Source organism: Miniopterus schreibersii (assembly GCF_964146895.1).
Source record: "Miniopterus schreibersii genome assembly, chromosome: 3".
NCBI classification, from domain to species: domain Eukaryota; kingdom Metazoa; phylum Chordata; class Mammalia; order Chiroptera; family Miniopteridae; genus Miniopterus; species Miniopterus schreibersii.
In genome coordinates, this window is record NC_138103.1 from 91,003,566 (window position 1) to 91,147,744 (window position 144,179).

Here is a 144,179-nt window from a genome sequence, read left to right on the forward strand (position 1 = left end):
GTGGAAGCATGGGAGAGGCAGAATGAAAAGTGTCCGAGGCAACGGAGACAACAACTGAAAGTGTCTTTGAACAGAAGCCCGTTCCATTTGCAAAGCTGTGTAAAGGGCAGACGGGCTGGTATCCAGAGGGAATGGGAGTGCACCTGAGGCAAAGCTGGAGAGGCTTCTCTGTCCTGTTAAACAGTTTCAGAGCAATGAGAATGCATTCATTTTTGCTCTTAATTTCATTTTTAAGGATATGGAGTAACAAGATTTTAACTTTGTAAGAGTAATCCTTAATGCAGGATAAACAAAATGGTTTAAAAAAGGCTGAGGTCCTCGGAGGCAAATTTAAAGGCTGTTGCTATTGCTGAACTCCAGGAATAATATGGCAGGTAGTTTTGCATGTGGGAAAAAGTAGACACATTTCAGCGGTGTTGGAGAAGCAATTAACAGGAATATGATGAGTTAGGAATCAGGGGTGGGACCGTCTGGCCCGCGGGCTGTATATGGCCCTCGAAATCATTTGGCCTGGCCCTGCCAAGGCCGCACCAAAAAGAAGCAGTCCCAGCCATCACATTAGGGGTGAGGTAATTAAATGTTTGACCAAATATAACAGGCTAATTTTTAAGTTGATATTTTTGTATGGCCCATGAATTATGTTATAAGTATCCAAATCATCCTCGGCAGAAAAAAGGTTCCCCACCCCTGCAAGAGAGTGTGATATTGTGGTTTCTAACTTATACAACTGGTTGAATCATGAATAGTTCATTTACTAAGAGAATACTGGAAGACAATGATTTTGGGGAGTAGAAAGATAATAACTTCACTTTGGTCTCATTGAGTTTAAATTGCCTTTGAGTCAACCAAGGGTGATTCAAGTAGACATATAGGTTGTACATCTAGAGCAAAGAGTATTTTATGGTAAATATTTTTATATGTGGAAGCAGTCATGACTAAATGTTAAAAAAAATGAAATAAAATAAGTAATTGTGGCTGACAATATAGAACTGTTATTAAAATTGTGTTAATTCCAAGCCAATTAATGTAATTATATCTTAAATTCCACTCTCAAATATAACTATTATGAAAATGAATAACTTTTTTATTCTGAAAGTATTGCTAATATTTAAATTACTATTTAGGAGCATATTGAAATTTGAAGTAAAAATCACAATCTAACTGAAACAGACCAAATAGTGGGTATCTGAATGGCATACTGCTATATACTTATAGGTTCAAATATATGGGAAAATAAAGTTCATCAGCCAGGACAAAGACATTTGATTAATTTTTATTAGTGGAGATTTAGGCTTCAGAAGTGTTAAGACATTTTAATTACTCCAACTGTTGTTGAAAACATTGGTGCTTAAACTCTATATCTCAGGAACTGTAAATAGTGACCTTTGGAATATTTCTTTGTTATCATGCTGAGGGAATTGTCTTATATGTAAAGCTTATGATGAGAACTTTAAATTGTATCTTTTATCTAAAACCTCATCGGCGCATAAAGTATCATTTCTTCCTTCAATAAAACATAGTAAGAGAAGCTTATTTGAAAACCGTTAGGCATACCCTGAACTATAGGACAAGAGCTCTTACCCTTTTCAGGCACTTACAGTCTATCCGAGTAAGATCACTATAAAGCTAAAGTGCCAGACAGTGTTACAGGAGGAAATTCAGGGTCAAGTCATCACCCACATGAGAGTGGTCAACTGTGCTTGGAGGGGGCGTTAGAGTCTTATCAGGGTGGGGGAGAGTAAGTGCTCTCACTTCAGATGGAATTAAGTTGAACTACGTTTGATGGTACAGGGGCACTCTGGTAGAAGATGTCACATCTTCTCCTCTCTCCTGAATCAATTAAGACTTCCTTGCCCCACCTTGTTCACAGACAACTTCAGCTCTTTTTTCACTGAGAAAACAGAAGCAGTGAGACGGAATGTCTGTATACATCTGCCATCAAATTTATTAAATCCATCTCAATCTACGTTTTTGTTTTTCTTTATATCACAGTGTAGACACTGGTTTGGATTCCTTCCCAAAGGCAAAAGACCCACTTGTGATTTGTTTCTCTTTCCCTCTTTGCTTTCACTTCAGAATTGTCCCTCCTCTTTCTACTTCTTCTACTGGCATGTTTTTTTCCTACCGAGTCATTTTCGACACCTACCCTGGCTCTAATACGGCCCAACTGAAAAAAACTGTGCTTCGATTCTGAACTCCTTCCAACTACCATAAACTTGACCGCTTCCCACTTAAAGGACATTATTTCAGTGTTTCTGTCTTCTGGTATGCTTCTTTCTCCTTTGAAAACACCTCAGTCCTGACTCAGTTCCAATGAGTCCATTGATACAGCTGTTATCATCACTAATAGACCCTGGCTGCCAAACCCAATGGGCAGTCTGAAAATATACGATGAATCTACTGGAATAGGACCATAATGAAGTTGTCTGTTTTGCTCTCTCAGCTGTATTAATTGTGTATTAATCTCTGTATAACATACATTCACCCCATAATATTTGCTAAACAATTAAGTGACTGAAAGACTGAATAAATAAATGAATAAATAAATTAAAAACAATGTAAGGGTTCAGAGGTTATGGAAAACCCAATGTGCCTAGAAATATGCAAGGTTTAAAATATGACTTCAGAATATAGTTATAATTTGTTTTGAATAAGAAAAAAAATACTATGGCTATTTATTGTTTTACTAGAGACAACTAATTACTATTTTTCTATCTTTATAAAATCTTAGGAGTCACTTTCATTCAGTGTTTCCTGATATAAATGAATAATCGAGTGTTTATCATGTGCTTGGCATCATGTTAAGCCATTGATATACAAAAGAAATAAGAAGACTAAACATCATTGATCCGGAAGAACAATCACTATGCAATTTCTATACAGAAAAATAAGTGCCATGATTGGAGAGCATAGTTTTAAAATACACTTAGCAGAGCAATTCAGATGGTCTTTATTCTAGGCTTTGTATATTTAACCATTAAATAAACTAACCAGTTGCTTAAAGCACCAGCAGAGCAAGGACATCAGTTAAAATTAATTTATTAAATTTTAAATTTATTTTATGCTAAAATGGTCCCCAAAAAGAATTTTTGCTTTTTTTTTTGTTGTTGTTGATTGCTTTTTGTTAATTCTCACCCAAGGATATTTTTCCCACTGATTTTTAGAGAGAGTGGAAGAGAGAGAGGGAAGGAAGGAGAAAGAGAAAGAGAGAGAGAAACATTGATGTGAGAGAGCCACACCGATTGGTTGCCTCCTGCACGAGCCCCATCCGGGCTGGGGATTGAACTTGCAACCAAGGTCCGTGCTCTTGACCAGGAGTCAAACCTGCAACCCTTTGGTGGTTGGGCTGAGACTCTAACCACTGAGAACACCAGCCAGGGCCAAAAAGATTTTTAGGTGATCCCTATTGTCTTGATTCACCAAGTGGAAAAGATCATAAAAGTCTTTAACCACATTTTTCTAAGGGTAAGCCTACATCTTTAATTTTATCACCATAAATTCAATATGAAAGCCTTTTGTTTAATGCTTATGACTACATTTATCTAAAAACTGGGGAATGCATTATTAAATAATGATGGGTAGAGATGTCTGCCAATGCAGATCAAAGATTCTGCTGTACCATTTAAATGTACACGTGTTGGGCCATTAAAAGTTAGAAGTGAAAGTGTTTTTACTCCATTTTCTACTTTCCCTGACTCTAACGGTTTCTTTGATCATGCTCAGTAGCTATAATTGGGACATTTTTGAGTTAGAGAACCAGGAGTTTTATTGACAGGGGAATAATTTTGTTTCCTGAGGGTATGATTATCATTTTGTTAATTTGCCAAGGATAACTTTTCAATTCAAATATGATCAGTGGATTTCTAAGAAAAATATATAATATTCCTAATCTGCAAAAAGGAGTAAAATAACTGTCCTCCTAAAGTAAAGTTACAAAGAGATCACACACTACACAGTAGAATATCTATTTTGCGTCCATGTTAGTATTACAATAAGAGGCACATTAAGTGGCAAAAGCAGAACCTTCAAAGAGCAAAATAAAAGCATGGAGGAAAAAGAGCAAAGGATATAGAGAGTTTATAAACTGTCTCAGTGAGTACAATGAAGGGTTAGTAGAATCAATCCTTTTACACATTGGATTACTTCAGAGAAAGGTATTGCTTACAAAGCATACAGAAATAGGCAAGTCACTGGAGGAGCAGAAGCTAATTTGAATGATGATGGATCACAAAGGAGTTTCTAAAAGTCCATCCCTAAATACAGTCTTACAAACTACCTAATGAATATCTTGACACACAATTAAGTGACTACACTTTTAGAATATTGCTGTGATAAGTGTGTTTTATTTATGCAAACTGTGTAGTATTTAATGTAATAGCTTGGTAAGTCTAAATACACAAGTATTCATAAACTAAGTTGCTTGTCCCACACTCTATGTTGGCTAAATTATACAATATGTCTGGTTGGCTTAAATAGAGACCTATGTCCATGGAATTGAAGTAAGCTAAGCGAATCATTTTAAGTGTTATTATTTTCTTCATTGCCCATAACTGCCATGAAATGAACCCTTTATGGTGAATAAAAATTTCAGTTTAGTAGAATTTTTAGTCCTAGAACCTTTGATTAGTTATGTTGATATTTGTGGTTTCATTTTTTTCTCTGTAATATGTAAGTTATGCTTTTTAAATAAGTATTCTATATGCACAAATTGTCCAGACAAGCCCTCTTGAAAGACAAATGTAGAATTTTATTGTAAACATTATCTCAGTGTTTTATTGTAACCTTGATTCAAGTGTACCCAATAAATTGCACGGTATTAGTTGATATGTCACATAGTTTTAAGAATTTGAGAAGAATAAAATAAGAATTTCAGATGATGATATCAATAGAAATATTACAGATTCCCACAACTGCTTTTGGGGGGTAATTGCCTTAAGTTATATTATGCAAAATATCCCTGGTTATATATAAAAAGGCTGAATTTAGATGAGATTAAAAATGATTCTTTTGAGCTGATTTATGCACTAACTTCTTCATGCTTTGGAGAAAAATTTCCTTTCAGCTGGACTTGAAATATGTCTTTGTCTTCTTGAGTGAATACATTAAGGACTTTTACCTCAATAAATAGCCCTAAACTCCTGTGGACCTCAAGGGGTTCTACCTTTGGTTCCCATTCTTTTCCTCTGAAGTGTAATGGGCCAGTCATTTCACCATGGCCTCTGATAAACTTGCAGCATGGGAAAAGAGTGAATTTATTTTAATCAGATGTAGGAAAAATATGACTATGGCTTTTAGTGTTCAGAAGTAAGCATATATCTCCTAGATATTGGAAAATAAGTTCGCCCTTACTATAACCTCTATGTATTTTCCCTTCCTGCCAGTATAGTCTCACAGCAGAATTGAAAGTGAGTCCATTAACTATCATCCACATATACATTCACCTTGATCTTTTCAAGGCTTGAGATAATTGTTGTGTTTGATCTTTATATGTCTAGAGAGAGAACAAATTGAATATCTTTATGTCAAAATATACAATATAATTTTATTTTTTTATAGGCTAAGGAACCCACAAGGAAAGACATTCTTATGCTCATCGAAGCCATAATCCAGCCCTGGACTACATCTTACAGGAAGGCGTGGAGTAAGTGTGCTCTATCTCCTGTGTCCCCTGAAACATTCATAAGCAGAGACACTTCGGTACCAATAATGCTCACCTTTCAGATCCTTAAGTCTCACTGGATGTAATGCTGAAAACTTACAAATTGTTCACGAAGTACTTATGGTTAAAAATACCTCAGGTCCTGAAAAATGCACCACCAAGATTAACTCTAGGAAGTGTCTACAGCAACTGACCTCAACCCTATCTCAGATTGGCAAATTTAGTGAACAATCTTAGTCTGAATCAAAATCAGAATGATATGTCATTTAATAGTTATAAATGAGGCATATATTGCAAGAGAAAAAGTGTTCTAAGGAAAACTCACTAAAAGCACTGGTCCTTATTCTGATATTCAAATAAATAATACAGTAGTAGGATACTAACGCCTTGGCCAGATGTCCAGATAAAATTTGCTAAGTGTGGGGCATTCTATCTAAGTGGCATGAGGATTCTGGTTCTTCTAACAACAGTAGTTGGTAAATGTTCACAAATCTAAAATTGCTACTATTCTGTATTTGGAGGGCATCTAATACATAAATTAAATTCTGTTCTTCAAAATACATGATTTTGTTGGTACTGTTAATTATACCCATTTTTAAAGAGTGTACTTGAATTAAATTATTTAATAACCTTTTTTTGTTTTTTGTTATAGTAAAGTTAGTCTGTAACAGAGAGATACAACAAAAATTTGGTTACTTAAAAAAGAGGGAGATTTCTTACTCTTTTAGTGCTAAGTTGAGGTCAGTGTTACAGTTCACTGACAGCTATGCTCCTTAGAGGACTGACTGCTCTTTCTCATCTCCAGCTCCACAACTTCTGGCTGATACTTAAAGCTGGTTTATCTTCTCATTATAAACTGTTGTATTTCACTTATTTAAATTTTTTTTTCCATCTTTAGGCTCTATTATTTAATTCATCCTTAAAGAAGCAGATTTTGGGGTTGACTAAAACAAGCAGTTTAGAAGCTCATGAGAGCCCTCTGATAAAATATTCCTGGCTTATTATATAGTGGTCTCAGAGACAGAATTTAGAGGCCGCCTGTCTGGGGAATTTTTCCAGCTTTATTGTTTATTAACTGTTAGAACTTAAGCAAATTAATCCTCTCTCTGTTTGTTTATGCTTATCAGAAATGGAGGTAATAATAGGTCTACCACAACAATAGATTAAATCAATGAATAGCTTTAAAGAGCTTAGAATAGTAGCAAAGCTATAGTAAATGCTCAATAAGTAATATTAAATGCTGTATACTAAAATAATAAGTACCTTGAGGTAAGGTAAGGAAAGAGTTCAGTGTTGTTGTTTCTTTTGTTTACTGTTGTTTCTCTAATGCCCAAAGTGACTGGTAGATAGTAAGCACTGAACTTTTTTTATGAGTTAAAATTCAAGGCATTCCACCAAAATATTCTTATCTTACATCATTTATCAATTTGCAAATGCAAACAACTCAATACTCAAAGTGTGGTTTAATGCAATTGACATAGCATAGAGCCTGTGAACTAACATATTAGGATGGATCTGTTTAATTTGAATGCTGGATCTTCCACTCCCTAAGGTTTATTTAACCCCTGAATCTCATTTATCTTACCAATAAAATAGGATTTATGAAAGCTTACCTCTCAAAAGTGCTTAAGATACTTAGAAAAATGTTAAATATATCACTAGTATTATTATTACTACTATAATTGCTTCCCATTCGGATAATTATTAAAAGTATAGGTGTTCTCTTCATGCTATAATTGCATGACATTCACTAGGCCTACTTTATACTTCGTTGTTTTTTTCTTTCATTAACTTTTAAAATGCTTGTTTTCTCAGTAGTCATGTTTTATACCATTTTATATTCCATCTGCTCTCACTGGTATATGACTGCAATGAGTGCCAACTGGTGATTCATCCCAGTGATTTAAGAAATAGTTTTCTTTAGATATAAAATCAAGTACGCCATTTTCTCTGTGATCAATTACTCATGTCTTTCCTCCTCAAAAGAGAGTTTTAACAGGGCTGCTACTCAATAACCTCTCAGAAACATGGTCTCTTCCAAACATCTTCTTCATTGAAATGAATTATTTTTTGCCGTCATGTCCCAGAACAGTAATGCTTCTTTCAGACATTGGTTACTAACCCTGCAAGCACAGATGTTGAGAAAGGGCTTCACAGAGTCTTTATACTTACTGTCTTTTTGTTAATTCTCTTACTGACAAAGGATAAGTGAGTAATGTTTGACTTTCTTCTTCTTCAATAAGTTGCTTAAGTGGAGACAATCCCTTTGGGAAGATTGCTATCTCTTATTTAATTTTCTCTTTACAGAATCATTTTGAATACCCTCTGACTTCTATAAGGTAAGGTTCACCTAGTCTGCTCTACTCTTTGAAGACAAGAAATATTCATCCCAAATATCTTCATTCAGGTAACCAACAAATATATGTTAACTAATTTCTGAGCGTTGGCATGTGCTTTGTGCTAAGGATAAGTGAATAAATAGGATTTGGTTTGTGTTCTCCTGGAGCTACCAATCTAGTATGAGGGATGGCTGAAGATGAATGAAAGTGAGAACTATAGCTGGTGCTCTTAAAGCTTGTATTAAAGGGACCTAATTTATTAAATTTTGAAAAACAAAGAGAAGTGTATGCATCTTACCCAGGATATTAATCCAGTTGACTTTTGAACTTCACAAATGTCCCTTATTTTACTGTCAGTCACTGTATTTTAAAAGTTTATTACAAAGAAATATTCAGAATCATTTATTTTATATATATAGAATTCTTCTCTCTGCTATTTTCCTAGCTCTTAGATGAAGTACAAGAAAACAATGAATCATAAAAAAACTGCATTTCCTGAGAATTTATTAACCCCAGCTTTTAAGAATTCAGTACCTTTACATGTTTACAGACTTACTAACAATAAGACATTATTGCATAATATTAAGATCTAGTGATCTTTTTGTTTTTGGTGTAGAGTGTATGTTTTCTTGGAGTATTGAATAATTGTATAACCATAATTTGACATTTGGAATATTTTATAATAATAGACTTTTACCCATGTAGGTTGATGCTGTTCTTATATATTTTTGATTAGTCAGAATGTTACAAGAACTAATCTAGAAAATTTTAATTCCATCGCAGACATATAGAATTGAGAATTTTGAAATTTTTATTATATTTTGAAATTTCTTAGGAATATTGAAATCATATAATTTACACAGGTTGACTATGTTGGTAATATTATCTTTCAAAAGTTATTTTAAAAATTATTTGCTATTCAAATTATTCTTTGGTTTATAACTGATATAATTTTTAAAGCCTCTGAAGCAAAACGCAGCCCTGTAACATATTTAGGTTGATAGAAATACTATCCGCCTGTTACAAGCATGATTACTGGGGTTGGGTGTTTTGGAAAGAGTTGACAAAGACGGTCATGTAGCTTCTTCAGAGACCCCTTAGGAGGTCTTAGGAGACATCTTTAACTCAATCCCGTGATCTGCTGACTGAAGAGGCTACAAGGTATGTATTAAAAAAGGTTTTTTGATTTGTTTTTGTACAAAGCAATCTGTTAGAGTTTGTTTCCAGATTTTAGGGGAGAATTCCTATGCACTCCCCAGGGGTAGAATGAATGTGACTGTCTCTTCTAATCTGAGCATGAGCATAAGGTTGGCTCCTAGGCAAGTGTTCAGTGTTTATGAAAAACAAGAGGAAGATCATCTATGCACCTCTAGATATTCAGGTTCCCTTTGAAGTATCTACTTTTATTTCTGCCTATTAATTTCAGTGATGCCTCTTAGCCCTGGGTTTTAAGGGCTGCCAGCATTACTTATTTCTCCCGTATCATTACTATAGAATCTTTGGAAAGTAATTCAGAGATGTGAACAAACTCCAATACTCTGGATCCAGAGTGTGTTTTTGAATCCTGAGGCTTCTTCCTTTTAGCTGTGTGACCTTGGGAAAAAATAGTTTTACGTACTCTGGTTTCCTCAACTGTGGAATAGGGACAGTAATGATGCTAACGTCATAGTGTTTTCAAGAGGAATACATGCATTTGTAGACATGGAGCACGATGCCTGTCATGTAAGTGCACTCAGGAAACGTTAGCTTTATATGTTCAGAGGGTTATGGATGTGGAATGGAACTCATTCTAAGGTCTTATAATAGAAAACCCTGATGGTGGTTTTTTGTTGTCTCACCAGATCAATTTTCCAAGCTTCTTTGATCTGCTCAGTGTTGCTCTGCTCTGTGCTACAGAAGACTAAAACCTAGACACTGTATCACAGGTCTTTCTCATTTTTAGTTTCCCATAGGGTTTAGCCCATGGATATCACTGGAAGTAAATAAAGGGGCAAGAGAAGAGAGAGGTCAAAATATTGATGCTTTCCTCTCCTTGCCATGGTGTGTTATTAAATAATTTTCTCTACCCACAGATACTGACTAGGGACCCTGTTTCTAACTTTATTTCTGTCACACTGCTGTTCTCATTCTTTTAAGACTGTGGGTGAAAAGTCTTCTCATTGTCATTCGTCACTGGGTGTTACACTCACCCTTGCTGGTTCTCTTAACACTGTCCTCACTTTTGTATATAATCCCCTTTCTTCAGTTAAATATGATGAACACAATGAGCATGACATCTTTCTTTATTGATGCATTAAATATAAGACATGGTCAAAAATGTGTCATTAAATACTTCTTTGAGGCTCACTAAGGGACCCTTGTAGTGTCTCTGCTCTCCAATCACCAAGCACCTACTCTTCATCTCCTCTTGATGGGAGGAGCTGCAGATAATCTATGTCCAATTTTTTTTTAATCTATTATAGTTCTACCTTCCAAAGTCAGGTGAAGTTGTTCCAAGAGACTGAAACATAATTCACACAAACAGATCAGGTGTATCTAAAAAATACAATCCACTTCCTTTTTCACCTTAACTAGATGGTTACTAAACTCCTAAATAGATGCCTCACTCTATTTTGTCAAGGTAGGGAAACAGAACAGAATACCCTTTTGGGAAAATCTAACATGCGTCTCCTAATTTTCTATATTGGGGAAAATTCTGGAGGCTCTTTCTGTAGCCAGAGGAGAACCAGGATGAGGCGGGTCTGCTCCAGCATGTTCTAGAAACAGGTTCTTGTGGCGTCCTGGGAAGGGAATTTCAGGAACACTCAAGAAGGAGAAGTTTAGTGATACTGGCAAGATTTATTAGAGTGAAAAGGGATAGTAGGTCCTCAGGGAGGCAGAGAACAGACAGGTTATATAGTAGCAGCTCTCTGGAAGTCCTTGCTAAGCCTCCATATATTCCTTTGGTTTGGGGAAAAAGCTGGCTTTCTTTCAAACTATCCGATCTCTTTCCTGGCTTTTCCTGGGCCTGCACTGGTGCCCTCCCCCTAACCAATCTCTTCCCTGGATTTTCCGGGGGCTTGTGCCCTTCTCCATTTGGAACCTTTTCCCAGATTTTCTCAGGCTGGTGCCCTCCCCCTTAATGGTCACCATTTTGGCTGCTACTGTACATGCCTCATAGTTCTGCTTAAGCTTCTACTGTGCATTTATTTAGTAAAAGGAATTTCCCTTCATCTGGCTGAATGGTGATAGCTGTCCCCTGAGGTGACTGAAAAGCATCTTTTTTGCCTACTTAGATGCCTGGAGTAACTATGAAACTGTCCTTTCCTAGTTTATCTGGTTTAATCAGATGCTTGGCTCTGCTTTCTCCCTTCTATTTTGTAAACATCTAACTAACTGCCTACTGTGACATTTCCACTACTGTTTATATATTTAAAGCAGTGATACTGAAATAGCCATGACAGTGTGGTAAGAACAAAGTACAGACTAACAGTGTGCCTGAGGAAAAGATGCAGGTTATCTCCCAACTCAATTCTACACCCATCCTTGCATTCTCCATGGCCTTAGAGGACAAAGAAGAGCATCTTAGAACTTCCAAAATTCCATGTGAAGGAACACCAAAAACACAGATAACTTTCCTGGAGCAAAGGGACTAATGATTTCTAGAAAATGAGAAAACTGATTTATGAGTATGAGGACAGTTGGTCAAGACAATAAACGGTACCGATACTATTGTAATTAGCTGGTTATTAATAATAGGAAGAAGCAAAGGGAAGGCCAGACATTGTAAGCATTGTCATCTGGGCAGCTACACCAGGGAGCTGCAACTTCACACTCCCCAGGGAACCACAGGTCATTCCCTGCAAATCACTGGGGGAAGGGGTCCAACAAAGAGGAGGTGGGCACATGTGCAATGAGTCACCCCCAGTGAGTTGGGTGATGTAGGGAAGGTGCCTGTCAGTCAAACTAGGGAACAGATATCACTGGCTAGAAGGGTAAGGGCCACTACAAGCCCACAGCAACATGGGACAGAACCTCTGGGCAACAGCTTTAATCCTAGCCCTGCTAAAGACACAGCTGGATCTTCTCCTTGGCGGGATGAAGGGGCATGGAACTTGGGAAACTCAGGGGTGTAATTCCACAGAAATGAAGCTTTCTATAATATCTCATCCTCTCATGCAAGTCTCAGAAAAGTATTTTTCTTGTGATATTGCAAGAAGCCCACTTCCACTGGCAACAGGTGGGAACAGGGAGATGGCCACACAGATAACAGTACTACACAGAAAGTGACTCAGTTTCTAAAGGCAAAGAGATGATATTTTCATAGATACTGTTAGGATTTGATAGCATTTTTCTGTTGTCTTTGAACGTATTGTCTTGAGTTTTTTAGTTTCTTTAGATATACTATCAAAATTTTAATATTTGGAATTATATTACTAACATAAAAATGACCACCATTGGCTTAGTGACTATATGAAAATTATAACATAGACATTGAACTGGGAAGGAACCTTATTGTCATCTTTGCTCAGCTAATTTCTAACACAGTGCTGGATCTTTCTAGATGCTTAAACATGTGTAGGAGACAAAGCCATTAAACATTGTGTCCATATGATTGTCTACATTTTAGTATGGAACAAATTTTAGCATAATGGCCTTAACAGTCATTTTTCTATTGCTTATGTTTGTAAATACTTTTTTTAAAACTTTCCTCTGAAATGACCTAGTAGATGCTAATCAGAATATGATAAAATGCAAATATATATCTATTTGTTTGCATAGACTTCATTCTTTTCCTACTGGAAATCTTATACCGGCTCCAAAGAAATAAGTGTCTAAGAAGTTTCACTAGGATTTTGATTCCAGAATCCCTTTTGTACTCATGTACTTGACAGAGTCACATTATATGCATGTATATATATGTTCCTTTTCATTACAAACAGTTTCAAAGTTAAAGATTTCTCCTTTGGCTATGTACAGGGTGGCGCAAAAGTAGGTTTACAATTATGAATATGCAAAATGAGTTTATTCTTTTATTATTTATTATTATATTATTTTCCATATGAAAAAGTTGCATCTTCTTTTGTGCCACCGTGTGTTACGGAATAAACTAATGAAGATGGGCACATGACAACTCTAAAAGTGGAAATGGTATAAATAAAATATTTAAGTAAGATAAGCACCATGAACCATGGAAGGATGTGTGTCCTTCCTTTTTTCCTTCTTCTATCAATATGCACTGCAAGGCTTTCTATTCATAAAGGAAATTTGTCTCAAAAGATGATGAATTCTATAAGCACACATGAGACCTTTCATATGAGCATATTATTCCTTAAATCATTGTCATTTTGTTCTCAGTGGATTAGAACTTAACTCATTTGTATAGTTGATTGTATTCTCTTTAGGGTTTAATTTTAAATTAAATTTTAACGAGGTAATATTCTTTTCCTCATAAATGGAAGAAGAATAAAGATGAACTTTCTCCTTTTTTCCCTCATAACAGGATTCTGCTTAAAAAATGTTGAAATTGCAACCATCCTTTGAGATTTGTAACATATATTTTAAGCTTGGGGCTTTTCTTTTTGATCAATTTACATTTACTGCTTTTCCTCTTGGACCCTTCATAGAAATTTGTAGAAGGATTTTTTTCTCTCTCAAAGATGAGCAGAATTTCCTCTTAATCTTAAGTTCACATCCTTGATCCCAATTCTCAAAGGTACTTTTGCCACGTATGCAGAAATTTATCAAAAACAGATGCCCAAAATTAAATGCGCATTTGTTTTTCTTTTGAAACACTGTATTATTTTATGTATAGACTTCTGTTGCATGGTGGCACAGATGTTTATTTGTAAAAAGAAGATGAACATAACATTTAGAGAGTAAATAGAACATATTTTTGGTAAGCTGCTGAAAATAACATATCATGCTAATTAATTAATTTGTCATATATGAACTAAAAGCAAGCAGTTTAGGTCTATTAGTTTCAACTGCATTAGAGTAGATTTTTAAATAAAATATTTTAGGAATTCAGATCGCTGTTTTATTTAACATAGATTTGCATTTAAATATCTTTTAACGTTGCTTCTAAATAATTTGTTATTCAGTGAGCAAAACTGATGGTTATTGCATTAAAGTTTTAATGAGTAAAGGTTGAGAATATTTAATATAATTTCATGATAATAAGTATGAGAGTAGAGTAATAATGAAAAATGCATATGATCTTTCATTATAGCTGGAAGGTTAAGGAATTAATTTTACAGACCATGAAATGGAAATAACTTCCCCACCATTTTATTAACCAATGCTTAGATCAGTATAATCAACTCTCCTATTCATAGCATGTCTAGTGTCTTATTTAGTGGCACTAGATCAAAATTCCTATCTGTTCATTAGGTTATTGTAATTCACTAGATAATACCCAAGTAAGAACTAGATCATAGTACATGATTATTTCTTGATAAGTTGTTTTATATCATTTAGCAAATACGTCAACATTTCTGAAACTAAAACAAGTGTGAACTTTTAGGTACATTTTTTTATGTTAGGCAGTTTATTAGTCTGAGGCCATCAGTATAGGAATCTACCATTAAGAAGGAAAACAAAGGGAATATTTAGAATACTGTGAGCTTCACAAATAGTTCATTCCCGTTCATTGGGTAACTTATAATTCAAAGTATGATTTTTTCCATGAAAATTAAAAGCTGAGTGTACAAACACACTCAGATAACATATATGAACAACCCTCTACATTTTAAAACTATGTATTATTAAATAGATGCAGTCCGTAACTGGGAATTAATATATGAACTTCTGTTTAGCACAGTGTTTTCCTAATTTTTCCCTGGCCAGTTGATTAAGTTTTCAATCACTGGAAAGTCTCAGTACTTGAAAAATTTTGGCAAATTTAAAATCACACTGGAGAAAGTACTTATAAGGGGGCAGAAGACCGTCAAAAACATCTCTCTGGCTCCCCCGTAGAATTTGGTTTAATTGGATGCACATGACTAAAAAAAGCCATACATCGTATACATTGGCCCAAGGAAAAAAAAAGTAATTGCCTGTTTCTCTATTCTTTCCTATTACTAAGAAGTTCCCATGTTCCAGATTGTTCTCTTTAGAATAAATGTGGCTAATGACAAGTGTTTGGAATTAGACTTAATTGTTGCTAGGCCCCATCCTCATTTGCTTATCCCACAGATTAATTTACAAGTGGCCTTTTAAGGTTTCAAAGCATCATATGAAAATGCAGGACGTAAGGTCCTACTCCCCCACTTCCGTCCTCAAATCCCTTGTTCTCTAGTGCTTCCTCTGCCCTAGTCGTGTGCAAGACAACAAGGCAAGCTTCTCCGTTACCTTCCTTCACAGTGTAATTACAAATTTACCTGTTATTGCTAGTTTTAACAGAAGATTCAAAATAAACGCAACTACATCTGATCTGACACACACTCCATATGACTTATTTTTTAAAGGAAAGTAATAACATACAAAAGTCTGTGGGAATTTCCCCAATCACAATTCATTTGTCATCTAAGGAAACCTAAGCATCAGAAATCTCATCCGTATTGGTGCATTTTAGTTTTTACCGTTAGTGACTATTTTTTGCACATTTTTCTACCATTTTGCCATGTTAATATCTATTGCCATGTAAAATATCTTTTGCCTCATTGTATTCTTTTCTATAAAGAAAATTATTATATGTGTTGATATTTGATAGCAAGCATTTGAATACTGAAAATCCCTGTTCCTCCCTCCAGTCTCTCCTTGACGTTCATGCCATTAAAGAATGGTAGGGAAGCACTCTCTTCATATTTGGCTCACTATAAGTGCACAGTAAATCTTTCTTGTGTCACCCTAATGAGCCACCTATTTTATACTATAACAGAGTATACATTTTTAATATTTTATTTTAATATATTGCAGCTTTAAGTTAGTTTTTGCTGTCTGTTATTCGATATTACGGCTTCAGATTCAGGTATGGTCCCTTTCTAGAACTTGTGTCCTTTCAGACCCTTTCATCTACAAGAAAAATATTTTGTATCTTTGGGTTTTGTCAAAACCTAAACTCTTACTGGACATTTTATTATATTTTTAAGCAAATTGTATATGACTGTTTTTTCTGAGGCAAATATGATTGAACAGTTCCTGGCTCAATGCTACTGCCATGTTTTCAGTCTCCTAAAATAATCCTAATACAGGAGAGGATCCTGGTTGACAGCAGAGCCTACTGAGTCGCGTTGCCCAGATTCAAAACTTTGCTTCATCTCTTAGTAACTTGTGACCTTAAATAGAGGACAAAGATAATAACGAAATAAACGACTTTGGAGACTTAAGTGAATAAGCCTTATAAAATGATGAGTAACATTTGGGACATATATACACATGCAGTGTGTGAATGTAAAGCTGTCCTCCTGCAGTTACCAACACCCTTACTCTCAGTAGCTAAATGCACATCATGCTATAATTAAAACCCCAAGAATGTTCCAACTAAAAAATTTAATATATGAATGAAATTAAACTTTGAGCAAGTTCATGATTAAGAGACTCATTAGGAAATATATCTGAAGTACTGTGAAGATGGGAATAAAAAAGCAATAAAACTATTTATTTTAAAATGTTTATAAAGCCTCCATGTATGTTATCAAGATTATTCTTAACCTTACCAAGTTATCAGTTTTAGTCATTAAAAAGTTAACTACATTTTTGTTTTATGGTTACTTGTTCAAGTAGATCGACCCCCTCAGACTTTCCAAGAGTTTCATTTGGCTATGAAGTCTGGTGATGCCATGTAAACACACCAACCAATGGGATAGGAAAAGCTGTATTATTTACATAAGTAAGATTTCTGGAGAGGGCGGGCTGGATGTCTCAAGCTAGAGAGAGGAAGGAAAGGAGACTTGACCTGGGTTTTTATTGTGGTTTGGGCATTGGGCCTAGTAAAAGTTTGCTCCTGTGGGCAGGACTTATGAGGTTTGGATTTCCTGTCTGTATCCAAGAAAGGAACGCACAGGCTTTCTTATCAGCTTGTCTAGATGTGGGGCTCAAAGAGAAGAGGGAGGAGAGAGGCTTTAAAACTATCAGTAGTCAAATAGTTGATTTTTACTAGATACAGCAATTCTCATTCATTTATTTTTTTATTTTATTTTTTTATTTTAATTTTTTTTTAAACATATCTTTATTGATTCCAGAGAGGAAAGGAGATGGAGAGAGGGAGACAGAAACATCAATGATGAGAGAGTCATTGATCAAGCCCACAACCCGGGCATGTGCCCTGACCAGGGATTGAACCCTGATCGCCCGGATCCTAGGTGGACGCTCAACCGCTGAGCCATGCCCGGCCAGGCTCATTCATTTATTTTAAATTTTTATTTATTGATTGATTTTAGAGACAGAGAAAAACACTGATTTGTTCCACTTACCTGCGCACTCATTGGTTGCTTCTTGTAGGGGGCCCTGACCAGGGACTGAGCCCGGCACCTCTGTCCCATGGTGAAGAAAAAAATTGGAACTCTTTTTTCTCATTCTGAAAACTTCTGTTGGTGGGGAAAGAATGCTTTAGATATTTTTCTTCACCTACATAACATTTCTGACAGATTAACTCTCAAAATTCACTGGTTGATCCGATAGTAAAGAATTGTGCGAAAAAAAAGTTAATCATTAACAGTTATATTTATATTTTCTATTCCAAATATGTCTCATATCCTATTGATGGGTAGATACCAGTGACTCAATAAGCACTTGTCCATTTTTAAGTGGTTGAAGCAGAAAACCACAATTTATACTAAAGCTCTTCTACAGTTCCAGTATGTTGTAGTTCCAAAGCGCATGCAGTAACATAGCTGCTTTTCCCGTCAGTCAGGTTTTAGCTCTAAATCTGTAACACATTTCCGTTGCAAGTAATATCAGAACTGCTTCCAAGAATTAAATAAAATGACATTTATTTTTATAAATACTGGTTTATTTCATAAAAATACAAAAATATAAATATACATTTATAAAAATATGAATAAATTAACACCAAGACATTCTTCAACTAAATAAGTATGGCAGTAATAGTCATTCCTATTTCCTTAGGGATATATTTCCTCCGCTTTAACTTACAAAGCAGTCGCACAAGGTTTCGTTGAATAGTAAAGGTGACTGTGTCAGTCAGCTAAGAAAACATTTATAAAGTTGTATCTAAGGAAAGGCACAGAAAGCCTTTACGCGTGTTCTACGGGTTACTGGTGGGATACACTTTCCTTCAGAGACTCAGGCAGAGAGGGTGGACAGGTCATTAAGACTTGATAAGGAAATCTGTGTCCTTCGTGTGCACTCACAGAAACTGCGCGATTAAGCAAACCCCTCACGAAGACAACGCCGACGCACTGCTTGTCGTTTTGATTTTTGTTTTTAAAAAAGCTTCCTCCAAGGGAGAGAATACAGGCCACCCAGGGTAGTAAGAAAGCGCGCTCGCAAGGACACCCGCGGTCACCGCTGTGTAGTCAAGGTCACCGGCTGTGTAGTCAAGGTCACCGGCTGTGTAGTCAAGGTCACCGGTGTAGTCAAGGTCACCGCTGTCTAGTCAAGGTCACCGGCTGTGTAGTCAAGGTCACCGGCTGTGTAGTCAAGGTCACCGGTGTAGTCAAGGTCACCGCTGTCTAGTCAAGGTCACCGGCTGTGTAGTCAAGGTCACCGCTGTCTAGTCAAGGTCACCGGCTGTGTAGTCAAGGTCACCGCTGCCTAGTCAAGGTCACCGGCTGTGTAGTCAAGGTCACAGCTGTCTAGTCAAGGTCACCGGCTGTGTAGTCAAGGTCACCGGCTGTGTAGTCAAGGTCACCGCTGTCTAGTCAAGGTCACCGGCTGTGTAGTCAAGGTCACTGCTGCCTAGTCAAGGTCACCGCTGTCTAGTCAAGGTCACCGGCTGTGTAAGTCAAGGTCACCGCTGCCTAGTCAAGGTCACCGGCTGTCTAGTCAAGGTCACCGCTGTCTAGTCAAGGTCGCCGCTGTCTCGTCCGGTCGCCGCTGTCTAGTCAAGGTCGCCGCTGTCTAGTCAAGGTCGCCGCTGTCTCGTCCGGTCGCCGCTGTCTAGTCGCGGTCGCTGTCCTGGCCCCCGAACAGGTCGGCCAGCGTCTGGAAGCGCGGCCCCCAGTCGCCCAGGTAGCCGTAGTCCTGGCCGCCGTCGGGCGCCAGCGACTCGAGGGAGCTGAGCGAGCCGGCGGCCGAGGCGCCGCCCTCGTAGGCGTAGGTGGCCAGCGAGTCGTAGGGCGGCGCGCTCGGGTCCGCGTCGCTCTCGCGCAGCCGCCGGCGCAGGAAGTCGTGCAGGTCGGCGCTGTCCCAGGGCCCCGCGCGGCGCGGCCGCGAGGCGGGGTCGGGCTGCACGTCCCTGCGCGGCGCGCCGTCCTCGCGGGCGTCCGGGTGCCGCAGCGCGCCCATGTCGAAGGCCTGCGTGTCCTCTTCCCCGCCGCCCTCGTCGTTGTAGGTCACGATGTTGTCGCGGACGTCGTCCTTGCAGATGATCAGGGCTTCCTTTTTTCTGTGTCGCTTCACGGCGGCGAACAGCACGACTAAAACTAGTTGGAGAGAGGGGGTGGTGAGCCCCGGGCGCAGGTGCCCCGCGCGCCTCCGCCTCCCAGGCCCGCGCAGCGGGAGGGGCAGGCCCGCGGGAGCAGCCGCCCGGAGCTCGGGGACGCCCCCTGCGCTCGCCCTGCTGGGCGCCCAGGCCCTGGAAACGCTTTATTCAGGCCCAGCTCGTGCATTTAGCCAGCTGCGGCGTGTGGTATCACTGCTCCCAAATGAGCATGGCTTCAAAAATACTGAAATTTTATTTTATTATAAAGCTCCTTATTGATTTCAGAGAGAGGAAGGGAGAGAGAGAGAAACATCCATGACGAGAGTCATCCATGGGCCGCCCCCTGCACGCCCCCGACTGGGGATCCAGCCCGCAGCCCGGGCCTGTGCCCTGACCGGGATCGAACCCGGGCGCCCTGGTGCTCAGCCGCTGAGCCGCGCCCGCCGGGCTGAAAATACTGAAATTTTAAAGCTACAGTAATCATTATGCCAAGAGAAATTTAGCATCAGTTGGTTATTTTTCTCAATGACTCAAGGGAATATACGTAAAGTATTACTCATATATGTGCGTTTATATGTATTTGTGCATTCTATACATCTGTTGTGTCTATATAATGCATATGTATATGTATGCGTATATATACACATATGTATATATGTATATATATGTAAGTATATATACAACATATAATATATAACTAATAACAAATAGGTATAACAGGTACATAAATATGTATGTGCTACTGATCTCTGCCCTTTCCATAGCTCATATCTGCTTGCTTACGTTTCTTTATTGCTCTGGTTTTGAAAGCCTGCTGAAGATCTGAAATGTTCATTATTGTATTTTGCATTCAAGCTTTTTGGCTAAAATGTTAATTGTACTCCCTGTATTTTCTGTGTTGTTTTTATTATTTACCTCTATCCTTACTTATATATTTACCTATATATATCTATAGTATTAAGTTAACTGTAAACTTCCCCACATATGATATACTTACTTTCTTATTTTTCATTATATTACTGGAATTTCAGGAACGCATATATTTGACAGTGAACATGCATAAAACAAATACATTATGCAATTAAAAATGCATTGAAACAAAAAGAAAACATGATGTTTCCAAATATAAATTTCCATTGAAAATGGACCCCATCCCTGATTTTATACATAAGAAAAGTGAAGCCCGGTCGGGCGTGGCTCAGGGTTGAGCGTCGGCCTAGGATCCAGGCGATGGGGGTTCGATTCCCGGTCAGGGCACAGGCCCGGGTTGCGGGCTCGATCCCCAGTTGGGTGCGTGCAGGAGGCAGCCCATCGATGACTCTCTCATCATGGATGTTTCTCTCTTTCTCTCTCCCTCTCCTTTCCTCTCTCTGAAATCAATAAAGATAAATTTAAAAAAAAAAAAAAAAAAGTGAATAATTAAAGGAAATTTTCCCAAAACACACTTACACATTGCCTGAAAGAAATAACAAATAGGTTTCCCTTACTTCAGGGCAGTTAAACGTTTTGTTAATACCACTCATATTTCACTGAAAAACAAGAAAATGTTGGCTCAAAAATCTGTTTCTTTTCTCAATCTTTGTTTCAAGGTTATACAAAATGAATTCATTTACATCGAGACTGTTCTTCACGCTGGCCCTTGAGGCCTTTATAATCCACTAAAAGCCTGTCCAATGCTGCTGTCATATCGGCCACCACACGTTCCTCAGCTCTTACTGATTGGTAGAAAGAATTTTTAAAAAATCCTTAGAAGCATCTTTAGTTAAGCTCCACAGAATGGGCTTTGAGTGCTGAGCTATATCCAGAATCATCTTGGAGACAATTTTAAAAAACTGTTCAGTAAAAATGAGACATAACTGTACTCTAGTAAAACAAGATAAAAGTAAATTAAATCCAACACTATTTGAAATCCAACAATCTAGTGAACCATGCAATAGAAAAAGGGGCTCTTTCTAAATTTAATAATGAGTGTATTCATTTATAAATTTACTGCTCTTTTATAAATAAAACAGCTATATAGTCCAATTATTTTAAATATTTATTAGCTAATATTTTGTTTACTAATTCTCACAAATGATCCTTAGGACTTATTCTTAGTGTTTTCTTCTCTGCCAGGTCAAAATTATCTGCTCCTTTTCCCTAAACTGAGATTATTAATCTGGGTATGTGATAAGGAAGGGAAAAAATGTATCATTATTTTCTCTAAACTACAACTGGAATTTAGTATTTCTTTCTATTTTGAATTTTAGCATAAACTATAGTTACAGTATGTGTGACTATTAAATCAATAGAAATCCCTTATTTTATATTATAGTTATGACATATCTCAAATGATCATTAGACTTGTACCAGAACAAGGCAATATGACAATAGTCAAGCACATTTTGCATTTTTGGTGTTTTTTGTTCAATTGACAAATACATTTTGTTTTGTTTTATATATTTCATTTCTGTAAATTTAAATTATTATTCAAACTAGGCCTATAAGCTTTACTTGACTGCTAGAGGTGTCCAAGGTACCAAAAAGATTAAAAAGTCCTACTCTAGCTGTTTATCCCCTAGTTAGCCTTGCAACATGGATACAAACTAAGAAATACCATTCTTCCAACTGTAATAGGGTATGTCTAAAATATTAATGCCGATGCTATATCACTATCTTGCAAAGAACAGACTCTCTTAACTATAGAAGTACAGTAACTCTGTCCAGCCATCAGGATATAGCCTCAAAATAGCAACAGGACTGCCTTGGAACTTTGATAATGAAACCTCCTGAGGTTTATTATCTGGTTCTAACCAATTTTAATTAAAATAATAGAAAATCACTTCACATTTAGGCATAAGTTGGGAAGGGTGAACAATAAATGTGTGCCTTCCATATTGCTAAGGAATGAAAGGTGGCAGAATTTTCAGAATGAAAGAAGCCTTCTAGGATTTGAAAATATTATACAGTTTAGTGTGATAATGCTGTAATATCTAAACTTACTTGGGGGGGTGCTTTTGTTCCCCCATGGATGCATGCATGTCTTTATGTATGTTTATGTATGATATTAACATAAGAATAAAAAAATCAAGTTTGAAATACACATAATTTCATGTTCTTATTTAGGAAATTAGAACTATCTGAGCAAATAAAACAATTTGAAAAGCATAAAAGTAGCATTTTGCTAAAAGGGCAAGCCAAAATTTAATCTTAATGGGGGATACAAAAATATTTTACTGAAGAGCTGAACTTTCTAGCAGCAGGTAGAGATGCTGACTGCTGATGGTGATGGTAGTAGTGTGTATGTTCTAACACCCTGAAAAAATGTTTTTCTAAATAGCTGGATCATTTTTAACTGAGAAATAATGGTTTCCCTTCACTTTCATCAATCCCCCACTGAAGTCCTGCAAGGATATCTGGCCAAAGGGATTTCATCCAGATAGCTTGAAAGGATTTGCAGTGAAAAGGAGCCAGCACATATGGGCATTGGAACATAAATTTGGCTAGCTATCCTGCCCTAAGCATGAGCATGTTGGATGCATATTTGTTGGAAACAATTTTGTGGTAATGTTTTACAGTGGAACAACTGCTTAATTGAATTAAATCGTTGTCCTGTTAGGGCATGCTCAAATAAAACATTTGCTATTGGAAACATGACCTTATTTAGAAAATATTGCAGGTATAGATATTCTATAGAGATATTTTAAAAAAATGAACATAAGATTTTAAAATGGTGTATTACACCTACATATAACAAATTTTATGAAAAAAATATTTATCTTCTTGTGACAACTTAAATATGTTTGCTGTCTGATAGGCATAACTTAGTATTTGTTAGTAATATTATTTATAAAGGTAGTCTTTAGTTTTGAGAATAGCTAGAAAGAAGAATTCTGAATCCAAATAATCTGGGTCTTAATGGTAATTAAACACTTTCTAAAGGGGTGACTTGTGTAATTTATTTAGCCTTTCTGTAGATAAAAATAAAAGCATTTACCTTACAGAGTTGATGTAAAAATTAAATCAATTATTAAATTAAAGCTCATTAGAATAGTGACTATGTTTAGCACTAAAGAGTACAAATATAAGATAAAAAAATCAGTTCATGTAAAATATCACTAGCTATTTTACCCTTGTTTTTGATCCCTAGAATGCTAGACCTATCCCCACAAACAAAACGATTCTTTTTCTAGTTGAAAGGAGATTTTAAAAAAAATTTATATATATATATATGTATATATATATATATATACATATATATATATATCCCATCTTTAGCTATAGAGAAGACTGCTCTGCAGCGCAGGGCCACAGGGCAGTGCGGGGGACAGTGCTGAGGGCTGAATGGCATTGGGGCGTCGCTTTACCCAGGAGTATGACCACGCAGAGAAGGCTGGCCACCAGGGCCCCGGTGCTCAGGCCGGCCGAGAGGAGCAAGGCCTGGGCGTTGCAGGACTGCATGTTCCCTTGGCCGTCGCAGGCGCACACGCGGATCGTGAGCGTGCCAGTGCTGCTTTGAACTGGATAATCGTTGTCAAAGATCAAAATTGGTAGTAGATAGGTGCTCATTTTGTAGCGGCTATACCCATCTTTTCGAGTCATGATTCCTGCTGTGTTATCTGGGGGGGGGGGGGGGCGGGGGAGGCGAGGGGGAAACAACTCACATTAGTATTTAATAGTGCATCTGAAGGTCTTATCATTTTTTTGTTTTAAAAAGTGCTCTATACCTTTATTATCTACAATGGTGAAGTTTGGGTTGAGGGGAAACTCTGGTACTGGTTCAAAGAAGAACTTGTGTCCTCGGGGAGGATCGTCTTTGTCCATGACACTGACAGTCTGAATCAACTGAAACAAAATACATTAAGTAAAGCACAGCACTATGCAATTCTTGTTGTTACAAGGCATTTTTGTGCTTTAACCTTTAAAAGACAGCATCATACAAACTCCATATATTTTCCAGGATCAACTGTACAAATAATGGTTTCTTTCCTTTTGCCTGTAAAAAAGAATGGTATATGCTTAGGTTTCTGAGTATTTAAATATACCACTGAAATTAAAGAAACAAAAAAATACACCATCTTCAGAAAATTATGCCAAGGTTTTTTATGGTTATATCTAACGTAACTGAATTAATCCAGAATGAAAAATGTCCATCAAGTATTAGTTAAGGGTACCTCTATGAGTCATTGCCTGATTCCTGGCCAGTGGAAAGGAAACTTTAAAGGAAAATTTTACCACTCTAGCACCAATCCTCTTTGAACTTTTTTAGAAGGCGCCAGTCTTTTTTTTTGTTAATTGGTTACCAATCTGTTGTCTCCACTAGATAATGGTTGTCTCAAAGGCAGAGAACAGATGAATTTTTTAAAATGTAAGTGCTTAGCATAACCACCTCCTATAGATTAAAATCACTATTAATATAGTTTTGGAAAATGAGAAATAGGTCCTATAGTATCAGCAATCAAAAGATTGTACAACTACGGGGCCCCATAACTACAGTCATATTGTATATTTTATTCAAATTATTTGTCTTTTTCAGTGGTATTTGCAAAGTTTAGAAAAATACACAAATAATGCTTCTAAAGTTTTGTAAAATCAGTGTCAAAGCGGAGAAATTACAAAACCTCTTAGCTAGGCTCACTGTAAGTCAGAGGTGTGCTCTAGTGCGATGATTGGAGCAGCAAATGACAAATTGGGTGCAAAAATTCCACTGAGCACTTTATTATGGAAAAAACACTAAGTTACACATCACAGTGCCTGTTTTTCTAGTCTGGGGCATGCCATCTGTGAGATTTGAAATCACAGCCACTTAATTGCTCTTACTTTTAAATGTCTCTTCTACAAAAACAGTTGCACCACTTCCAGGTAACAGAGTCCAACATTCTTTTATGAACAGTTATTAGAATTTCACAGTAGTTTTTTGGTTGTGCACCTTCTATAGGCTCACTAATCTGCAGGCTCACTAGTCAAGAGGTTTCCTCTGTACGTTGATATTAACCATAATTTCATTCATTTTGACAGAGTGACATGTAACCTTAGGTGTTTTTAATAACTGTGCTTCTGAAAGTGCACAATTATTAATACAAACTGAATCCCCTGTTTCTCCTTAGAAGCATGACATAGAAAATAATGTACATAATATTCTTACTCAATATTCTGTTCCAGAGTAGCAAAAACATATATATATATAGTATTTTAAATCATAAACAACATTGGTCCTTTGATTACATGACTATGAGTTCTTGAAATGATTAGATGGATCATTGTTTAAGCATATTTTAAGAGAGAATACATATTAGTAGCTTAAAATATATTATGTTTTCTTTTTATTCATGTTAATTTTTTCAAGAAAATTATTTTACATCAACTATATGGAAATGATATAGATATTTTAATAGTAGTATATATATTAAAATAATCAGTTAATATATTTTATCATTATAAAACATCAATTTGTAATATATCAATAACTCACATGAATAAAAAAAAGAAAGGCATACTAATAGACAAGTAAAGAATATCTATAGGCTATTATCAGTTGACTTGTATCCCTCCAAAATATATATTCAAGCCCTAATCCCCAGTACCTGTGAAGAGGAAATGTTATTTCTAGTTTATAATAATTTTATTTACCTGCCCAGGTTTTGCATTTTCACAAACAAATGTTTCATAGTACATGGCAAATTCCGGAGCATGGTCATTTATATCTAGAATTCTGATGAAGACAGGAATTTCACTACTTTGTTTTGAGTTATCTGCAACAAGAACATGTAGGAGATTTCAGTCGCACTTACAGAGAAGCAGTGATACCACTCTCCCCATTTGTAACTTAGCAACAGATCATTTCTGTGGAATTCACTACTTGATTGGATTGCTGATGGATATCTCAGCTTTCTTACATGGTCCAGATGGGAAGCATGACCAAAAGAGGAGAATATGATAGATAATAAAATATTATTTTGTAAGAGATAATTCTTTAGACTGCTTATTTTATGAGGTTAAATTACATTTCTATCTTATGGCACGGTATAAAGAAAATCAAGTTTAAAATAGATGAATATTTGGTAATCATTAAAATAATGAAAAAACCCAGGCACTCTAAATCATTTTTCTTAGATCTTTCTAATGATAAAATCATCCCACTCAAGAAAAAGAGTCTACTTAATGCCATTATTTTATCACTTTGGTGAAAAATAATGTGTTCAGATGGATGTATTTTCAACTTACTTATTTCTGTGGCTATAATGGTGATGTTGTGCCATGGAGATGATTCCCGGTCAAGGGGCTTTAAAGTGAAAATAGAGCCATTTTCTGCATGGATACTGAAAATCCGATCCATATCAGTGTGCCGATCAACAGAGTATCTAAAAGAAAGAGACTCATAAATCCAAGCGTTGTTTTAAGATTAGTTCACTTACTATTTCTTAAACTTAGAGGCATACAAAACAAGGTTCTGATCAAGACATGGCCAGTAAAATGCTGAAAACTTTTTTGATTTTTTATTGAGTGTAATTATCATGTAGACAATCTGATATTTTTGGCTATTTCCATTATTACAGTTCCATGATTACACATACTTCAGTCATAATTTATACTCATGAGCCCTTGTGGCAGCCTTTGGTAAGTTTTGAATTGTCACTTGGTTTAATTATCCTATCATAGACCCATGCAATGCTTGAGACATACTAAGCAGTTACATTAAACTTGAGAGAGTCAATTGCATTGGGTAAATAGAAATTGTTTAAAAAACATGTAAGGACACGTGTCCACAGAGTCCTTATGAGCGTAAGTGAACATGGAGTGGCTGTTCATTGCTTTTGAAAGGCTATTCAAAGAACACAGCTGAATCCAACCTATTCCAAATAAAAATGAAGAGGCATTTTCACAGAGTTCCATGAATATTTCTCATTAGGTCTTGATATGGAAGATGTCACCATAAACTTTGTATCATTCTATGGTTGGCAAAATAATGCCACTCCCTAAAGTATGTCCATCTCCATATCCCTGGAACCTGTGATTATGTTACTTTACATGGTAAAAGTTACTTTGCAGATGTGACTAAGGTAAAAAAAAAATGGAGATGGAGATTAACCTTGATTATCTAGATGGGCCTAAAGTAATCATATGTACCCTTAAAAATAAAAGAAAGCAGAAAAGTAAAATACTAGCTTCTACATGAATCACATTGGGAAAAATTGTTAAAAACAAATTTTGATTCAGTAGGTCTAGTGTGGGAGCTGGGATTCTGCATTTCTAACAAACTCTTGGATGAATCCCATGTGGCAAATTCATGGACAAGGTTTGAATAGCAAGGTGATAGACCATGGGGTAAACTGGTAAAAATAAGAAACAGTTATAGGCAACTAATAGACTAATCAGCATCTGGTGTCGTCTTCATTTTCCTAGGAATCTATTAAAAACACTTAACAAATGAATTCCTTTTTAATCTGGTGATTTAGGAGATAACGGTTCCCATATAAATCTGCAATATATTTACTATCAGGCACTGACTTTGACAAACATAAGTAATATATATTTAGGTTTCTAAATATTGTGAAATACTGGCAATTTTTAAACATTGGATGAAAATACATTTATCTAAATGATATAATTTTTTGGAGAGTTGAGTTGTTTTAATAAAGAGCATGTGACTTAGTCAATTAGTATATGAATTATGTGGAATTTAAGGCATATGTCAGTAAACTCAGAATTCAAAAATAATTTAAACAATTTAACATAGTACATGATGGTGTTTTCCTAATTTATTTTCCACTAAACTTGGTAAATGATTTGTTCAGGCTCACAAATACTGCTTCAAAGTGAGTTTGTGGCATATATATGTGTGTATATATGTATATATATACACACATATATATATACACACATATATATACACACATATATATATATATATACACACACACATATATATATATACTTCTTTTCATCTTAAAAGTGGAATAACTAAAAAGTGAAATAGCTAAAAACTTTAAATAGTTGTTCCCAGGTTTCTTTCTGTACCTTACTCCCAAAATATGGAACTGGCTCAGTCACCCCCTTGCCGTCCTTTGGAAGGGTAGTGCAATGAATGATATAGCTGAATGGAAATAGCAGTGTTCCCTCACTTTTTCAATAATCGTGATTGTAATTTTCCTACATAATTATTATAAAAAATATTTGGATTTTTTGAAAAACTCGTATGACATATGGTAACAGCACAAGAAAGGGTAGCTATACTTCTGGAGTGGGAAATCCTAGGTAGGACATAATTAGAAACCTAAATATAATAATAAATATATAAAATACATAATGATATATAAATAATTCCTAAAAGCAAAAGCTCTATTGGTTTTAACCAAGAATTCTTTGTCAGACAAGAATCTGAGATAATTCTTATTCTTAAGATCACTATTAATGTACTAAAATTGAGAATGACAGTCATATTAATTGTTTTAATCTCTGTTGTTTAATAGTGCTAAAATTAAATCAACTATACTGTCTACAATTTAGTTCCTAATGTGGGCTGAAAAAGTCACTGAAACATTAAAATAATGGCTTATTTTTCTTAATTCTTCTTAAGAATAAAAACAATCTAAAATGAAAAAAAAGACAGCAAAGTAAAACAACATAGCCACATCTATGCAATGAATGGGACTCAATTCATAATATTCACCTTCATGTATTTCCCTCCATTATTGGAAAGGTCAATAGTTAATTATTATCTGCTTATGGTAGAATAGATCTTGGATTTCTTCCTACTGTTCACATTGAATATCAAAGAGGAAAATAAAAATCCCTTTGTGCCCACTGCTACTTGCCCTACAGATTTGTACGATAGTTTCTCTGGTTGAAGAATAGCTAACCATCCTAACATTACACAAACCTAGTTTTGACTTACTTGGAGCTTATGTGGAATCAAAATAGATCTGAATTTTGGCTGCTCTACTTTTAGGTTCAAACTTGAAAGACACTGTTTTTAAGTTAAGAATTCATGAAGGACTATCACTTTGATGATTTAGAAATGGCTTACTTTAACATTAACACTGCAAACTTTCAGTTCTATATTCTGAAATTTGCCCCCTTGCAAATAATGTCCTGCAGTTTTTCAAATTCCAGGGATAATTTTATTTACTTAGCAAGCAATATTTTATTTTCAATGCAGAATAGGCCATTCCGGTTTACCTATTAATAATAAATGTACTGGATTACAACAAATGAGCAGAAAGAGCCCTATAAACATTTAATACAGGACAAAGCTATCTCTGTGTGCCAGCAGATTGCCTATTAAAACAACATTTTATTGATCTCCTTACATGGAATTTGAGCAATAATTTTTAAAAATGACCACTGGCATAATTTTTTGAATGAATACCTTCTGCAGAGACAGGATCCAATCATATAGGCTACAAATAGCAAGTAAAAAAGATCACCAGAGAACTGAGCCTGTGGAAGCTGAAATCTGGGTTAGTTGGATGCTCTTTGTTTTTTGTTCGTTTGTCTCTTTGTTTTGTGTTCTATCTTTCACAAACACACATCAGATGTCTGTAATTATATCTACTACAAAAAAACACACGTAAGTTAAATTTTAGGCACCAGAACAAATTGATATATGAAAAAATATATCAAAGATAGCATTTCTTTTTTCTTTACTGAATTCCAGGCACACCATTGAATAAATAAGTCAGTATAATTAGGCTATGGCTATGCTCTTTCCTTTCCAGCCACCACTTTTTAGAAATGTGTTTTCTGGCTATGGACTATAAAACCTTCATCCCCCTTCAAAAACATGTATCTATGTCATGTTTGAACAAATAGTTCAAATCTTTTTTTTCTTTGCAGATATTAGTGACATAATTTCAAATTATTATTTTAATCTCTGTAATAAAATCAGCAACTACTAGAGAGACATATAATATATGAAAGCACTTATTCACTTAGTCTAGCTTATGGTGGAATCATGTACATTTTATTGAGGCTTAACTAATTTCTCACCAGCACTTTTGTTTTGGACTTACTCTCAATTTGACCTCAGTAAAAAAAAAAAAAAAAGAGCACTTAAAAAATTCATTGAACTTTAAATTTGTTCAGCATTAAATAGGTGTAAAATGAGACAACATGTTTTTTCAGAACCTGTAAAGCTGTAATCAACCCTATAACTTGGGAAATCCATGATTACTAATGAGGTGAAGCAGAGCTGACAGCAGCTGCTAATTGTAACCAGAATCTCATGTTGCAAGTGGCAGATGTATTTCAGAAAATATCTTTGATGAACAGATTTACTGGTGGGTGAAAATTAGTTCCCAAGCTTTCCTTGGAAATATTTCTCCTTGATGCTTATCATAGCCTGTTTCTGCTCTGGGGATCAGCCATCTTTCTAAATGCTATCAGAACAAACAAATGAGTCACATTACAATGTTGCCTCCTTGTTGAATTATTGCTGGGTTTTCACACTATAATTGGATATCTAAAGCATTTATTTCATACATTTCTATGCTAACAGGAAGCAACTTATATGCTATATTTTCAGGATGCCTTTTTACTTTGGCAGGCTTGGCCGTATAATTTTAGGACATAATTTGAGATTAATTTGTTCTCAATATTTTTATTCTGTCATAATTCTTGAGATTTTACAGGTAAAACTGCTGTTCGTTGTTTTTTTAAGACTTGATACCACATAAAAAGCAACTATTTCTCGGATAGCTGTGAACTTAAAAATTTATCAACCACTTTCATATACTGTGAAGCAAGGTTGCAAATTTTACTATCAGTTTTTGGCCCAGAAAATTGACTTCTAAAATTGTATCCTCATGATATCAGATATAGGGCAGGATGTGTGCGTGTGTGTGTCTGTGTGTGTGTGTATGTTTGTGTGTATATGTCTCCAAACAATCTGAACTTTTATCAGTGATGTATCACCTATATGATTGTATGTTATTTTATACAATACAAGTTTGAGAAATTAATGTCATTAGCAAATATCCACAATGAATAAAAATACACACCTAGATATATATTATAAAAGCTCTACTTAATAAAAATAGAGATACAAATTGAATAAATATACTATGATATCCAAGTATTTGGAATATGTACTATGATATCCAAATATTTGGAGCTGCGCCATGGACGCAGCCCTATAGCGGGGAGCTCATAGCAGGGCTCAGCCAAAAGAGTGGAGGAATCAGGTTGTGGCTGGCACTGCCTTCAGCTGGGAGGAGCAGAGATTCAGTGGTCATTCCTGCAGGAGTGCGCAGTACACGCTGTGGCTGAGCCCAGAGATCTAGACAAGAACACGGCATGAAAGTGTGGTTGCAGCTGTCGGTGGTCGGCATTCCAGACAAAGACGTTGCACCCGGGTACACCGTAACTTCCAAGAGCTTTCTCCCTCTGCCCTTGGTGTCAGATTGCCCAGTACAATATTTGCAAGCCGATAACTGGTACTACAGAGCCACTTTTTCCCCTGAGTAAAGGGTTCATTCTGTGACTGGTCCCAGGGCTGAGGTGCAGGTGGACCCCAGGAAGGTCTGAGGTCATCATTACTAGGAAAGCAAAACAACACAGAAGGCTGCCAGGTTGGCTCTGCCTACCCCACCCCAACACATTGTGGCGACACTGAGAGCAGCATCTCGCTGCAAGGGACAGCACTGGGATGTCACAAAGTTAAAATACTTGGGATTCAACTCCACCCACTGGAAAGTAACAGAAAGACCTCTTCATAGTAATCTGCTAGAGAAGTTCCACTCATATATAGATGCCTTCTCTTCAGGGTATCTACCCAAAAAACTTGAAAGCATTTATTCACAAAGATATATGTAGCCCTGTGTTCATTGTAGCACTATTCAATGTGGCCAAGACATGGAAACAACCGAAGTGTCCTTTGATAGGTGGTTGCATAAAGAAGATGTAATATATATATATACACACACATACATTCACACACACATTGGAATACTGCTAAGCCATAAGAAAAGATGAAATAATACTGTTATTTGTGACAACATGGATGGACCTTAGAATAGTATGCTAAGCAAAATAAGTCAGTTGGAAAAAGCTAAGAACCATATGTGAGATATAAAACTGAAACTCATAGACATGGACAAACAACATGGTTATTTCCAAAGGGAAGGGGGTGGGGGACAGTAAAGTGTAAAGGGGGCCAAATATATGGTAACAGAAGATGATTTGATTTTGGTTGTTGGGTGCATAATGCAATAGGCAGATCATGTATCAGAGAAATATACACTTGAAACCTATATGATCTTATTAACCAATGTCACCCCAATAAATTTAATAAAAATAATGTTTTTTCTTTTGTACAATTTTGTCCTTGAGGACTCTGCTTTATACCACTAAATTTGGTCTAATTAGTCAATGGATGAGGAACATTATATCAATTACATTTAATTAATAATCAGAACAGTAAGAAAGCATAGTAAAGAATTGGCTATGCATTCAGATCAACAATAGGTGAATCCTCTGTCTGCTAATTATTTTTACTATATCCTTTGGAAAGTTCCTTAAACTCTTTGCAACTCAGTTTATTCTTCTATAAAATGTGGGTGATAATGGTACTTACCTTATAAATTTGTGGTAAAGCTTAAATGAACTGTAAATATAAAGCACTTTAGACAGTTCTAGTTCACAGTAAACGCTCAACAAAATAACAATTATTTTATGGAGGAAAAGACAGGCAAAATGTTTGACAGTTTTATGCAATTAATTTGTTGCCAAATTTGAGTAATAGAACATATATTTTGTTGCTTATTACTTTACTTTATAATAAATGAAAATATTGTGTAAATGATTGTTAAACTGGTACAGCTTGATGAAACTCTTGATGCTCTCTGAATAAATAAGTACCCTTGGCAACATGGAAAAGTCAGGGTGCCCCTCTCAAGTTAACCAACATTCATTGAACTCCTAATATACAAGATATCATACTAAATGAATAAGAAAAGCATACACAGATTATTAAGATTTGGTCTCATTCATACTGAGGATTGCTCAGTAGTTTGTCAACAAATGGTTCTTCATCTGAAAGAATTAATATGCTGCCACTGTGTAGAACTCTCTAACAGTGGGTGATATTAATAAACAAAAGTTACAATCAATTACTTCTTAAAAACATTAATGTGAAAGTTTAACAGAAGCCTTTGGTGCCACAAACTTGGAAGAAATAGTCACAGTCAACATTGACTACTGTTTTTTTTGAGGGGGGGGATCTGGCAAAAACTATCAAAGACAGATACTTATTGAGCATTCATAGTTAGTTACTGGTATGAACAGTCCCTTATTCTTTTTTAGTGTAAGTGGTGATTCATATCCATTGCAATATCGCAAAAACATGAAACTACTTTAAGCTATTGTTAATTTTAAAATATGACATGTAGGAGATGCCAAACCAATCAGCCACATATAATTTTAATAAAATAAAAATAAACATTATTTTGGATATAAACATGCTAGTGCACATACACAGGACCACTGGAGAAGCTAGATTACTCATTCATTTCATTTTAGGAGTTTTGTTTTATGCAATATAGGGATTTTAAATACATTTTATGCATTCAGATAAAAATTGTCAGAGTAATCTCCTGTGCATTAATATTATAGTTCATGTTTATAAATAATATTGAACAATATACATAATACATAACTTAAACACAAATGTTTATTATAATAAAAATCTAAGTAAATTTTATTCAAATTAGCCTAAAATTAGCCAAATATTTCAAGGTAATATAAACTCTGAGTATTAACTATAAAATCTGAGCATTAACTACAGATTAAAATTATGGACTTATAATATATTAATCAACAAATTAAAAATTCATTAAGATATATTTAGTGCAATAAGTGCTGCTTTATAAATTAACACTATCAAATAGTCATTACCGCTTTTAAAAAATTAATAATTATATGTTTAGTATTGTGCTTATTAATTTTCTATGTGATAGTATGACATAAATTCTAGGGAATTTGGGATTTTCCAATAATAATTTACCCATTTATTTTCTTTAATTAAAAATTTAAATTTGCCCTGGTCAAAGGCACATAGTTGGGTTGCATTTGATCCCCAGCCCTGGTTGGGGCACAAGCAGGAAGCAACCGATCGATCTCTCTCCCCCACTTCCCTCCCTTCCATTCTCTCTAAAAACCAATGGAAAAAATATTCTCAGATGAGGGTTAATAAAAAAAAAAATAAATTTTAACATAGCACAATTTTATTCATTTTACTAGCCACACATCAGCACATAATGCATTATTTATCTGTCTTTTCCACACTCTGTCTTCAACATATCTACGCATCTTCATTCACCCATCCTATATATCCATTTATTATTTGCATTCTCATTAAGCACTATGTATAAATTTAAGTTTCTGGCATATTGAAAGCTTTGAAATGGTTAATACAATATTCAAACTTTGTGAAAGTATCACACTATATTATACAACATTATACACATTTTAACACTTTTACTATTCTCAAATATTATTACTATCATTACTAATTCTGTTATTAGCATATAATTGACATTGTTTTTCCAAAATTTTAATATATGCTATTCCTGGTGACTGTTTCAAAAGGAGATATTTCAACATTTTCAAGGCCTCTTTTACTATTTCTAGAGGAACACATTTTTTTTCTAATTTATTTGCTTAGGTTATTTATTATTTGAACTACCATTTACCAAAGTGGGACAATAAGATATAATCACAACACCTAAGGAATTAAAAATCACAGACTGAAGACTGACAGCCCGATTTTCAAACCCAGCTTGGCCACTAATTATTTGGCAAGCGATTTAAATGCTCAGTGCCTTAGTCTAACTGTCTTCAGAAAGGTATGATAATAGGATCTACCTTATAAAGTGATGAGTCAAATTAAATAATATATGCAGAGCACTTAGAAGACAGCCCACTTAAGAGTTTGTGCTATGGAAGTGTCTGTACCTGATCATACATTGTACAATGTTATTTTTTCACATAGCTTGTAAATGATGAGAATATTATTTTTCTGCAAACTTGAATTTTCTCACAATACTTACTGTATGAAGTTGTTTGTGGCATCTGGGTCATAGGCTGTGACTTGCCCGATGATGCTGCCTTCCTTCACATCTTCATCTACCTCCATCAAGTAGGAAACCTGACTGAACACAGGAGGCTCATCTATGTCTCCCACAGATATTTTGACCACAGCTGTGTCTTTGAAAGGTCCCAGGTGTAGGAATCGTGGATCTGGGTGCGTGTTACTTGCATCCACTCTTAAAGTGTACAGCATTTTGTTTTCAAAATCTAAATTCTGAGGTTAAATAAAATAAGAAAAGTTAAGATGATATAGCAGGCGCAACAATGAAAGACAACTTCAATATTATATTTAATAACCAGCTCTCTTAATGGTACCAGTAATTCTGGCTAAATAATTTTCCCAATTATTACTTCATAGGTATATCAAATGAATTAGTAAATACTGTTATGCCTTACACTTATTTACAGGAGGTAATCATATTATAGCATACACATTAGTAGTGTTTCCCAGTTAATAATACATTTCACATTTTGGTGGTCTCAGGTTTATTATCTAATGGATACATAGGTTATTTATTTTTATTACTATTATTATTGCAAAAGTTATACAAAGTTAAAATTAGAGGAAAAAATAAAATAGAGATTTATCAAACTATTCACAAAAGTTGCATCCTTAGGTCCTACATTTCTAAAACTGGTATTATAAAAAGAAAAGAAAAATCATTCATCTGAGCACTGAGGAAAGCAAGAGGTGAATGAAAGCAAGCAATCAAGGCAATAGAAAGTAATCAATATTTAGCTGGATTCTTCTTTGTAAGCTTCATAATGTTATCCCACACTGCATTAAACCTCAAGAAATCCAACAAAAACAACCACATAGCATCTTCAGGCCTCATCACCTTGAATAAAACATCACATTTCACAATTTATGCTAAAAAGTGCATGAAATAAAACGATGGCTGCATGCCTATTTTTTCTGCCACGGAGAAACATGATGTAGTCCTTTGGAGGTTGTCTAATCCTGGTTTGATTGTTGCCTTCTATAAGCCCGAGCAGTAAAGGTTTTACATCGCTTTGTAAGTGTCAGTGATGAAGGTGCTTAAAACTTACTTGAAGTGAAATCACAGCTGTCCCCACTCACCCGGGAGATAGACAGCCTGTAAAGGGTGGGCAAAATAAACCCTAGGCTTTCCTTCCCTTAGCTGAAAAGCAAAACTCAACCAGAAAGTGCTCAATAAGAAAATGAAGACGGCGAGAAGAAACCTGTTTGACAGTTATAATCCCCTCCTGCGTGTCCTGGTCAGTGATGACTTCGAACATGCCAGCCCCGTCCCCGTCAGCGATGCTGTACTCCATCTCGGCGTTTTCCCCCACGTCAGGGTCACTGGCTTTTATTCTTCCAAGGTGGGTTCCCAGGGGTACGGACTCAGGGGGATTAAATTGATACGTACCTGGAAATTAAATCAGAGCTCTTGACATTTCATCTTTAGATAGCAAAAAGCCTTCATTTCCTTTGCCTTTTTCACTTAAATAAATTAATTTTAAATCGGAAGAGTTTTTCATCATATTGAATTGTAAGCTGTCAAAAATTATAGATTTATTAAGTTGAAAAAATAATTTATAAAGGCAGAACACTTTCATTTTGTAATTGAGAAATATAAGTTCCAGAAAGATTAAGTGAATGTCTCAAGGTTATTCAGATAATTGATGGCAGGCATAATATTAGAATCCAGAACTTTTGACTTAGGGCAAGAACCAAATAAATCTTTTAAATAATTTAATATACATAAAAATGTGTAATGACGATGTTGAAAGCTCTAGATAAGCAGTACATACTTGGTTTCTTGCCCTCTTAAGCATTTATTTTTATATTCTAAATCAGGGATAGAAAAATAAACAGCAGTTTTTTTAAAGTATTAATGCCTTTAAGTGGGATATGAATGTTTCTGTTTCCTGCAGTTTGAGCCAAACATTATTATTGCATTATGCTATCTCTGAAAGCATTTTGGTTTCTTACTATTTATTCAAAATACAAATAGCGGAAAAAATTGCAAAAATATGTCAATGAAAGTTAGAAATGTTTTTAAACACTCAGTATGTGCTGAACTCTATATAAGGCTAAAGGTCCTCTATGCTAACTTAATTATATCATCAGTTTTCATAGGACCAAGATAGGTATGCTATCCTTAGGGATAGGACTCAAGGAAATCATCCTGTAATGTTGGGGAAAGCAGATGCAGAACAAAGGCTCTCTGACTTCAAAGTCTGCTCTCTTTCCAGTTTGCTTGGTGGTTAAGAAGAGGGATCTCTAAATATAGCTGCCTGGATTTATATTGCCATCACTGGGCAAGTTAGTTAAATTCTCTAACCCTTGATTTCCACATATATAAAATGATAACAATAATGATAGTGATGGACTCATTGGTTTGTTATAAGAACTGCATGAAATTATGTCTTTAATATGCTTAGCTTGGGGCCTAGTTCTTGAATATTTTTACTATTACTACTGTAGTTCCAAATATTTTGCTAAGTTTTTAATAGAACTAGAAAATGGCCAGCCATTTGAGAATTCATTAAATCATACTCTTTTGATTTATATTTAAAGAAACTCAAAACAAGGTTTAGATTTATCTTAATTAGGCTTATTAGTTATTCTCTTAGCAAACTTTATTTTTTAACATTTATCACATATTTAAGTCCACTATCCAAAGCTGAATCATCAAATATTTTAAATTTAATTAGCTTGGAAAAATGCTTTACTGTATTGAAATCAATGTCATAAATTTAAGTTTGAGGTCTTTAATTAAGCATTTTAAGATGGGCACCTTTATACGTTTATATACTGCAGAAGGGAAACATTTTCAGCAGAGTATGGGAATCTGTTTTTGTAGGACCTCATGGCATACAAAATGGTGACAACTGAAAGAGCACTGACTGATTCAACCTTCACAAGCAGGTAGCAGATACCAGCAAACTACAACGTATCTCAGATGCCATCACAGCTGAGCTATACCATAACTCTATGCGCCACTAAGAGAAGGAAAGTGCTGCCAATTGAACCAATATGCATTGATTTTAATATAATATCTGATGTCAGAGATTGTTTAAGCAAGCATCAAGTCTGTGTTTTAGAAGCAATTAAAGAAGAAGTTATAATTCTTATGTACAGACAAGAAAACTGAGGCAAGACAAATCATGGACAAGGAATTTGAAGCCAGGCAGTCAGATTTGAGAGTCCATACTCTAACCGGGAAAGGGGTAAGAGAAAGAATGAGTTGATCACAGCGAAGTTTGGGAAAGATAGTGTAGAAAACTTTATAGCCCTTCTAAAGGTAGAAGGGGATAATTAAAGTTGCCAAAAGAACATCATTTTCATGTTTTCTCTTACTACCTACTCACTGATGAAAATGACCATAATAACTTTCAGTTTGTGGGAAATCGTGATATATCGCAGGGACAAGTGGTGTGGATTTGCCTTTATGCATGTAGTGATAGTGAAACCACTCGTACAAATATTAGCCTCTGTTTGTGGTGTGTTGGAGAAGCCTTCTGACGTGAGATCCCTGAGACCTTTCTTACTCTGGGGAAATCGAGGAGGGTTGTTGTTGACGTCTGTCAGAGTGATGTTCACTGTGGTGGTTCCAGAAAGGCCTCCCATCTGGCCGCCCATGTCTTTGGCTTGTATAACCACTTGGTACTTCTCTTTATTTTCTCTGCTCATGTCTGGTAATGCCGTTTTTATTATACCTTTTGGAAAAGTAGAGAAATATTTTATAATGTAATCACTGATTTTTAAAATTAAACTATGCAAGGTCCATTTTAGAGAAGTTAATCATAACAAACAGGTACAATGTTGTGCCTAAATACTTATTTCAATCTCTAACCAATTTCACATAATTGACAGAACTGAAAGAATTATTCCACTGGCTACTGTTCAGGAAATGACTTTTTCTAAATCATTTTGATTAATAAAAAATTGACTTCAAAAATCATCAGAATCATAAGCTTAATTTTGATGATTGTTGTGTGGTTAGATTTTAGTATTTCCTATGACATATAAAGTGGTAAATCTCTGTGAAATTTCGTAGTTAGTGTCATAAACATAAACTCAATAAATAGTTCAAAGAGCTAACGATTCAAATGATCTATTTAAATTACAGGAAATTTGCCTTTATTTCCATGTAATAACTGTAAGGAAAAAGTAGAAACAGATACTGAATAGATAGCTTTTAAAATACAGAAAAACATACAAATTAATTGTGCATCCAGATGCATTTTATAATGAGAAACAGACTGTATTTTAAGCACTGTTACCTGATTCTGGGTCTACTGAGAAATATGGCTGTCCTTGCAATATGCTGTAGACCACTTTGGCACTATTTCCGTAGTTGGCATCATCGGCATCCGTCGCAGTCACTTGTATAACAGATGTACCTACATGAATCCCCACCCAAACACAGACGCTTAAATACTTCTGCATGAGAAGCTATGTTCCTGAAAAATTACTGCAGGGAGGGTGATGTGTTAGACTATGGTTAGTTGGGAGAAATTGGTTTAAATTATGCTGCCTCAGAAAAACCCTCACTTTAACTAAAGAACACATATGCATACCCCATGGTCATGGACAATAATTTGATGAAGGCAGGGAAAGGGTAGGTGGGGGGAGGTGGAGGTGGAAAGGGTTGGGGCGGAGGGGAATCCTGCAATAATGTCAACATTAAAAAAATTTTAATAAAAAGTAACCTAGAGTGGGGGGAAAAATAAAACCCTCAAATTTCTCTTTTATTCTTTTTTAAATTTAAATATTCCTTGCTTTTATGATTTGAGCTAACTAAATAAAAAACATATCACAAATATGAGTACAATGAGACAAATTCTGCTTTTTACTCTGGTAAATTAACTATATGTTGTAAGTGGAATAAAAAATGGAGAGGTCTTGTTTTTTATAAAAAACAAACAAGAATATTATAAAATCGACCTGCAATATTTTTCTTTTATGGGCAAGACATATATGATTGTTAAGTGCCTTTACTTCCCTGTAAAATGTAGTGAGCACAGTCACACTTGATTATACCTATAGATATGCTACACATTTTATTTGCTGATATATGTAAATTAGTAGATTTTTCCCTTATAGTTAAGAAAGTGTATAATTCTGTCACATGCAATACTATAATTTAACATTACTCTGTTTAATTTTATTTTATAAAATTTAAATTATTTTCTTTAAACTTTGTCAAAAATAATCTTCTTTAAAAGATTTTTAAAAGTTTTAAAGGAGCTAGCTTCAGGAGCCAGACCAAATGCCATATATTGATAGACTTTCCTTACATTTCACTAGGTCTCTATAAGGAGCCAAAGCATGGTTGTAAAACTACTATTAACTGATGCCTACCTTGGGAAAAATGAATTTGTATGACATTTTTTCCAGTATACTACATATAAATTTTCAAATGTTTGATTCAAATTCTTACATAGATTTTAAAATTCTTTAGGACTGGGCAAGTTCCAAATTGGCCCTGTCACCTATTTTAACACCCTGCCTACATTATACACTCATGACTTGTCATATTGAGTTGTGAATGTTTTCAAATTTTCATATCTATGTGAATGCAAATGCAAAAACTTAATATGCTGTACATTAAGATACAACTAACAGCTCATTTCCCACTAACATATTTGAATACTAACTTAGCAAGTCTTTTTATGTGCTCTCAAAATTCATTGTCCAAAGATGAGACCTTGAGTCCTTTCCCTGGAGGCCGCTGTTTCCTCAGCTGCAGTGGACTGATACACCCTGTGAGAAGGTACACTGCATCTCGCAGTCAACCCCTGACGTCCTCTTTTATTATGTGAAAACACCTGCTTATGTACTAATGTCCTGGATAGACCAAAGCAAATACCATAAAGTGATTTTCTCCCCACCACAATGTGCAGAGTTCTCAGTACTTGATTTATATTATTACTTATCCTAATAATAAATAGAACATGTAGGCCTTGAGGCATAGCGAGGTTGCTCATGATCACAGGCCTAGGAGGTAACAGGGATGGGATTCAGTGTAGCCAGTCTGAGGAATGAAACTTCATTTCATTCTAAACACTTTACTAAATGGCCTGTCTGGTGCTATGGGTAAGATTGTACACGTTACATACTGAATTTACAGATGGTGACCTCTAAATATGTTCCTGGATTAGGACATGAAGGATTCACTGATGCATTATTTGTGGGATCTGTAAAAAAACTACAGAGGAAATTCCTTTTGGGTGGATGGTGTGGAAGGAGAACTGGACATGTTTTTGAGAGACAAGTTTTATTATGAGTATTGAAAAGACAAGGACTTTTAAAAAAACAGTGTATAGATGTGCTTAGTACAGTTCTGATCTTATTACATATGTGATAAATACTGATAGGATGTAGATTGTATTTGTATTTCAGATGAGAAAAAATATAATTGAATTAGGTATACAGAGGTTGACAAAAAGTAGGTTTACAGTTGTGAGTACATGAAAGTTTATTCTTGTATTATTATTTATTAATTATTATTTATTTGTATTATAACTGTTAACCTACCTTTGCCCACCCCTGTATAAATGATAATATTCCATTAAATAAACAAAATAATATGAGAGAACACACAGGCTATTTAATTTAAGTATTAGATTAGCCAAAGAACATATATGCATGGCCCATGAGCACAGACCAGGGAAGGGGTGGGCAGGGGCTGGGTGGAGGTGGGCAAAGGGGAGTAATAGTGTCAACAATACAAAAGTCTCTAATAAATATTGTCTTTTTAAAAATGAACTAATGTTTTGAAAATTTAAAGTTATACAAATTTAAATCAATTATTATCAAAATGTATCACATTCAACTATCTCTGTCATCTCAATTATACTTTTTACTTCTATAGGGATATCATACGTTTTTGGAGAAGGAAAGGTGAAAGTTTGTGTGCTATTAAGTGGCAAAATATCTTGCAAATAACATATGTACAAGAAAAACAATAATGTTTTATAACAGTTAAAGGGTGTTAACTAGAAAACTAAACTGCTTAAGAGTGCTCATCAATAGGAATTTGAGATGAGAGATAATTTTCAGATTTATCTTCATCTCAAATGTAAGCCCACAAAGAGATCATGATGTAGATTTACATTGGCACATTGGTTGACCTCTATGGACCAGACCAGTACTTTTCATGGAACTGTACCAGGAAAATGCACATTTAAAATTATTAAAGAGAACATAACTGCTCATATTTCATCCTAGGCTTTATGATTGCATAGGACTGCTGTCTAACTCGATAAGTCCCTTTCATATTATTGAAATGAATGCCAGAAAAGGCAGTAGAAACTGTGGTTTTCTCAGACAGCTGAGATTCCCTTTGATGTTAGAGGAAATTATAACTTTTTTACAAACTCTTGTTTCTTCTGACTACATGGCAGGGAGTTAAGAAACATTTTATGTTAATCACTCACTAAAGGTGGATATGTTTATTTTTCCTCATAAGGAAATTATTTTAGACTGAAATATACATGTATTAATTATAATAATGTCAAACATATACTTAAAGCCAATTTTAAAATGATATTCAACTCAATAGCATCAATTTGTGAAAATCAGTTGCATAGTTTGGATATTATAAAAGCTTATTTTACTGAGGATATTTTAGAAATATGTTATAATTTAAGAGTCATTAACAAATCTAAACTTTTTGTATAAGTAGAGCTAAAAGTAGTCAGGTATACAGATTAAAATAATCGCATAACAAATGGTATTTAAAACTATGGGCAGCCTTAAAAATGAAACAATTATTTTCAGTTTGCAGAGCAGTAACTGAAATAACATAAAAAGATTTGAAATATTGTAGTTATGCTACCAGGTGATTTGATCTAATTCAGTTGCTTAATCTTTCTGAATCCTGGGCTCCTAATTAACAGAAGGAGGATTTGAAGTTCTATCTCCCATGCCTACAACATTAAGTTGTTTCAGTGATCAAATGAAATGATCAAACGAAATTTGTCAAATGCAAGAGCATTAGTTGTTATTATGCAAAATAATGTGAGCAAAACTGCCCCAAATTGTTGATACTGTTTGTATTCCTTTCATTTCAGACAGAAATACACTCAACTTGCCTGCTATTTGAATGGCAGTTGAGTAGAGGTGACAATGTTTGTTGAAGTACAATGAACTAAGTGTTCTCTGTGCTAATCATTTTAGATGTGTTACAGCATAGCAGGAAACAGTAAGATATATACTGTTGGAAATATTTAGAAGTGAGATAGCTAACATAAAATAGTTTTCAGTTATAGTTCTTGAAATAGGCCACATATCGTAACCGGATGTCCATAATAATTACCTTAGCAAACAAACAAAAAAGTTAGTTTACATGGATTGGCATATACCTACCTACTCCAGACATTTCAGGAACACTCGCAATGTATAAGTCTTTTGTGAATCTTGGTTCATTGTCATTGATATCATGGATTTTAATGATAAATTCAGACTCCGGTTCCACCTGCCGCCCGGTCTTTCTGTCTATAGCCTTGGCACGAAGAATGTACAGGGATTTTTCTTCTCTGTCTAATTTCTTCACAGCATGAATATCTCCTGTATTTTCATCTATAACGAATATACTGCCAGCCCCATCGCCTGTTAATATGTACTTTAAATTTCCATCTCCTTTATCTTGGTCAGTGTGAAGCTTTAGAGAAGTAGAAAAAAAGAGTTCTATAAATATATGCATTGTTATTATAGGAAAAATAATTTTGGCACAAATCAATTTATCTCCACATACCATCACTGGAACAGTGACTACATTGGTTATCTTAATTTTCACTGTGAGAAAGTTAAGCATTTCACTTTTATCTTTCTCAAAATAAATTTGTAAACAATTATATTTATATACCTTAATGGACCAAATTTAAAATATAACAAAAATGAATATATCTTTTTCAAAACAGTGTTTCCAAACTATTTTAAAATAGAATGCTACTGCAATTTAAACCTCTAATACATTAGCAAAAAAAAATTATTAACCTAGATCTTGAGTATAAAATATTAATATACTCTTGATTACATTTAAAATCACTAAACTCAAAAGAAGTGATATGAGGAGTTTCTGAAATTATGCAGATATATTTAGAGAAAAATACGGTAAACTTTGAAGTGATTTTTCCTCCTTTCAGTATAATATTGTTTGTAGATGCACAGTTTCTGTCATTAGAGAGACCAATCAGAGAGAGTTTTATATCATGCATTTTTCTCTATGAGACTTTGGGAGGGTACTTTTTCAAACACAGTGTTCCAATTTTTTTTTTGGGGGGGGGAATTGACATTTATGGACATTTGAAATATCAAGTGATATAAAATATGCAAGACTTTCCCCCTGATCATATAAATAATTTAACAAAAATATGAGGAACTTATCATAAATTATCTTCCTTCTTCTGTTACATACCCATCTTAAAAATAAACTTTTTAATGTATAAGGGTATTTAAGACAGGTAAATATATCAAGTATTCACAGAAATTTTGCATTGGAAAATAGTCTTAAGGTGCTTGCAAATGTAACATTATTCTGAAACTTGAGCCTTAACTAGTCTATGCCTGCTGTGTTGTCTTCCATCACATACATCACAATTTCCATTATATCCTGCCTCTACCCGTTTCTTTGGTGCCCCATTCCATCTGTGAAGTCATTAACTATTTGAATCTGTTTTTCATGTTAACCAAAATTAAAAACTTGGTATTTACATTTTATTCCTCTTTTCCTTTTAATCCCAATGTTACAATAACCATCTGCAGCCTTTTCTTCTCTGAAATATCTTCCTGACCCATCTATCTGTCTCCATCTGTATATTACCACCCTTGTTTTATGTTCCATCGTATCTTAGATCGCTACAGCAATCTCCTAATTGCTGCTTGCCTCCCCTCCTGTTCTACTCCAAACGCTTCCTCACACTAAAGATTCAATAAAGCCTATATAAAATGCCTTAAGAAAGATGAGTATCAAAATATTATTATTTGTTCAGATCTCAGTGGACCAAGTAGTCTTCTTTCCCTGGAAATAACTTATTTCCTCTTCTAAACTTGAATACATTAAACATAAAATTAATTATAGATACATTTCTAAATTAACTATTATTTTCCAAAAGTATCATTTTTAGTTTTCCCCCACTACAGTATTTTTTTTAGAAATTTGAAAAAAATTAAATAGGTACATGCCAAAGTGACCAATTTTATATATCGACCTAATTGGGCAAAAGGGTGCCCAGATATTTGGCTAAACACTATTCTGGGTGTGTCTATGAAGATGATTCTAGATGAAATGGACAGTTGAAGCAGTAGACTGAGCAAAGTGGATTGCCCTTCTCCCCTATATGTGGGTCTCATCTAATCCTTTAAACACCTGAATACAAAAAAGTCTGGGTGAGAGAAAATTCACTCTTTCTACCTGCTATAGATTGACACTTGAAGTTACACCATTGTTTCTCAGGTTTCTCAAGCATTGGACTCAGACTTCAACTATTGCATCAGCATTCCTGGGTCTCTGGCTTGCTAACTGCAGATCTTGAAATTTTACAGGCCCCATAATAGCATGAGCCAATTCTTTGTTTTATGTGTTTATATATAATAATATAAAATATGTAAATATAATAATATAAATTGCATATAATAATATAATATGTATTTTAACATATACAATTCCTGAAAAAGAGAATCAATTTTGTTTATATATGATATGTATAATATTCATATATAATATATAAGTACATGAATTATATTTTATATAAATAAAATTTGTATTAGTCTGGTTTTTCAGAGAAAGGGAATAAATAGTCCTTAGGGATATTTGCATGTTAGAGCAGATTTGTCATTTAGACCTACTCATACATACTAAGGGTGTCTAGAAGATGTACTTTCTTTCTCCCAGCCTTTCCCAAATAAACAAATACCTTTAATCAGATTAGCTGTGCACTGAAGAAAAAAAAAAAAGGAAATTAATCAGACCTTTGGGGATTGTGGGAAACCTAAAACAGGCTTCTAGAGAAATTTGCTCTAGCCCTGGGGATTCCAGGTGACCAAACATTAGTGTGATCTTTACACCAGAGTAGAGGAATGTAGAAGTCAGGTGACTAATGCAATTTTACCTGAAGATTGTTTCACGGTGAGTTCAGTGGGTCCCCAAAGCCCACTGAAGGATAAATAGCAGTAAGTACTCCATCATCAAATGGAAGTGGTATATACATGACACATCTGAACATGCCCTGGAAGCACGGGTAAGTTACAGGAAGAAGTAGCTCAAATGCCCATGGTGCCCACTTCACACTGCCTTCTCTCTCCCAGCCTGCACCTGTGGCTTCACAAGGAATTCCTTCAGTGAGCTGATAGAAGAAGAAAAGTCTCAGGACTGGTTTAGAAATAGCTCTGCATGATATGCAGGCATCACTAAAAAGTGGACAGATGAACCACTGCAATCTCTTTCTGGGACATCCTAAAGGACACTGGTAAAGAGAAAGCCTCTCAGTAGACAGAACTTCAGGCAGCACACCCGGTTGTTTATTTTACTTGGAAATGAAAATGACCAGACATGCAATTATATATCAATTCATGAGCTGTCCCTAATGGTTTGGCTGGATGTTTAAGAAGTTGGAAAGAACATGATTGGAAATTGGTGAGAGGGAAATCTGGAGCAGAAGCTTCTGGGTAAAACTCTTTGAAAGTGCAAAAAATATGAAGGTATTTGTATCTTATGTGAATGCTCACCAAAGGATGACTTCAGTAGACTAGAATCTTAATAATCAAGAAAATAGGATGACCTATTCTATGTATACCAGTCTGCCTCTTTCCCCAGCCACCCCTGCCATCTCTTGGGCTCATGAACAAACTGTCCATGGTGGTAGGGATAGAAGATATGCTTGGGCTCAGCAACATACACATCAACTCACTCAGGGCCATATGGCTACAGCCACTGCTGAGGACCCAACCTCCCAGCAGCTGACCAACATTGAGTTCTGGAGATGACACCATTCCTGAGGTAGCAAATTGATTACACTGGACTGCTTCCATCATGGAAGAGGCAATGTTTTCTTATTACTGGAATAGACACTCTGAATATGGATCTGCCTTCTGTGTGCACAATACTTCTGCCAAAATTACCAGTCAAGGACTTAGCAGAATGCCTTATCCATCATCATGGTATTCCATACAGCATTGCTTCTAATCAAAGCAAAAGAATCTTGGCAATGAGTGAGTGCTCATGGAATTCATTGGTCCTACAATGGTTCCCATTACGCTGGAGCAGGTGATTTGATAGGTGGAATAACATTCTGAAGTCTCAATTACTGTGACAGCTAGGAGCCAATATCTCCAGGGATGGAGCAAGTTTCTCTAGAAGGTGTATATGCTTTAAATCAGCATCCAATATGTGGAACTGTTTTTCCCACAGGCAGGATAAACTGGTTTAAGAACCAAGAGGTAGAAATAGGATTGGCACCACTATGATTCTTGTTACTTACTAGCAAAAAATTTGCTCCCAGTTCCTGTGACCTTAAAATATGTTGGCCTAGAGTTTTTAATTCCAGAGGGTTGAATGCCCACAAGGATACACAACAATGATTCCATTGAACTGGAGAACTATTTCCTGGCCACTTGGGATTCCTCATGCCTCTGACTCAAAACGTAAAGAAAGGAGTCACTGTACTGACTGGAGTGATTGATCCTGACTATAAAGGGGAAATTGGACTGCTACTCCTTAAGGGAGGCAAGGACGAGTATATCTGGAATATATGAAATCCCTTTGAGTGTCTCTTAGTACCACCATGCCTTGTGATTAAAATCAGTGAAAACTCACAACAACCTAATCCATATAAGACCATTAATGGTCCAGATTCTTTAGGAATGAAGGTTTGAGTCCCTCCACTAGATAAAGAATCACAACCAGATGAAATACTTGCCAAAGGCAAATAATTGGTAGTGGAAGATAATTCTTACAAATACTAGCTATGATCACATGACTAGTTACAGAAATGAGGACTGTAACTGTCATAAGCATTTCCTCCTTACTTTGTTATGAATATGTTTTTGTGTCTGCATAAGTTAAGCAAATATCATTTGTTACTCTCCTACTCCTTTATCATACAACATAAGATGAATTGAATTTATATTACAGTATTTAAGTATTGTTCATATTACATCATTGTATTTAAGCTATAGGATATCAAGGGGAAGAGTACATATCACTTCACTTTACCCCTTCTTTTGGGGAAGAGATTGGTGTGATTTCAGTTGTATGCAGGATAGTTGTACCATGTTAGGCGAAATTACAAATGCTGTTATTGTCTTTATTTTGAAGATTAAGGAAGTTAACAATGGACAGCCTTGTGATGGTAAATTTTATGTGTCAATTTGACTGGGTCATGGTGTGCCCATATATTTAGTTGAACATTGCTCTGGATGTGTCTATGATGGTGTTTCTGGATGAGATTAATATTTGAATTGGCGAACCATGTAAAGCAAATTGCTCTCCCCAATGTGGGTATGAATTGTTCAGTCCATTGAAGGCCTGGCTACAACAAAAAGCTGAGTTAAGTTGTTTGGTTGTGCTTGTGCTGGGACATTGATCTTCTCCTGTCCTTACACTCAACCTCAGACTGGTACTTACACCTTCCTCCACTCTCCTGGTTCTCAAGTCTTTAGACTCAGCATAAAACTATATTTTTGGCTCTTCTAAGCCTCCAACTGCAGATCTTGGGACTTTCTGGTTTCCATAATCACATCAACCAGTTTCTTACAAGAAATATATATAAGAGATACACTGATTCTCTGATTCTCTGGAGAACCCAGACTAATACAACTTTTGAAAGTAAAATTTGTAAAATGGAAGCAAATTCATTTCTAATCAATTTTCCTTTAAAAGTTAGGAGTGCTTTTTTGATTATTTGCTTGTTTTAATTTTTTAATTGCAAAAGTATGCCATCATGTCCAACTCATACTATCAGCAATATTCATATATCTTAAAAATATATTTGAAATCTTCTAACATCTTATTCAGTTTTTGATGAGGAAATACATAAGATCTATTGCTAATACTTGCTAAAAATAAATAATAATTATTATAATAGTTATATTTGATATATGAATAATGTTTAAATACATCAATATATTTTCAAGAATAGTATGTGATGTATCCATCTTAAAGGTAGATTTTTCTTCTTGAGTAAATTACACATTTTTTCACTGTTATTATTATAAATAATCAAGGAAACATCTTTTATGAATGTATCACAGAACATATTATACACAGTGAAGTGCTCTATTAAATAGGCAGTGGAAACACTTACTGAAAATGGGTAGCTCTATGGATGGGCTTAATCATTTAAATGAACATGTTTCAAGTTTGAATATCAGAGGAGATAACGTGAGACTTCACTGGAATTGTTTGTGGAATCTAGAGGTAGGAATAGAGGAATGGGGTGGGAGGTGCAATTACAAAACACTCCACCTTTCTAAAACCTATTTAAAATTTTTGCATAAGTAATGAATGCCTAAGTCCTAATTTTGATGAAAGTGAATTTATCACCACATATTTCTAAAGGTATTTTGTGATGAATCATAACATCCACCCTTATGGCCTACCAGAGCTACTTATAAATGCTGTTCCATTACCAAGCAACAGACTTGTCATAGATATTTTACCTGCCAAATTCTTAATCTGCCTAGAGATGGGGGTGGAATATGGCTGAGAAGTATGAGTAAGGTTTCTTTTATTACCATCTTAGTAGGTAGATAACATGCCTGCTAAGCTAACAGTCAATCTTAGGTGGAAAAAGTAATAAATAGAAATAGGAGATATAACAAAAGAAAAAGGTACTCACAAAAGGATTCGTATACCAGGGAGGGATGTGACTGTTCAATTTCCAAGTGAGCATCTCAGGGCAAGAGAACAATACTCTTAGTATCCCTCTCAGATCTAATGATGACCAATGTCAAGTGGCAGGAGAAGCCTCAGGACTTGTTACTTTCACAGAAGAAACTCAACACCTGCTCATTTTACAATTGCAAAAACATATGTAGTGACTTGATAAATACAGGCCCCACTGTTTCAAATGTTCTGTGGGTATGTTAAGAGGTCATCTGTAGACTGAATAGGACTAAAATAACATTCCTAGAATGTTGTCAGCATGATGAGGAAGTCTTGCTAACCCACATAGGGACATTCATAAAACTTCTTCAGGAGACTGGCAATGGCTGGAAATTGATCTTGAGAGAAAGCAAACCTCAAATTAAATCAATTAATTAAATAACAACTTTAGCAGAACTGTCGACAGTGGTTGAAGAGGGATTATTTATAAGTAATGGCTATCAGATGTCATAATCTCTCATGACTTTAAAGGCCAGTAACTGTGTGGCTTAGTGAGCCAAACAAAGGAAATTCAATTGTGTAAATACTATATTAAACTTCAGTAATAGTAGGGCATCACAAAAAATTGTGGCTTTTATCATTGCTTTTAAAGTCCAAAATATTACAAAAAACAAACAAACAAAAAAAGTCTTCACTGTTGTGTAGCTCATTGAGTTTGAATAGATAGAGTGGCAAAACTTTGTCATCACATCTGGAAGCCAGGGTCCTAAATCCTTTCCTATCTTAACTGAGATATTATTATATCCACAAACCAAATATAACCCCACATTCACAGAATAATGTGCTTTGGTCACCACCTCAGTCAGTTGGAATGTGTGGTACACAGGGAAATTAATATATTAATCTCTCTGACAGAGCTATAGGATGAACAAATGGTTTACAAATTAATTTATAGAATTGAATTGAAACCAAACTTGTGTAAATGATCTCTTCAGAAAGAGAAAATACTTTATGATCTGAATTGAAGTCAACACTTGATAAAAGACTTCTGAAAACTGTCCAAAAAGGAAGTAAATTTGGCCTTATAAAAATTACACATTCAATAAATGCTTACATCAACACATATAAAAATGTTCAACTGACTGTAGCCACTGGAGGAATAAGAGTAATTGCACTGACAAAATAATATTAAAATAACTCTGAGGGATATCATCCTGTTAAAAAGCTTTGCAAAGAAAAATCCTATTAAAAATGGTATGAGTCATGTCCAATTCATTGTCATGCTGTTTGTAAGATTAATCTTCAGAGAAAATATAACACCAACTATAAGCTAAAAATTGAAACTATATCTTAGAAATCATTAGTTTGGAAATACAGACTGAGGACAGAGGATTGAGTAGGAAGTTCAACAGTTCACCTACAACATGTTTCCTTCACATTACTAGAGAGAGGTTGAAATTAGGGATATGAACATGACGTATCTTGTTGTAAACATGCTAAAAAATGCCCTAAAAACAACCTAATGTTAGAGGAGAATACTTACCTTTAAAATGCTTTAGTGGAGCCAATGGTTTAGGGTTGCCTTTGGTCATTAAATCAAGAATCTATGATTAATGAGGCATGCTGTCTGGAAAGTGTCTTGTAAGGTATGTGAGTACATAATGGAGATACTTCATAACCTAACTAAAACCCTTTTTAAAGCAGGTGACTGTCCATCTTACTTAGGGACCTGTCCTTTAGACATGGGCTAGAGATGCACTCTGCAGGGATCTGGGAAGCTGTACTGAACGGCCTGAACCTCCTCTCCGTTTTTCCCCCCTATAGATTGTACATGTCCTTGAAAATTATCAGTAAAGCTTGATATTGAGCAGTATCTCTGACCTATGTGGATCTAATTGGACAATTCCCTATCATTTGTCTTCACTGAGAAGGGCAGGACAGCCATTTATCATCCTGTAACAGTGACATCCCAATGCTGTTCCCACAGATCTCTTTCCCTGGTTCACTAGTGCCCACAAAACTTGCATCCTCCACACACAGGTCCAATTAAAAAAAATGAAATAAAGCAATTCTCCCTAGGAATTTAAATTTGCTGTTTTAAGACTCATTCTCATTGAAATAACCCAAAATGTCTCCATTCCTTAAAGAACACAAAGTTCGAGGAGAGAAAAGTCAAAGTTGAATAGTGAGGTTGTTTTAAAAAAAGTAAGGAAAGTAAAATAAATATGTAAATTAGGAAGCATTATATAATTGATAGTCTATGCAGTATCAGCATAAAAACACTGATGACTGTGACATTTCACATTAACTTCAGTGTAACCTCAGTGTTTGTAGAAGCATTTCTACTTCTGCAACATATTTCCTTATTTTTATTGCAAGACATTAAAGTTTATACTAAGTAATACATCAAACATTTTCTTAAGCAAACCTAATAAGGCAATAATTTGACATATACAGACATTATATTAGTTTGATTCAATTAGTACAGTATGAATTTGAAACTATAATATCAGTCTATTAAATTTTTATTTATTATAATTCAAAATTTAAAAAAAAAAATAAATGTATGCATTAGTACACTACAAGTGAACTACCAAAACATTTTCTCCTAGACAGTGCCATGGATACTGCCTTAATGAATTTATCATTATACAATAATGAGTCCTTATTTCTGTCTTCTATTTGTACTTTCTAAGTAGTTACCTAGTCAAATGACTTTACAGGCAAACTATATGTAAACACTCTCACAATGATATTTTCTTTCCTAATTTTTTACTGTCTTTTCAAACCAAATATTTGAATACCTGCCTTTCATAACCATCAGTGTGTCAAAGAAGCCATTTAAAACTTTATATGGTTCAAATAAAATTATCCATTTCTCTCTGAGTCGTCTACTATTCACCCATTCTCTCACCTTGCCTTTCCAATACACTCCACTGTGGTCAAAGGTGCTACCCTTTTGTATGACTGATTACGTCAAAACTTTCCTCTCTTTCTCTCGCATCCCCTTCATCCAATCTATCTGTAAATTCTATAATCTCCATCTTTTCTGTTAACATCTCAGTTCAAGCCACCACTGTTGGCCACTTGAATTACTTTAGTGGCGTCTTACTCAGTGTCCCTGAATCTCTCTCTCCTTTAGAATCTGTGTTCCACACAGCAACTAGAGTGATTTTTTTTTTTCCAAAATAGAATTAGTTTATATGAATCACTTACTTAAAACAGATCTATGGCTTTTCATTCCAATAAATCTCTGACTCTCTCTCTTTCTCTGTCTCTATCTCTGCCTCTCTTTTTCTTTTTCTTCCTCTTTCTCAGTCTCTGTCTCTGTCTCTGCCCCTTTCTCTGTCTCTCTCTCTCTGTCTCTCTCTGCCTTTCTCTCTCTGTCCCTCTCTGTCTCTATCTCTCTCTGTCTGTCTCTGTCTCTCTCTCGCTCTCTCACACACACACACCAAAAAAATAAAATAAAACCGAAAGATTACTATGACTTCCAAGAACCTACATCAGCTTTCCTCTGTCTAACTCTTAAAACTATCTAGTCATTGTTTCCCTCCTCACACACTAAACTACACTCCTTTTGGCTTTCTTTCTTCACCATGGATCACAATATAATTGAGCAAACTCTTTAATTTAGAGTGACAAATTAATTACCTTGCCCAAGGTCATGTTAGAATTTTATTGCAGAAAGGCATTTAAGCAAAATTTCCTGACTCCCCACTATTATTTTCCGTTCCTCTCTGTAACACATAAATTCCAAATGGCAATTACACTTTCCAGCACTTCCTTCACTTGTGATTAATTAACTATCAATTTTGAGTATTAATTCTCTCTAACTAGAATTGTGGACAATTTAGAGCTTTTTGTTTTGTTTTGTTTTGTTTTTTGGGGGGGGGGCAACTGCCCAGTTGTTCCTATTCTGGGAAAAAAATAAATCACTACTCTTTAGATGTTAGAAACTCCCTTCCTGTGGAGAAGATAACAAATCATATCCATCACTTACAGAGGAGGCTACAGAAGAGGAAGGAGCTGGGCGCTGTTCATATGCTTGTGAGTCAGGAAAAACTGAACTAATGTCCCATGTTGAATTGGTTATTTTGAAATATGATAAAATTATCGTGGAGGTAAAACAGTTCTATTAACTGGATGATTACAGCAGAGATCCATCATATTTTTCAGGACAGATAGTTTTTATGGTGGAGTGAAGGGGTAAAACTTATACTGGATGGCAACTGCATTTGGGTTCTAAAGGAAAGAATCTGCAAAGAAATATAAGCCATATATAATTTGTCCAGATTAGTTTTTTATTTTGAGAAAGAAGTTCTGAAATATCCCCAAATTAGCTTACTCATCAATTGAAAGTCCTCTGGAAACAGAACTATTGGGAAACCAGTATGTGGGGTAGAAAAGAAAAGCTCCCTTATTTTATTTTACTTTTTTGGAGGAAATAACTTTAAAAATACTAAATGACTAACTTTTCTTTTTGCAGTTAAGAATTAATCTTGTTGATTTTAACATTACTGATATATCTGAAATAAACTTATGTAATGCTCTGGTAAAAAAATTCTAAGGAAAAAATGATAATTTTTATATTATAATAATTCCCACAAAACTTTATGAAATCAAATGCTGTGTCATGTGTCATCATAAAATTCAATTTAAATGACAATTTACAATGAGCTGTTAGAGTACTTTCCTAAGCTGTTAAGCACTTACTGTTAACTAAAACCAGACATCACTAGTCTATCATTCCTCAACTGTTCTCTTTTAGCTGTTTGCTTTCTCTCTCTTTTCAGCCATTAGCTCCCCTGTCTAGAATGTCTTCTCTCCACTTCTTTGAAGTATTATTTACTGATTGCACTTCAAGGCTCAGGTTAAATGTTACAATATGTAGAAGCCCTTATTTGTTAGTTTCCTGTTGCTGCTGTAACAGTTTACCACAATCTTAATAGCCTAAAGTAACACAAATTTATTATCTTACAGTTCTTACAGTTCTCTAAGTCAGAAATCTGACAGGTCTAACTAGGCTAAAATTAAGATATCAGCAGGCTGTAGTCCTTCTCTGGAAGCTCTAAGGGAAAATCCATCTCCTTGCCTTTTTAAATTTCTAGGGCCTGCTTGATTTCTTGACTCTTAAGTCCCTTCTTCCATCTTCAAACCCAACAGTAGCAGGTCAAATGATTTTCACATGGTATCTCTCTGAACCTTCCTTTTTGGTTGCATTTCTTTATCAATCTCGCTCTCTCTTCCTCTCTCTCTCCCCCTCTCTCTCCTCTCTCTCTCTCTCTTTCTATCTCTATCTGTATTTCAAGAACAGCTGATTAGCAACCTCAATTCTCTTTTGCCATATAATGTACCAAAGTCACGGATTCTAGGTATTAGGACACAGGAATATCATTCTTCCTATGACATTTCTTTCTTCAGGTAGAGTTTCTTACACTAACCTTTCTACAGTTAGCAGATGTACTATTGAAAAATCATACACTAAGCTACACTAAGCATCAGTATAGTGTAATGGTTAAAAGGATGAATTTTTAGAGGCAGATGGACACATTTAAAATCCTAGGTCTGCAATTATTATGTGACTTGTGCAAGTGATCTAACCTTTCTGCATCTCCACAAAATCATTATAATAATAATGATCACCCTTAGAATTGAGAGTTAAATTCTTAAAAATATATGAAACAATAAAATACTTGTGCCATGGTCAGTGCTCAATAAATATTACACATAATCATTAGCAATTTCATAAAGTTGTCTTTTCCTCTCCTTTTTTTTTTCTTTCATTTTTTTTAACCCCAACCCGAGGATATGCCCATGTGCTTCCTCAAAAATATCCATTTAGTTGAATTTTAATATCACATTTTGATTTCCGTTGAAAATACTAAAAGGAACTTATTTTTGAAATTTGTATTCACATTTGCTACAGAAGTGGTATTGAATACATTTTATATGATATTAATCAGAAGCATTTATATAGAATAGTAAGAAGAAATGATCTTAAAAGCATGTTAGGAATAATAAAATGTAGTTATTAAAAATTATTTTGTTGTCAAATTGATATTTCCATGAATATCTGGAATTACTTACCTAAGAGGCAAGTTGGATGCACAAGTATAGATAAGCATTATGCAGACTCCATGCTATACAATGATATGCTTTCTCTGCATCAAATTAATTAATATGTTCTGGAACTGCCTATATTTTAAATAAATCAGCATTGCTTTACATATTATTCTATTTAAAGTCTACCTCAAAGTCATTGTGAGGCTTCTGATTTAAAATGACAGACGAAATAAATTTAGCTTCACATTCTTTCTCACGAACAAATTGAAATATGACAAAAGAAATACTAAAATAAGTGAATTTACAATAATGTTGAGAACGAGAACTGATGTATTAGTTACTTTTAGCCAATTCCTGGAGAAAAGCAAATGGGTGGGATTTACTAGCCCATGATTCTGAGAAATGAGTCACAAATCTCAGTGAACAAGAAATAATACTCTAGTGAGGGACACAGGAGTCTGTTTGTTTGTTTGTTTGTCTGTTTTTTGCACATATGAACCCCTAAGGTTAACAAAAATGGAAAGTGAAAATGAGAAAGATGACCATTGAGGCAGCTAAGAATGGCTTATAAAATGGCATCATTGGTTGGTTGGTTTTCATTACCCTTCTTTAACCAGCATAGAGGAAAGAGATGGTTTACTTCCAGACTGAAACAAGAGATCTGCTTTCTAAGCAATCAGAAGTCCTACTTAATTTTCCCTGTTTATTTTTCAAAAATATGCCCTCCATGTTTGCCTGCCCGATTCCCACACATGTTGGCTGAGATGATATCTTCATTGTGTAGGGATTTTTCCTAAGCACAAAGCTGAAGTTCACCTATAAATTAGGGGACAGTGGCCATAAAAGCAGTCATAGGTAGGAACAAACAAAAAGTGTTCATGATACACTTGAAGAAAACTGGTTACTAGGAAGTAACTAAGTTAAGATTGGAAAACTGAACTCATCAGTACAGTGAAGACAAAATTACTTGAAATAAATTCTAAATTGTATGCTTATTATATTCATGAAGAACTTAGTTTCACCAAGGAAAAATATTTCACTAAAAAAGAAGTATAATTAGAAACCCAGAAATAATGTATGTAATAAAAATATGCAAAAATATTAGTAAGAATAACTGGACAAAAGTTGGTATAAAATTATATGGTGCCAAAAATCAACTCAAAATAGATCAGTGACTTAAGTTTAAGAGCTAAAAATATAAAATTCTTAGAAGAAAGCATAGAAATAAATCTCCATAGCCTTGCCATAACCTTGAATTTGGCAATGTATCTTTAAACATAACACCAACAGCACAAGCGAAAAATAAAACATAGGTAAATTAAATGTCTTGGGGAAAAACAAAAACAAAAACTGTGTGCATAAAAAGACACCATCAGGAAGGTAAAAAATAATTAGCTACATAATGAGGGGAAATATTTGCAAAATATATATCTGATGAGGGTCTAGTATCCAGAATACATGAAGAACTATTACAATTTCAAAGCAAAAGACAACCCAATTAAAAAATGGTCCAATGGTTTGAATAGATGTTTTCCCAAAGGATATAAACAAAAGGCCATCAAAAACATGAAAAGATGGGCAACATTATTAGTCATTAGAGAAATGTTAATCAAAACCACAATGAGATGCCAGTTTATACCAACCATAACAGGTGTTGAAAATAAAATGGATAATAGCAAGTCTAGGAATTGGAACACTCCTGTGTTGCTGCTGGTCATGTAAAATGGTTCATCTACTATGGAAAACAGGTTGATGGTACATCAGTAAGTTAAAAATAGAATTATCATATGACCCAGCAATTCCACTCCTACATATATGCCCAAAAGAACTGAAAACACGTATTGAAACAAATACTTATATATGAATGAATGTGGCAGCACTATTCATAGTAGCTAAAAGGTGGACCCAAACATCCATCAATGGAGAGTGGATAAAGGAAATTTGGTAAAGTCATAAAATGGAATATTACTCAACTATAAAAGCAAGTACATACTGCAATGCGGGTGAACCTCAAAAATATTATACTAAGTGAAGAAGCAGGAAATAAAAGATAACATAGCCTATGATTTTATTTAGATAAAATATGCAGAAGAGGTAAATCCTTAGAGACTGAAAACAGGTTAGTTGTTGACAGGGCCTGGGGGCTAGGAGGTAACTGCTCAGTAGTTATAAGGTTTCTTTTGGGGTGATGAAAATGCTTTGAAAATACAGATAATGGCTGCACATTAAAAATGTACCAAACTCCATTGAATCATACATTTCAAAATGGTTTTTATGTTAGTAATACTTCAAAAACATAAAAGAAAAAAGATAAAGTGATGAGACACAGAAATTTGAATCTCTTTGATTTTGTTTCTTTTTTGTTATCATGAAATTTTACTACATAAAGAAAAATCATCCTCAGTGCTTATAGTGAGGGGCTCTAAGTGGGTCACCTGCAGGGGAATGTGCATTTTATAAACAGTAGCCTTCTCATCAACAATCTTGGACACTAAACAAGAAAGGAGTGATCGAAGCGGTTAATGTTTATGATCAAATTATTTTGAAACTTGAATTTCATGCTCAGTAAAGTTATTAATTAAACTTGAGGATAAAATGAAGACAGTTCTTGCATGGACACAAAAACCTTGCCTCCCATATGCCATTTCTAAAACCACTGAAAAGTTTAGAGATCATATTTAGACGTTCCAATTGGTAATGTAATTATCATACTGGAGGCTTTTGGTTGAGACCGGCATTTATAAATTTTGTTAACATAAAAAAGACAATCGGTTACTTAAAAAATAAAGTTCTCTGGAAAGTATACACAGTTCAATTAGAAACCAAGCTCAAGGGTTTCATAGTGAGCTTTACGGGCCCCTGTTCACCGAAGCAGTTAGCCTTCTGTCTCCGGCAGTTCCCTCAGCTACCCACCAACAGGGTGAAAACAGAACAGACCAAAAACAACAACAGAAACTTTCTCCTTTTAACTTCTTGTGGTTACTGTTGTTGGTTTTGATTCTGCCATAAACATTTCAATCTCTAGTCAGCTGATCAACTTTTTTTCTACACACAAAAATATTTTTTAATAAAAAGAACCCTCCTGATAGCTAAGTCAATATATTTTACAACAAAAATTACACACCTGTTATCTTTGAACAAGTTAATACAGGCAGTGATTTCATGAGAATATAAAAAGTAAAAAAGTTGCTCATTACTATTATTTGCAAATACAATTACTCTGATACACATAAATACCGAGCAGTAATTGATCAGACTCATTAAATCACATTAGAATTAATCACTTAGAAATACTGGTAATAATATGAACTTCAATCTATACAGCATTTGGACTTTTGTCCTGTTAGAGATACAGGGTTTGTTTTTGTCTAGAAGAAAATGTAGAGCATTAAACAATCCCAAAATAATTTACATTCATTGCAGGACGGCAGTGGGTCTAGTTCCTGGCTCTGGCCCCCTTTAAGGTGCTTTTGTCAAAGCACTTTTAAGTTGACTTTTGATAGGCCACTCATGTCTTAGACTCTCCCAAAGTAGACAGAAAATACGGCCGACCACAAAGGCATCGGATGCCAGCTCTGCCTTTCCTGGTTTATGGTGCCACAGCTATTCCTTGCTGACAATTGAGCCCAACCGGAACATCGCAGGCTAATACTTTATAGCTGGCTACAAAGATGCACGTCAGCGCTAAAGAAATACATACATACATACAAGTACATGAAGACCTCATTTGTCCTCACATCACTGACCTAAAAACGCAGTCTACTCTATCAGAAGATATATAGAGATGTCTTTTGTCCTACTAAAATCAAAATCTGTACTTTTCACTAATTTATCTCAGATAGCTTCTTATATCATTTTTAAAAGGTTCATATACTTGTTTTTCAGTGTGAAGTAACTGTTCATTCTTATTTAAGCAACCTTCAGTGAGGAGATATTTAGGTTGGTTTTTTCATTGCTGTCATTAGTTAGTATATTAAGTGCTATAATGAATGCACTTGTACATAGATCTTCATATATTTCTAAGAGTACATCTACTGGATATATTTCTAGTGGGTGAATTGCTGCTTCAACTTTTTTTTTTTGGTTATTTTTGGATACTTATCACTTAAAATGCACTTCCAAATCCCTTGACAAAGTATCAAACTTTTTTCATTTTTACCAGGCTCATTGGAGAAGAACTACAAATTGCTTTGATATTATTTTTGTTATTTTGAGTGAAATAGAGAATCTGTCCTCATGTTAGCAGCTAGAAAAGGATTTTCAGAATGATGATCTTTCACATTTTTGAAAGATCAGTGTGATAAATTAGAGAATGAAATAAGGCAAAGGCAGGGATTTTATTTAAGTGGGTTGTGAACAGTTAGCTCTTGGCTTTGTATGTATGTTCCTGCTCATTGTAGTTCTTGTAAAAAACATTCACTGTAAACCTGAGATATCCTAGCGTAGTGCCTGGAACTAGCAGATATCAATGCATAGTTGTAGAGTTTAATTACACTGCATTGATCCTTTTAAAATTCAGAATTTCCTTTGCCTAATACTTGTGCTCATTTCTTTTAATTATTTTTCCTTATTTTACTGCTGACATCAAAAATAGAATTTTTTAATTATTTTTTACTTTCTGATTTCACTGGTGGGTAGAAAAAGAAATTTTACATGTATATGCAGATATAATATGCATGTCCTATAAATTATATCCACATATACATATACCTTTTCAAGGTAAGTCATATGAGTCTCAAAATATCTTCACACCAAAACCAATTTTAAGTTCTTAAAAATTTCAAATGACACTTTTTGCATTTTTAAATTAAAATAAAGTTAAAAATGTAGTAGTAAATCAAGAATTCTAATAACTTGAGAGACATTGGGTTTTTATTTTTATGAAAATGTCACAAATCTAGTCACTGTCTTTTTTTACATACAATTTAACTTATAGTTACTATCCTAACTACAGTTCTTTATAATTAAACTTTTTCAAAAAGCTTAGTGAAGAAATGACTATGAGACACATTGTTTAGCCGTAAAGAATAATCCTCATTGACTTATTTATAGTTTTTCTAACAACTTACCTAACCTTAGAAATGTGTGAGGAGCCAGGCCAGCGTGGCTCAGGAGGTGGAGGTTCGATCCCCAGGAGGCAGCAGGTCAATGACTCTCTCATCCTTGATGTTTCTCTCTCTCTCCCTCACCCTTCCTCTCTCTGAAATCAATAAAAATATATTTAAAAAAGAAAAAGGGAAAGAAATGTATGAGGAAAAACAACCTCACTGCATCACTACACACACACACACACACACACACACACACACACACACTATGTATATGTCTCCACATGTCCTATAAATGGTTTTCCCAATATTGTATTGCTTGGATAGCCATGATCATGTTACATCATATTTATCAGGCTTAGTAGCCTAAAATAAACGTAGAAAATAACAAAATCATCACAACAACTCCAGAGGATGATGGAATAATTGAGTACACCCTGAAGTTTTTGCATTAGTAATCAGAACCTTCATTTCTCCGCCTTCACTGAATTCTCTTTCCATATATTTACATAGACTAGACCTTATTTATTTGCCAAAAACTCATTTTGCAAATTTGACCTTGCCCTGTATACCTGTAGGCACATATAGATGATTTTTTTCTTATAAATGTTACAAGTCCTACAGTGATTCAGATGTCAACTGTAAATACAATAGGAATGGTCCTGAGACTTCCACATATAATTAAAATTGAATAGCAACATAAACTTCCATTTTTCTCTAAGTTTTCTGATATATAGCAGAGAAAAGAATGTGAGCAGTAAAAACGTTAGAAATGCTACTGACAATAGAGGCCATTCTTATCACAATTTACACATTTGTTACCTTTATTCTATGACGTTCCTTTTGACATACATGAAAACTCTGTTTCTTTTCAGCTTTATGCAAAGCTAAAATGGGGGCCTCTATTTCTAGCCTTTACCAGAAAGTCTGATCGCAGCATTACTATCTGATTCCAGCATTACTCACCACAAAAATGGTCAAGATAAAGCACATATTAACAGCGGTGAAGTGACATGAGAGAAAATTAGAATTCACTCATCGGTCATAGAGTACAAACAAAGTTCATAGCCTTGAATACATAATTTCCAAGAGGCGATTTTTATACTCTAAGGAGTGCTAACTACAGCAATGTATTATCACTTTTTCAATTTCATTCCAACTTTAAGGAAATACCTCCCTAGTAGGAACACCAGTAAATAGTATTATCCATTGTGTTTTCAATGCACTCAATTCATTAGATATAAAACCTGCAAGTCAAGAAGAGGGGAATTTAGATGAATCATTATTATGTGACATATTTGTGTATGTTGCTAAAATCAACTACATGGCTGAAATACTTTGAAAACAGGATTTGCCTTAGAATATTTGCTTGTGAAGTTTAATCTCTTTACAAAAAAGCTATTCTTATTGCTCTAATGCATGTGTGTGGTGTGTGTGTGTGTGTACACATGCCTGCATTCATCTCAGATTGTTGACTGCAGCAAGTTAGTAGTAAGCTTATATTTTGATCCAACTTTAAAGTTATAGCTGCTCATGAGATGTGGCTTCAAATAAGATTATTGAATGTGCTCTCTATATTAGCTCTATACTACGTCTTACATTAAGAGTTTAAGAAATTGAAAAACCTAAGCTACCAAGATCTATATAGTCTGTGGAAGATTCTGCTAGATATATGATTGCATCAATAGTATATCATTTGTTTTTGTACATTAGTTTGCAATTATCTGTATGGCATCAATTATATTTTGCATTTTCTTACTAAAGAAGTTACTTGAAGATTGGCAGTGCAATCCATTATCACTATTGATTCACAGTTGAAACTAAATTTAAATTGATCACAAACATTGAATTATAGAATATTATCCATCAGTTTAAAACCCTTCTAGAACCAAAGCTTTTCAAGTGATTCTAACAAATTATAGAATATTATCCATCAGTTTAAAACCCTTCTAGAACCAAAGCTTTTCAAGTGATTCATACACTGATTTGAGTGTATGTCTCTCTGCCCTAATACCTTAGGGAACATGTTTTAATAAATATTCCCTTGAATGGCCTTTCTTTAACTTTGTTTTGTGATATCATTATCTGTTTTAATATCATGAATAAATTTTAGGTTCAAAACAGTGTTTAAAATGCATTTTTACAATTTAAAATACATTGAAAAATAAGCAAAATAACATGTAATATTTATATTATTTAATATAGCTCAATTTTACCTAAGTATCCCATATCACATATTTAAAAACTTAATTTGTCCCTTTCTGTACCATATTTAAGGTCATATTTTCATTAAGTAAAGGCCATCTTAAGTGAGCAAAATTATGTTTTTGTATTTATAAAAATAATTAAGCAAATTAGGCATAATATGTGATTTTTTTTCCCTTTGCAAAACTCTACTAATGTAGTTCAGTGGGTTTGGAAGATATCTGCCTGTTCATTTTTATCTCTGTCTTGCAGTAATTAAAATAATGACGATAGCATCACAGAGTCCTGTGCTCAAAAACTTAGATTAAATTCAACATTGAGTTGAGTGCTAATATGTGCCAGGAACTGAACTGAGGGAGAGGGGCATAGTGATCTGTATTTTTAAAAATAAGCAATCTGAATAGATATGACAAAGGTATTTTTATAAAATGCAGTAAAAACAAAATAGTGATGTGATATTTATTTTACATAACTCTGTTATATATACAGAATAATAAACGTTTAGATAGTTCAAAAAATAACTGGTGAGCCTGACTTCTGCCCTCTTACTCTCATTGATGTGCTGGTGGAATAAGTGGAGGTGTTCAAAATTGCACTGGAAAGAAGGGACAGTAATTACTGATCTCACGGGTGCTTGAGACGTTGTGACTGGAAAAGCAGAAGTATGACTATATAGATGGGTTGGTCCAGACAAGAAGTGAATAAAAAATGTTTACAAATGGCTACTGCAGATTTCCACTTGAAGGTTTGAGTTCTTTGCCAGGAAGGTAAGAGTGCCATTGCATTTCTTAATATGCTAGAGGACATCAAAATGCCAACAATTCTATCCCTAAAGTGACTTAGAGTAAGGAACTGATTTACACCATCACCTATGATGTTAAGCGCTTGAAAGTTCTACCTTATATAATAAAACATGAAACAAAAATTGTAAGTGTAGCTTTGTGGGGTTTTGGGAGAGCTTATTTTAACTTAGCACTCAGAAAATTATTTTAAAATCTTTCCTTAGTGGTGCATGAAACCTTCATATTCACATTTTGATGTGTTTCTCAAAGGCAATCTTTGTATTGGGGGTTTTGTCCTCACAAAATAATTGCATTAAAAAGTATATCCACAGAGAATAACTGTGAACCGTATGACCAAAGTAAACCCACATACAGACTGACAAACCTGACAGTGGACAGTCTGATGACAGTTTGATAACTCCAGACACCAACTAATAGAGGAGGAGCTGCAAAGACTGTGATTTTGAGTTAAGCTTTTGGTGGCCTATACCATTACCAGCCTTTTCGTTTTTCTTTCTGTTTTTGGTAACATCCCTGGAAGTGCAAGGGAGCTTTCATTCTTTACTTTATCTTTGCATTGATTGAATTTTTTTTAAATAAGAACTTTAATTTTTTCCTAAGAAAATTGAATTTTTTATTTTACAAAAAAAAAGAAAGAAAATATTGTTGAACTCTGTTGTATACAAGGCATTACTAGAAGTCAAATTATATAGTAATAACATTCTGAAGTTTATGACAGTTATGGTGAACAGACTTCTTTAAAATTGTGGTAAAACATACATAATGTTCAGTTGACCATTTTTACTATTTTTAAGTATAAAATTCAGTGGCATTAAGTCCACTCACATGGTTGTGCAGCCATCACCACCATCCATCCCTAGGACTTTTCCATCATCCTAAACTTAAATTCTGTACCATTGAACAGTCACTGCCCATTCCCCTTACAGAGGCTACTTTATGGTTATGGGGTTGGAGACAATATGTAATTAGAGCTCAAGCGGAGAACCAGTATTATTGGGCTGAGAAGTGAGTGGGTAGAGTTCAGATCTGCCACAGTGGCTAGAAACTGCAGAATACAATCTCAGGGAGGAGGGAATCACAGAGATTTGATCCCCCGAGTCTATTAACATCCTCAAATATTTAGTACAACTCTAAGTAAGGCAGATAATGTCAGCAAGAATTCTAAGAAACTGAACAGAGATTTCATCAGCAGGGAATGAAAATTAGAGTTGCCAAGTTAGTGTGGGTTTGCAAGTAATCCATGTCTTCTGTATTGCTCAAGAAGAGACAAGACCTAGAAGCAATGAGTGAATGGAAATAGTTCTGCTTGAGAAGAGTAATGGGCAGAGGGGGGAGAGAGAAAAAGACAAGCAGGGAGGGATGGAGGAAGGAATGGAACTGGGAAGGGAAAGAAGGAAGGGAAGTAAGTTTGTGCACACAAGTGTGTGTGCATGTCTGTGCTTAGAGATCAGGATTCAGGGCTACCATCATGACTAAAGATTGAGAGAAGGAAATCTAGGAACAGGAGAAGCCACAGGAAAGATGGCCCTAAACTTTGAATACTCTGTATATGTAACATGTGGCTGACTTTTAAGCTGATCATTTATACAGCAAGACTCCAAGGAATTCAGAGAAAAGAAAGAGCCATAAAGTTTAAAACTGAGCAGAGATCTTCCACTACAAGTAATGCAAAAAGGAGTCTTCAGGTTGAAAGGAAATGATAGTAAGAGAAATTCAAATCAGCAGAGTAAACTTTGCTGATGGAAATGGTAATTATGTATGAAAATATAATAATATAATTAAAATATAATATATAATATAAAATATTTCATTAATTTTAAGTTTTTAAATCAATATTGAAATGCTTAAAAATAAAGATTAGCAATGTACGGTACATCTTACAGTATACACAGAAGGAAATATATGACAAAAATAGAATAAAGTCCCACAGGGGAAATGAAGTTATACTGTTGTGAGATTATTGCATTGTATACTAAAATACATAATGTTATTTTAATTTATATCATAATAGGTTAAGTATTATTTATAAAGAATTTAAATTCAGATTTTTAAAAAAGTATATATTGAATTGCCCCTAAATATGTTAGAAAAGCAGAAGCAAATGTTTAAAGAACAGTGGAGTAAATTAAAACAAGAAAACAGTAGACTTCAATCCAAATGTATCAGAAATTGCATGATATATGAACAGACTTAACATTTCAATTAAATGTTAAAGATTTTCAGTGGATAGAAATACATAAATCAAGTTTTTGCTGTTTATAAGATCTGAGTTTTAAACAGAATTACACAAAAAGCCTAAGAACAAAAAGATGGAGAAAGATAAACACCACAAACACAATCGTATATTTGTTGGTTATGGGTGAATTTGTATCAGAGAAGGTAAACTTTAAGCAGCAATAGTATCAAAAATAAAGGGCAATATTTTATATTAATAATACAACAACTAATCAGAGACATAAAATATAATTGACTGCTCATCTAATAATTGAATAAAAATGATGAAAAATTGAACAATATAATGAGAAATTTTAAAAATTGGACATTTTCATACTCTTGATGGTGCCTGTGCCTAAGCCTTTTTTTCCTGTCCCTCTCTGTGTTCTCTGCTGGAGACTCTACTACTTCTATTTAAATTTCTTTATTTTAATACTGATAATTATGTAAGGGTAGATTTGATGTTCTAAAAGTTTGGAAATAAAGGAAGAGAATGCTGGAACGTTAGAAATAGGACAAGAGCACTGAAACCGATGGCAGGAAAAATCACACACAACTTGATAATCATTCTAATAAACATTTTTCTACCACACCCTAATAGTTTTTAAATTATTTAACAGGTATTTGTATTATACCAAAAAAATTACTAAAATTTTATATGTAGATGTTTCTGGGAGTAGTTACAACTCCGTATTCAGTCAGAATTTGTTTAATCCTATCTTTTAATCATTGGTACCTGTTTAAAATTATCTGAGTTAAGTACATAGACATTATTTTGGAGTGAAAGTGAATCTAATGTATGTACTGTTTGAGGGCATAAAGCAAAATGGGGAGGGCTTGGTTGCAATTAGGATCCTGAAGTATAATGGAAATACAGAAAAGGGATTGCATTTGAGGCAAAATGTGTCAGGAGAAGGGAATATACTTGTTTTAAGATTTATCTGCTCTTTTCGTGTTTCATAGTGTCAGCCTCCCAGATTGTAAATGCTTAACAAAGGTCTACTGAGAGAGCAGCTGAATATTAATTTTGAGTAAATACATGATATCAAACATTTTGGAGAACTTAGACCCAACACAGATTCAAAGGTCACAGATGCTAGGTGATGAAATAGTGGACCAAAATAATTAAAATTGGGCCATGAATGAGGTTTTGGTAGGTGACAGAATTCTGACAGGGAATTCACCTGGGTGGATGAAGCTGGGCCTCATGTATGGGCTTCATGCATTTGAGATTAGACTTAAAGGAGAAGAGATGAAATTAGGGAAGAGTGCTTAGGTATTTCCTGGGCAAAGGCCTGTGAACATGATAAAATAGAGGTCAAGTATATGGAAGAGGAAAGTTTAACTCTGCCTAGAGCTAAGGCTACGCAGTTATGGGGACGTAGCACAGAGGCTGGGTTGTACAATGGTATTGAATACTTTGAATTCTACTTAAGTAAATGTGAGTTCTTTTCCCATAGACATTTTGTCCAAGATATTGGTATCATTCAGGAAACAGCATGTAATATGTTTTGAAAATTAAAATACAGTCACATGAAAAGGTTATTTAGTGTGCCATGCAGTGATGGGATAATACAGTACTGGCAGTGAGAATTAAATGATAACACTCTATTATAAAAGTCAATTTTTAAAGAAATCTGTGTCAAATAAGCATTTGTGCCTTGTCCCAAGAATCTAGTCTTAATGCTTAATATTTTCCTCACGTGTCTCCAGTTTTAAACAACCAAGCTATAAGAGAATTTGGGGATATAATGTGCTTTTAAATCAGAAGCAGCTGCTACATGTACTGGACCATAAGTAATGACATTATAAAACCTTTATAAAGGTAATTTATTTTGATTCTGAAAAACACTGTAATACTATAAAAATTTATCAAACATCCACAGGAAGTTTGAGACTTTATTTCTGTGTCTATACACATCAAACTGATGTATCCTAAAGCCTAAGAGAAAACTGACTGTCCAAATACATTATTTTATGTATGCTTTGGGGAATATCAAAGTTTAGTGTATATGTCAACATACGTAGTACAAAAGCTTGATTACCCAACAATTCGATAGCTCAATTTAATATAAATCAGAATGCTGTTTTTCAGTTGGTACCTGTGTTTTCATGGTTTTAATTAACATCTAAATCAATTGTATCTAATTTTAATCAGGAACCTGATAAATGTTAAGATCTCCTTCCATTCTAGGATTCTATAATTACACTTATGATGATTTAAGCTATAAAATAGTAATTTTTTTCATTAAAACTATGAAAAATTTAGAGCTAACTCTGTAAAAAAGATGTCTTGTATTTAGATGGTGACTACCTATAGGCAGTTTCAGGACACTATGTTGATTGCCCTGAGCAAAATGAAGGCTAAATATATATCTTTGAATTAAAGTAATAACCAATGAAGTTGATATTTCAAAATTATTTTATGAATAATGTTTTTCTTTAAAAAAAGAATAATCACTACTCCTGTAAGTTTGGCATTCCTTTATGCAATAAATGTCCTTCAATAACCAGATATTAAAATGAAATACTTATCTGGACAACCTGGATGTTATGGAAATGGACAAATTCCTAGAAAAATACAAACTCCCAAAACTCAGTCAGGAAAAGTCAGAAAATTTAAATATACTGATAGCTGCTGATGAAGTTGAAGCAATAATCAAAGGGCTCCCAGCACACAAAAGCTCTGCCCCCGATGGCTTCCCAGGGGAGTTTTACCAAACATTCAAAGAAGAACTAACACCTACCCTCCTCAAACTATTTCAAAAAATTGAGGAAGGAACATTTCCAAGCTCTTTTTACAAGGCCAGCATTAGCCTCATTCTAAAACCAGACAAAGATACCAGAAAGAAAGAGAATTACAGGCCAATATCCCTGATGAACATAGATGCTAAAATCCTCAACAAAATATTAGCAAATCAGATCCAGCACTATATTAAAAGATCATACGCCATGACCAAGTGGGATTTATTCTGGGAATGCAAAGCTGGTACAATACTCATAAATCAATAAATGTGATACATCACATAAACAAATTGAAAGACAAAAATCACTTGATCATATTAATAGATGCAGAAAAACATTTGATAAAATCCAACACCCATTTTTAATAAAACCTCTCAGCAAAGTGGAAATAGAGGGATCATATCTCAACATAATAAAGGCCATATATGACAAACCTATAGCCAACATCATACTCAATGGGCAAAAACTAAAACCATTTCCCCTAAGAATAGGAATAAGACAGGGGCATCCACTTTCACCACTCTTATTCAACATAGTACTGGAAGTCCTAGCTACAGTGATCAGAAAAGAAGAAAACATAAAAGGCATCCAAATTGGAAAGGAGGAAACAAAACTGTCATTATTTTCTGATGACATGATATTGTACATAGAGAATCCTAAAGACTCCACCAAAAAACTACTAGATTTAATAAATAAATTTGGAAAGGTAGAAGGATACAAAATTAACACCCAGAAATCTATGGCATTTTTATACACCAATAATGAACTCTCAGAAATAGAAATCAACCCCATTTACCACTGCAACTAAAAAAATAAGATAGCTAGGAATAAACTTAACAAAAGATGTAAAATTGCTGTACTCAGAAAACTACAGGACACTGAAAAAAGAAATACAGGAAGACATAAACAAATGGAAAAATATACCATGTTCATGGATTGGAAGGGTAACATCATTAAAATGTCCATACTACCCAAAGCAACCTATAAATTCAGTGCAATCCCTATTAAAATACCAACAGCATAGTTCACAGATCTAGAACCAACACTTAGAAAATTTATATGGAACCAAATAAGACCCAGAATAGCCACGACAATCTTGAGAAAAAGGAGCAAAGTTGGAGACATCACAATACCAGATATCAAGTTATACTACAAAGCCACTGTAATCAAAACAGCCTGGTACTGGCACAAGAACAGACATTAGATCAGTGGAACAGAACAGAGAACCCAGAACTTGACCCATGCCATTATGCCCAATTAATATTTGATAAAGGAGGCAAGAACATACAATGGAGTAAAGACAGTCTCTTCAATAAATGGTGCTGGGAAAATTGGGCAGATACATGCAAAAAAATGAAACTAGACCGCCAACTTACACTATACACAAAAATAACCTCAAAATGGATAAAAGACTTAAATGTAAGACATGAAACCATAAAAATCCTAGAGGAAAACATAGGCAGCAAAATCTCAGACATCTCTCATAGCAATATGTTTGCTGATGTATCTCCTAGGGCAAGAGAAACGGAGAAAATAAACAAATGGGACTGCATCAAAATAAAAAGCTTCTGCACAGCAAAGAAACCATCAACAAAACGAAAAGGGAGCCCACTGTATGGGAGAACATTTTTGCCCATGACACATCTGATAAAGGGTTAATATCCAAACTATGTAAGGAATTCATACAACTTAACAAAAGGAAGACAAGCAATGCAATTAAAATGGGCAAATTCTGCTTAATTCTCAATAATAGGCATATGACCAATTAATTATTAATCCATGACAACATTGAAATCTAATGCGCAAAAAATAAAATGCACCTGAAGATTCTGTAACCAAATAGTAAAAGCCTTCGCTGTGCTGCTAGTGTTGTGGAGTTGTGCACCTGAAACCTGTGTAATTTTGTTCACTAGAGTCACCCCGGTAAATTCAATTATAAAGAAAAAAATGTATTTTAGTTCTTCTCCTGAGCAGTATTACTAGTTCTCCTAAGTAATTCATTACATGTGTGTCTTCAAATTACAGGGAAGCTACATGGCAATTGCTATGGCTTTGTCATTCTCTTTGTAAGAACCAAAGGTTTTTCTTGGTGCAGAAAACAGAATTAGTCAACATCTAACAGTTTCGGCCAAAAGTAAGCAACCAAACTTCAGATGGAATTATTGTGAAAAACAAAGATTGCTCTTAATTTCAACATTTCTGACTTTTCTTTCCTGTATTGCAAATGCAAAAATGATATAAGGAAACATTCTATAGTATTTCCTTATAAAAATATCATTTTGATTCATTTTCTTGCTCCTCAAGTCTATCTGGACAGTGAAAGCTAATTGATCACCCCAGACTGTGCTCTGAATTTGTACAAGAGCTTTCAGCAGGTACTCAAATACCATGTAAAAGCAACTCAGCATGGAATTCTGGGCCTTTCACAGTAATGGCCTATCTTTATCCCACTAGATTTGTCTGTGTGTGTGTGTGTGAGTGTGTGCTTTATTCTGCAATATGCAATCCCACCTCCTTGGGTTATCCACATGCAAATTTGTATTACATTTTTACTAGCTCCTCATGCCCACATATACAACTTTCTCTACAATCTTAGAAAATACCAGAAATTTGCCGTTAAAGAAATCTTAATGACAATTTTATTTAACCTTACAAGAATCTGAGGTTTAGGAAGTTCAATCGACTTCTAAGTTCTGCATAATTATTAAATGGTACAATCAGGACTGAGCCTTGTAAGCTGTATGTTTGAGTGTGTGCACATGTAGATTTTATTAAATCTTGCTACTACTATTTTATTTGTTTTAAAACTGCTTCCTCTAAATTCAAAATTAAACTCTCCATTTTACATTCAAGGATTATATACCTTTCTGACTTTATATAGTTTTATATCACCTATTAATTAATATGGGTCTTATTTTCTGGAATTCCTAACTTCTGTAAAACTAAGAAAGAACTGGGAAAATCTCTTTGCTTTAGAAGCAACCTATTTTGTTCCCAGTCCTGGTGGTACACGGTAGGTATGAGAGGCCTTTATATCACACGTGATATCGTCCATGCAGCAGAACCAGGAGGGCTAAGTTTGTGTTACCCTGGGCAGCCAGAACAGTGTGATTGACCAAAGAGATAATCTGTGCTGTTCAAGCACCGAAATCCTCATTAAAACTCATGTGTTCAACCAAGTTTAGGGACATGAGTCTAGCTCATCTCTGTATATACTAATTAATAATAATGTCAAAAGCCAGGACAGCAGGTTCGGAGAGAGTTTATAGACTCTTACGAACTTAAGAAATGCTAAAAAGTAGTTGGAAGCCCACTTTCATAGTGAGGTAGATATGTGGTGTAGGGCATATATAAGACAGACCCTGTTACAAAACAAGAGTGCATTTTGTATGTTGTTTTTTTCAGAAAGTATTATAAGTGTTTTCATTGAAATCTCTCTTTCATGTACATATTGTTTTCCATGAATAATATAAAATAGTTGACACACTGATTTGATGCTCATTTGAGGAAAATTCTGATTATTATACATGGGTTTTCCACTTTGGCTCATGACCTATTTGTCAAAGATAAATAAGCACAGGAAACTGAACACTTTAGGCCCTGGCCAGGTAGCTCATTGGTCAGAGCATCATCTTGATGCACCAAGGTTGCGGGTTTGATCCCCAGTCAGGGCACATACAAAAATCCAAGGAATACATAAACAGTAGAATGACAAATTAATGTTTCTCTCTCTCTCTCTCTCTCCTCTCTCTCCTTCTCCCTCTCTCTAAAATCAATAAATATAAATAAATAAAAATGGAATACTACGTAGCTGTAAAGAAGAAGAATCTTGTACCCTTTGGGACAGTATGGATGGTCCTGGAGAATATTATGCTAGGTGAAATAAGCCAGGCAGCGAAAGAAAAATATCACATGATCTCACTTATACATGGAATCTAAAGAACTTAATAAACTGATGAGCAGAATAGATTCAATGACATGGAAGCATAGTTGAGACTGACGAAATGTCAGAGGGAAGGAGGAGAGGGGGTGGAGGGGGAGAGAGTAACCAAAGAATTTGTATGCGTATATGCACAACCCAAGGACATGGACAATGGTGGGGAGAGTGACTGGGGAGTGGGAAGGAACGGGGGGGGGAACGGGTCATTGGGGAGAAAAGGGACATCTGTAATACTTTAAACAAAAATAAAAATTATAAAAAAATAAAAATAAAAATAAATTTAAAAGTGCACACATCTCTAGCTTTTTAAAAATGAAAAAAATCAAAATAAAGTTAAACCACAACGTAAAAAAAAGAAATTGAACACTTTAATTGTCAGAGGTAAAAATAATACAATAAATAAAATAATAAAATAAAATAAATTAAAATAAAATAAAATAAATATAGGTTATTTTCCCAAGACAAGTGATAACATTTTATGAAAAGTAATTAAATAAAACTATATACACACTGTTAGCTTTCTTTGACTGATTACAGAACTAATTAAAAATAAGCAAAATGGTATAGAAAGAGCTAAAGCATATGTATGTTTTAAAGTGTCAGCATAATATTCTCAAGGTCCATCCATGTTGTTGCAAATGTCAGTGTTTCATCTTTACTTATGGCTGAGTAGTCTTCCCTGGTTGACAAACAATGTAATATACAGATAATGTAACATAGAAGTGTACACTTGAAACCTATGTGATCCTATTAACCATTGTCACTTCAATCAATCTAATAAAAAATATATAATAAAATCTGAAAAATAATAAAATAAAATGTCAGTGCAGTAACAGTGGTTAATTAACCAATGCACACTCGGTTTTCAAAAGGAAGCATTTTTGTGTACAGCTAAAAAGAAAGGCTTGTAGCAGAGCCTTGATTGCAAGATTACAAGTATCTCTTCTCATCTGCGCTTATTCTTCTGTGTCTGTGAGTCTCCCAGGATGAAACCCTTTATATGAGGCTCCATGAGCCGGACGTGCCCTTTGTGCACCGCCTTAGAAAAAGAATCACAAAGCAATTTCAAGTTCTCAGATACAAACACTTGTCAGTTGAACTTGAAATATCATGATGTTAGTTATTAACTACGGAGTGAATAGTGATGTTAAGTGAGGGATGCTGGAGGATGCCGAACGACTAACCTGAGGAGAAATGAGAGAGAGAAAAGAATCATCGGGTGAACTGTATGGGGCAAATGAGGACAGAGATTTCCAGAGAAGCAGAAATAATAGACTTCTGGTAAAGGAAGCTGCATTTGAAACCATATACGGTCACACACACAAAAGGAAGAATCGGGTCAAGATTTTGGAAATTTCACAGATGAATGTATTTCTTCTGGTTTAAGAGCAATAGGCACATTTTTTGTGATATCAGGTACTTTTTTGTTTATACTTTTTGCCTGTTCTGTCTTATTTGCCTGATGCTGCAGTGAATCAAGCAATACTCATGTCATTTCAATCACCTCTAGTAACATATGCCAAGAATCAAGAAAAATAAATAAGGATCTAGGGGCATTATTAGTATTCATAATTGTTTATTATGTTTTATTCTCATGATGTGAAATTAGGGGGCATAAATGGGGGATAATGCACAGTGAATACAGGAATTGCCCAGCATATAAAATAGTATGAATGAGATTGGTAAGGGGAAGATAGATAAATAGAAAACTTTGGACATCAGAAAGAGCATTTCACATAATCTGAGACACAGAGGAAAGAGAAGGAGAGAGGCAATGAATCCATTTGCTCAAAATTGAATACAAGAAGGGGTTATGTATTTTCCATGGCCACTTGCCCTTGGCTGCTAATGAACATCAACAATGTACATCAAGATAATGAGCAGCGGCATCCTGCTACGAGGATGCTATTAAATCTGCTAAAGATAGTTTCTTTTTTCTATTTTTTTCTTCCTCCTTCTGCTGCAAGCCCTTTGCTCTGGATTGTAGGCAGGAAGTAGTTCAGTTTGATGGATACTAAGAAATTGAAGCATCTAGAAGTATTTGTGTTTATTTATGACTCATACATATCACACTACCCTTAATTATAAATTATTCATCAGTAGGGATATTTTAGTCATTGTTGGTATATCATAATTGCACTTCATATTGCCTCCTATAACACACTAGTTTTTATTTACCCATGACTTTAAATTAAATTTCAAAGAAATTTTTTAAAAAATCTTTTAGATGTACACACATAAGATTAAATCATATGTAACTGATTAATAATTAAGTCCACATATAACTTGTTTTATTTTGAGGCTTACTATGAATACTGACCTATATTTAGCTACCTGAATAAATCACATTCCTTACCCTACCCTACTGAAATAATGTACAATATTATGCCTTTTGCACACTGTAATTAGTCAGATATTGTCTGAGTAATCATTAGTGACATGAAAAGTTGCTGTAAAAAATAAACCACTTTCAGCCTCTTATTATCATATAAGAATTCTTACCTTGCCTACATATTGTGTATCTGTACCCGTGTACTCTTCCAACAAGAAGAACTGATTCCACATCCAGCCGCGCTTGGTGCGATGTAGCGTTTTACCATGATCTTTTGTCAAACTCGGCATCCTTTTGCTTGGGAAATCCCTGTTAGCTTTTCCTTGTAATGGGAGAGCATCAACTGTATAAAACATATAGGTCCAGATGAATAGTGGTAGGCAATGGTAAGTCCTCATTATCTGCGGCTTCGGCAGGATATCAGATTCAATGTACCGTCTATTTCCCCTGAGGAGTAGGGGGAGAAAATGGTCTATTAGGCTGTGTTTCACTTTCAAAGAACCTGTAAACTGCAAAACGTTTCTAAATGTTATTTAAATTTTATATATAATATATTATACATACATTATCTTTCTATGATCCATCAGTGAACGATCCTTAAAAACTCATATAGATAACTAGGGAGGCATATATACTACAAATAAACTGAACAGGAACTTAAGGACTGGCTTTAATATAATTATATTGCAGCATATAAATGTGAATATATTTGTAATATAAAATACTAAATATTTTGAAAAAAATTAATCTCTACAATACATCAAAGATCATACTGATTACTCCTAGAGGCCTTAAGACTAATAAAAGTGGATTATTTATTAAATTATGCATATATGTGAACTATGTACTTTAAAAAAAACTGTTTTCCGCCCACAATCTACTAAATTTTATAAGCTGTTTCTCCTTCTTCTCTTCTTTCTCCTCCTGCGGGTTTTCCTTTGCTTGGCCCTTCTTCTGTAATAGGTCGAGATGGTGTCTAAAAGCAAACTCTCTCTCCAACACAGTGGAATAGAGAATGGTGATCGACAAATAATAGTATGGATGCTTGCTATGGTCCAGAGCCATTGGCTCTGTCCAACATGTACCCTGATTTCCGTACCTTTTATTTAAAAAATACGCTTACTTAACAAAATACACATGTATGGCCACAAATCCACACGCTCAACAGTAAAATAAATAAATCAAGGTCATGTCACTCTTGACTTTGAAATCTCAGGTGATGAGAATTTTCTTTTATCAGGACTTTATGTGGCTATTCATAATCTTGTAAACTATGTGAAACTGGTAAATTTAACCATAAGCAACATGAAACTCTGAAATTCATATCAGAAAACTACAATGTCAAAGAGTGTTAAAAAAGTGTAATGGAAAAGTATCATCTAGCAGCCACTAGCTCAGAACATGCCCTGCATGCTGTTGCTTAGTAATGGTGCAGTGGAAAATGAGGCAGAGAATCTGAAGGGCAGCTGATATCTCACTTTGATAAAACATGACAAATTTCTTAGTTTGCCACACTGATTACCCTGACTTCTTCTCACTGGAAGATTTCTTTTGGCCATCATCATTTCAGATCACCCTGGCCAGAGAAATTGGAGAGCACTCTTTATTTCCTGAGGTCTGTTCTAGCTACAATGCCCACTTTAGATGGAATGCAAGCCTTTAAGCAGAAAAGTCCAATTGTGTTAGATGGAGTCAGAGACAGGCAGGGACTAGGATCCCAAAGGCATCAGAACTAGAATAAAAAATTGCATTCATTTTCAGGGCACTGGAAAGCCGTTGGAAGAGTTTAACATGGCATGTTTATCAAAGATCAATCCGGCTACAGAGTTGAAAATAAGTTAGAGGGAAGAGAAGGGTTTGGTTAAAGGGCAGATCAGTTAGAATGTATTGATCTAGCCCAGTAAGAGCTGACAATGGCATACAGAGAAATGGTTTGAAGTGGACAGTGATACTCTGATCAGGTTCCCTTTGATTTTTAATGTGGACACACACACACACACACACACACACACACACACACACACACACACACACACACACCCCGTACGACACACACGGCAGTTTTTGTATGCTTTTGCTTCTTCTAATGGCCTGCACCTGCAGCTCTCATTGGAGAACTTCCTTTGGCTACCGGAGCCACTTTGCCCACATGCAGAGGGAGCCTAAAGTGTCTGCAATCATCTCCCACAAACTTTACAATAACCTCCCACAAAATCCCTGAGCCATTTTCTAACAGGTGCAGAGATATGAAAACCTACATGTTACTTATATCCCAGGGCTCCCCTGCAGAATCATGCAGGGGCTGGAACTTTGACTAATGACACACGTTATTTGGATAATCCCCCCGTCTTTCATTTTCCCACTGTCTCCCTGGCTTCCTGACATCGAAGCAGTTTATTACCAATCACTTGCACACGAATCCACACCTCAGTGTTTGTTTCTGGAACACCAGACCTAAGCATAGATAAAGTCCACATAGTCACCAGATTAAATACTGCCGTCTCGTGTATTGGTCATTATGGAGAGTGAAAAAAATGAGAAATAAAATATAATTCTTAGATTCTTAATTTCTGAATTGTGTGATGATTAAGCCATTCATTGGGTGAAAAGAAGTTCTGTTAGAAAAATAATCAAGTTTTTTGCTATTCTTGGTCAAAATAAAGAAGCAATTTTTGTACTGCTACTGCTAACAACATTTTGGCGTAATTAATAGTAGAAAGGAAAGGATTCGCTGTCATATCATTTAATTTATATACTTATGACAGCCCTTTAAAGCAGAGTCTTATATAGTTCCTCATATTATTATGAGGCAACTGAGGGGCAAAGAGGTTCAATGACTGCCCAAGGTTATATAAGCAGACAGAAGCATTGAGAATTAAATCAAGGTAAGCCATTGGACTTGGGCTCAACCTACTAACTTCTATGATGCTGGATGCTGGCAACCAACATTTATTCTAACTTGCCCTCTGTATTCTAGGCAGTTTGCTGAGTCTTTTCTTGAATGGTTTTTATTTAACTTTCATCTCAGCAATTATTATAAAGAGAGGATGGCTGTGTTAGATGGAAGATTAAGCTGAGGCTTTGCTTGTTAAAACAGCTTACTAATATCACAGGGTAGAAGGCACCTGTGGAGAGGTAGAAGGCATCCAGGATTTGAATTCTGCATGACTGATGACAATACTTGCAATAGGAACAATATTGCTGCTAAGGAACGTTGTTCCACATGTGCTCACCTGGATGCCTCCTTCCTATGCTTTAATCACTTGCCCAGTTCAGGGTTTTTGTCTTTACTGGCACTCTGACCTGAGACCATCTTACCTGGCTCACCCACAGCCATCTCATTTTCAGTCTCTGTGTGATATGTAGCTTTTTTGAGAAGTCTTCTAGACAACTTTTTTCAAAAATAGCTTACCCCACTCAGTCGCTGTTGATTTATTTCATAACATACATTTATTTTCTTAATATCCTTTACCATGAATTTTGATTATCTCTTTCATTTAGTGGATTCTATGTTTATTGACTCTTTCCACTTCTTATAATGTAACTTGTATGGTGGTGAGGTATTTCATAAATGACTGTGCCTTGTATAAAACAGTTATTGACATGCAGTAGGTACTTAATATGTATTTATAAAATTAATTGGTTGATGATTCATGCATAAAATGGATAATCCTGTTTGAGCCTGGGATCAAATACATTGATTAATTTAATATTCCATTCCATAAACAAGTTAATAGAGATATAGAAAGAGCTGAACTGGGAGGAAATGTGTCTTTTAAAAGAATGCTCCTATTAACCAATGTCACCCCAATAAATTAAAAAAAATAAATCAAAAAATAAAAGATGCTGTTTTTTCCCTAACAAATAGACTACAATCTGCAGTGAAGTAGGAGTAATATTCATAAAAAATTTGTATAACATGGAATTAAATATAAATTCCACAACATGATTGGTACAAATGGTAGATTGTTTGAACTTTGAAGCCCTTTTACGAAATATCTACTTTATTTTTCTTATAATTCTTCACATAATTCTTTACATTTAGGAAATAAAACCTATTCCCATAGATGTTATTAAAAATTCTTCATATCCTTTAATCATTCAATAGCAACAAGCTGATTATTAAATTTTCTATGTTTAATTACCTATATCAGCCTTAAATGCGCTGCATTTTAATCACATTTTTTGTTGATAAATAAATACTATCAGATGCATTATAAAGTGCAATATTTTAAATTTGGTTTAACTTTGATTTTGTAACCAGAGAATTCACTTAAATCTTTATAACTTTAAAAACTGAAGCTAGTTTTATTATTATTCCCTGTCCCCTTAATTATATTTCAATTGCATTTGAGAAAAATGGCTTTTGGCTATTTGTGAATCAAGAAAAAATGAGCATTAGTATAATTAAGTAGATGTTCAGCATATAAAATCTGCATCCAAAATTAAATTATATTATCATTTCTTATCCCCACAGTTTAAACACAGATAAAGTATTTTAATAATTTCATTCTTGTTTTTCAGGCATATAAAACAAGTAGCTGTGATTGATTTTAGTGCCTTATTATATAATTTGTAATCAACAAAATAGTTCCACACAAATAGATCTATGTATCTTCAAAACAGAAACAACTGTGAGATATGGTCATATAATTTAAATCCTTTCCCATTGGAGATATATGAGGTTTTGAGATATGAAGAAAACATTTCTGATTATCCAGTTATTTTGTGGTTTTGACAAAATTCCTACATATTTCATTTGATTCCTTGGTCAGTGATTATTTCCAATACACTATTATATTTTTATATCAGTTGGAGACACAAGTCTGACAGATCAGTTACATAAATGACACATATATTTATCAAAATTATGAGTATTATATAGCAATCAAGGATCTATTTAGGGATATATGTTTTAATATACTATTTTTTATAGTAATTGATAATTCTTATACAAATGTAGGTGGATATATATTAATATATCTATATATATAATTGATCATTAGTCTGTTATATTTAATTAGAATATATATTTAAGTTCTCTAAAAGAATTTATTGATTTTTTTTTCAAAAATCCATGCCCTAATATTGTCACATTGAATTTGAGATTCTACCCTACTCTAAATAAATGTTAAAAATAATTTTTAAAAAAACACCCAGAAATATGAGCTGCTAACTTTGTATAGTATTCCTTAATAATTAATACCATTAAACTCCCAGCTTCAAAAATTAGAATTAGGTCTTTCCTAGAAAACCAGCAATATAAACTGTTAGCAGAAGAGAAGCTCTTAAATCAGAGTTTTCCAATATCCTATCAAACAAACAATAATAACATTATACATAATAAAATATAAAGACATATGTAGAATATATAGTATTATAAAATATAAAGACATGTAAACAACTTATTGACAGTATTTGATAAAAGTAACCACATCTATAAGGATAGTGGAACTGGGTTAAGAAAATAATGATTGATGACTTTTTGTTATATGAAAAACACATGGACTTTCAATTAAAAGGAGATAGGCAAGCACAGTTCCCCCCAATATTGGTCCCCTGAGTGGGAAACAAGCGTATCAAAATTTATATATTACCTCCTACTACAAAGATGCCCCTTTTGAAATTGGCATCTACTCAATTAATGCACTACCTAAAATATAACAGGACATGGAAAAAATAAGACAATTTAGGTGGTATTATTTGGAAATATTTTAATTTGAAGTATGCCTTATAAGTAAACCATTTTAGTCTATCAGAGATCTTAAAACTGTTAGAAGAGAGTTGTCTATGCTCTTGACCTATTTAAGAATGTTGGTTAACAAGGTATTATTGGTGGAGCGAAGGTAACACTTAATATTATCACACACAAATGATGACATTTTCAGTCAATATGTTCTTAAACACTGGAAACTGGACAAAAGGATTTAAAAGTGGGTGTGGCACAATGAAGTAACATGCAGAATAAGTCAGGCTATAATAAAGCCCAGAGAAATGCATACCATCCTATCAACATAAGGACAATAACTTCTTCTGAGGAAGGAAAAAAACAAAAACAAAAAGCAAAGCACAACAGAGTGTCTATGAAAATGTAGGAAATCAGAAGAGAGGAATTCAGAAATCCACTTTACAGGGGAATGGTAACTAGGCTAGCATAGAAGATAGAGGTAAGTTAAATAGGTAGATATGTTAGCTGTGTTGGAAGGGGTACTGTTATTTTTAATAATATACTCAAAAGAGACTTTCAATTATGGTGACATTTGAGCAGAAAGTTGAAGGGAGTTGGGAGTGAGTTAGGAGGATTTCAATAGGAACAGTGTTCCAGAAAAAAACTAAAATGTGAATACTTGTTAAGAAGGTTTGGGGGGAGAAAGCATATACATTTTCAAAGCCTTCAAGTCATAGAAAGGACCTAAGGGTACCTAGAGTTGAGTCAACAAGGGGAGAGCTATAGACTCTGAGGTCAAAAAGGTGGCCGGCTTCTGGAGTCCTACAGGCCATGATCGGGAGTTCTAACCTTTATGATACTGAAATCCCAGGAGGGTTTGCTGCAGAGGACAATCATGACATAATATTAAATGGCCACTTCTAGCTGGCATATGAACAATAGGCTTAACAAGGCAAGAAAGGACCCAAAGAAAGTGCTGAGAAGGTGACTGCAATAATCCTGATAAAAGAATATTTTTACTGGCTTGCAATGAATAGAAATGCAGGAGATAGGGATAAATCCCAGGTTTTGGCTTGAACAACAGATATAGAGCTGCCATTTACTGCTGAGAGGCCCTGGAGGAGTTCAGGTTGTATGTGGGACTAGAAATATAGTAGATCTATAATACATAATTACAATCTTCCCTTTCTTCAAACTGAAATTATTGATTAAGTCATCATATAATTATATTCTATTAAGATGCAATAAAAGAATATGCATTTGCCTAGAAAACTATAAATGAGATTTGAGAAGGTCATTGTAAACTATTGCATTAACCACTTTAAAGGAATAAGCACATTCACAGTTTATTGTAAGTGTTGATTCTATAGTAGATGCTGTGGTGCTCCGTGCAGATCTCATTGACAAAGTCGCCTACATACTTATTAGCGAGCTACTGTGAGGTTTTGCTGCTAACTGCTTAGAGCTACCCCTTCCTCTGAGAATATTCCTAGGCTGATGAAAACCACCACGCTAGGGGTGTTACTCCACTCACCACCATGGTCCATAACACTGAGGTACAAATAGCCAGACCCTTCATCTCAAGGTGGGTCAGCTCTCATTCCATTTCATTCTCAGAGCCTCTCTCTGTGATCAGGCTGAGGCTAGACTCATCCTGAGACAATGTTGGTGTTGTGTTCTTTCCCTGTCTCTCTCCTGCTTCATTCTCTCCCTTATAGTGTTCTCCTGAGAAGCACATTTTTAATCAATCACCTTTATCAAATCCAAGTCTCAGACTGATTCTAGGAAACCAACCATGATATATATATATATAGTCTGAATGAGCATCTAGTCTATTAAAAGTGAGTCATTCAGTTATTCAAATATTTATTTATTTGGTGCCTGCTATTGCCAGGCACACAACACGCTTTAGGTGCTAGGGATACTAAAAAAAGCAACAACAAAAAACACATTCACCCGCGCAAAGACTCCTGCCACTTACATTCATGCAGGATCAGACAAACACTATTCAATAAACATAGTAAATAAGAAAGCATAAAACACATAGTAGATGGAACCTGTTCAATGCTACTGAGAAAAATTAGAGCAGTATGGTTGGACCTGAATATAGTGACTTGGTAAGGGAAGGAAACTGAAATTCCATGTTGGCTCTATTGAGAAGGGGTTATCTGAGTAAATATCTGAAGAAAAGGGAGCTATCCAAGTAGCTCCAAGTGTGGAGGGGGTATTTTCAGTTAGAGCAAAAGCTTGAGCAATGGTTTTACCTCAATATAGTCCCTGGCTTATTTTAAACCTCAATGAGGGCCAGACTTTTGTTTGTCTGGGATGGTGGCTTCTTTAGCAGAGCAACTCTCTTAAAATCTAAATGGTTCCTTATCTATTTGACTCCATTCAGTTTCATATCAAAAGGCATTCCATAGAATATTTTCCTATTTAAATATAATTCTCAGATTCTATATATTTATATTCTCACCACTACTCCACAAGTCTTGCTATTTTGACTTGATTATAGCTTCCTTTGTTTTACTGGACTTCACTGGGCAAACCACAGCTTTAGTGTCTTTAACATAATGCATTTTGTTAAGTGAAAGGGTTTGCTGGGATACAGACTCTTAGCTGGGTCCTTAATCTTGCTGATGTCATCCATTCAAAGGTTTTAAAAATATCTGTGATGACCATTCTCTTGTTTTTGCTACAGGAGTTTCAATCAGCCATCTTCAACAAAACTGTTATATTTCTTCTATCATGAAAAGTTGTCTCTCCCTTTCAACCTGCCAGTCCCTCGTTCATGCCATCTTCATTTCCTTATATTTCTGCCAGCAAACTGCCAATAGCTCTCTGAATTTGTCTCTTTCTTCTAGTGCTTTGATAATACAACTGTAGTGATACTTTGTTTTCCCACATTTTCCCCTAGGGCTACAAGTTCATTTGGCCCAGTTTCTGCCTTCCAAGCCATCACAGTGATAACTTGACTAAATATTATACCCTTGTATGAAATAAATTTCCATTTTTTGAGACTCTGGTAAGGCTTTCTTCACTGCTGGTTGGCCAGGCCTTCACCCAATGCTTCAAATTTTATGTTTTCTGTTGTTATTAGAAGAGCATATCACTTCTAATAAATATTTATGCATCAGTAACGATAGGCTGGGTTGTGCTGTAGTAAACAGAAACCTCAAAATCTCAGTGGCATTAGAAACAAATATTTATTTCTGCATTGGGTATATGACCACTGTGGTTTTCCTGGGAGGCTGTAATAAACCTTATTACCAGGAACACAAGGCAAGGGAATTTTCATCACCACACTCTCATGACTGCAAAGATAAGAATGAAGGGACATGGAGAAACTCCTGTTGTCCCTCAGGCCTTCCACAGGAAGAGATACCCTCATGTGCACTCCCATTTCAGTGGGAAAAGCAAATCCCACAGTCATGTCTAAATTCAGAAGTGGGGGAGTACAGTCTTAAGATGCGTTTGGAAAAGAGAAATCCAGAAATATTGTTTCGCTAGTATGAGAGTTATTACTATGGGCTTAACATTGTCCACTAAAAAGATATGGGGTTCCATTCCTTACCAATAAATGTGAGCTCATTTGGAAGTAAGGCGTTTAAAAATGTAGTTAAGATAGTTATATTTTATTTTATTTTTCTATTTTTTATTTTTAAAATTTTATTTTTGTTTAAAATATTACAGTGTATTTTATTTTATATTATTTTATTATTTTATTTTTGTAGCAGCTTGGGGTGATTCAATTCAATTTTTTTTATATCTATTTAAATTTTTATAATAAATTTTTGTGACTAAAAATGGAAAATGTGTATTCTAATTATGCTTTGTAGTAAAATTTCTTTAAATATAATCTGAAAATAATATATATGCATAGAAAAGACTTGAAGAATATAAACTCCAGTGTTAATAATGTATTTTTATGTCTGCATTTATGTATGCATTTTACTTTATTTTATTTTTATTGAATGTATTAGGGTGACATCAGTTAATAAGATTATATAGGTTTCAGGTGTACAATTCTATAATACATCTGTATGTTGAATTGTGTATCCAACCCCCCCAAGTCACGTCTTCTTCTAAGATGAAGTCATGTTTAATTAGACTGGGCCCTACTCCAATATTACTGTTCTTATAAGAAGAGAAGGGATACACATATACAGGGAAGGTGACCATGTGAAGATAGAAGTAGAGATTGGCCACAACCCAAGCTACAAGATGCTGTTAGAAATTAGGAAGTATCTTCTAGTGAATTCTATGGAGAGAATATAGCCCTGCCAACACCTTGATTTCAGATGTGTAGCCTCCATAACTGAAAGGGGATAAATCTGGGTTGTGTTACCCACCCTGCTTGTTGTACTTTGTTATGGTAGCCCTAGGAATCTAATATAGAGCTACTTAAATATTAATATTTATTACCCAGTTGTAGTATTTCCTTGACTTTACCAGGTAAAAGTAAGATATATTTTTTCTCTGCTTCCACATCATTGAGAACATAATATTAAAGACAGAGAGTTAGCGTGAAGACTTTTTAAGACCACAAACAAAATTATTCCAAAAGGCTGTGCTACCTGCCACTCATGTAACTTCTGGTGAGACACCTCTATGTGTGTTTCTTAATTTGGAAAACAGAGTAATAATAATAATACTATTAATACTCATAGAGTTGCTGTTAATTTTCTTGAAAGACTTTAAAAATGCTCTGTTAAGTTTAGCTATCTTTAAATTACTTGTGACTCTCTCCTTCTTCAGAGTATAATTCAAAACAGTCTTTTACAGAGCAGAATATTTAAAACATGTGTTGAGGAACTAAACACATTAAATTTATAATGCTTAATCTTCAGTCTGTTGAATTACATATAGCCTTTCTTAATTTTTTTTTTAGAATTCAAACAGGAAATACAGTGTAATTTGGAAGAATACTATATTAAAATAGAAAATGATATATAAATCATAAATATTTCCATTTAAGAATTTTTATTTAAAAATCTATTATTTAAAACATATACTATATACATCTATTCATTTTCCTGAGCTTATATGAGTAAAAACACCAGCAAAATTACATTTCTATTATTGAAATGTGCTGTGAAACACTGTGAGAGTCTCATAAAGATTTCTTGGCACTGATGCCAATTTAAGTGTCACTATAGCAATCACCATGGTAATGTTTTCAATTAGCGCTACACAATCACAGCATTACATGAGTCTAGAGTACCATTTGGCAACATCATAATGGACCTCCAGATTATTTAGTCTTATCAGTCAAATATAAACAGTACAAAAAATGAAATAAGCAACCACCATGATCTATCCCTAGGTTTCAAATTTTAAATACTCTAACTAAACTTTAAAAATATTTTAGTATAAAATTACATTAGATTGTTTAGCTTTGTGAGTCACCCATTTGAGCACAATACAGTTTAAAAAAGTATATTTTTAGTATCTCATTGTTAGACATTGATATTAAAAACCCCGTGTTTATTTCATTTGGAAAGTCCATCTGAAAATAGACTCACATATGTTATATAATAATTAATAAATCTTATGGAGACAAGGAAAATGAAGATCATAACAACCTATCAGTCATTAATTATTGTTATATCTGGCACTTATTAACCACTTATTATGGAACCAGTCACTGTTCTAAGTGCCTCGCAGTTGGTGGCAGCCATTCACTCTGTCCCCATGGAGCCCATCCCTCCATGTCTCCCTCTTCATAGCCCATTGGGACTGAGCTTCTCTGCCATCCTGAGGTTCTGTGAGGCTATTTAGAAGTTGAAGTGGATGTGATGTAGGTTCTTTCTGGAAGGGTTTATGAACTGTTCCACGAGCCTGCCACTGTCTTTACCATACCAAATAGCAAGGCTTCTTAGCCTAGCACCCAAAATGATGACAAGGAGCTACCCCACACCCCTACCAGCCAACCGGTGATAAATATATAATGGGAAAGAAAGAGAAACTTTTTAAAAAACTTCACTGCATGCCCTGGTCCTTTTGATTGATACGTATATCTTAAATCACAGAATAGTGTCAAAATCCACTTGATGAAGGTGCTAGTATACCCATTTGATACACAAAAAACACGAAAGTACCAAGTGTTTAAATATATTGTCCAAGAGAACTACCTGTTAGGTAATGAGGGACAAAATGAAAATCAGCTCCGAGAGCTGATAGCTGGTACCCGCCTGGCAACTAAGAGCTATGATATGGTTTCCCCTGCTGAACACAAATATTTTAACAGAATATCAGCATCAGATAAGCTCACTCAGCAGCTGTGAGTGAACTAGAAAAAGCAGAGGCGATAGGTACCCCCAATACAACCAAATAGCCTCCTCTCCTGGTTACTACTTATCCAAGTCAGCTTCAAACTCTTTTTCCAGTTTTCTAGACAGAAACTACAGTTTTCTAGACATATCTACAAAATTGTCCCAATTTCCTGATATTCCCCCAGTGAAGTGCTGATCCCTGCTCCATAAGCACTTCCCAAAGCTCCAGTATATTTCCATACTCTATAATAAGCTTATCCTAACTCCCTCTGACCAAAATATCTGAAATTTCCCCATGATGAGTAGTATGCCTTGTTGCAGGAAGTTGATATACCTAATTTTGTTTGACTACAGCACTGTGCCTGGTGATCTTTTGGGCACTGGGTTTTTCCAGGGGCAGCTGAAATTTATACTTAGGGAATCTGACTCTAGTGCTCATGACATAACCATATGCTATAATCCAAATAAAGCAGTATAAATTTTGAGAATTGAAAAGGTAATTAGCTAGGTGATTTCCTTTCTTAAAGTGATTCTATAATAAACAGTTTTACTAAACAAATCAAGGGGTCTGATTAAAACAACATATCAAAGAAATATAGTAAAAAAGTAAAATTGGCACTAATATAACTTATTGGTGTTTATATAATAAGAATTTATAAAGAAAAATTATGAAGGAATAGACTTAGTTCCCTCCCCACTGCCCCAACATCAGATGCAGACTATTGAATCAATCATCCTCCCTGTTCATGGACCATAATTATTATTGATTCATACAAGGGCCTTCACTTGTTTCATTGATTTATTTTTATCTCTATCAGCCACTCTCAGCTCCCTCAATTCTCCTAAGGATTTTTCAATAAAAACCTGTGAATCAGAAGTGTTTTACAATAAAAATTAATAATCCTTATGATGTATACAAAGGTTAGTGTGGAATTATGGTCTGACTTGGAGGAGAAATGACAGACCAAGAGTTCAAGTGATCCAATGCACTCAGTCTATGCAGATTATTTAATACTTTGAACATGTTATCTTTCACCTTACACATAATGCCTATAATTGTATCTCATTTTTAAAGCACTGCAAAGATGAAAATGTTGAAAATTTAGTTAGAAATATCACACAACCACTCACTAAAATATGACAAAAATACTACACAACTGTATAGCTCTATTAACCCACTGAATTTAAAGGGAGAATGTTATTTTCATTTTGAATAATCATGCTCTCACTACTGATCTTGTAGGACATCTTTTATTTGCTGGAAGAGGGAATCTAAAGGAAAAAGTGCATATGAGATAATCTCCTAAAATCAGGCCTTATTGAAGCTCCTTTCACTTCTTACTATGAATCCTTCTCTCTATGAAATTTATTTGTGCCACATGATAAGACCATTTTATTTACTTTATTTTTCTCTGTATTTGCCAAAGGAATATATGTTTGCTTCATCATTAACATCAGAGATATGATATACTAAATTAAATATGTATTTGTCAGAGCCAAAAAGTTCTCAAATGTTTGCCTCTTAGGAAGGTGCCTTTTACTAAATATAAATTCTAAAATGTATGCTCTGGTTTCTTGTACATTAATAGTAATTCCCAGAATTATTTAATTCATGTTTCTATTGCATAACATTATAACTCTATATCTGCCAAACACTTGCCACAGCTGTCTTTTCTAACAGGATTCTCCTTATTAAGCGTATGAGGGTTGCCTGTGTCAACACTGAGACTCAGAACTTTCAGTATGTCATTATCTCCTCATAATAATTTAGTGAAAAAAATCATTTTCAGTTCAGGATTTTGTCATCCTATCCTAATGAGACATCATTGCCATCAGAACTAATGTAGGTAAATAGGAAAAGGGGCTATATAGATAAAGACAGGTACAACATGAACTGACACCTTATATAATTTTTATTCCTGAGATCATCTATCTTGTATATTTCTATATATGTTACTGCTTTTGAACAGTTTATTTTCCCTTATTTGTAACCATCCTCAGAAATAGATACTGTAGCATCTCAATAAATCTCTAACAGGTATAGATGTGCAATCAAGTGTGGGTTTTGGCCATGCATTCACAAGTCATTTCTATGACATAGGGCTGGAATCAATAGACTATGTGAGGTTGAGGAGAAAGATGAAGGTGAGAGTGTTGTTTGACCAAAAAATACATTACTCATCACAAAATGCCACAATGTGAGCAGAAGTAATTATAGGATTTATATGCAACAGGCTTAACCACTGTGTGTGCTAGAGTTTCCCATCACTTCAGAGAGGGAACCCATTTGGCCAATACACTTAAAAAAGTATGTGCTATTCCTCTTAAAAGATAAGAATGCTTATTTAATTTTAACTGCTTATGAACTTGGAGCTTTTCAACGATTCCATTAAAAAATCTGAGAAGTGGGTTATGTCCATTTTGGGACAAAGTTTAGCGTGACTGGTCATATATCTTTCTCCTAAGTAGTAGTTTAAAATCCAGTATAACTTAAATCCATTGTGGAAATTATCTATGAAATAAGTTTTTGTTTTCTTCAAACAGTGGTTAAAAATGATTTTAGGAGTCAAAAACCTAGGATATGATAGCTTTTATATATTTTAAAAATTTGGTGAGATTGAGAAAAAAATTAGGGAAGCAGACAGAAAGTTTCAAAGAATGCATTGTTTTTAATCCACCAAGACATTTTTTAATTCATGAAACCCTGATAGTTTTCAAAAGGTTTCATTTAGATCACTTAGAGTTTCAGATGCCAGACTGTTATCAAGTTCTATCATTATTTTTTTCCTATCTTTGTTTCCTCTTCTGCAACATGACAAGCTTTAAGATTAATAACTGCAAGAGCATATATGTATAGATAAATATTCACATGCATACATATATAACACATACATATCCAGGAGATGACACAAATATTAGTTTCGTCTTTATGTATTGTCTTCTAAGTTATTATTGAATAACTAAGAAAGATAGTTAAAAACCTCTAAAGTAACAATTCATCAGTTTACAATATCTGGTATTCAGTACTTTTTAAAGTATTTTTTTATTTTTGTGCTTTAAAATGATTATTACATAGTTTATAAAATAATTGAGCTCAAATATTTTATCTGGAGAATTGTATTTAAAGTCCTCATAAAATGAGGTAAATATTAATTCGTTTTAAGTAATATGCATTAAAACTCTTTGCTAAAAAACATTAACTTTATTTTATTTTAATTTTTTTAAAGTATATCTTTATTGATATCAGAGAGAGGAAAGGAGAGGGAGAGAGAGACAAAAAAATCAATGATGAGTCATTGATCGGCTGCCTCCTGCACGCCCCCTACTGGCGATGGAGCCCTTATTCTGGGCATGTGCCATCTCCTTGATCATAGGTCGATGCTCAACCGCAGAACTGCGCCAGCCAGGCTCAAACACATTAACTTTAAAACAAAGTGTTCAATACCTGAGCATTCAGCTAATAAAATATTACTAGATGTAGATTTGACTTATTTTAATTTGAAGACTGATTAAAAGTATTAATTTTACTCAGTTTAATAGTGGAGTAAACATCTCAAATGTTACATAATTCCAGTAGAAATAAGGGCAAATTAGGGCATTTTCTCGTATTTTCATATTATAATCTGGGCCATCCAAAAGAGGGAGCTCAAGTATTGTGCTAAGTAACTCGGTTTTATGAATGTGAGATTTTTAGATCAGTTTCTCATATGAATTGCACAACGTGTTTAGATGTAAATTTAACTCGGTCTCATATTGACTTGTTAACATTAACATATTAATGGGCAGTACTTACTTTATGGCCATAAAGTTCTATGTTCTCTCAGAAGAAAATTATTTTTTCAGCCATCATGAAAGTATAAAATTAATTACAAAAGATGAAAGGAACATTAAGTAAAATTTTTTAATATTGAATCTTATAAAGGAAGGGGAGGAATTACATAAACCTCAAATAACCTGAATCACATGACTTTCCTCTGCACTAGCACTTATATAAATGGAATTATAGTATTCCTGCCTTATCTCCAGTTTCACTTTCCATGGCTTCAGTTACCCAAGGTAAATCATAGTCCAAAAATGTTAAATGGAAAATTCTAGAAATAAACAATTCATAGGTTTTAAATTGTGCACCATTCTGAGTAGCATAAAAAAATCTCATGTCCTTCTCTGTTCCCCTGCCATTAATCATCCCTTTGCCCAGCCTATCCATTCTCTTTATGCTCTGACTCCCCACACATTAGTCACTTAGTAGCCCTCTGAGTTATCAGATCACCTGTTGCAGTACCTTAGTGCTTGTTTTCAAGTAACAATTATTTTACTTAATAATGGCCCCCAAGGGACAAGAGTAGTGATGGTGGTAATTTGGATATGCCAAAGAGAAGACTTAAAGTGCTTACTTTAAGTGAAAGGTATGTATGTAGAGCAAAAACAAAAAACAAAAACAAAACATAGTGTAAACAGTATGGGATTTGGTGATATTTGTGTTTTCAGGCATCTTCTGAGGGTCTTGGAATGTATCCCCATGGATAAGAGAGACGACTGTAGCAATATTGAGGTTGTTTCCATGTACATGAACTTTTTTTAACTTTTGGGGTTTATTGAGTGAGTTTCCCTAAAGTTTTCAGTACTAGAGAACTTTTTCATGACTCAGTTGTTCAGAAGGAAAAAAAATGAAGGGCTAAGGACTTCCTAGACCAGAGAAGCTGAGTGACATTTTATAGGAAAGTTACTGGAAGCTAAAATATTTAAAAAACATGTTCCTGAGAAGCAACCAAGATAACTGACCAAATTTCACACTTTCAATATTTAAAAAAAGAATAAATGAACAAATAAATGAATGAATGATAAATTGCTTGATAAATGTATCAATGGATAGATAACAGTCTTTAGCATAATACTAACAAGAAAAACTATATATCCATGGAAAAATCTGCTCTACTACTCATTTCATCTAGTCTGTTATAGCTATTTTATAGTTTGCTTTATATCCTTTGGCCAATAATGTAATTACTTAGAAAATCAATAATTAAAAAGATGCTCAAAATCACTTTTGATGCTAAACTAAAATTTCTGGATTAACCAGGTAGGATTTCACAATAAAAAGAAAAATTAAGCTTCTTCATCTATTTTACTTAAGTTCCTTATCGGTGGTGCTGTGTAAGTAAATAAAGAATCAACATTGACAATACGTATTAAATTTGGATGGATGCATTGTCTTTCAAGAATACTCTTAAAAGTAACATAAAATATGATTCATCTATAAAACACACCCAGGGCCACACAATATGTTATATAACTTCAGCAATATCACTGGCAATGGCATTCTGTATGCTAATTATGTGTGTGGTTTATCCAACACAGCTGCTACTCATCTTCCCCATAGACTAGGGTAAAATACCATTATAAATAAAGGTTCATTGCCAAAGAAAAATAGAATTTGCAGTTCCCTATTACAAATTGGGATTAATTTAATTAGTGGATAGATTAATCTCCTTCAGAACATCAGAAAGAAATCTGTAACTCCAGTAGGAAATTGCAAGAAGAGATCATTTACCAATAAATAACTAATTTTTTTGTAAATAGATTGTGAAAGCAAAATATTTAATTGACTATCAGATACTCATATTATGTTTCCTCCAGAGATTACATTGAAACAGAAGGTGTTGCTTTTTTGTGATTTGGGAGAACTTATCTTACATACTGATGCTTTTTTATTCATCTCATAACACTATAGATAAAAAATGGTTATGAATAGGAATTTCTTCTATGTTTAAGTGAGGTCTAGTACCTGAAATTCTGAAGAGGGATTGCTTACAAACAACAACAACAACAAAATAGTATCCAAGGTTAGGACTATGAAATGATGCCAATATATAACTTTTCAAAGAAATTACTGGTCTTATATTCATTCCTTTGTTATAAATCTAGTATTTTACAAATTGAGTTTTTTAGGGATTCATTTCACATTACAATTACAAATTCTTTAAATGAATTCAATCTTTATTTTAAAATCATCAATCTGACATACTTTCTTTTTTCCCAAAGATTGAGCAATTGTATTAAGAAATTTCTACACATCATGCAATGTTTGCTATAATGTGTAAATAATTTGTGTATATAAATCGCATAAAATAATATAATTTTATACCTGCAGAAATATATATATTTTCAAACACATGAGTAGATTATACTATTTTAATCAGCTATAACCAAAAATATATTAAAATAAATGACTGAAACTTGTCCCTTTTTAGGTGGTTATATTTGATTTTGTAATGATAGTTGTGAATATGCTACTACATTGGACACCAACACAGAGAAGTCCACATCTCAGAAAAGGCCTTTGAGAAAAGGCCAGTTGTGAGAGAGTGATATCCAGGCTTTTGGATATTTTTAAGCACAGTATTTCTGTTGTTTTATTTTTTCTTGCAAGAAGGAAGCTTGCTATAGAAACAATTGAAAGTTAAATATAGACAACTCTTTTCAAGTAATGAGTCAATTGACTTTGGAATTGAAAGGGTCCTTAGATGTCTTCTAGTCTCTCTCCACCATTTTTAAAATGAAGAAATTAAGTTCAGAGCAGTAAAGGAAAACATACCCCTTATCTCTGGCCTTTTACCCCCACCCACTGTTCTCCTTGCTATACCAGATTGGATTGTAATTCCACCATGAAAAATTTGGTAAACAATTAGTGAAACCCAAATGGCAGAAACACTTGGCATGAATCTATGTTTCCTTCTCTACCTGCAGAGTCCAGTTGGTTCATTCTATTTTTCAGTAAGGTTTGTGGAGAAAGCCAGGCCCAACCACAGTACAGTGGTCAACCAAATGGCAGTCATTTTCTACTTCTGGCTACACATGCTTACTGTAATGCCAAATTTTACATGTAAAATGTTATGAATCAAAAATAATTTTGTTAAAGTCTAAATTATTTTTTTAGACTAAATTATTTAAAATAAATAAATTTCACTTATAAGGTATTTCTAATTATAGAATTTATTTATGGATATCTGGGTTCACTTTGGATTTTTCTCCTCTAGGATAACTTCAAGCACTTTTGTAGGAGTTGTGGTACTCTTACCTGTAAAATCAGTCAATTAAGCAAAATGTCAATTAGGTTCCTTCTTGCAGTTGTTAATCCCTGATTATATGAAATCATTATTTTCTTAATTTAAAAATCGTCCTTCTATGGAAGAGATCACATTTTATAGGATAAACTTTTTCCATTTAAAAATAGCATGAAATACCATAAGAAACCATTATGACAACTTCTATTTTCTTTAATAATGAACATCGAACAAATATTTTTCCCAAGACCAATATTTTTCATACGTTTTCAAACATATTTTTATGCTCTGTGCCATTTGAAAGTGTGACTGTGTACATAATTTTTAAGAACATTTCTTCAATCTTTCCAATATGTTCTCATTGTCACTCCTACTCTGCATTCATGATTGATCATATGTTATTTTTAAAAGCCAGTGTAGATTTCTTTAGAGAAAATATGTTGCTTAATCAAGTAAAATCCTAGTATAGGCCAAAAGCATCTTTTCCATCAATTATTTGAAAGTAAAATTATTTTTCATTTTCTACTTTGTTTTAAATTCTAGACAGTGGAAGTCCTGAAATATGTACAGAATATTGTAACTACTATTCCCAAATACAATAGTAAAATGCTCTAAAAACTGTAATATAAAGTGACAGCTTTAGTAAGTTGTGAATATAATAATAATAGCAAGCAAAATGGATATTTATTAAGTGGCTACTATGATAAGCACTTCGATACATGCAATATCATAATCATTCTTGACAACAACCTTAATGATTATAATTATCCACATTGTCACATGAGTAATGTCACTGAAATTTAAGAAGATAAAATATATTCATTGTGACCACACGGAAGCAAGACAATAGCTGGTGTTTCTGGCTCAAGAATCTGACAGTTAATATTTAAATAAATATGATTTGTTCCTACTCAGTAGCTCAAAAGAAGGGCAGGCAGATTTGGGTTGGGAAAGGGAAAAGCAGGGAGTTAGATCTAGAGTTAGCATCAGAGCAAATGTTACAAACACCATACCTTCCAATATGGTAGATGAATCAGTTTCATAATTAAGGAATGTAGAACTAACTGAGGAGCAATTTAGCTGAACATGATTCACCCAAAACACTGTTATTTTTCCTTGTTGAAAATATTCAGTAATTTTTATAATCTTAAAATTCCAAACTGGGCATATTTTCATGTTTGTTTAATAACTGTAAAATACATTTTCACCAATATGAACACCATTCTATAGGATAAGAAGTGTGTCATTTGCATGTTATTTTGGGGGGAGAATATTGTCATTATACTTTTACTTTGCACAAATGGTATAGAGCTATCAATATACAGTGAGTACCATGCTGACAGGTCCTTTAAAGAAAGGTGTCCAACCAGTCCTTGTGAGGTCAAAGGTTAGTTTTTCAGCAAATGCATTGTGTATTGGGGACCCAAGAGAAGATAACTAGAGACATCTAATTCAGATACGGTAAGGAAAATATTGAATACCGGCTAAAACACTATTAAGGGTCCTGGTACAAAGAAAGGAGGTTTAGAATTATACAATTATCTCAGAAAATTTAACCAATCATCAGAAAGAGGGAATCAGTAAAAATGAAAGAGAAACCATAAAAGTGCTAAAAGATAAAGTTTGGCACGACAGATGACACATTAATGAGAATGGAGCCTGTAGGAGAGCACATCCTCAGAAGCAGAAATCTGCAGCCACATAATTAGATTCCTTCTTTTGGAAACTACAGGGTGTCCCCCCAAAAATGTATACACACTTTTTCTAATAGGTCAATTGATGTTTCTCTCTTTTCAGATTTAAACCATTGGAATTAATAATCATTCAAAGTACGTAGATAGTTTTGGGGACACCCTATATATTAGAAGTATGAAATCGTGTTCAAGATAAAATCATACAAATAGAAAGGAACGTACATGTAGAGACATTTGAGAGGATTCTAGAGTAGGTCCTGCTGTTCCTAGTGTCTTTAAGGATAGAACCCCTCTCAATACTCAGGATAAAGGTGGATCAATCCTATTATGAATTCCTTTGATTTTGTGGGGGAGGGGATGATTGTAAGACTAACTGGCCCTTATCATCATACATATTGATATAGAAATATATAGTGATATATACAGTTATATATGTCCTCCTTAAAATAAGGTACTCTTCCCTGCTTTAACTTAAGTGACTTTTTTACTTATCATCAGGAGAAACTAGACAACTAAACATTTTGGACACTCATATTTAATAGTTAAACATTTCACAGTAGCTTTCTGGAATTCCCACCACAACGTAAATAGTAATATTTAATGAGTCTAACTTTGTATACATAAAAATATAAATATTATATTGTATTAGAAATATTTAAAGCAAATAATTTTAAGAATGCAGGTTGTTAGCATAACATTACTATGAAAAGTAGAAAATGTTTAGTTCACATTCTGATTACTAAGTTTATCTCTAAGTAAGCATAATGTAGCAATGTAGTGTTTTTAAATTCAAATAATTGTAATTAGGATTGTATTATAAAATGAGCAAAGTTGTTAATGTACCAGAGCCTTTGAGACTGCTTTTTATTTTACTTAAGGTGATGTTTTTCATAATATTTTCTTCTTTCCATTCAGAATCAATTCAAATATCACCTTCTCAACAAAACTTCCTCACCACCTTGATTAAGTTCCACCCATCCCTTTAAGTAACTGTCCATCACACCGCCTACTTTCTCAGCACTCACCAGTACCACATTTATCTTATTTGTTTTTTGTGTCACTACACTAAAAAGGACCTTCTTGTGATGAGAAACTCTTTGTATTATGTTCACTGCTATAACCGCAGCGCCAGAAAAATGCTGTAGACATGGTAAAAGGTGAAAAAAAATTGGCACTAATACATGAGTAGAGGACAAATTTACTAAATAATATAGCATAATGGTTTCTATATTTTATGAATAATATAATTCCACTTTACAAAGATTAGAAATAAGCTATCACATCTTTAACATTCACCACAATATAACTTCTAAGTTAATTTTAATGAATGTTACAGCATGCAATCATTATTACTATTTTGGTTTGAACTATACTTTTCAAACAAACCATAGTAACATTCTCACACAAACAAGCCTCCTTTATAAGCTTTATTAATTTTAAGGTAAAGAATGTTATTTACTTTATAGTCATTAATACCAGTAATTCAAAGCTTAAAAGGGGACAGCCATTAAAATGATAGAAAAGGAAAGTTAAATATATGGCAGTAAATTATGTGATGATATGGAATACTATGAAATTTTATTGCCATTGATTTAAAAGACTTTCATAACTCATATCTCTAAGATCCATCTATAATATACTCATTCTGACTTAAAGCAATAAACTTATATCATTGTATCTGTGATAGTAAATATTCTATATTAATTTCAATATGATATAAATTTATAAGACAAAATTGTTCAAAATATACTTCCATGGTATGCTATGTCAACTTAAAAATCATGACATATATTAATATTTATATTCATGATGCTGAAACTGACCCAGATTTGTCTTCTCTAAATTAAAGAACAATGAAATTAGTCTCCAAATTCTCTAATACTTTTCTATATTGAGAGTCCCAGTACTTTTGCCTACATATAATGAACCTGAGCAACAACATTCTTAATAATAACACTAATAACAGTGGTTATAGGAACAATCAATTGTGTCTCCTCATAATAAATTACAGTCAGTACTGTTAATATTTTAATTTTATACAGGAATCTCCTGGCACTCCAGGGCATTAAAAGACTTTCTCAATTTCAAACACACATTAAATCATAAGTACAACATTTTTTGTAAGGATTTCAGAATAGTTTTGATCCCTTAAAATCCTATGTGTTAGGCTCCTTAAGGCTGTGGCCATATTTTTAAAACTCAAAGTGTAGCAGCAAAAATGAAATATAACATAAAACCAATTGCTTGAAGGCTTGGATTCAAGGCTTAGGAATACTGACTTATTTCTAGATTTGATGGGGTGTGAGATGAGGGTGAGGGAAGAGAGGGTTATTTGAACATATCTTCAATTTACAAAATTATACTTTGTGAAGTGTATCAGTAGTTAAATAATAAATCATTGGCTAGGTGAACGATGAAAATGTTATCATATTAGTACAGCAAAGAGGTATTAAGGTTCTTACAAGAAGAGCGGCCCAAGGGCTGGACAGTAAAAGATCAATGTCAGATGTGACAAGGGTTATTTATAGCTCTCAGAATTTGGCAACATTTGATATTACAGGGATGCTAGGTGACATAAGCCAGTCAGAGAAAGACAAGTACCATATGATTTCACTCATATGTGGAATCTAATGAGCCAACTGAACTAACAAGCAAAATAGAGACAGACTCATAGATAGCAGGCAGAGAGCTCTAGTGGTGGTGGTGGTGGGTGTTTGAGGGGGTAGAGGGATTGAACAAAAAGAAGAAGAAAAAAGATAATTACAAATCATATAAAGACTTTTTTTTCTATATGTGTCTTTGGTAGCAGTGAGGAGGAGTGAAAACAAGGTCTTGGATTAATTTGAAAGGTAGATTTTAAAAGGGATTTATAGCCCTACCGATTTTGTGCTCCCTATTTCACACTGGGATTATGCATTTCATTTTTAGGGACAATATCAAACAAGGGTTCATTTTACACAGGGCAACCAACATGGTAGGGCAGCCTGTAAACGTTACTTATGTTTAAGCTGAAGTAGTGAGGAATGTTTCTGCTGAAGAGAAAGGATAGGCCGGACAATGTTTTTTTTGCATGAGTTTAATACTCTTAGACAAGGGTAGAATCAAGATTAGTTTCAAGCTCTATGGGGAAAACTAAGACAAAATAAAAAGAGAAGTTACAAGCAGATGCGCTTTGTCACTTATGGAGAGAAGAGAATTTCTAACTGAAGTTGCTTGGAGGCAACCGTGGTTTCCACGTGAAGGTCTCCCAACTGGTGTTTCACCGCAGCACAGAGCCCAGGACGTAGCAGGGGTTCAGTAGGGAGTATATTCAAAGGTAAGAAAATAAAATAATCAGCCAGTGAATACATGAATTACCTATTACAAATAATCTGAGGACCTTTGTACTAATTGTGAGTTTAAAAAATAAAAACAATAGGAAGGGAGCATATAGAACTCTGACTACACCCCTCAACCGACTGCACACATTTAGGAAGCCGCACTGTGGTCCTGACGCTGTGAGAAGCATTGCTCCTACTCACACGTGCAAACCGTAAGGTGGGCGGTCACGCCTGCTCCCTGGAAATGGAACACAGATCAGCTTCTTAACGTGAACAGCTCGTGTGCGTCAATTTGGGGACTCCTGAGGCCGAGCGATCAATATCGAAACACTTAGCCAATTTGTCTCTTCACACGCACACACTCCTAATGGATATTAATCATGCAAGCATAGCCTTAGGTATTCAAGCCCCAGGTTTTTTAATGATTCTCCAAAATCCTCCTGCAGCCGTGTCCATGCAGCGCTGCGTTCCTGAGCTTACAGTCGGACCCTTGTCAGTGGCAGTATGTCCCCTTGTCCTGCTTCTCTCTTCTTAATGAATTGTGACCTTGGTAGAATGTCCTAGAAGGCTCATTTCCAGCCGGTTAGACAGTAAAAGGAGGGAGAGGTGGAGCAGGGTCTCTAAAATCATCCATGAATATAGTGACCAATTTTTATTAGCCCCGTATCTAAGGAGTTTCTCGTGTTGGAAAAGCTACTTTCCTGCTACAGTTCACGGAATCATCTCCACAAAATGCAGGTCCAGCTAAGAAGGATGCTCACTTATAGTTAAACTGTTCTGACTGTGAAGTGGAGGGTGGTGGTAAGGGGAAAGAGGCCAAGCAACATGGAAACATGTAGAAGCAAGACTAACGCTGTGATGAAGGTGGGAAAGCACAGGAAGTTAAAAGTAGCAGGACAAATAAATCAGCACAATTCACTGACACAGGCAAAATACTGAGAATGAGCAATAATGAAATTATCAAATAATTGCATTTAGAAAATTGTCTAAAGCTTCACATTTAATAACAAATACATATCACTGATCGTTTATAAAACATCTCTCTTTTACAGAAAGCCACTGCGTTGTATGAATATGTGCGGAATTTTATAATGATCCAATAGTTATTTATTTTCTGAAATCTGCTTTCAAATCCGTATTTTATAGAATAAGATAGGACCTATAAATAGTTAGGCATATGTTTGTCCAAACCATACTTTGGATAAAATTTTCATTCTGGGGAAGAATTTGGTTACGTTCTTTCCATACGGGTTGTTTATTTACATTTTCTTATAATTTCAGAAGAATGCAATTCATAAATATGGTCGTTGAAGTACAGTGCAAGACACATACATGTGACATTTTTATTTTAAAATAACATTTGTGTCTCCCTGAATATGTTTAAAGCTCAATTTCAATGTAAGACTTGTATAAACACAGTTTAGTCTCTGTGCCCATGTTTAAATACAGTGGTGATCCCAAAGGCAGTGCTTAATTCGTCAAGCAGCAAACCACAAGCAGCTTGTCTGGAGGCGTCAGACATCCTTGATGACATCATTATGAAACTCAAATTGTCGTGAAACTCTGCTACTGAGTGTGTGATGGAATCCCAACACTTTCTTGTCTTCATTCTCTCATTGGGTCTCCATCAGTTTCAATATTTATCATTGGGTAGAAGTAATTACAAATTCAAGTAGTTTCCTGATATACACATATGTTTAAAAATTCTATTAGAACAGTTATCCTATTAGTTTTCTAAAATCACAGAAAATTCCCAAAGTTGGAACTTTTTTTGAATATAAATAAAATAATCTTCCATATTTATCTATTGAAATCAAAATTTAAGTCAAGATGTCAAGCCCAAAGTAGTGAGCTTGAGACACATCATACATATTTAAATGTCCATTTATCTAGATACAGGGAGATAAATATATACAGATCATACTGATAAAGAAAACTCATTTTAATGTACTAACAAAACCCTACAATATTAAAAATATATGTTTATTATTGACATTCATATGGAGTTCTATTTATATTTAAATAGAACTCCATTTAGTTCTATTTATATTTAAATAGAACTCCATTTTTTAACTCACCAAAGTGAATTTTAATTGTAAAGAAAATATTTATTGCAGTTATAATAATAACATTCTGCATTTATTAATGGTTGTATCAGGGGTCTCTATTTCAAGTTAAATATAAAAGACAGACAAATATGATTTGCACACATAATCATATATATTATGATGAAAGCACAACAATTATTTAATCCTTGGAAGAGTATTTATTGTCAGAAATACAAATCTGAATATTATTTAATGCTCTTATATTAAAACATAACTGAATGGAATATACAATGTCACATTATCTAGATAAACTGGCAAGATTCGGAGAAGGAAAATTATTATCTCTCTTCTAATAGTTAAACCTATTCCAATCCCTGCTCAATATATGCATAGTTGATTTATAATGTACTAATAAGTTATAACATTAATATGGAAGGAGTGGCAGTAAAAAAAATATATTATCCTACACTTTGATTAATTACTGTAGATATATTATTAGATATAAGGCAGCGCTATTTAATTTTAGTATCATATTTTTAACATGAAGCAAATTTCCAATTTAGCAAATAGTTAACTTACCCAATAATACAACAAATGTAAAATGTCTATTGACCTGACCCTCAGTGAGGGAAAATGACCCAATAAATCATTTAAATTTTACCATGTGACGGGCTTCCTTTGCATTATACAGAAGGAAAAATGATAATGATTGTATGTCCTGATATTAATGATCTAATTTTTATCTAACATTGTTTGAGATAGCATTGCTATACCTACTTACTGTAGCACTTTCCCATCCGCCATAGGACTGAGTGAAGAGATTATATTTTTATTAGGTCTTCAAGAGTTGTGGACGTAGAGCAATTACTTCCAGTTACAGTTTCAAAATATGATTCTTCCTAATCAAAAAGTATCCAAATCAGCCATAACACATAAACTGTAACAGAGTTTACATTTTTCTACATTAAATTAAGTTTAAATTGTTATTTGTTATTTTATTATTTGTTCATGATACAATATCTATGGTTGCCTGACGAAAGAGCCTTTTATTATCTAATGTTTCACCATTGTAACAATTTAAAGTCTGTAATGAATTTATACACTGAAATAATTGTGTTTTCTTTTTTATTTTCCGTATATATTTAGGGTGAACACATAAACATATTTACTTACATAGATAAATAAAAATTTAAATGAAAACACAGATATAGACACAGACATGTAGATGAATATATGAAATTTTAGATATATAGATGTGACTTTGTAATTTGACCTATACATTTTCTTGGATGCTTCAACTTATTGCCATTACAGTATAAAAGATATTTTAATTTCTTGAATTTCTGATATAGTCTTTCCATTGTGAAGTATTTATAGCACATAGATGTGAATGTTGTGAAAAAATACTGATGACTACCACAGTAAATTATTGCAGTAACCTGCTTTGTAGAGAAAAAAAATAAATGAAAGAAGTTAATTGATTGTCTGAGGGAAAACTTGCTTTGCAACTTTTAGATTTGATGCCTCAATTTATAAATAGAGCATATTTTACATGAGTAGAGAATATTTTACAGAAGTAGAGCATATTTTACGTGGACATCCTTCCCCCAAGACTATAAACTGTCCCAGGAGGTGAATTATTGGTGTTCATATGCTTAAACTACACATTGTTATATGTTTTGTTGTATCCCCTGTTATAAGGACTTCCTGCAAATATTGTTTCTTGTTTTTACTGACTTTCCTAAGCTCTTGCTTTAGTAAATATGAGAAAAAAGTTCATTATGCATGGGATACTCTATTAATATTACATAAAATAGAGTGAGCTTAGCACGTTCCAATATAAATTTTGTGAGGCATATATATTTCTCACAATACATTTAGAAACATATTCATCTTTAAAATAAAATATCAAATAATTACTAGCCACTGCTTTCTCCACTTTAAGTTGAAAAAGTTTGGAATAATAATATAATGAAGTCACCCATGCTGTTCACAACTGTAGAGACAATATCAAAAACTGATGTGAGCGGCAGACTTTTTAATTCATACTTATAAAACAATCATATGCTCTGGTGTTTCACTGATCAAGTAGGAAGACCAAGAATGATCTTGCCCATGAAGAGAAGTAGAGAGTATGAGAGCACTCATTCCTCCTGCAGTCAATTTACAATTGGGCAAAGGAATGGAATAGAAAAAAGAAAAGCCTTGAATACTACCTTAAGAAAATATTCAGGTCTTCTCCTTTTTCCTACCTTTTCTCATAAATGTAAATAAGTATATCACACACACACACACACCACACAACGCAACAACAATAAGACCTAGTGAGGTTACCATTTTCTCTTCATAGGCAGATCCCTCATCGTGACTTTAGTGTTTGGGGAGGTGTTTCTTGGTGGTGCTGATGCAGAATGTCTTGGTTAGGCTCCAGAGATCATGCTTTTATTCAGGCTCTTTGCATTCTTACTGTGACCATAAGACCATCTCTTGATAGCGCTAAATTTAGGGACAAGTGCATTAACATATTAGGACTGCTATGAAAATGTATAAAAGTGCTATAAGGACGCTCTCCTCCCTGTGCATTCCTTACTGTATTTTAATGATGAGAATGGTGGTTTCAGGCAGAGAGATTTGAAGTGACTCATAAAAAAAACAAAAACAAGTGTTTTGGGATGTTTAAAACAATCCAGGATTCATTGATTTCAACTAACTACTGTGTGTGTGTGTGTGTGTGTGTGTGTGTGTGTGTGTGTGTTCCTAAGTTTTCATATACAATTTGACAGGCTTGGGTATGTAACCTCAGTTTTCTTAGGTCACACCAGAATTAGAGGGGATTAAAATCCCTTTTCTAAAGTTCTAGAATTTTATGTAAATACCTACATCGCATAATGTCATGGATATTTGGGGGGGATATATTTTAAGCACAACTAATTTTTGAAAACAATTATGCAAGATACAAAGAAAATATTGCTCTATCTCAGGAAACACATTATATTTTACAATACAGTTGGTCATAGTTATAAACTAGTGTCAGGTGAATATAAACAAAGCTAATTAAAACCAAAGTCCATTTGGTCCTATTTAGCATACTTTCTTCTTCCTAAAGAAAACTTAATTTTATTTAAGTAGGTAATTTAGGAAGTAAATTGCCCAAGAACCTATTGTTTTAATAATAAAATGCCTTACCATAAACCAAACTTACTTTATAATTAATATTACTATTGATTTGATATTACAAATAAAAGAAAAACATATGATAAGACTTTATATATATGTATTGAAGTCAGAAGTATAAATAAAATACCATATTGGACATTTTTAAGGTATCATACTGTTTTTTTCCAATGTTAGATTTGTTTATACTTTATATTTAAATTTTCATTTGATGGAACAAAATTAGTCTTAAAGAATAGCAAACTAATGACCCATTACACTGAAGCATCTGCATTAGTGCCAAATAATCATCCATCTAGACTGTTCACTTTCAAAGAGAGCAAGTTCCAGCCAATGTTTATTCATTACACACTCACATCATTCATTAAATTAACTTTTACCTTAATTTATACTTTCTTCCATACAATATATTGCCAAAGTACTCACATAGTTTATGTTATGTGATTTTTCAAAGCATTCTGATTAACTGCAGCTACTTATAGTGCAAATATTGTAGGGAATGCATATCTGCCTCAAATCACTGCTGATATCTAAAGAGAGGTGAGCCAGAAGAAAAAGGAGAAAAAAAAACTCCAATTAATTTTTTCAGTCATTTTAGTGAATATATCATAGAAGAAAAAGTGCACTGGCTAAACTTTGCATGTACTGGGGTCACAGGAAAATACCAAACAAAATCTCCATGCAAGGTGACACTCAGAAGAGCTTCTGATCCAACATACAAGTATCAATTTGAGCAACACATTTACAAATGTAATTTCAAAGTCCACTTTGACATTGTGATCTCTTTACACGTAGGCAGTGGGAGAAGACATTTTTATTTCAATTATACAATGAACAGAGTGATGGTGGCATAATTATGTAAACCATCTCGAAATTGTCTTAAAAACAATCAAATAGTGCAATAAAAGGAAAAATCATGTTTTCCTTTCTAGAAATTATCATCTTATATGAGTTGCTTTACTAGTCCTACCAAATCTATCTGACTCAAAGTTAGTGAATTACTTTTAAATTGACACTATCTGCTCCCTCTACAGCATTTTTCTATTCATTATTTCCAGAATTAGATTTGCTCATACTGAGCACATTGTCTTACATATTCTCATTTTTCAAAACAAACACAGAGATGACAGTATTTTAACTTCTCAGCATGTATCTAAGTGCATGCAATTGTACTTTACTCTTCCTTTGATAAAAATCAGTTCAATCCATAATATATTCTATGACAAGGCCACAAGTACAAGCTGTTCATGTTATGTCCAAGTTCTTTGCTTCTCTGTGCTGGAATAGCATATTATTTCATTTTCTTTATCTTTCAAAAAATCTACCATTCAAACCTGAATTAACCAGTTTTGTAGTCACACAAATGTATTCTGCACTTGACACAGCATTGCCTAGGCAATGAAGCAGTGTCTGAATCTTAAAATAGGATGTATTCTCTGTTAAATGCCGGAGGTGTCTAAATCACTCTTTTTCCAAGTTAAGAACATTGAATGATCAAATTCATTCTTAGTCAGCCATGGTTGAAGATTGGTAGTTATAATTCCGTAAAGTAAAAAGTAACTTTCATGCAAAAGTTACCACTTTTTGCTGTCACAGAATCACTCATTTTTTTTCATGCTGCATAGATTTCAAAAACTTGTAAATATCTTTATTAGTAATCCTATAGATCTATAAAACAAAATTTTATATGACGACAAATCTTCAAAAAGACCTCCAATTTCTCCTAAAATCTATAGTGCATTACATTCTCATCAAAAATTGATCATAAAAATAAATGTGAACTTATCTACTTACAGGGGCTCACTTTTCTTTTAGTGCACCTTTGTTATTTAAAATAGATTCTAAGAACATACACTGTTAGCAATATATAAATGTAATTACTATAAAATGTTGATACCTTTATAATTAAAATTTATCATACCATTTGAGATCAATGTGCTTGAAAATTTAATAGATGTGAATCATTATATTGAGTATGCAAAGAAAAAAAAAAACACCAGTGCTCCATCAAATCAATGCATTTCCATGTCACTTTAAATGAAGCATTTCAGTTTTGCTTTTGCAACTCTTTCCCTCCTGTGGTTTTCATCCAGTCTTTATTACATTAAGATACATTTGCCCATTGTAATGGAGAGCAATTATAGCCAACCGACCTACACATTCAGAATGCTGACCTGAGTGAGAACCTCAGATACTTGAAGGAACCTTTACCAGGTAAAGTGATCACATTAATCCTGATATCCTATGTCCATCTATATAGGCTATTTACATATTACTTATTTTAGTACTAAAAGAAATGATATATTCTTTAATTATGAAAAAAATGCATTTATTTTTTACAGTTCTGACTCAAATTAAAAACAGTTATGAGAAAACTGAGGGTCCATTTCAAATTAATATAATAATAATAATATACATAAGCACATCAGTGTCTAAGTAATTTAAAGCTACTACAATCAACTAACATAATATAAAGTTTGGTTTGATTTTTATAATAATGCTCCGTATGCAAATTTGCACACTGTAAAAAGAGCTTGGGTAGGTATCAGCTCTGTAAAAGTAAAATAAGAAGCAGATGTTTGCAAGTTTTTTCACCGAGCATTTTAATAATTCCTTATTCAAATACTATAAAATGCATTCTTACCTGCTTCCAAATGTTGAGAGAGAGAGAGAGAAATCGAGATCTACTAGGAGAAAAGCAACATTTGCACTACTTCATTACTAGAAAAGAAGAACTGAATAGCTCATATTTGCAAACAGAGGAAATAACACTTACTGTTGTAAGCAAGGGGACTGAGTTTAGCCCTGCTCAGCGCTGACAGTTCCCGCAGCAGCGTGTGGCTTCAGTCTCATTCCTTCTCTTTTTATAGCATTTTCACAGCTGAATCTTCATGCATCGCAGCGAGCCTCCCTCTTGGAGCATCGCTTCCAACTCAGGCAGGCAGGCAGCTGAAGCCAGAGGGACTCTCCCTCCGTCTGATTGGTTTCCATTCAGCGCCTCTGATTAATAACAGACGGTCCCTCACACGGGGAGATATTGCCACGGATGGCGCTGCAGGGCTCCAGGTTTGGGACAGGGACAGCAGAGACCTCCTCGGGCACAGCGATTTGCAAGCGAATGAAGTGGGAGGGCTCAGAGAGGAGGGCTTCATCAAAGACCCCAGAAGAGAAAAATCACCCAGTGTTTTCAGTTTCAGTTAATCAGTCCCTTTAATCTGTTTGCAGTTGGGAGAGAAAGGTCACAGGGTGTCTAACCTGTAAATCATCAGTAGAAAATACACATGCCATGCAGACAGCTGTTGCTCAAAAGGAATTTCGTGTATAGTCCCTGCAGAATTCACCACCACTTATTACGGTTCAATGCCAAAATTCCAAGTTTAAGAAAAGAAAGAGATCAAATCCAGATCATATGTATCATTGATGATAATGAATTTGTATCTGACTCTATGAGTGTATAAACTAAAACAAACTTTCAAACAGTAATATAAAAGCATCCAGTATCAATGCTTTAACAGGTTCTTTTTTCAGTAAAAAGAATATTAAGTATAATTTCAAATTTCTAAAACACTTGGCTTTTTACTTGAAATTGCAATTGATGGGCTTCCAACCTTCTCTGGAAATGTCCAGAAATCACGGTGACCAGAGCCTTGCCACAAGAAGCAGTCGGTCCACCTGTTAGATTCGCTGTTGTCCCTTGCACAGCTATTAGAGAGGGTAAATCATAACAGAGTCAGACCCTGCTTCAGAGAAGTCCCTTTAGTACTTCTGGAAATGGCACAATAGAAGGATATTGATTAGCAGATAAATCCCTCTGAAAAGAACTAGTAATAGCTGTGTGAGATGTACAGTGGGAATATGGCTCACTTTATAAGGACTCATTAAGCCACAGTAAGTAAATAACTTAAATGCCAAACAATATCAATATCCTATTTGGTGCTTCAAAGGAAAACTGACAATAGAAAATAAAAATAAAATTGCTATTTCTTTTTATATTTTTTCTCCAGTGGTGTAGCTTGGCCATGAAGTGTAGATAAAAGAGCTGCCTATCTGAGACATGTGCATTATGGAAATTTATTTCCTAAAAAGGAAATAAAAATGTAGAAAGTACACATCCCCAGTTAAAAGGTGACACTGCTAATGCATGGTGATTGAACTTGGAGTATGAGGTTGTTAAGGAATTGTGAATTTGAAATGTAGGAAATGGGGGGGAGGGGGGAAGTCAACTTTATTTTGTTCCTCTACAAATGCAGCAAAAGAAGAGGCAGAAATAAAGCTTTACGCATATTGTTCAGGGCTAGAGAGACCCAAAGGGTTACAATCAGCTTAGTGAATTCTTCATGGAGGCTAAGAGTGTCTTCCTGAGGCAAAAACACTTAATTTAAAATTCACATGATCCTTTATATGTAGTTCTTCCAGGTTTACTTTTTCCTTTAAATAAAAGTATGCATTTTCAAAGTCTCTTTGTCAATGCTGAGATAAAGCAATGTATGTAGAGTGGGAAAAAGAAACCAAACAAAATATTTTATTAGTTTGAGATAAATATTCACAAATAAAATATTTAAATCCCTAAAGTTGCATTCATATAATTCCCACTGACACCCAACTGAAGGGAAAGATTGTTTGGTGTGAAATCCACAATCCAACAGAGCATTCTACCGCCTGATTTGAAGTTATTTTTACTACTTCTTGAAAAAGAGGTGTGTTTGGGGGGAGTAATGCCCAGAAACAAATGGTTACTCTCTCAAGAGCCTTTCTCTTGATTGTCATAGTGATAATGGAGCATTTGAAAACAAAGGATCTAAACTTGGAATTATAGAAAATTCTTGCATTTCGTGTGTATAGGTAATTGTAAGTTTTCAAATATAAATAGCATTCTATATCATATACAGTTTTTAATACTTAGAATAATGCATGTGAATATTTAGCAAATAGATTTGTACAAAAATATTCATCATCATCATTATTTACAGTAGGAATACATGTCATCTATGTATTTAGATATCAAAATTCATTAACAGTAAATGTAAGATATTATTTGATTTATCTAAATTATTTTAGTTTGAATTAACTTTTCTTAGCTATTGGTACTTTAAATATATTACCTTATTGAGAAAACATCATGGAATTTTTTTCATGTCTTTTTCTTTGAATATAATGCATCTCCATACTTGGGGATTCCACCTATTTAGTGCCATTCAAGACAACTCATGTATCCCTGCCACACAGAAAAGTCCAACTTCTTTTAGCATTTCATTATTATAAATACTATTCTATTATGCGATAATCATTTTGCAAATTGTTGAGAATGAAATATTGAAAAAAATAGAGTAGGCACAATGCTCATTTATCTAGTGGAAGATAAAAGTGGAAAATAAAAAGGGTGAATTAATGAATAAAATAAACTTTACACTGAAGTGAGCCTTTAAGCATACAGTTGGCCCTGCAGTGTTTAGAGAGGCCCATAAAGACATGGACATTTCACTGGGACAGCCATGGACAGAAGTTCTCTGTGTGGTGGTACCACTCATAGGACCGCTCTTGACTTTAGGGCCACCATCTGCTCCTGGTAGGAACTGTTCATTCCTTCCCAACTAAAACTAAAATGCCTTGCCCTGACCAAGAGGCTCAGTTTGTTGGAGAGTTGTTCTGGACACCAAAAAGGTTATAGGTTTGATTCTTGGTCAGGGTGCCTATGGGAGGCAACCTACTGATGTTTCTCTCTCTCTCTCTCTCTCTCTCTCTCTCTCTCTTTCCCTTCTTTCTCTAAAAACCAATATATCATATGGTGAGGATTATCAATTATTTCCTACTTTCCCTAACAAACCATCATTGCTCACATCCCAACTTACATCAAACCCTCTCTGGAGTTGAAGCTTCTCCAATCATCTATCATCACCATGGTTTTTATCACTGTGGCTTGAGGTATCCCCAGATCTCATCAGAATCCCCTCAGATAAATTATGCCTGCTGGTGAATCTGCTTAACTTCAGAAAATCCTTTGTCTCCTCAGCCTTGTCTTTGAATATTCCCTTCAATTCCCTGATCTAACTCAAAGCCCTCTGTTATATAAAAACTATTTTCTATTTCATGTTTCTCATCTGAAAGATATTAGTCCCATAGCCCATGTACCACAGGGCTTGGAGTTGGTCTAAATGATCTCCATTGCTAGGCCATTTTTCCTCACACCTGTATCCATGCTTCCATAGATTTTATCATGACTAACTCTCCTTGTTTAAATCATTTAAATCATTTAAAGACCTTCATAAATTCAGCAACCACTTAGGTGATTCACTCAATGCATTGATTCCTCCTTACCTTGATATTTCGATTTCCAATGATCATTTCCTCCTCTCCATTTCAACTGTAAACTCATGGTCATGTCCTATCAGAAGAGAAGACAAAACACACCAAAAAAATTTTTCTTCCTCTTTTGGACAACCATTCTTTATTTCAAGGTGGATTAGCCATGAGTTGAATCATTGAAACTAAATAGGTTTCACCTTCATGACATAATCATGGCCCAAAGGCCCTACCTCTTAACAGCATCACCTTAGGCGTTGGGATTTCAACATCTGAACTGCGAGAAAACACATCAGACCACAGCAAGATTATATATATAATCATCAGACCACAGCAAGATATATATAATCTTTTATACATTATTTTTCTTGGATGATCCTTGATTTGCACCTATGTGTGTGTCACTACTGGTGTTTATTCCTAACCTGTGTCTTAATACCTGAATATGCCATTATAAAAAATGTATGACCTCCAAATTATGTTTTGTTTTTCGGTGTGGTGTTTTTTTTTCCCCTTCAGAAATCCCAATTCTAACTTCTACTGTCAAATGACTCTCTGTGATCTGATGCCAGCAAGACTACTTCCCCTGCAGGACCTCTCCTCCACTGACCTCACACCAATGTGCATCACTCTTCTGAGATTCCCATTTCTCTTGCTCACTCATGTATAATCCCAAGGCCCATCCCCAAACCACTCCCTTGCATATGTTCCTGTTCTGTTCTCACTCCATGACTGCACACACACAGGCTCCAGGGAGCAATACTTTTTTAGAGAATGGTGGAGAGAAGTAAGGAAAAGGTAAAATGTGGCAATGGAGTATGGGCCAGGGATTATGAAGTGATCCATACTTCAAATAGTGCAGCAGAGTAGACTTTTGGAGTCAGAGTTGCTGTTCTTAGTTGTTTTTTGGTTTTTTCTTCATAGTTCAGAGAGCTTTGACAAATTCCAGGCTTTATATAAAAGATGAAAGTTTAGAAAGTTCACAGAATCCTTAAAGTTTATCCTCGTATGTTCATAAACCACATAGAACATTAATGGCGTATATGACTCCACTATTTTTTTAGATTCTGCTTATAGCTTTATTTAATACTGGGACCACTATTACAATTGCTATTACTATCAGTTGTAATAACAATAATAATAATAGGCTATAATTTATTGTATATTTGAGTTAGTAGCTATAAGCATTTTTTTAATTTCTTAAAACAACTCTGCAAGTCAGAATTTGTTTTTTTCTTGATACAGTGCAAAGAAACACAGTCAGTGAAGTTATTTTGTCAAAATTCACTTACACAAGAGATTGATAGAACCAGAAGCAGAAACTAGTTCTATTTAAATGTCTAATGTGCATTTTTTAAGCACTATACCCTTCAGCTTCCTTCAGTCGCCTACTGGTAACAAAGTGCATCCCAACTCAGGAACTGATGGACAAAGGTAACTGGAATATTAGGTGTGCCCTAGAGAGATTTCTTATCCTCTAAATTTATACACAGTATAGAATTATATCTAAAATGTTTTTCCTCAGTAAAGAGATTTTTTAATATTATATAGAATATAGGAAATTTATATCTAGATTTAGAATAAGTTCTAATAAGGAATTAGGTTAGAAGAACATGGTAAATTATAAGTGATTTATAAATATTTAAAATATTTTAAAGTTTTGTGTATGTTTTCTGGCTCATGGATAAATTTTTGGAAACACAAACCCCCTTCCTAGATCGGGTTAGATATGAGCTCTAAAAAGAATATAATGAAGATTCCACTGGCACCTACATTAAAGAAAGAAATATGTTTAAAAGCCCTAGAAAACTATTCACTTTTGTATCCTTTCAGCACATTGAAAAGCACAGAGTAGTTAGCCAATAAATGGTATATTGTGTAATTAGCATCAGTTTTTAAACAAAATGAAAATTTAATAAAAACATTTAGTCATTTTATTTTTAAATTAAAATATTTTTGTTATCTCGTACATAAAAATTGTATGTTTATCCTAAAGTCAGAGAATAAAATCACTTTATAACACACAAATAAAGAAAATTTCCATTGTTGTCATTTAGCATGTAAGTTAAATCACTACACAATTAATTTTAAATAAATGGGATCAGATCCTATATATTATTTTTATCATGGGTACTTTTAAAATTTTGTTTTAATGCTGCTTTTGTCCCCCTTATTTTTTCTCATCTCATCCCCCTTCTATTTTACTACTTCTTATTCCAATGTAGGTACTGATATTAACAGCCTCTTTCATTTTTTTCTGTACCTTAGATAATCATATTTAAAAATCTATCTCTGTCTATGTTTTCATATGTATCATTAGTGTTTTAATTAAAAACAAACAGCACATTACATTAACTTCTCTGCATATTGCTTTTCTATTTAATATATTGTGGGCATCTCTACAAATCGATTGATAAAAATGTTGTTTCAAAGGCTACTAAACATCTTATTTTATTTGTTTTTATTGACATTTTTTTAAGGGTCATCACTTTTAAATTGAAAACTTAGGATTTATGTTTCTTGGTAAAACACTTTGCCCACCTGCTCTCAAGCTCCTGAAATTTACTTACTGTCTTCTGTTTTCCTGCTGTTTTCTTGCTTTGAGTGTGTTTTATTTGGTTACCAGAAAGCAATGGGATGAAATATCTGTGCTTCATTTTCAACTGTACACATTCTAGGTTTGGCTTTAATTCATTAATAAATAGAATAACAAAATCAAAGTAGGATTTGCTCCACCCAATTTACATATATGTAAATTGAGAGACTTTTATATTTAAAAGCCTGGTATCAACAATTTAAAATCTGAAAATATTGACCCTTAAATCAAAGAGCTTTATAATAAACAGTATCTCAAAGCTTCAAAAGAGGAGCCTGCCCATGAAACTAGCAGAAATTGTAGAGAATTGAAAGAAGGAAAGTAAGTGTCCCCAAAAATAAGCTAATATTATGTCTGTGTGCATCATGGTTTGATTTAGTTAAAAGCAGTTTCTTATAGATGATTCAAAAGGAGATTTCCAACAATGACTTTAATATAAATGTCTTGCACAGCTTTCAGCATATAATGTCCCTTTTGACATTTTCCCATATCCTTTAAGGATAAAATCTAATTTATATTATCAGTTCTTTATTTTTTCTTTTAGAAATTTTTTAAATTTTAAAATATTGTTTAATTTATATTTATTTACCATTTGCAGTATTCACATTGTGTTTGCAATGCATATCAAATATCAACATATTGTATTATATTATAATTATAATAAACATGTCATCAATTGTACAATTTATCCTAAAATTAAACTTAATATAGTACAAAGAGCTGTGTATATGTATATACATATACATCTATATCTAATCTATATCTGTACCCACACACACACGTGTGTGTGTGTGTGTGTGTGTGTGTGTGTAGTGCACAGCCAAGAAAAGAGTGAAAGTTTCACTCTGGATTAAACAGTGACTTTGACATAATCTCCCCAAATAAATGAAAGTTTAAAGAATTCCTTGACACACACAGGTCTTTGCTAGAAGCACTGAAACACCAGAGTAGAAAGTCTGAGTTTCTTCTCTTAAGAAACCAAAGAGATAATTTATACCCTGCAGAAAGGTGACCTTGAGAAGTTTTCTTTTTAAACCAACTAAAAGGAAATATTTTTTTACTCTTATCTACTGTCTGTTAGCATTGAACCTTGGTTGCAGTAAAACTAGGTCAGTGTTTCTTGGCTGTGTTCACACAAGGCAATCACCTGTGCATAAAGCTCCTCATCTTGAAATTCTGATTCAGTTGTTCCAGGGTAAATCCCAGACCCTAGTGATTTTAATAGCTCCCCTAGTCATTCCAACAAGGAGAAGTTCCAATAACCACAGGCTAGGGAATTGATCTGAGGATAATAGACTTCCAAATTCAGCCCCTGGTTATGTTCAAGAGAGGGTCTAAACATGTGGGATCTACAGCTCTATGAGAACTTCGTTTCCAGGGCCCCCAGTCCCATTATGCACTGCCCAAGGACAATGGAAGTTTTCATACTTCCTTTAATGTATTGCTTTTTGTTTGGTTTGCATACTTTGCACATGTTGTTCCTTCTGCCAAAAAAGTCTTTCTGTTCTCTGTATTTTTTTTAATCCTTTAACACAGTGTAAATGCCACCTCCTTTGTGAAGGTGTCACTGGTGACCCACTCCTCTTCAGGTATTGCTAATAGGCACCCATTTCTTTGTCTCTTTTGTTTGTTGTTGACAGATCCATCTCCCTCCATCAGGCTATAAGTCCCTTGGAGGCAGAAATCTCTTATTTGCACATGGTGATACCTCCAGCACATACATTACCTGCCTGACAATAATAGGACTCATAAAGGGGATTCTCTAATTTTTTAATTAGCCAACTGGTTAATACATAAGATTCCAAGTTTTTCATTTTATTTTATTATTTTACTAAAAGAAAGAGCTGTCTGCAATCACCTCATTATATGTAAAATATCTATACAGCAGAGTAATTTAACAAGCAAAGCTATAGTAACAATTTTACGAACACACCTTAGAAAGAAATGTATTAGTCAATACTTAGTTTCATAATTTTGGCTCTTATGTCTGAAGATTAATATGTTAATCCCAGTATATTAATTCCAGTTCTTAAAAGAAAATTCACACTAGACTATACTAGAAGAACTAGACTATATTTGTGTTTTGTTTAAGTTTAATTGGTGTTATTTTTAACAATAAAAGCTACCACAGTTGAAAACCAATCACAAGTTATTGCACTAAATTTTCCTCATTGGATCTCCACAATAACGTAAAAAGGTACATGCATGAATTTTCTCACCCTACAAATAAAAAAATGTAGGCTCGAAAATGGTCAAATGTTAAAGCCAAATCACACAGCTAGCAGCTAGTACCGATGTGATTGAACCCAGATGTTTTACTCTGACACTTGTTATTTCTAGTGTGCTATACATGAGAACATCATATTACATCTTCTGAGCACATTTGTCTGATTTTCTTTTCATAGTCCACTTTTTAGGAGAATGGGTTTGATAATTAAATAATTCTGAATTTTCCATATGCTGATTGTGTGAACCTGAGTAAGTTACTCAATGTCTCATAGTCTCAATTTTCATGCAACAGAGGAGAAAATAATCACAGTCTCTCTCTGAGGATCAAATGAGGCATTGACATTGCTATAGAGAACTAGATATTAAATGCCTAGCAGAAAATTAGGAACTTTTGCTTTCAAAACAAGCAGAAGTGCACCTACGGGGCCGAGGCCTGGTGTACTTAAAGAATTCTTCTGGGTTACCTGTAGCTTCCCACCTGATGCTGAATATTCTTCCAGTTGGACACCTGGGCCAAGACCGTCACTTGGTTTTGTATCAGTTTACTTATAACTAAAGTCTTAGATGTCTGACTGGCTTTTTCACTTCAGGATTCCAGACTAACACAGAAAGCTAACATTCACTGAGCCTGCTCTTGTAATATAACTCAACTGTGCAAAATGTGACAAGGGCAAGATGATTTGGAAAGAATCTGCCAACACCGCTATAGATAAAGCCAAAGGAGGAAATACAAATGGCTTTTCCTGAAACTGCAATTTGCAACACAAGGTACTTCTGTTGGCTGATGGGGGAGCAAAGCACAGTAGTGAAAATTATGGTAGTCACGTAATCAGTGTGAGAGAGTCGAGGTTTATATAGTACATATTTCTATAATAGAGCTTTACTGTATCTGGATAGCTCAGGCTTTATATATAACTAATTATATTTAATGTGTAGATGCTTTAAAAACAGTTTGACTATTTTTAAATCCTATCCGATAATCTTTGTGTTTTAATGGAAATGTTTAGAACATTTGTGCATAATATAATTGCTCATGGATTTGGGCTCAAATCTCTCATATTGGTCTTTGTTTTTTGTATGTCATTTTCTCTTTTAAGCTTTTTTTTCTGACACCCTTTCTATGTCTTTTTATTTCACTTATTAATTTTCTCTCTTCTACTAGTTTTTGTCTATACCTTGTATTGCTGTCTTCTACTAGTTATTGTAAACATTGATAATGATGCTCAGCCGGGCGTGGCTCAGCAGTTGAGCGTCGACCTAGGATCCAGGCGATTGGGGTTCGATTCCCGGTCAGGGCACATGCCCCGGTTGTGGGCTGCAGCCGATCAATGACTCTCATCATTGAAGTTTCTCTCTTTCTCTCCCTCTCCCTTCCTCTCTCTGAAATCAATAAAGATATGTTTTAAAAAAATTGATAAGGAAGCCTTAATATATTAGAGAAACACTATATATTTTTATTATTAGAGTAAACAAGTTAGTATTTTGTACAGCATCTAAAACAAACCAAAATAATTATAATGAAATAACTTTATTTTCTGTACCTACTTTTTGTGCAATTGTTGTTATATATTTAATTTTACGTATGTTTATAAAATATAAGGCATCATATTTAATATTGCTATAAACAATAATGGTATTTTATATTTAATTATATATTTACCATTTTATTACTCTTTATTCCTTCCTAAAGGAATTCCTCGTCTGTTTCCATTTGAGATATAGCATTTCCTTTAGTGAAGGTATACTTGAAAACAATTTTTCTTAGCTTTCATTTTTCTGAGAATATTTTAATTCCACCTTCATTTTTGAAGGCTAATTTTGCTGAATATAGAATTCTTTGTTAATTGTTCTATTTTTTTTCATCACTTAAAAAATAACATTTCTTTGTCTTCTGAGACAAAGATTCTCTTGAGAAGTCAGTTGTTTTTCTATTATTGATCATGAAAAATAATATTTCTTTTTTTCTCTGGCTGATTTTAAGATTTATGCTTTATATTTCATTCTCTGAGATTTGGTTATGCATTTTGTAAGTGTAGTTTTCTCTGTGTTTCTTCCTGTGGTTTATTTATTTACTTTCTTGAATATGTGGTTTGATATCTCCTTTATTTGGAAAATCCTTATTATTTCTTTAAAAAATATATTTCTGTTCCATTCTCCCCCTCTCTTCTTTTTCTAGGATCTCATTTACATGTTTGGTTTTTATCATATGCTATGTTTTCCTATGCTGTCTCTCTTTTCCATTCTTTTATTCCCTCTGGGATATTTTCTCTTGAACCATTTCCAAGTTTTCTAATCCCATATTATATTCACTAATATTAGTCTAATATTAACTCAACTTTTCAACCCATTTTGTCAACTATTTTTATGTAACAAATAAATTATTTTTTCATTCTTGTGCTTACTTCAATATCTTGGTTATTTTCAAATCTGCTTCTGTTGACAGTTTTACCTCCTGAATATCACTTGACTATTTGCTCTCTTACATGTCAAATAATTTTTATTGTATACTGAACATTGTGGCTTTTATTTATTGAAAATTTGAAATATAATGTCTTATTCTGAAGGGTATTGACATTTGCTCTATTATACAGGCTGATTCTCATGGATCACCTTGGTCCTGTTGAGACTTAGTGTGAGACCCATTAGGGAAAATTTATTTCTGTTGATATTTCCTGTGCCTTTCAGGGTCCCAACTGAATACCCAGAATCTTTGTTAAGTTTTCTCTATCTGTTGAGTTCATACACCAATGGGTTCCAACTCTGCAAACCTCTGACATTTCTATTTGGTTCTGTCTCTCAGAATCAGTTGTCTCCTAGGTTTCTCAAAGTTGTGCCTTGAATATGTATATCCAAGGATACCAGGAGTATTTTTATATAGTTTTCAGGTATCCTTGTATGTAGTTTTTACCTTTCTCATAACCCATCTCCCAAACTTAGTTGCCTTGGCTGTCTTAGTTTCCCTTTTTTATTCATGCATTAATATAGCCACCTCTGCTTGTATTCCATTTTCCCATGTACCTTTGGCAAACACAACAGGGGAAAAGCTGAGATAAATGTGGAGCTCACTTTTAATTCTTTCCTTATCACAAGAACCATAACACTAAATTGGTTATTGTCTTAGAGAAAAATTGGTGTCTCAATTAAATTAACCTCAAGTAGGGAAGGGGTGACTCACGGATCAGCTACTGCTATCCCTTTTTTCAGTCGGCTTATATGACTCCATATGGTACCACATCTCATCTCTTGCATATGGGCCTGAATCTGAGCAATTGTTCTTATTTTCAGGTAGCTGAATATGTTAGTTTATTTTCTACCTCCATATGTTGATCTCTCCAACTAGAAATTTTCCAATTCATTTTATTTTATATTATTTAATTGAATTCATTAATTTATTTTAGTTTGGTTCTTTTCTCAGGATTGCTTTATTTTTGCTTCTTTGCCCCTCACTTATTTTATTTTTAAATTATAAAAATGTATAAATAATAAGTTCACCCATTTCTCCCACCACCCACCCCCTGCTCTGACAATCACCAATCTGCTCTTTGTATCTCTGAGCTTGGTGGTCTTGTTTGCTTGTTTTGAGTTTCCACATGTAACAGAGATTCTAAGGTATTTGTCTTTCTCTGTTTGACTTATTGCACTTGGCCAAGTGCCTTCAAGGTCCATTATTTTGTCACAAATGCCAAGATTTCACTCACTTTATGGCCGGATAATAGTCCATATTATTTTCACTAACCAAAAATGACTATGTAATTCTCCACTTGTATAGAACTTTTAGCAATATTATCCTTTAAATACATCCATCAATGGACACTTAGGTTGTTTCTATATCTTGGCTCTTGTAAATCATGATGCAATGTAAGGGTGGGGTGGGGTGCATATATCTTCCCTTGTTAGTGTTTTCATTTTCTTTGGATAAATACCCAGAAGTGGAGTTGTAGGCAATAATTTTAATATCTCTCTTCCAGCCCCTTCCTACTTTCAAACTCAATCTACTTGAAGAACATATATCCAATCCTCAGCACATTGGTCAAATATCATCTCTTTAACTCTCTCCTATTGTTCAAGCAGAATTAAGAGCTTTCCACTTAATGCTTCAATAAATTAGTGAGCATAATTCTATATTAGCATTTTTATGTTTAATATGTTGCCTACTAGACTAAACCATATGATTCCAAGTGGAACATCTTTGTTCTCCTGTTCTTTCTAGTCTTATATGCCCCTCTGTTAAAGATACATGAGGGGCTGTAATAAATACTTGTGTAAAAAAATAAAAGGCCTTGTGAATAAGAAAGTGTAATAATGCATTTGGTTTATTGAGTAATATTGACATGATATATTTAGTGCCTTAGATAAAACATCTCTGAATATCCCAAAAATCCTCCAGTGTAAGAGTTAAAAACAACAATTGAAGTAGAGAAATTTCCCATAGTAGGCAGTACTGGGAACCTATTTTTCAAAACTCTAGAATCTATATTATTTTCACTAACCAAAATTGACTATGTAATTCTCCACTTGAATAGGACTTTTAGCAAAATTATCATTTTAAATTATGTAGAAGACATATTAAGGTAGTAAGAAATGATAAGAAATATTTTAATTATATGTTACAATCCAGATGATAGAATAGATTCATTGAAGTGAGTTAATTTGAGTGTAATATTTTAATATACACATTCAGACACATAATACATATATAATATTTTAGAAAATATATACCACTAATTTCTTAAAATAGAACTCATAACCTTGAGGAAAAACACAACACTCTGACACAATAAATAATATAGTCAAAATTTTGTATAATTAAATAAAACATATATAATATATATTTGTATAATTTGATGTAGTAAGCAAGTGACTAATTTATCTGTTACCACTAAAAATTTTTAAATTGTATATAACCTAGCAAAGATCTCATAAATCTTTATAAATATGTATACATAATTTTAATCAAAGTATTCTCTAAAAATTAAGGGTGGATGATTTATATATACAGAAATAAAGTAATTATTTCCTTTGAATAACAATTCATACCATCTAGGTGAAGTTTTTCTTTTGTTAATCAGTAACATAAATGTAGAAAAGGCACTTGTAACAGTGTATTTAATTAGGAACTGTACAGTGAGATAAATTTAGGCAGAATTCTATATATCCTGCTGTTCTACCATGAAAGTGAAAAAAGACTCCTCATTGATATTGCATTTAACAATAGAATTACATTTTCTGTTTCAATGAGGTTTTATCAATCACACAGTAAGTCAAACTATTTCTGATTTCAGCAGCATGGGACTTCTGCTGCTATTATATAATACTACTGATTAAACCAAAGGTGCAGAAATGCATTTTATAAATCATTATCTAAACTCAGACTAGCAAACACATTGAGGCTGGCCTTACTATTAAATTGATTTTTCAAGCAATTGACACAGTTTCAAGTTTCTTTGTGCAGAAGTTTCATTCTCTCTCTCTCTCTCTCTCTCTGGTCTGTCTCTCTCTGTCTCTCCCCTCTTCTTCACTTTGGAGTGCTTTCTCCTTTGGGGCACATTATTGGCAAATAGCAACTAACCATGAAATCTTTGCATCTATGTTGGCAGTTTAATTTCAATGTGCAAATAAAAGACTTTTTCCAAGGTCACATAATTAGATTGCATAATCAGCTACTGGTATAACCAGAAAAATAAAATTTGAGATCTTGCTTTTTATACCTTACAGAAAGGCCACAGTTTATATAGAATCATACAGAAGCTGCTTCTAGAAGGATGCAGAGAAAGGAATCATTAGTAGGTATGAAAAGGTGAGATTGCATTAGCTCTGCTTAATTCCTAAATAGCAAAGTACCAAAGAGAAGTGCCTGCACATCTGCTTATCTGTGGGCACTCTTGTGCCCAAGAAAACATACAAGACTTTGCGTCTACATTGAGTTAAGTTATTTCTTTCCAAAATTGTTTCTGACTCAAAAATCCGATCAATTTATGTATGGGACTATTGTTTCCAATGTCTTAAAATAGTCTTACAATAAGTCAAGTACTGAACAGTGTCAGCTACCTAATAGATCATTTTTGCTCTTGTGTTTCCCCCACTGGGCTGGTCCAGACTTTCTCAGAGCTTTGCTGCGATCTGAAGTCCTTACTAGCCATTCCTCTTTTCCTATCACATGCATCTGAGATGCAGGGTTTTCCTGCCTACATTGCTCCCTCTCCTCTTTTATGGGCGTTACTCCCAGTAAACCTCTTGTACTTTTCAGTAAGACCAAAAATCATGCACGTTCTCTAACATGCACACACACACACACACAACCTATAAGAGACTATTAGTGATTTTTATCAGATACAATCCAACAAGTTTTCATTTAAATTAATTAACATTAAATTTAAAAAAATATTTCTCTGTCTCAACAGCCAAATTTTAATAGTCCTGATTGGCTACTAGTTACCGTATTAGAGCAGAAAGTTCTACTGGACTGTGATGATGTAGAATTATACAAATGTCCAAGAATGATAAATCATTGTAGGGAGAACATTTTTGAGAACATTTTTAACAACATGCTGAAAATAATAAAAATTATGAAAATTCTTACACAACGAATAAATATTGTGTTAACTATATCAAAGAAAAGCACAGTGAATTCAAATTGGCCATTTCTTTAATTTTTTAAAAGAAAAAGAAAAATGCCCTATTTTCTTCAGTATTTAATGTTATTGATATTTAATAGCATTAGCATTTGATGGTATTACTCAACTGGCGTATGCAATACCTCACTGTCTTTTCCTCTACTTCTCAGTTGTGTCCTGTCTTTCCCACAGAACCTTCTTTCCCCTTTTAATCCCTAAAAATCTATTTCATTTTTCTCTTCAGAGGCTCTACCAGTCCCATCAGTAATGCAATTTAGGAAAATTGACCAAGTTCTCTAAACCTCAGTTCTCACATCAATAAAGTGTAGTTAATATTAACCTCCGTGATACTTTGAGGATTACAGTATTATTATTTTTCACTGGGTACATTCTTTATGAAGAGCTAATCTAGATCCACACAGTGTATTTCGATGCAGATCATAGAAAGGTTACGGCTTTGAGGCATCTATAATTGTTGTGTGAACTTGCCCTTAAGGAAAACTTAACCCTCCTAACCTTATTTATTAGGAGATAGGAATGCTGAGAGAGAAGGGAAAAATATGATGTCAACTTTAAACCACGTATTTTCAGGAAAGGGTAATGCAGGCAAGTGGAAACATTCTATAAATTGCTTGGGAGCTATGAAACTACAATTCATCTGCAAGGTCAGGGCCAGAGAGTTGGCCTGGAGTGGCACAGTAGTGAATATCGTGCAGTCATAAATTGTGGTTGCACATCGTGGGAAATGTTTTATTAAAACAAAATATGAGATAATTAAGCCCTGGCCAGGTAGCTCAGTTGATTGAAGTGTTTTCCCAATACACCAAGGTTGTGGGTTTGATCCCCAGTCAGGGCAGACACAAGAATCAGCCAATGGATGTATAGATAAGTGGAACAACGAATGGATGTTTCTCTCCACTTGACTGTCTCTTTCTCTCTCTCTTTTTCCCTAATATATATAAAGAAACTAGAGCTTAAAGGACTATATTAAATCTTCAGGTATTAACTATTTAATATCTCTGGACTTTATTCACCAGTAATATAAGGTATTAATATAGCCTTTATTTACCCTGGGTCTAAATAACCTACTGTGGAAACAAATTCAGAGCATATTATGGCTAATATTGGACATGGCCCTTTAGCTTCCTTGGTTGAGGAATTTCCTTAAAATAGCCGACCCCGTTGATATCAGTGAAATCACTGAGATCTTTGCTTGCATATTCAGTGGCTATTGCAGAGAATTTGCCCTGAGAATTTTCATTGTAGATCATTTGTATTGCTTACTCATGGGCTAAACTTACCAGCATATGGAGTAACTGTATAACCCACAGAATAGATATTGTATTAATTTCCAGAAAACTACTGGGGCTCCTTCAAGCTCCATGATAATGCAGTAGTGTAGTATTAATGATTTTATAGTGTAACTTTCAATCATAAATGGAAACTTGGCGTGCCAAGAAAAAATTTCAATTTCTAAAAGAAGAAATAATTTATTGAGATTAATTATTTTAAAGAAAAGACCCTACATACTTTTCTTAGAGACTGGTATATCTCAAATATATCCATGTTAATAAATAAAATTTTGTTCCATAAATATAACTTTTCCTGAACAAAAAGAAAACACTCTTCTAGATGATTTTCTATTTCGAATTATTCATACCAATATGCCTCTTGGATCCCACAAGAACAAAATCCCTATTTCAGATTCCACTCTCAATGTAGTAAAGAACATTTTTTCCCATGTGACTTGTTAAGGGGATGTTAACAGTGAATAATAACAAATTCTGATTAGAATGAGGAATATTAGCAGACTTTCATGAAACCTGAATGTTAATACTACAATTGACTACAAAAATAGGCTGTAATTTACAGAAATAAATGTGCTCCTAACTTATGCAGAAATTTTGACATGATAAAATATAAAACAAACTGAGTCTCACTGAGACAAGGAAATTTAGTGAAAAATCTCTGCATTGTATCTTATGTTTAAATGAGTATAACAGAGCAATGAAAAACTTATGTATACAATATATATTTTAGTTAATGTATTTTCCATTACAAATACACAGAGTCATCAGTATTAAATATAGAAATTAAACTTACCTAATGGGAATTTTATGTAATTGTACAAACTATTATCAGTAAATGTGAATGATCATATACATAATTCATAGAATAATATGCAATAATACTCTTTTCACTGAAGGATATATGTTAATTATTAGCTTCTTATAAGTAGCATCCTTTTAATGGAGTTTAAGTTTGGCTGAAAACAAGATACATGATACTGAGTTACGGGTAAAATATAATAGTCATGAACTAAAATATTAATATATTTTTCAAGGAAAAATAATATTTTATTTATCTCTCTATCATACACTTATTAAATCCATAGTATGTGACAAGAACTTTGTTTAATACCAGCTATAAGGTAGTAAACAAAACAGATACAATTCCTTTCCAATAGGTGGTCCTACTGGTGAGGAAATCACAGCCTGACATAGGAATCAGCACTTGCTTTTGCAAATCAAGTTTTATTGTAACATAACCATGCTAATTTATTTACATTTTATTTAAGGTCTTTTCTCTTGAAACAGCAGAGTGGAATAGTTGACAACAGCGACCATGTGGTTTGCAAGCCTATAATATACAACATCTGATTCTTTAACAAAAATGTTTGCCAATCCTTGCTCTAGAATGTGAAGAATACTTGCAGAACAATAATTTTCTTTAAAAATTTTTCAGCTGTCCTTACCCCCACATGTGCCTTGACGAGGGGTCAAACCTGCAACACAGGCATGTGCCTGGACCAGGATGGCATTCCAACCAGCAGAGCCACATGGGCCAGAGCAGTCCATATTTTCTTTCTTTCTTTTTTAAATTTATTGTTGAAAGTACTACAGATGTTCCTCTTTCCCCCCACTGACCCCCTCCACCCCGTTTCCCCCCCACTTCCCAGGCTTTCACTACCCTATTGCCTGTGTCCATGAGTTATGTGTATATGCATATAAATTCTTTGGTTAATCTCTTCTCTCTCCCCAGTCCATATTTTCTTAAATTAAAAAAAAACACAACAAAAATATTTTCCAACACAATATTAAATGAGAAAAACATTTGTAATAGAAACTATTAACATTCTCACCTCCATTTTGTATATATTATGTGTATTATTTTTCTATGTGTTTATCTTTTTTGTTAGGTTGATAATTACTTGATTTGTAATAGTTTTTGATTACTGGCAGTTATTACCTGGCATCCATGTTCATTTGACCATGCCTACACCAGTCACAAAAATTTTAGTACCACCCTGTTTCATGGTGACTCAGTAACTATTAGTTAATCATCATAAATATGTGCTCAATATTAGAAGGAAGAAAATCTCTTTCATTTTAAGTGGTAGATATAAATGGGTGAAAAGCAAATGCATCTGTAATAAATCTTTGTGATTATGGGGGGAAAAAGCGATTTCTCTGGACTAGTCAATTATATCACATTAAATCCAAATCATTATCCAAGATAATCCTCATAACAATTTCATGATATTATTATCCTAACTTTAATGGTCAAGAAAAAAAAACAGAGGGGCTAAATTACTTGGAAAAATGTGTTTGCTAATGGCTGATAGAACTAAAGGTGTTAGTCTAAGTCTATGTTGCTCAAAAATCAATGCTCTTAGCCACACTATTAATACTCCTTTATGTCAACTGGAAATCATTTTACCTATTCAATCCTGAAACTGCTTTTTTTTCTCTCCTATAAGATTTGTTTGTAATTCATACAAAAATGTCCACTAATATACTGTTAAGTGTTACAACATTCATTAGAGATCTCAAAACAATTGCATAGTTTTCAAATGGATACAATAAACTGCGGTGTGACTGATATACAGAATATTAGGATTAACTGCATATTTTCTCAATTTTGTTTGAATTTTTATTATATCTTGTGATAAGAGGAATAAAAGGTAACTTTATGGGACTATATCTAGAAGCCTAGCAATTCAACAAAAATTATTTATTGTGCTTGTTCTTAAAAGTCCTCTTAGTTTAAATATGACAGTTTCTTAGTATTTTGAAGCATCATGTGGAGCCTCTAAATTTTTGTATCAAGGTTTGTCTAAGAGCAGCTGAATGAGAATGACAGTAATGCAACCTTGAGAGTGTTGTCACCGTCTCCACATTCTACTGGTTGCACTCCTCACTGAGCTATAGAATAAATTCAATTTAACAACTTTCATAATGACCAGCTATAATTTTTTAAGAATATGGCTAGATTATACAATGGAAGACATTTTATTATCTTTCTAAAGGAACTCTTTGGAGACCCTTGAATATAATATTTCTGTATGGAAAATGACAACTAGCACTACTTAGATGTAACCAATTTTTAGCTACCCTTTTCTAATTCTGATGGCATTAACAGTTACCTTTCCATTTGAGCAACTTCAGGGTTGGGTTTACTATGGTCATACAATGGAGAAAATTCTGAAAGTATAATTTTTCAGTGAAAAGGTGAAGCCAAACAAATAAAATGAATCAAAATGATTAGCAGAAAGATCCCTACCTTGAAAAATTACTTTGACACAAGCCCAAATAGAATTGATGTTCATAATTTCTAGGAAGTGGAATTTTAAAATATCCTACTTTATTGAAAGTAACTTGTTCATACTCTTCATATTCTCATTGTATAGCACCAGTGAAAGTTATATCCTTGCCACTTTTGGGACAAAATCTTATCATTCATATTACTTTATAATTGATATACAATTGATATTTTTCTTTCTGAAACAGTAAAATTATATCTATTCATCTATCTGTATGTATATTTTTATTGCTATTCTACAATATGTTAGCAAGTGACTTCATTTGATTGACAGGGAGCTATCAGGAGATCACTTCTATTCAAGAAAAGCACAAGGCATAAGTGGCTATTTTCAAAATGTTTTAGAAATATAAAACTAATGCACTTATTTTTAATGCATTTAAGAGAAATAAATTGCTGCTTAATATAGGAAACACTAACAATTTTACCTTCTATATATTTAGAGTCACTCAAAAACAAGTAACACTAAAATACTGAAATAAACAGACACACAATTTAGCCACCTGTTTCATTATATAAGCTAAACAGTGTCCCTTTAATGCTTACTATGTCTTAGGCACTGATATAAACACATTGGATTATCCCATCAGCCATGTTAGATATGAGCTATTATTTTCTCTTATATTTCTAGTTGAGAAATTATTGCACAGAGGTTAGCATGTTGCCCAAAATCACACAATGTATAAATGGCAGAGCAGAGGTTTGAACCCAGGGAATCTAACTCCATAATAAGGCTTTTTCACTGCTAACCAATTACTGCCTCTTTATATAGTAAGGGCATAGAAACAGGTGTGTCATTTATTTCCCAACCAAAAGCTTAACATGAACAGCTCAAAGTCACCAGGACAAAAAAATCATATTTGTTATCTCATTTATTAAACATTTATTGAGCACTCACTTTGTGGTGGGAACTATAATAAGCACCGAGGGCATGGCAGTGAACAAGACAGTACTTCAGTCCTCATAGATCGGAGGTTCGGGAGATTATCCTCTAACTTAACGGTCATCAGAACCACTGTTAGTGTAAGCTTTGGTAAATACTAACATTGAGTTTATCGAGAAAACAAAGTTATAGATTCTCTTACAGAATTTACTAAGCATCAGTGAAAATAATCCTAGTTTTATGACTAGCTGAATATATTTCATCTAACCAAAAAACATTTCTTTGTTGTATAGGAAGCTTTAATAATAAACTTTTTTTTTGCTTTAAAATGTGTCAATGAGTACAAATTCCAGATCCAAAGCCTGAAAAATATTTCTAAATCTGCCCCCCAAAATGTTAGTTTGTCAGCAAGTAATTATTTAAAATAACAAGGGAAATTCCAACTCGTCCCTGTATTGAATTCTTCTGAATAGTATGTAGTGCTCTGTGAATTCATAAAGGGCTCTAGTAATACTTGCCCTTGATTTTAACTTTAGTGTGTGCATGTACAAAGTAATCATAAAGTTGATATGTGCTAAGATATTTTAGTGAGATTAATTAAAATAAAAACTTAATTATGTATGTATGGAAAAATAAATAGCTTTCTCTATGAAGGGTTGCAGTAAGTTAACCACAAAGTAAAATTAGCCACAAAGTAAGCACATAGAGGAGATAGATTGTGAGGTATGGAAACCTTCTATGCCTGAACGATTAGGAACAGATGTCCCTGGCCCATATTCTAGCTTTCCCTAATACTCATAGATTGTGGTCAAGTTACATAATTGTAACTTGATTCAAGATTCAAATTGTTAATTTTTTAATAAAGTGTTAATTAGAAAAAAATTTAAGAGGGGTAAATGAGATTATGTTCATATATACTGCTTAGCACAATGTTTTGAACATAATAGCTATTCAATAATTGTAATTTATTTTTACTATTATATATATTTTTTATTATCATATACATTCATTTCAAAAAACAGTAGTTTGGCTTTAAGAGTCATTATCTAAATACATATTTCTTTTATCAAATCCAAAGAAAATGCATTTAAAGAATATTATTAGGCTTGTGTGACAGAGCCAAAGTAGACACTTCTAATAAATTGGCCCAAAAGTTCACTATTCAGACCCTGGCCTGATCCCAAGCTTTCCTTTTCTTTCTCTTTTTCAACTGGCTTGGTTTTCTTCACAGCTCGTTCCCTCTCTATGAATGAGTCTGAAAATATCCTGCTACAAACAAACAAGTAACAAAAATTCCATCTCTGCAACTATTATCCACTACATTCCACTTTAAAAAATCAATCCAGGTTCTGCTTTTTGCTCTCTGAACTGTCCTGTTCTGATTTAGTAGCAATCACATGTGGATTCTTTGTCTCTGACATGGTCCCTTCAAATTTATGTCACTGTCTCTTGTATCAATCTCACTTCCAAAATCTGTAGTTCAATAGCCCATCCTCTCCTCCATCTTTTGAGCCAATTCCAGATAGATACAAAAACAGTACGTGTCCAATTTTCAATGAAGGTTATTCAGACACCTCCCATAAGGCCCCATAATATAGGCTCATCTCTTTCCTTTCAGCCTTACTGTTGGCTGTTAATTCTGTTCCAGCCCTCCCACCCCCATATCCATATCTGCAAAGACGGAATAAAATTCACAGTGACAGCTAAAGCAAAGGAGTAATCGCTCTACTTCCTAATGTTAGGTGTCATTCATCGTGTAGATGTCACCAGATTGGATGCTTACAATGTGAGAAAGATATAGCCAGTTGACAAAAGTACTAGGGAATTCCAAGAATAAAAACTCACAATTGAAAAAGAATGGACACATGAATCAGGAGGGGAAAAAATGTATTTGGGAAATTGGCATTTAAATAAATTTACTTATTATAAAGATACGGAAACAGATAATAGACAATTGAAATACAAAGGGATAGCAATGTAGGCAGATCCCAGATCACGGAGGACCTTTCATGCTATGCGTAAAGATTTGCAGCTTAGCTTATTGAAAGGACATTGAGCAGCGATTCAATATTATTGTTTGTGTATTACAAAATGTATTTTGGTTCGAATAGATTATAATTTTAGAAAATTCATTCGACCTGATCGCCTTTCTTTATTCCTGATGGCGGAACGTCATTTTTCCCACACCTTTCTCTATTCATACCATCATGCTTCCACTTCAAATCTAACAAGTTCAACTCAAATGTGAAGATGCAGAAATAAAACGATTCAGTCTGAAATGTTAGTTATAAGAACAGTGCTTTATTGTCCAAAACAATCTTTAAATGCATAATCATCACTGATGCTCAAAACACTCTTACGGGGTGGGCAAACCGAGTAGTAGTATCCACACTTACAGATGAAAAAGAGAGGCCAGGAAAGGTCAATTTTTTATTGAAGGTCATGTATTTTTTATTGAAGTTCAGAGCAAGGACAATCTCCTGTACATAACTGAAAATGGTAACAACAAGAATTTCTGTGTTTGCAAATGATGGGCTTTCTCTTCAATCATGATGAAAATGCAAAAGAGAAGGTAAAAGGATGGCTAATATAAAGGTTTGCTGAAGGGGTGGTGGTGTAGGGTCGATTGATATCCAAGGGCTTTTTTAAGGGCTCATTCTTTTTGGAAGAGGAGGAAATTAGATCGTGTCAAGGAGGTTTAATTATTGCAAGTACTATTTTTAGAAACAACAGCAACAAACCTTGTATTCCATGATTGCTAACTAGAAAAATGTGATTACTTGAAATTGTATTTCAATGATACAAAAGTGCCTGGCTGATCTAAACAAATTAAGCTCCCAATTCTGATGCAGTAATCTTGAGGGAGTTGAAAGAGTGAAGTTCAGGGGCCTTCTCTAAGAACAAGGGAAGAAAACCAAAGCAGAGCCTAACAAAACACGGTCACATGAAGGACTGTGATAGTTGGAATATTTAAATTGTTTTCTTTCTGCAATGTCTTAAAAATCAATTTGGTTCCATAACATTTTCCAGATTCAAGCATTTTTTCTAGGATCTAGCAGTTGTTATAAACAAAAAGAATCTCAAGCAGCCTATCTATTTTCTACTACATCTGTCTGGTGGGAGTGTCCTGTTTTAATCAATGACTAGAAGTTTAGTCCAGGCAAGTGGCTGATTGTGTTGCAAATATTTCTTTGTTTATGAAATCCCTAACAAAGTATACTTGACCTAATTACCTGCCTGCTGATAACAACATTAGTTCCATAAGATCCTGTATCTAAACTGAGATTAGAACCAATCTTAACTGGTGACACCAGGACAAGGTGTCCCGAGTACTCTGTAGGAAGACCTGTGTCATAACAGATGCAATCTCACTGGCCTGTAAAATATAGGAGTTATTAAAAAGCAGTGAGGCAAGAGTGCAGCTAATGCAGTATGGCTGCCAGTGGGCCCTTAAACTGGAGAACGCACTCCAAGTGCAATGTTCATTCTTACATTCCCCCAACCACCTTTTTACAACAAAGGCAGAAATTCTGACTACTATATAAATTCTCCTAAATAACAATTAATACACTTTATAACATTGAATAGGCCAAGCAAAACAATCGTTAAAACTGTGGAAGGACTTTTTTCCCATTTGTACCTGAATCATTTCTTAGGTACTTTGAGCCTGCAAGCTAACTAATCCATCTAGAGTAATGAGTCAAGCTGACTCAATTAAGAACAAAATAAAAATAAATTTCCATGGAAATAGAGAGTTGTATTCACATAAATGCCAAAATAATGTCTTATAATAACATTATTACAGTGAATACAAATGAAATCATCATTTGCCATTTACTTAATTTGTGCTATTAAATGCTTGATAAGAATGTCAGAAGTGTTTTTTAAAATGTTCATTAAAGTGATTTATTATAATGATGAGGTAGAATTACTATTAAAGGATTAATATGAATCGGGCATGTAATGGGGAGGATTTGCAAGGGAAATTGTCATGAAAGAAGAGAAAATATGATACCTGAATGTAGGCCATGAATACACATTTCCTGAGAATGGCATAGGGGAATTATGCAAAATTTAAGAGCATAACATATTTTATAAAAATAAACCATATATCATAAACTCTCTTTTCTATAAATGTATATCTAAATTAAAGAATAGTTACCAATATTGTCAATTTTTACTTTATATTGCAGTTACCTAACTACAGATAATGTATATTCCTGTATAAGCAATTAATATTATGCAATTTTAAAATAATATTTTTGGCTGTTGTGGGTTTTCTATGCTTAAAAAGCTAAAGACACTTATCTTTGCAATATTTTTTAAAAAGCATTTTATGTTGAAACCATAGTAAACTCTACTCATATAAATATTTTAAATTGCGACATACATTTCCATTGCACTTGAGTCTTACTCAGAAGCTTTTTGTCTAAAATACTCTATTCCCTACAATTGAACAATTTTACTTTCAGGAGGAATCTTCATAAGCAAAGTCAGAGGGAGAAATAAAAAATTATCTGCTAAAAATTTGGCTCAAGTATATTGAAAGGAATTTATGGAAGCCAACCCCAAATTCTCCTACCCTCTGCTGAAATAACAGGCATATTTCTGCATATTGAGTGTTATAGTCCTATTTGTCAGGTTGTTAGCTTGTGTTTCCAGCTCTCTGATTTAAACTGGCCCATGGAATCTCTGGTTAACTCAAGTCTACTAAAAGGGATGAGTCTCTGTCACTAGGCTATTGAAAGGTCAGCAAGAGTAAGAGCTTCGCCATCTCAATTGCAGATTTCCAGCTAAAAGTTAACCGATGTCAAAATTAAGTCAAAGCTGGAACCTCATTGTAGTAAGCAGATTGTCAAAACAGCGAAGCACTGCGTAGCTGAGGAAAGGAAGCAGAGGAAACGAGCTTTGTGTCAATCTGAGGACATGCCAGCAAGTGTGGGCATGTCAAAAGCCCAAGCTAGCGCTTTGCCACTCTAATGTTACAGTTTTGATCTTAAAAGTTTGTTCATCTTCCATACATAACTCCAGAGAGAGAGAGAGAGAGAAGGAGAGAGAGGGAGAGGAGAACCTATGTGCTTTGTGTCCATGGCTTTCAGTGGCCTTATTAAATTTTGTATCAACTACAGAAGTAGTAGAAGCAGCTTGAAGAAGTAGAAACAACTGGAAGAAGCTTGGAGATAGATAACAGCAGAGCCAACAAATAGAAAATGATATTAATGGTGGAAATGCCATCTAACAAATAAATTGTGGGTTGTTTTTTTTTTCAGTTATTCTTAATTAAAACTATCTATCCTGGGCATCAGATATCTGGAACATAAATACAAATTCACAAAGAAACTGAAAAGTGTTTTTAAATTAATGGAAGACATTGGGAAAGGGCTTTTGGATCCATTTGCAGTGTTATATATATATCAGAAAATTATATAATTTCATACGGAAATTTGAAGTTATATCCTATAAACTTGAGACTAGTGTGTGGTGAGACATCTCATGTCATCACATACACACATAATACTGAGTGGGGCAAAAGTAAGTTTACTGTTGTTAGTATGGAAAACATGCCCCACCCTGTATATATTTAATTTGTGTTATACACCAAGCTCCCTTCTAGGCTTTTGAAATAAATTAGAGAATAAGACAGAAATCCCCACTTTTATGGTATTTACATTCTCATAGAAGGTTGGGAAATGATAAGGGTTATGTAAAAATATAGATGGTGTAACAGGAATTTTAATATTGAGTGTGTGAGTGTGTGTGTGGGTGTGTGTGCTGGGAGGGTTGTAATTTTAAATTGATTAGAGTGTTCAAGGCAGGGTTGATTGAGAAAATATTTTTCCAAAAATCTGTAAGAGACTATTATGAGAATCTTGACTCATAATTTAAAAATCACAGCATGATTAACTTTAACATACATGATAAGGAAGCATAGATTGAAAAAGACTGGATAAATAGGAAGATATATGTTAAATCAAACATTGAAATATCATAGTACAAGTATTATAGTAAAATATTAATGGTAGGTGATGGGTATTACTGTAAATGTCTTTTACCTTTGCAGAATATTCAAACATTTTAAATGAAATGTTGGATAAATATAGAGTAATTTTCTCTATACACCTATATTCTATGTACACATTTCTTCCTTTTGTTTTTTGTTGTTGTTGCTGTTCACAGCTCTTAGGCCTAGACCTCTAAAATTTACATATTAAAATGTATCTTAAATTATATTCTGTGTTCTACTATTTTGACAATTATTAAGTTCCAGAAATCATGTTTACTTTTCTTATGTGACTTTGTATTCATAACTTCACATTTAAACATTAATAATTTATGTAACTCTTTTTGCTAAATTTCAGAACATGGAAAAGTTAGGTGGGGAGCCTCAGATAAAGTCTTACTGGAAGTTACATTAGAATTAATTCTGCATATCAAATTAACAAGAGCATCACTCTTGAAACTCACGAAATATCTTTTCAAAAGATGTAGATGTAATATCTGCCTAACCACTGCCAAATTTTTATCTGATTCCAAGAAATAAAATGACTTCAATAAGTCAAAATGTGGCTATATATTCAATCACAAATACATTTTTAAAAAATTAAGCTCATCATTGCTTTTTACAGCTTATTGAATGGTATCCCCCAAGTTACAGTGCATATATAGTTATTGTGTGAGTTTTAAAAAATAAAACAAAAAACAAGCTCCCCTTTAAAACAAAAATCTTTATTCTTATACTAATGCATTTTTTTGAAGATAAAGAGACTCTAAAAAGATGAACCCCTAATTTCCAAAAATTGGCTCCTGTGAGTACAGGATATGTTTTATATCTGTCCCTAGTACACAAAGTTGCTCATTTTTGTTGAGCTACTCGCCTAAGTAATTACAGCTCAAAATATGGGGTACAGCGCTTCATCAAGCCCGTGCACCCTCATGTGTTTCTCTTTCATTACCAAGTGCATGCTACACTCTTAATGTGCAGCCAGTCTTCTTCCTCTTTTTTCTTCCTTTTTATCATTTGTTTTTCCTCTCCACGCTTTCTTCCTGTTGGTACAATGGATTTCACTAATTTTAACTGCAAGTTTCTTTAGAAAATATGTGGGATGATTACATCTTTCATGTTTTTAGCTAAATGGCAAATTCATTTATCCTCATAAACCTCTATTTACTTACTTGTAAAAGGTGGATAATTACATTGACCCTATATAATTGACAAGAAGTATATAAGAATACCTTCCAGGATTGTTTTACTGAATTCTGTTATATTATTACCTTGCTAAGCACCAATGTGGCATTTTGATGAAAGTTTATTGGGTGATTTGCATTATAGCTTTTCTCTTTTATAAATTTGCACACTTTTCATAATAAAATATATTCAGACATTCCAAATGCTATGTTTTCTCTAAGTCTCTTTATCTTTATTTCCATGTTAATATTTACCTATTGGCTAAACACATATTCAAACTCCAACAATACATTTATGGTGCTTTCTAACCAAAAATTGACTTTGTAATGCTACTTTGACAAATATTAATACCCCCGAATTTAACAACACACATATTTATAAGCCATCAATAGCATAGAAAAATCAACAAATAGCATTTTCATTATTTAAAATGAATGAAACTTCCTAATCCCTTTCAATACTTAAGGTAATATTATACATTTTAATTATGAAAACAACGCTAAAGTTTAAATAATAGCCTAAAGTTTTAAATATGCTGAAACTGAAGTGAAATAGTGTTGTTGGTAGGCATAAACTCAGCAGGGTGGTGAAAGCTGAGACCCTTCTTGGGAATTGCTCTTAGAAGAAGAAAGCCCCTCGCCCAAGGTGGTATCTAGTTCTTGGAGCAGCCAGTATCGGGTGATTGATTCTGCGGGGGTTTAGTTATGACCTCCTTGCGTCAAGGTCCTTCATGGCTCCTAAGCTGATCTTTCGGCCTGCTGAGTCCTATCCTGCCGCAATACCCAAGAATTCCCTCCGCTCAATAGGAAGCCTTTCTGAGAATGTCTTAAAATATCGCACCCCCCCACCCGGCACACATATAATATATCTAAGGATTTAAAAAATCATCATTAAGCTTTATAGAACAATTGGTAACTACAGTGAATTTCTATTTTATCCACAATATCCAGAGGAGTGCTCTGTCTATCATTTTAACTCAGCTAACGCCAGGGTTGTGGCCTTCTGTGTTACTATAACTTCTCTAATTTCGTTATATACATAATCTATTATTCATTGAACAACCTCGTGATATAATGAACTAGATAATATAAGAAAGCACACTTAATGGCTCTTCTAACTTAGGTTAAACATTCTCAGTTAGGGCGTGTTTTTAGTAGATAACAGGATACATGCTCATCTTTTAATGACAGCTAGTTATTCACAGATGGAATCCCATAAATTGTTGGCATTTAAAAATCAATCTCAATTTCAAGACCGGGACAAGACACTGAGAAATAAAATAATGAGCTCCATATTTACACTCCTCAAAGCAACTGAGCGATCTCTGTCACCAGTAGGTGGCTTAATAAAAAGCTATGCTATTTACTTCTGACGTGCCAGAAAACTTAAAGTGCACTCATGAATTTTATTTTTAATACTGCAAGAATAACTTAGTAAGAAACCTCATTGTTATGCCTTCAACACTCAATTGCAAGCTGTGTTGTCAAAAGGACCACGTACTTTGTTACAGCGCTAGGAAACAACACAAAACTAAGTGACAGGAATTTCAGACGCACGTAAGAAACAACTACAGTCCGATTGTTTGCAAAATCCCATTTTCTCTCAGAAGAAACAAAACTTACAAGTGAGCTCTGACACTGTTAACTCCTTAGCAAAAACCTTACTGAAGGATAGCTTCTGGAAAACTCCGGGCCTTGCCCTGTCCCTTCCACGCCGCGTGATCCTGCACTCTATTTCACAGGGCAGTGCTCCACGAGCCTAGCACCCACGCCGACGCCACGGTAGCTGTCAGTGATTTTCAGAGAAAGCTGAATAATATGTCCATATCTTATTTTAATGTGTTCAAAACACATGGACCTTTTTGGCGTCAGGGATGGTAAAGAATGTGACCGTAACGCGAGGCCGGCTCACGCTGTGGGCCAAGCAGCATGAGGCCACATGCATCATTAGCCATTGTCTTCATAGCCGCTGGCCAATGGCTCATGACAATGAATCAGAAATATTAGCTGGTTTTTTTCTTCTTTTTCCCACTTTCTGCATTCACAAGCAATTATGCACAGTTGGGTTCCACCTTTTGGTGGATTGTATTTCAATTCTCTGCTTTTAACTTTATAGGTTTCCACTCTAAAATCATACGCCCTAACTCATGCATTTGTCACAGATAGCAAACCCATTTGAAGATCTTTGAGTATCTTCCAATAAAAATGGATGTTAGAAAATATGCCTTTCTTTCCAGTAGAAAAAGTCCCTCAATTGTTTTGAAGTAATTCAAGCCATTGTTATTAAAGGCAAAATGAGTGCATGCATCTCAAGAGAACAGAGCAAGACTATAAATCAGAGCTATACTTAATCCCATTTTTTGAGACTTATACTGAAATTCTCTCCTCAAACCCTGTAGGTGCAAAGAGAACAGGAATTCAAGTAGATTAACTTATATCGTTAATCTTTTACATCATAGATGAATCTTTCACATTATACTGTGAATCTTTTACATCACACTATGCAATGCTGGGGACCCTGGCATTGCATCGATATTGTTTCTGAGTGAGCACCCTGCAGTCTCAGTCTCCTCATATGCAAAAAGAGACTGCCCATCACAGCGGGGGCGGGGAAAGCCTCATCACATCACAAAAACAAATCCCTCATTACAATGAACAGCTACAGTTAGTTGGAGTTCTGTTTTAAGGTAAGGATGCATCATTACAATAGCCAGATTCTTCTTCTTGTTACCTACCCCAGCCAACAGCGTCAACTAAACAAATTAGTGAACAGTGTTTTTAGTGCAGAATGGAGTCCAAGCCCTCATTCTTTGGGGGTACCTTTTAGACTCCTTGAGCAGGACTGAAGTAATTTGTATACTCAACCTGCTATGGAAGTTTTACAAAATTAAATGAGCTGTTTAAAAACAGAAAAAAAATTTAGCCAATCAACTATATGACTAGTGGAGTTTCAACTGCAGGAAAAATAACTGGTTCAAAGGATACCTGGAATTGTTTAAAAATAATTATCCTACAGTCTATGTTGTTTCTAGAGTAACATAAGCCTTGGAAAGGTCTGTCTAAACATCAAGTGATATATTTCAAAAAGAAAAATACATTGAAAAGCAATATATATTTTTAAATGGATCAAAAAATAAAATAGACACGAAGCAGGGTTGTTACCTATTATTTTAAAATACCCAGTAATTTTACATATCATGTAATTAACCATGTGCTGTTCTTTCTGAGCAGCAGACTCACTTGATACATCATTTTTTGAGGTAATCAGTTATACTCTGAAGCAGGACTATTTATTTCACTTGAATAGTTATGATTTAACTTTCATTTCTGTCAGCATTAACCTTTTTGCCTAGATGAATTTCTCAGGTTAATTATATAGAGCCTGATTTTTCTTGTTGAAAATGCCATTGAGGTTTCTTAAGTCGTGCAAGTTAGTACATGCCAGATGAAATCTATTAACAATCCCTCTCAAACTTCTTCAGACTGTTTCAGTGCCTTCCTATTTTATACTAGCATCATGTACAACCTCATATAATGTTCCTCCATCCTTTACTATAAACTGTTCTTTTTAAGGCCTATAGTGACTTGCAATATGACAAATCTGAAGGACATAACCCTTTTTTTCATCTTATGTGACCTATCCATGGCATTTAATGGAGCTGACTGCATTTTCCTGCTTGAAACACATTTACTTCCTGTCTTCTGTGACACCATAATATTGCCATTTTTTTACTGCCTCAAAAGACATTTATCTCAGTTGCATTTGCTGACTTTGACTTGCTGGACTAGTGATACCCAGAGCTTGATTACCTTCTGCCCCTGTTAGTGTTTAGTCTCATCAGGGAACACCCTCTAGTCACGTGACTCTAAATAACATGCATAATTCAGATGCCTTTACATTTATCCTCTTGCCGAGAAGCGTTCCTTGAACTCAAGACTCATATGTCCAGTGGCCAACTTAACATCTCTATGTTAAGTGGAGCATGTCCAAATTTGAATCCCAACTCTTAACTGAACAAAAACCCTGTTCTTTCTCACATTAGTTGCTCACCCCACTCAGGTGCTCACTCCAATTTACTCTTAATTCTTCTGTATCTCTGATGTCTCATATTGTATTTATTTTGGAGAATTATCAGGTTTAACTTCAAAATATAAACATATGCATCCAATGATTTCCCCCTTTTAACTGCTGGCATTTTAGTCAAAGCATTATTTAATATTGCCTAAACTAAAGCAATAGACTTCTGATTTCTTCTATTCCATCATTCCTTCTCTATAAATCAATTTATCCATGGCAGCCAAGTCCCATAGCTGCCTCGATGAAAATATGCCAATGGCTTTTTATATCATCAGAATATAATCCAAGTTTAGTTATATACTTTCAATGTTTTACATCATCTTGACCCATGGATAATTCTCTGCCATTTTGATTAACATTCACCTGCATGGTTACTATTCTTGAAATATAACATCTTTCTAATGTTTTCCTTTCCTATATGTGAAAGGAAAGACAGATACCCTCTTAACATATTTATTTGTGTGGCAGACCCCTTGTTATTCCTGACCTAGCTCAAATGTCACCTTTTTAGATAACATTATATTCACTCACTTTATTTTGTATGTTATGATACAGTCATTTGGATTCACTAGTTTGCTTCTCCCCTGCACACACTTTTTTACCACCTCTCTCCCCTCAATTAGAATCCCAATAGGGGGCACTTCTTTTTCTCAACTCTATCCTCAGTCCTAGGAAAACATCTAATTAATAAGATGTGTCGAATAAATATTTTTATACTGGATAAATGAAGCTCTTTATTATTTCTTTCACTATACAATGAGAAAATCATCAAAAAAGGGCTAGCAGTCCTATATATCAATTCCTGTTCTAATAATGACTGACTTTTCTCTCATAAATGCGTGTAAATCTCTTCCCTTCTCTGTGCCCCAATTTTCCTGAGGGATTTGGCTAAATCATATCTAAACTCCTTTCCAACGATTCAATTTCAATGATTGAAGGAGCCTATAAACTATATTATATTTATTTTATATTTTATTTCATTTCTCTCCCTTACATTTGCACTAGAGCAAAAAAATTTACCACCTAGGAAAGTTTGAGGAAGTATAAGATAGACACACAATACCCATGGCTTTTTTTCTTTGTGTTTCCTTTTAGATCAACTCCATTTCTGCTATTTTCTAGACATGCTGATGTTTAAAATCATTCTTGTTCTTATAATTGTTATTATAAGTTTTGTCTTTCTGTCCAATAATACTTTCTTAATAGTTTTGCTGCCTCCCCCATAGACCCTTTCTCAACAATTTCAAATAACCTTTCAAAGATTTTGCTTAAAAATATAAATGGAAATGTACTTGTATTGTGTGTGCAAGAAGAAAGAAGCTGATGTGATGAGGTTCTGATGAAAGTGTCTGCTGTGTGAGAGCCTTCCTACTTAGGGCCATTTTAGTTGTCAATAAAGAAATCCACTCTTTTGTAAAGCTGGATACCTCTCTATCCTTGTATCATTTATTGTTAATCCATATATTTTTAAAAAGACTTAGAGAAGCTCTTTTGTTTATTCAGTCCTGGGCTTTGTTTGCATCGGGCTCCGTTTTATTGAATATATTACTAAGTGGGGCTTGAAGCCGCTACTAAGTGGGGAGGGGTAATCAAGAATGTTATTGTGTCACTCCACGCTAAATGTCTGATTTGCCAGAGCCCTCTTACAGCAATTTCTTATTAAAAGTTATGGAATCCAGAAAGTTTTTGTAGTGAAATACTCATCAGGCCAACTATGATTCACTAGCAATAAGCATTTCACATCATATCTGCAATCATTATCACAAGACTTGATTTAGGCACATGAATGGAAGCTTCATTTGGTTTTTCAGTTGCCAATTCAGTCATCTCCACTCCCAGATGTTCATCACCATCTTAGAGCCTCAGATTAAGAAATGGGAGAAACAGAATATATGCATATCCTACGGAGAAGTATATGTATATTCTACAGAGATACAGATTGCATACTGATATAGTAGGAGACAAATTTTACTTTATATTTATGTCCTTCTGTTTCTAAAGGATAGAAATTTCCTTTAAAGTACTTGACTTATGATCTTTTAAAAAGTGTATCACAATCATGTTTATTTTATATGTCATTTGACTATTAAAATATTCTCACAGAAATTATAAATGCTAATGTAACAAAGGAAATAATAATATAGAGAAAGATTTTGTATTAATTCTTCATTGCAAATCCTTAGGTGTGTATTGAACGTTTAAGTGTACCCATTGCACTCTTCTCTGCGATCCTAAACATACATAAAGACACGTACACACAGTTTATTTTATTTTAAATGATATACTTAAATACATATATGTATATATTTATTTTCCCTGCCAAATATCTTTGACTATATCCTTGCCAAAAATTAGCAATTAAAATATTTTAAATAGATATATTATATTCTCTCTATATATTCTCTATAATGTGTAATATGTTCCTTATTTTCTATCATTCTCCTTTTTTTCCTAGACAGTAATTCACTGGTATCTCTTTATTTAAGATATTTTTGGTTTGATTTTGTATTTCTCTGTAGGTGCAGCCAAAATATTGAACCACTATTTTTATAAATATACATTTAAAATGATCTTCCATATATCATAGTTCCTTCTATGAAAATTTTCTCCACATTAAGTACTAGATATAGGAGTGCTAGTTTGAACACTATAAGCATCCGCTCTACGATACATGGCAAAATATCTCTCTGAAGCTCAATTATTATTTTGAAAAGAATATATTCAGTTCTTGTAATTTCGTCTACCATATACAAATTAAAGTTATATTTCTATTCCAATATTTTGAATATTTTGAATATACTATATTTAAAAATTACATTTTATAATGACTTACATTTCAATATTAAAACCTCTAGGAATATTAATTGTTCCTCTCTATTCTGGATTTTATGTATTTCTATGAACTAATTCAATTAGATATATAGGTAGTGTGATTTAAAAACATCAATACAAAGTAAAAGGGAATAGTAACTTTAATTAATAAGCAGCAGATATACTTAATGCCTTGATTTGTTTTCAATACGACTGTGGCAAAAATTTATTTTGTAAAATAAGATTTGTTCTCAAAGTGTGGCAGATATGCATAAAAATTCTCTAAAAATTAAATATTACAACTAGTTCAAAATGATATGGTATACTGTTCTAAAATGTCCTTAAAGAAATATTAAGAGGTTTTGTATGTAACATATAAAATAATAAGTAAAAGACACTCTGATCCATTTATAGGGAAAAATAATCCATAAAAATTCATAACTGTAAATGGAATATGGTTTCAATATATCAGTTTATATATTTTCAAAAGCATAAATAGCTCAGGAAATGAAAAATAACAGCCTTTTACTGAGAAGTTTATAAATACTGTATTGTATTATGTTTTTATTCTGAGTTATGTTTATTAGCTGTTAATAAATATATGCTAGCTTCTTAAAATATATTATTTAAAATTTTTAATATTAAATAATTTCATGAAATAGGAACCATGTATGGTTAGAGATTTCTCTAAGTATAATTCAGGAGGTCAAACTCTTTTCCTGTTTATTTTGAAGGGTAGATTTTCAGTAAACTTGTGCACTGAGCATTTTTTTTCATTCAGTGCTTTTCATTTGAATCCTCTTTGCACCAAACCAATATTATAAGTTTCACGTACCTGTTATGTGCTCTGCTAGCCATTTGCCTATGTGCTTGAAGATTCACTCACCGGCCTTCCCTCCTTTCCTTCCTCCCTGTTTCACACTGATGCTGCCTCGAAAACACCATTTTCCAGGGTCCTTCCAACTACAACAGTTTCCATGGGCAGGGCCAGGTTCACGGCCCGACTGCCTCAGAAGGACACTGCACTTAGTTTAATGCTGCACAGTTGCTGTCTTGATTCTTAGAAAAATTAGAAAAAGGTGAAATATTTCCTATATACTGAGTGATCATACAGTTCAGCATTATAATTAGTTGTACTCTCAAACACTCCTTACGGTCCCATCCCATTTTCTCATATTTTTGGATGTATATCGACCTGAAATGATCTTGTACAATGATATTTTTATTCATTTATTATATTGCATCCCTGAGTTCATTAAGCCCAATGAGAGAAGAAGCCTGGTGTCTCCTGTCTACTGCTGAATCCCTAGTGCTTTGAATTTTGCTTGACAGATTAAAGCCTCTCAGTAATATTTTGTTCAATTAATGAATTAAATATTGCTGGAACTCATTATCTACTTTCTGTCTATAGGGAAACTTATTCTGCAAAAAATTTAAGAAGTGTTCTTATATTGTAAATGTGATGATTCTTTTAATTCTGTTCTTTTTTATCTGAAATTTCATGAAGTGTCACATTTTTATATTAGTTATCTTGAATATGTATTTTATTCTCTTCTTTGCTTTTTACTTGTGGTTTCCATTATTTTTAAAAAATGTGTGTGTGTGTGTGTGTGTGTGTGTGTGTGCACGCATGTTTTGTGTTGTGTGAGATACTTTATAATTTAATGTCCAGTAATGGCAACTCTTTCTTTAATTCCCACATTAAAAAATTTAATGTCCAATGAATATGTACCTTTGTGCTGAACCTGAAGCTTACACAATCTATGGCCCTCTTTAAGAAAAATAATACAGATTTTTATCAACAAAGTTGTTGAGGTCCTTAAGAAATCATATGCTTGGCTCAGTTCTATACTCATATATCCTTAGCATTCTTAATCTGATTATATAAATTTTTCTTTTT

The 144,179-nt window shown here is 34.1% G+C and overlaps 1 protein-coding gene across 1 annotated transcript; it reads right to left on the minus strand.

The window, feature by feature from the left end:
* Positions 1-17,919: 17,919 nt before the first annotated feature.
* CDH9 (cadherin 9) lies at positions 17,920-107,959 on the minus strand. The gene is made up of 12 exons (XM_081133510.1): positions 107,758-107,959; positions 75,912-76,188; positions 43,935-44,229; positions 39,845-39,964; positions 39,110-39,277; positions 36,794-36,981; positions 35,551-35,804; positions 26,729-26,865; positions 26,135-26,256; positions 24,232-24,349; positions 23,872-24,123; positions 17,920-19,526 (listed from the first exon to the last, which is right to left on the minus strand). Exons 2-12 carry the CDS (start codon positions 76,137-76,139, stop codon positions 19,042-19,044), a joined length of 2,367 nt encoding a protein of 788 aa, XP_080989636.1. The 5' UTR covers positions 76,140-76,188; positions 107,758-107,959; the 3' UTR covers positions 17,920-19,041.
* Positions 107,960-144,179: the final 36,220 nt, after the last annotated feature.

Bases quoted from the DNA above. Each gene is read 5' to 3' on its own strand.
- CDH9 (XM_081133510.1), bottom strand. From the start codon at position 76,139: ATGAGGACTTACCATTGCCTACCACTATTCATCTGGACCTATATGTTT. The intron at 44,230-75,911 runs GTAAGAATTCTT...ACTTCTCTAAAG, and splicing joins ATACACAATATGTAGGCAAG to CTTCACACTGACCAAGATAA. The intron at 19,527-23,871 runs GTAAAGCGACGC...CTCTCCAACTAG, and splicing joins CTGCGTGGTCATACTCCTGG to TTTTAGTCGTGCTGTTCGCC.